Below are 121,896 nucleotides of genomic sequence, written 5' to 3'. Positions count from 1 at the left end.
CCTTGAGTTGTTGCTGTTGAAATGATTTCCTAACCCATGGCGGTATTGTTGATGAGCACCACAATAAAATCAAAAAGTCACAAACTATTGATATTGGGATAAGTGAAAGAACGTTCTTGACTTTTCAGTTTGGAAGTACAAACTTTGTGCACACACAATATGAAATGAAATGATGGATGTACAGACTGTAAGACTTGAAGTTAAGCCAATTCAAATTTGACTGTCCTGACCAGTTCTGAACTGGATATATTGCACTAACTGCCAAAATAACTTTCACAGAAGAAAATGTGACCCAAAGAATGATAATGAAAATAATATGAACATCTATACATCATAGATACGTAATAAAGATGACATTATCAGTGATGTTATCAGTCCCTTTGATTATCAGACCATAACTCCATTAATATAGACTATGACTGTTGGCTATTTAATATTTCTGGCTATTTAAAGAAATAGTTTGGGAAATATACTTTCTTGCTGAGAGTTATAGTCGGTGAGAAGGTCAATACCTTGTGTCTGTACGTTAATATGAAGCTAGAGCCAGGAAATGGTTAGCTTAGCTTAGTATGAAGACTTTTTCCAATTGTTCGGTCAGAAACATCAGAAAAACCTTGAAAAATGTCCATAATGATAATCTAAAGCAAAAAGTGACGTCATAAAATGTGTTTTTTCCAAAACATCGGCCAAAACCCTCAGATATGTTATTTACTATAATGTAAGACTAAGAAAGGCAGCATATTCATTTTCATGTTAAAAACCTGGAGCCTTCAAATCTTTGGCATTGGCGTTTTTACTTGAACTATCAACAAATACTCAATTATCAAAATAGGTGTCAATTAATATCCTTTAGATAGACTAATCACCTCATTTCAGCTTTAGATTTTACATGTTAATTAGTGAGCTTTAAAGCTGCTGGTAGCTGGGAGATTTTTTTTTTACCCTTTTGAGAGAGGCAGCTTAGCCGGTTTCCCTCTGCGTCTGGTCTTTATGCTAAGTTAAGTTAACCGTCCCTGGCTGGAACTTTATATTTACTGGACAGACATTAAAGTGGTATCAATCTTCTCATCAAAGTCTTGGCAAGAAAGCGAATAAAATGTCAAATTAATTCTTTAAAGGAACCAAATTAATGAAGTGTTTTAATGGTCATCAATCACCACCTACTGCAAATAATAAAAACCTTTCCCATACTCAAACAAGTAGTGTTATCTTCAAAGCTGGCTCCTTCTAAATTAACTCTCCTTGTGGGCATGAATGACTCAGAATGTGTCCAACTGCTGTGTCACAGCACACTATCGCGTCACTGTATGTGGAGTCACGTCATTGCCATTTTCTGTTCGCAGTGGTGAATCGGGTGTAGAGAGACTAAGCCATATCTCCACAGCCATGGCAGTGCATTTCTTATTAATATATAAATATAACTGCTTTTTTTTCCAATTCCAAAAATGACTTTTTACTCAGATGCTTTGTACAATATTTCTCAGCAACTATCCAGCAAACACACAGTAGACAGCCTTCAACATAAACAAATAAAACCATCTTTGAAACCATTTACTACTGTATATCTTGATGCAGATATTGCCATACCTGTGTTTGCAAAACTATTGCAAGATTCTAATAAAACTGTTAAATTGATAATCTGACGTGTAATTTATCAGTTTGTGCATTTGTGTGTATGTGTGTGTATGTATGTGTGTGTGTGTTATGAAAATTGTACCATGAGACAGAAGCTAGGAAAGGTGCCCTAAAGAAATGGGCTGTTTGATCTGGATGAATTCGAAACAGCTGCATTTGGTGGCTAGGGAGGATAATGAGCCAAAAAACACAAGGGTTCGCATGGAAAAACAGAAATGATGTGGAGCAGCAGCAGGTACAGCAGTCACAGGGAGATGGAGAGAACAAAGGAAAACAGGATGAGTGGAAATTGACAGAGATGAAGCACGCAAGGATGAGACTTTTACAGTAAAACGGTGCCTGTGGAGAAAAGTCACCATTAACCTTGTTAAAAGCTGATCTGAAAACACGCCTGCTTTGCCAGACTGTATTACTTTTTTGCTCATTTTTTCTCTCTCTCTCTCTCTCCGAATCCACAGCTCTCTCTCCAAATCTTCCCCAGATTTCCAATTGCTTTCACTTGTAGTCGTGCCAGATAAACAGAATCTATTGGATCAGGCTGATTTCACGGCTGCGCCCGCGCACATGGCGGCTTCTGTGGCCCACTTTCTGAGCTGAGGCTTTTTTTCCCCCTTCCCCTCCAAACTCTCTCCTTAATTTACTTTTCTCCAAATTCCCACTACGCTTTCACCCCCAATAATACATCAAGTCTTATTGTGATTATATTTCAGATGCTGTGCACTCTGAAAGAACCAAATGAAGACACAGGGATGCATTAAATTAAGCGTTACTTACTGACATGCACATGTGGGAAATTCAGACTTATTTGTGACACCAAGTTAAATCATTTTCTCATAGTTAGTGGTAAACTGCTGTTCAGCTTTGATCTAAGCTGAGTCATAGTGTGGGACTATGTTGTGGGGCTGAAGGACACTGTGTCATGGGAGGCAGATGACAGCTGGCATGCAGCCAGGACTTTAGCAAATGAGAAATGAAAATGTCCGTCTGGATTTTCTACTCAAAAACCTACATCTAGTCTTAATCAATACACTGACACTGATATATATACACACCATCCCTGTCTGATGGACATAGACACATAAAGCAGACAGAGACACTAAAACCACCACAGGTAACGCAACCTCAATCTCAAGTGATATTAAGAAGGCTCAAATATGCATCTGACCCATCCAGATTACCACTGTTGTACGTTGCGTCAGTCACAAGCTGTGGTGGAAAGAGAAATGCAGGGAGCTTAACTGATTTTGTAAACAAATTGTTTGAGACAGGGAAGAGTTTTAAATACTCCTGAGAAGAAAAACAGGTAGGCAGAAGAAACAGGAATAAGGCAGGCAGTTAGAGCAACATGGCACAATTTCTGACAGACAGTGCAAAGCAGAGTGACTGGCAGGCAGGGCGGATGTTTCTATGATTCAGCAGTATTCTGGCAGCGGGAAGATGATGAAGGGCCCAGGGGGTGGGTGGTGGCGGTGATAGTGGGGGAATATTTTGCCCGTCTCATTAGCTCTGCCTCATTTCATAATGTAATCATCACATCTGTAGTCGCTTTAGGGAGCTGGTGGACAGACCGTATGTGTCGCACCAAAACCTCACCTCCAACCTCCTGTGTGGACAGTGCGTGTTTTTATACTTTTAAATCGTGCATCAGCCCACTTACTGGAGGTCTGAATATAGCTGTGGACTGGTAATGATGTAACAGAGGCCACAGAATTAGGTCTGGAGGCCATTTGGTGTGTTAATTACACAGATGCAGTCTAAGAATTAACATGCGTGAGGCTGAGATGTAAATGGATCAGGGAGGTGGAGGTGGATTAGTGTGTGTTTTCCTCACAGATTACAATCTATTTTTAATCCCGTTTAGAAAGTTAGTTTGGAAGTAGCTTTTAGTAAGACAGACAGACAGACAGACAGACAGACAGACAGAGAGACAGACAGACAGACAGACAGACAGACAGACAGACAGACAGACAGACAGACAGACAGACAGACAGACAGACAGACAGACAGACAGACAGACAGACAGACAGACAGACAGACAGACAGACAGACAGACAGACAGACAGACCTCAGGTCAATATAAACAGGAAGGCCTACATTACACTATACGGCTCACTGGAACAGTCCTGGCTGCAGAATGAATCCTCATTTCACCTGACACTTTATTATTAGACACTGTGGGAAATTGTGCTGCTTCCCTGTGACACAATGGATGAGTCATCAGAAATTAGACATAGTGCAAGATTTCATAATGGTAAAACAAGATTCATTTCCCAAAATATAAACTTAACTCTCAGTCAACAAAACGTAGCCTACAGTGCTTTCCTTAGTTCTATTTGGTCCACAGTTTTTACAATGTCAGTCTCATTGGGAGACAAATATCTTATTGTCTAATAGAACCATATGAAGTCAGTGCCTGAAGGAACGTTTTTAAGATTTTTGGATTAAAATAAAAAACAAACCAAAAAGCAACCGTTCTCTAAGACTTCATTTTGTTTCATTTGGAGTGATCATTTAGAGCATTTATTTCACTGCAAGAATACATGACGCACTGAAGAACAAAAAAAAAAAAATCTTTATTTGTTTAACATTGATCAAGAAGATACCCAAAGGCATAAATGAAAGTGAAGTCAAGGCCCTTTAAAAATATCATGAATCAATGTCTTAAATTATTGCAACTGCCATTGAAAACACAAACAATCAGCTGAATAAAAGCTCTTAGAAAAATTAAAGTGTATCGTTGGACAGCCGAGGGAAGAATTGTAATGCAAGAGGTGCATACATGCTAAAACCATTCCAAATGAAATATACCAACTTAAAAACCTGGCCAACATTTAACGGAGAAATTTAAAATATACTTGGTGTTCAAAACTCTTAATTAGGTTATACACAAAGAACGGATGTTAAACTTTTAAATACTGCATTTTGTGTGTATTTTTGATAATAAATTTTGATTTATTATCTAATGACTTATTCCACTGAAGTTGAGGATAAAATACAGATAAGCTAAAATTTCAACTTGTGGGAGTGTCTCATTTCTCTGCTCAGAAGAAACTGAGCAACGTTTAAAGACGGGCTTTACAAACAAAAACACAAGACAGATCATTTTACAGGAAAAACACAAGGTTTCAATCATCGCTATATATTAAAACTGACCTCTGTTGGCTCTGTATGTTGCTAGTGTTTAACACAAGACATTCATCAGGCACCAATGAGGCTATTTGCTATGTTTCTGTGTGCCTCAAACAAAACAGTACAGAGTGTGTTTAAAATTAAAAAGTCATGCAATCGATGTGCCAATTAAATATAACAAAATTACAACATCAATGTGCCTCATTTTGCATATCTAAATATGCAAATATGAAATATGCAACATTTTATAAGTGAAAGCAGTAACACTCCAATTCATTTTCATATATACCCGTACATACATTTACATTTTAGCTGTTCTGGTGGATAAGGCACGAAGGTATCTCTAATCTTTGAGCAGAAATCTCGTCTCTGCATCATCGTCAGGAGGGTCAAAAGCTGTTGGATTTGGTGCAAAAAAGTCTTAAGAAAAATTGATTACAGTGATTTAAGTGCTGACATCAAACCATAATGGCTTCTGAGGGTGATGTTTGATTTGGGAGCGCATGGATACCATGTATAACTGGGTATAGAGAGGGGAGTGAGGCTTTTGACTTTCTGGTGCTGTTACAAACTTACCTGGATGTTTAGAGGTTACAGCATCTCTTTATACAGCAGAATGTTGTAAGTGTGGACCCATTTTGTAATAAAAATGCTGAAATTCATGTGAAAACTAGCCCAAAGTAAATAAACTCAAACAAAGCAACATGCTTGCACATGCATCACAAAGTCAACTGTCTGGCCAAAATACATATACTTTTTTTTCTCCCCCCCTCCATCAAGAATAGTCCACCAGTTAAGACTCATTGTCACTTGCTTGAGAGAAGTGCTGGGTTTGGATAAACAAAGCCCTACTGTGAATTTCAGAGTTGAGGCACGTGCATTCCCGGATTCTTTTCCTGGTAGAGGTGATAATATGTCCATAAATATTTCAATTTGGAGGCTACAGAAACTCCACATAGTTTTCAGGGATGAGGCCCCGCTTTCCCTCCAACTCCCCCTCCAGCCATCCCGGCTCTCTGGACGAGGTCACTGCAGGAAGAGGACACAGCGTCACCAGGGGGACAGCACAACAGCGAGGGCGAGGGGTGGGGGACAGACAGAGGACACAAAGCCTCTAGTGAGTAAGTGTACATGTGTCAGAGTGAACAGAGCAGAGGTCTGAAGAGGAAGCAGTAATTATGCGGATACACACAGCAACTCATTTTATCTCTATTGTACATCTCCACAATGTTTTTGGAGCCAACTTTTCTCAAGTTTCACCATGTGCTGAATCTCCGTAGCAAAATGGAACTTCTCAAAACTGTTTAGTATGACTGATGTGTCACAGCACATAACATTTTTGAGACAAGTTGTTTTCAAAATCTCCATGAATCCTCCAGATTTGTCTACAGAGTGAGCCAATTTAAAATTTTGAGTGCCCTGCTGGTGATGGGGTGAAGGGGAGGTTGCCCCTCTGAGGCAACAGTAGAGGAAATACGGGGTGTAAACAAAGGAGTCAACCTGTCACCCGAATTCAAAGCACAAGATTTAAACTTGCCACAAGTCCCAAATTGACTGTCTTTCAATATAAGGGTTTGCACAAGAAAACAACTAAATCAGTGTTATTATTGTTTCCTGTCTTTGTTAAAGGCGTGTCAGTAATGCTTGTACATAATAGAATAAAACTGTTTACATTTTGAATCATAATTGAATAAAAGATTAGATTTTTAACTATTTTAACTAAATAAACCATATCTCTATTTGGTGATATAATTCTAGGCTGGCCCTTTAAGAGAATAAATTGTTGAGGTTTTTTTAAAATAAGTAAGTCAGAGAAAGTTATCTAATTGTATGGCTGAGGAATAAATATATGTTGAATTCTTCAAGTATTGAGTATTCAGCCCTCCTGACCTTTCACACATGTGTTATGCAAATAGCTCAGGCACAAAAAAATCATAAATATATGCAGAAATAACTGAATAGACAACATATTCAGGATGTCAAGGGTCTCCAAGATACTGTGCTATAGATGTTTTGGTAATAAGAATCTTATCATGTAACATGTATGTAGTTATATTGTCAATCAATTAATTGCAACACAACTAAAGTGTTTAAAGACAGACAAAATGTGAGCAACAATCTCAAAACTTTTTATCGCGGAAAGTGGAGATTTGTATTGAGATCCAAAAGACACACAAATTATCATTTAATAACACTTCCACTAAACAAAACAGTTCAGCTCCAAATTAAATATCGGAACAAAAAAATGGGCTCTAGAACATGATTTAATTTAGTTTATGAAAATGTGATACGCAATTTGTTTTATGTTTATTATTTCAGAGCATAGGAGTCCATATTTTACAATTTGGAAATCCACATTCTATTCAATTTAATTTAGCCATTTTAGGCGTTTATCCTGACATGAACTATTTCAAGTAAGGTATGGTTTGAGTAATCTAATCCATACTCAGGTCTTGATGTGGAGATTATACCTTTAACTCAAATCTCCAGGACAGCAGAGGTTTTAAGTGGAAGAAAAAAAATAAAGCTTAGATACTTATCTAGAACATACCTGACCATAACGACCACGTCCACTGTGGGACCTTATCAAAGACATTGCTACATGTCCCCTGTAAAGACTATACCATATCAATAGTGTCTGTATATCACAAAAGAGGGTTTTGACAAGAAAAAGGAACTACAAAACCCTCATTTCCTCTGAGAGTGATTAAAGCTCAGTCGAGCCTCTTCCCAGACACACTGAAGAGGAAATCTGTGTCTCCTGTTAGCCCCCCCTACCCCCCTCCCTGTTCTCCCTCTCTCCGTCTCATCTCTCTGTTCGATTGAAGATCAGATTGGGTGTTCGGTTTTCCTCCAAATCCAATATGCCAGGGCTGGTTCTGACTGAACGACTGGTGTAGGCGATAACACTTACCAGCGTTGAATATTGCGCCGACCTGGAAGGAGAGCTCAGAGTCGTGCTCAGCCTCACATGGGTACACAGCCTTTGCTTTCCTGCTGGAGACACTGAAAAATGAAGGCAATCAGTGAGCTGGCGGAGCTTTGAGGAGGATTACCGCACACTTCAATCTGGGCCCGGGGCCTGCTTGTTCATTCACTCACTAGCCTGAAACAGCAGAAATGGGCCAAGCTGAAAAAAATAAGCAAAGGTACTAAGAGAAGAGCCGGGCCGCTACATACTCTTGTCTTCCCCTATCTCCAGTCTAGACAGACTAGCAAGCGAGTCAAAACACACCCACATGCAACTGTGTGTGTGCGCAAACACAATGAAATGCAGCGCTGTTTGTGTGAGGTTTTGTACTGCCGAAAAGGCAGGCGCACATCAGGTCCGCACAGCAGACAACTATCTATGCTGAGATAATTAAAAAGCGGCGGGAGGATTCTAAAATAGGTTTGCACCTGAACAGAGGTAGAATAGAAATCTCTCTCCACAGTTCTTCAGCTTTTAAATTCACATTTGTGAGCTTAGAAGTTGCATTTTAAATCAGTTTGATGTAAAAGAGCGTTGTCAAAGAAACCATATTCATCGCTCTGCAAAGGTTAGTAAAAAGGAGTATTTATGCCATTCCGTTCCCGAATACATAAAAACTGCTTCCACAGAAAGGTTGTTTTGCCTGGCATTGCAAACCGTTATCTCGAAAGCCAGCAACATTACCATGTAGAAATTGTGCCTTCAACAAAAGATGCCCTGATAAATATTTCATATTCTTTCTGCAGCGCAACAACAATGTAGGATGAGAGAGGAGAAAGAATATATACAAACTAGGAGAAAAAAAAAAGTTTGTGGTCACAGAGTTGTCAATACAACAATGTTCAGCTGAGTTCTTGAATTCAGAATTTTAGACGACTGCACTCTTTTGGAGCCGCATTTGGAAAAATGAGGATTTGTGTTTATACAGTATGAAAATAACATTAATGAATTGCCCATAGAATGACCAAGCTGTTTGCAATTTCCTCTGCAACATCTGAGAGCATTGAAAATGAATTTATCATTTAGTCTGAAAGAAGTGGAGCAATAGATCAGTGTAATGGGCCAACTGTCTACACAGTACCATCCAATTCACTCAAAAACCAGTGTGTGTATCCGCAGTTTGTCAGAAAAGGGGAGAAGGTTGCTGCTCCTGCTATAGCCAAAATTTATGTTTGATTAAAACCCCTCAAAAGTAGCCAAATTACAGGAAGGGTGAATTAATGAAAAAAGCGAGGGAAAATACTGATGTGAAAGAGTGCAAGTAGATGTTAGACGAGTGAGAGAGTCGGTGATTCTGTTGAGTGAACATGTGAGATAAGACATGCAAGCGTGTAATGGGGCAAGTGAATGAAAACTGAAAGAGTCAAAGAGTGTCAGAGTGTGACATTTAACAGGTATGAGTGAATGAAAGTAGTTAACTGCAATCTTAAAATCCATTTAGGAGGAAACAGGTATTTGCAGAGGATCCTGAGCAAGGGAACCATGTTTTACCTCTCATCTGGTTTTTCTTTTTCAGAGGCAGTGGTGGTGGCAGCAGGCTGGTTCTCTCCTAACACTCCAGGAGTGGGCCAGGAGATTGCTGCTGTGGAGGCTCTGCAGTAAAAACATATCTTAGTTACAACAAAGTCTAGGGTTTTTTTCTTTTGACTGAAATCATGGTATGTTTGTTTGCCTTCAAGACTTTTATACACCTCAAGTATGTTGTGGTTGGACAAGATAACTGGTAGATAAGATTTAGATTGGTTGGATATGTGTTAACATTAGGAATATACATCACACATGGCATTTTACCCCAAACTGACATCATGTCTTGAAAAGGAAAATGAACACTTAAAAAAGGCGTTCAGAATAAGATGGCATGTTAAAAAAAAAGTTGGATGTTGTGTCCAGAAGAAGAGAATGTTTTTAGGAGATGTCAACCACTTCTTTCTCAGCCAAACAATCATGACAAACAGATGTTGGGTTTTATAAAATGTTCAGTTATCCAGTAATGGTAGCAACTGTAGTACGTGGTGGAATCAGAGCAACAGATGAGCTAAACTAAGCAACCTTTCTGCACAAACGTAGTACCTCATGAGAGCAACCACACTTGCAACAATGTGTAGCTTTGTGCAACAGTACAATACCGTAGTTACATGCAGGGGGACGCGCGCTTTGAATTCTCTTATTGTCCCTATGAAAAAGTTTGGTGGTTTTGAAACTTCTTGAACCCAATAACTCAAGTCAACTGGGTAACATTATTGTCATATATTGACTATATGGCTAAAATCTGTCCTGAACTGATTGACAACCCCGTACTGTCAACTTGCCCAAGATACAAGATGAATAACAAATTCTCGGTCTAAAATCATCGGTCGACTTATTTAAAACATCAAAAGTATTGGGAATAAGAGATGCAAACATACACATGATGTTTGCAATTGTTTTTGTATTGTTATTTCATTCGGAACAAACAGCCAGCCAGCAGTACCAGCATCCCAAAAATATAGTAACGATAGCTTTGACCATAGCGAAATTGAAGTAGTTGAAATTGAGTATTTGTTCATTGCAATCGTTTAAAAAACCCGAAGGACAAAAGATAACTTGAGTCTCTCTATCATTATCATTATCATCATCATCATCGTCGTGATTAGATAATTTTCATGTATACATCAGTATATACTCAGTGTATGTTGTTTGTAGATATAAAGTCAGTCATTCGTCAGTCTCACTGGTCACAGCAGTTGCTGTGCTTTGCCCTGGCTGGTGTCCAGGCCAATGAGTCTATGGCCTACCTACAGGATGGAGGTAGGGGTCCTGGTAAAGGCAGAGTGGAACAGAGGAGAGCAGGAGTCTAAGCCAGGCATCCCTCTGTGTTCCATGCCTGCCCCTGGGCCAGTGCTAATACAGCACATAATGAGCAAATTGCTCCTAGCTGCCGCTCCCATAGAGACGTTAATAAAGGCAATTAGAGGGAGCAGCTGGGGAGGGGCTGGAGGTTGAGAGGATGTTGTGAATAGTGGTTACGTTGGCACCGGTGTAAGAGAGAGAGAGATGGCCTTAAGGGGGGAACATGGTAGGGGATCTTATGTGTACATAGGTGGAGGTGAACACAGAGTACTCATGCTTTCACGTCTCCCCCTGCATCCCTTCCTCCTTCCATTTCTTCCTCTGCCTCCCTCTCAGTGCGCTTGTCCATCCCCAGCGGTGGCTGTTCTGTTCGGGCCTGGCCTGACTGTGGGTGATTTATAGCTCTGCAGCAGTGTGGGGCCACTGTGGTGCTCAGCTGCTCCACATCAGCATGGGGGGACAGTGCGCTGCAGTGCAGCAAATCCACTCATTAACCTGGGCCCAAGCACAACCACTGTCTGCCTGGGTCACAGCCAAGACAAGGGAGCGCAGAGGAGCACCAACACTTCACCCACCTGCAGGTGAACCCACTCACATACACACCAAACTCTAAATTTCATGAAATTAAAAACAGAAAATCTATTTGCACACACATTTAAGAAGTTATCAACATATCCATCTAACTGCTTATTTCAGTTGGAAGAGGATTATGCAGATCTATTAAGATCTTTAAAATAAACATATTTAAATAATTAGAGAATAAACAGTTTGGGGAAAATCAGTGAATACCACATGGCTGCCCTAGAAACTTGTTAAATGTACCAGAGGTAAATGGATTCATCCCAAAATTGCTTTCACAATTATAGCTAAGCCAAACCGAGGGAAATCGTTTGCCATTTCTCTTCAACAAAAATAGCAACAAGCTTTGAATTGCTCATCCGTTGTTTTTACCCATCACAGACCTAGCTAAGCTTCTTCTGTAAATATGATTAAATACAGTAAATGGGGACTTGAGTGAAAATGTACTGTATGTGAGGCACATATGAAAATCCCTCTGTAGACATTGGTAATTATAAATTTTAGCAATCTTCAACTTTAAATTGTACAGAATATTTACATGGTACATATATGATAGTATGATACGTCATATCAAAATACATCAAAAATTCTCACAATATCAAAGATATCAAACAACACTAATTCCGATGTGAACTGCATTTGGAGGTCATTGTTTTTATTATTTAAACTATCACACATTATCACACATTTCCAGGTTAGTAGTGGGGAGAAATTCATCAACAGAAGCAGACTGCTGCTTCTCATTACTACAGGAATTTCACCCTGCAGCATCCAGCCCTTGTTGATCCTGGCATGGATGAGAGGGGCTATCAATGGTCTTTCTACTAAAGGAAAAAGGGTAGCGGTGGGATTTTCGAGGGTTTCTAGTAGAAAGTGGGATCAGTTGAGCTGTACACCCAGCCACCGCCAGTTTGGGTGGGCAGGAAATAAGACCTGATCCTCCATTTTATGATCCACAGCTGTCTGTCAGTGAGAGGCTATGAGGGCTGGAGGTAGGGCAGGGGAGAGGAAGGAAAGGAGGCCAAAAAATGTAACCTCATTTGGGAGGACGTGGGGCAACTGCCACTAGGAGAAGCTGTGAATGAATTTGGGGAGAAGAGGAGAAATGAGGCGAGACATCGAAGATGACGGAGATGATAAATCATGCCACATTCCACAAAGAGTTATTGCATGATATAGTGCGTCACGGTGCATTTGTGTATGACCAGGCAGATTTTATGGCAGCAGGAAACTGACTAAAATATGCTGCTTTCCAGGTGCAGATTTGAGCAGGCAAGAATGCAGATAAGACATTTCTGAGAGTAGCTGGGGGTAATCTAGCTATCGCCATCCCTATTGCTCTTTTTGGCTAGGACTGAAGCCGAATCCCTGGGTTCCAGGCCAGAGAGGTGCTGTGCTAACAGGTCTCAACCATCTCACATGCTAAGATTTATGAGTGAACAAAGCCAGGGCGACACCCTGTGACATATGGCGCAAGTCTTCATAAAGGGACAGCGGCTGCGGCTATAAGGGTAAACAAGATGAATATCTCCCCAATGTCAATACGATTTACACGGCCAACGCACGGCCACCTGTCTCCCAAACAAATAAGAGCTGAGATTTACGACCTCCTCCTGGTTGCTCCTTCCGTCCTCCAACATGATGCCACATATGTGGGAAAGCACAGAAAAAAATACCCGCAGGGGGAAAAAAAGGAGTTGGTTACATAAGTAATATAGAACCTTGTCGGTCTAATCCTGCAACTTAGAGAGAAAGCCAGCTACAAATATGCCTACACACACAGGCAGGCGGGCACCCACAGGGGTCAAAGTAAGACAGGAATCGCATTGTCCTCTGTCATGTTGTAAGGTGGATTTGTTTTTATTTTACAGCTCTTTTCAGCTGATGAAGAAGGAAAAGTGGACAGTGAATGAGGAAAAACTCTATTTCAAGGTGAATCTGTAGACATGACACAGCAGAGTCTAACATCTGCAGCATAACCCAATAATTCATCTCTCACATCAGCATTCAAGACAAGTCAGGGGCTGGAAACAACAAAAAGGACCAAGGACTTTGAGAGGTAGGACAGAAAGGAGAAGCTGGAGAGAAGCACCGCAAAGCATTAAACTACTGAAGCATGTTCGCCTGTATCTAGTGCTAGTGCAAGAGACAGAGGAAGTAAAAACAGTTGGTGACACTTGATTAATAGCATCATGTTATTGCTGACACTAAAGATAATTTCATTATTAATTAATATGTTGTTTCATTTTTGATTCACTGATAAATAATTTAATGTATAGAATTTTAAAATGTATTGCTGATGCCCATAACAGGCTAACAGGAGAGGATTCGCACATAAAGAGAAGAGATCCTCTTCATGCTGGGGTCCAAACCTCTGAGACCACTTGAACGGGAAAGTGGATTCAGACTTTTGGACCCGGCTGTATTTTAAAGAATGATTTCCACCAGAGTGGCAAAGAAGGAACTGTTCTGCAATGAACCAATACAGTAAAGTTTAACTACTATCCAAGACGCTATATAAGAGGAAAAATGAATTCAAACAGCTGAACCTACAATGAAGGGTTAGGGTTAGTGTCTGGACACATTTCAGATTTCCTGTGGAAGAAGGAAATGAACATCACTCAAAATCTGCAAGGCTTTAGAGGCACTATTTTATACTCTTATTGCAGTGCACTGCATGCTGATACAGGAAGGATTTACCCGTCATTAAGTGTGCTGTCTGTCCAGAACACTGAAATATTCAAAACATTAAATTCCAATACTTCAATTCCTCCAATTCTACTTGAACTCCACGCAGTGCACAGAGTCTACATTTGACTCTAAACCATGTGGACTGTATTTCTCATTTATGACTTTATTTACTGTGGATCTACTTGCTTCACAGTCAGTGCCTGCATTTTGAGAGACACACAGGACTTAAGCAAAGTGAATTGCTCACCCAGAGTTGTTGCCTGAGCTGAGACTGGTGGCAAGTGGGACATGGTCACCCTTCTCTGTGGCTGTCTCAGACGCAGAGGCTGATGATGACTGGGATGAAACAGACTCATTGCTGCCCATTGATGTCTCATCTGTAGCAAGGTTGGAACTATCTCCCGCTGCTGACATAAAAAAAAAAAACAACAACCAATGTTTGCTTAATTAATTACATCTTTCATTAGATTTATTCTTCTGTAAAACATTCAGCCTATTCTTGCTAACAGACAGTATCTTGTTGCCTGATGAAACAGCTGAATTATTTATCAATAAGCAAGGCAATGTTGCACCAGCAGGGGACTTTATAAATCAAGCTGCTGTCAAAACAGGTGAAACTTACATTCAAGTTTGTATTGTTCATAATAATACACCTCTGCAGTCATAGACAGGAACCTAAGAAGCACCAGGGAGATCGGAGCTCTTTTATTTCAATTTTACTGTCAAGTAAAGAACCTACTTTTGGGACTTGAGAGAGGCACAGAAAGAAGTGTTAAGGTTATAAAAGCAGTTTGTTTGAACCATTTCTTCTCTTTTCCCCACTAACAAACAAATATCAATGCACTTAAACCAAGCCACAATTCAGTTCAGATTGAAATATTTAACTGACTTTATGGTGAGATTATAGCCAATACCAAACACAGTAATAATATTTATACATTCTACATTGATCATGCATCCAGCAATATTCATTTATGTACTGTAGAGTTTGTTCATAATGTATACTTTTATCTGAGAGTTTAACCCTCTTGGTATGAATGAAGCGTACACACACACACACACACACACACACACACACACACACACACACACACACACACACACACACACACACACACACACACACACACACACACACACACACACACACACACACACACACACACACACACACACACACACGCGTCTTTTAAATTATTCTGACCGATTACACCTGATCTCAGGTTGGAGGTGGGTGGAGCTATGATGGGAACAGAACCTTTTCTCGGCAGACGTTTTGACTTGTCAAAGCAGGAAAAGTACAGGTGGAATGAATAACATTAATGATGGCTGTATAGCATTTAGATAAGCCAGTTCCAAAGTTGCGGTATTGTGCATGTTCAGTTACCGACATGTCTTACTGAGGACAGTCAGTAGAATGGAGCCATTATCAGTATTATCATTTACAGCTGTGGTTTTCCTGCTTTGACAAGTCAAAATGTCTGCTGGGGGAATTGTCTATTATGTGAAGTCACCAAACTCAATGCACCAGTAAGAAGGAAAAATGTGTCCTTTTTCTTACCCTGACAGGTACAACAGGATAGTGAGCGAGATGTCAATCAAACAGTCCACCCACACAGTCTTGAAAAGTGAAATCAGAGAAAATAGGGGAGATCACCTGTGTGAGTGGGTGGACTGGCCGATTGGTGTCTAAGGCCTGTAATGATCATCTAACACAGTAAAATTATAATGTATGTTACATTATGCTACATTTAGGGCAGTCACCTAAACTTTGATGATTCAAGTCATCATTTTGTCAGTCAAAACAGTGCACTTTTTTTCTCTGCTGGTGTCACAATCACGCAGAGCTACACATGATAACAGCATGGCAGATTGAAAACTTTTACAAACTAAGTCTTGAAATTACCTAATTACCCTTACAAAATATACTGCAATTGTAATTTAAAACAGAGAAGGATGACGGAAGCGGAGGGCAGCGTGATGCAGAGCAAAAGCGACTTGTTTCTGTTCACTGCTCTAATTAACACTGTTTTGGGCTAAACTACTTTTGAACCAGACGCTAATACAACCTCCTCTACTGTCATCCAGTGTGATCCACAGGGTAGAGGCACTTTGTGGAGCGCTAATATTATATTTTATAATTTCTGTTTTTTCATTTCTTGGGACTGCGTGGAAATAATGAACAAAGCCATTACAATCTGAGTCAGAGATAAAACATGAGACTTGAGCTGTTATAGAAGTTGAACATGAGGTGGCTGCTCTGCAGGTGAGCTGCAGTAGACTAGAACTCAGTGGAAACTGTGAATAATATATTTATCTTAATCGCAGAGCTGAGGATTTTTTTGTCAAAAGAAAAAATAAATATTTAGCTCTATCTTTCAGCACATTTGAAAATTGAATCAATTAAGCGTCAAGTCTACAATGTATGTGTAATAATCCTGAGAGGTATGATTTGTCTCCACAGTGTACCTGCTAGAAGCCTCCTGACACAAATACTGTGTATCAACACACTTTTCTACGCATGGTATGCAGTCGTGTCTGGAGGGATATCAGACACATGCAGCATCACACGTAGACTCACTCACAAGAGGAGTCACATGCATACATTAACGCTCTTCTCCCTTTCTCACTTCATCATCTTTAAATTTGCTTTTACCCTGTGAATGCAGATACAACTTACTTTAAATCCATTATCTAGGGCCCATATAAAAGACACAAAGGTTAAAAATGGATTACGCCTTTCATCCCTGATATTAAAATACTCTATGGTAAAAGCTGGCATGAGGGAGGTAAAGAGAGGCTATCTGGTAAGCAGATTTAGACTCCTTTGGTACTGTATCATGGAGGGGAAGGTATTTGAGTGGCCCTAGATTATAAATATCTGGGGTTAAAGATTGAAGATTGTTGCGTTCACCAGGTCAGGTGATCAGGCTCACCTATGAAACAGGAGAGGGGTCTCTGTAATCCTTTCCCATCTCATTTAACTTCAGAAGAAACTTAAGTGTACTTTAAGCATTTTGAAGTAAACAAGGTCACACAAAGTCATAGATGCAAATGGCTTCACACAGTATTACAGAGGAGGTGACTGAGTTCAGTGTTTCTGTAGACACTGCTATGCTTCCTAGTGGTTACTAAGCCAACCATGAGTGAATGAATGAATGAATTCAGAGCCTAGCAGGCATCAGGGGTAAATATTATTATAATTTGTGCACTAAAGTATATCACTTGTGCTCTAAAATTAACAACATGTGTGCATAAATAAGCAATTCATGTCCTAAATTTAACTCAAATTATGGTCTACACGCAGTGTGGGATGAAAATTGGTGCCCTCCTCCCTCCCGGTTATGACAAAAAGCACTATGGCAGAAAAAAAAGCACCGAAAGTTGGGTTTTATGCAATTCGATTCATTACAGTTTTGGTTTGGTTTTGGACTGAGTCGTCGCACCACATATCCAATTTGTTCAGTGATTAAAGCAAGTCTCGTATTGGGCCCACAGACAGCCATTTCAACCAGTGTTTAAAAAAGACATTAAATAGTGCTGTAATGTCTGCTTCCTTCATAGCAAACTAGCTTCCTAAATACATCCATGAAAATTAGCAACTAGCTTGGGTGACATTGACAGAGGTGTACAGGATCTCGTAAATCGACCAGTAGAAATCACAACTCTTGACGTATTTGTTCAGTCTTAATAAAAGGTACTGTTGACTGCTTCTAGAAATTGCTACTGATTGGTGAGGACAAAACAAAACAAAATAACTCCCTTCCCTGCAAAAAAATCAGCTACCATGAACACAATGTCAGACTGAAAAAAATAATTGAAATGAAATGGCAATTCTGACTGATTATCGGGCTAATATACATTAAGTTTGCCCATAAAAACAATATGATATTGACATTTCTTAAACATATTTTATGGAATAACCGTTAGTTACATGTCCTGTCAATTTGCACGCACTAGTCAATTCAAGACCATAAATAACTGGTTTGTGCATATGGGTAACAATTATCAGATAGCATGCACAAATAATAAACTGCTAACATGTAATGGAGGATCTAAGGAGCTGCGACCCAGTACAGCACACAAAAATCTATCTGCTAAGAGTATTTTAAATGTATATACAGTATATAAAACTATAAAATAACAGATTAGAGTGTTAAATCTTTTCTAATCTATCAAATTTTGTTTGAACAAATTACCATGCTGGCCTTTTGTCTGAGTCATTTCCTATAATAGACGTGAAAATATACAGGTGCATGCGTACTTCTCTTACCAGTCTGAATGTCCAGAGCTTGTGGATTGTAGACAGCCAGAGGCCGGTTCTGTCGACTCAGCTTCTTGGACTGCCTTGTGGGAGCAGAGAATACTGGGGCAGCAGGTGAAAGAGGGCATGACACGGGAGCATCTGCAAAGATCTGAATACACAATGCAAGTAAGTCTCTACCAAGACTAAAAGCACAGTGCAGATACTCTAAGAGTATTGAGCAGCAGTATGTCCTCAACTGACCTTACTTACTGAACGGGTTTTAAAAAAGGCTTTATATAGTGAAAGATGAATGGAAAAGGCCATTTGCAGCCACAGCATGTGCTCCTAGGGAAAGCTGAGCAGCTCATTGATTGAACCCTAAAACTGCATGTGAAAAGATTTTGTTTGTGCCAAAATAAACAAGAGCAGCTCCACATGTAAAGAAATCACATCCAATCCAGAAATGTGGGTCTAAGCTAAGGTGACATTTCTCCACAGAGAAATTGACCCACTCTCTGAAAGAGTGGAGAGTAAAATAAATAGGGTTTGGACTCGGGGAGGGCTGGCCAACTGGCGCAGCCTGTTTACATGGGGCCGTGTTTACATATAAACTTTAGATGCGGAGTTAAAAGAGAATAGGGCTGCAGAGGAGAGGAAGTCTCAGCAGAGCCCCAGAAAGGATCACAGACAAGGAGAGGAGGGAGGTAGGGAAGGGAGGAGAGAGAGAAAGTGGCAGAGAAAGTGAGACTGAGTGTGAATGGGAGAGGCAGACGCAGAGGAGGGGGCATGAGAGAGAAAGTTTGTAGGAGCAAGGCAGATAGAAAAAAAATGAGAAATCTGATTCGGCTGAGAGTTTCTGCTGCCTCTCTCTCTCCCTCTCGCCTCTCTCTGCAGATGGAGGTGAATGTAAAACAGAGTCTACTGTCGGTATCTGGGGGTATCAACAGTCTGGAGTGGGACTCAGCTGTGAGGGAAGTTAATGCCTGTCTGTCTGTCTGTTCAACTTTTCCCCTGCTTTAACACGCTGTACTTTCCAAAATGCTCTTGCTGCATTCTAACACTACATCCTTTATCACCTGGACGGTGTTGGATGCCTATGGGTAGTCTCAGAGAGTAGAAATATACACTATGCTGCTGGTGCTGCTTTAGCGCATTTGTATACCCTGTTCGTTTTCACCAGGGCTCTTTATTCTCTCACAACCCATTTTAGATTTGTGAGCTCGGTGGAGATATTATTCACAACACACATCTTCCATTTAATGAAGCTGGGTGGAAAATAATAATAATGATAATAAAAAAAATCACTAAAAGCTCCCTTTTTCTTCTGATTCTACACAGAGTGCAGTGCTGCTCCAAACAGATTACAAAACTAATCTCAAACCTTTTTCTCTTTTGACACGGAGAATTATCCCCCTTTGAGGATTGACACCGATTAATGACATTCTACAAAGATTACATGATCCCATGATCTGCAGTTTATGAAACAACTCCTAACCATAATAAATGTTTTTAGGCAGGAAAAGGACTTTCCAGATACGACTAAAATGTATAATCTACAATATAACCAACCTACTGAAAATGAGGAGAATACAGTGTATTTAATCCTAGTAGGGGCACTTGGGGCTCCCCCTATTGGCCACAGTTAAATCCAGAAATTAAGATTGCTGTCTAACTCCTTTGTACTTTGTACTGATAACTGGGTGAAGGGTATGCTGTGTCAAGGTTTTAAGTTATCTAACAACTTAATTCATGCATTTTTTAGAGTAAGTATTAAGTACAATATGCACATTGCTCAACAGATCACAAACAACCAAATATTTAATATGATGCCTTTTCATTACTAGAACACTGATAAAAGATACTTGATATTTGAATGTACAGACATCTACAGTGCCTTAACAAACAGGACCTACAGAGTAGAGCATCACATCCACCCTAATTGAGACTCTGCCCAAATGAAATTGTGGTGTCAGGTAGATAGGTACAGTATGTGCACTCCTCTGCCAACAGAAACTGCCAAATGGAAACTTAAGAGCAAAATACAAAACTTCAAAACAATAGTGAGAAAGCACTCAGCACAGAGAAACCAGGACTTACAAACATTAGCTCTTCTGCTTCGCTTGCAGGTTTATTGTCCCTCAGTATCAAGTAATTACACGCCACCCAGGTTGGTAAACACCAAGCTGCCGTGTGCGGTTTATAGATGTCATGTCACCTGATTCAGATTTCATTTGGTGCTATCATTGTACCTAATGTTGCCTAGTGTGCCGAGTGTTTAGTAAATAGCTCTGGATTGCAGGTGGACACAATTATACATAAAGTGACAAAAGCAAAACAGCAGAATTTCAGCATTAGTCTGACAGAATGACTCATAAAAGTGCAACAAGTAGAGCAAAGATTAGACAACAGACAGAATTTTATAATGCAGTAGAAAGACTGTTTTTCTGTTTTCCTATAACAATTGTACTAATGACTTCCACTGGAAGAATACTATGAAGTAGACACTTCTCCTTTTCAGAGTGTAAACTTTCAAGTGTGTTTGTGATTGTACAGTCGATATTGCACTGTGCGTCTGGTGGTCCTAGTGTGGAGTGTTACCTTTTCATTTTGTTCGATGAGGATCTCCACAACAATGTTCTGGAACTTAAGATCCATGATGGCAGCGACAGTCTCCTCCTGTGGCCTCATTAATGTCGGGCCGAACACCACGCCCAGGTTAGCCACAGTCATCAGATTCTGTTTACTGTGGGCCGCCACACTGAGGAAGATAACAACTCACATGAGACGTGTTCCCCAACAGCTAACTAACAATTACCTCTGATTCTACATCATTCTTGATGTGCTGATTTACATTTAACAACACACACACTAAACCCTTGACAGAAAACATGGAAAGAATAAAGAGGAACTAAGGCAAACAGTGTACCACTCCTGTAAATGTGAGTAGAGTGATGTATTGCAATAACATAATTAGGTATATGAGAAAAAAACATTGAGGCAAAAATAGGGGCAAATGTGAAAGGCTTGGCTTAAAAACACCCTCTCAGGAAACTCTCATGATAAATTCCCTAAACCTTTTTCTTAAAGATTAAGGTTCTATGTCATTAACTGTAATAATGTCAAACTAATACACCACTGGTCCTCGTTTCCTGCAAGCTGCGAAAGAAGCATTTGTATGTACACTTTCTTCCCAAAATAGATAATTTCACAATAAGCAAGCATCATAAATATCCACGACTGAACAGCTATAGTGAGATGTTACAACTTTGTACCTTCTCTGAACGGTTTCTATGTATTTTGATAAATCCCATCGCAGAGACAGTGAAAACTGCAAATACACAAACGACCACTGCATTTAGAGATAAAATATAAGATTTTAGCACATTTTATGACATTTCACATTTTACCAACATCAATAAGCTGCTGCAAATCCTAACCAATACTTACACAGTTCCTACACTGAACAAAACATTAAGCAAAAATGAGAGAATTTGAGATAGTAGAGGAAACTTTATCTTAGGAGGTCAAAAAAAATTGAAAAAAAAGAACCCTTTAAAGAAAAAGTTATACTTATACAGACAGGTGAAGAGATTTCACACTCAAAATATGATGATATGCAGTGCATCTGCACAGAGACAGTTTAAATAGCTTCAAAGGATGCCTTTGAAGACAAAAACATTGGTGACAACTCACATTTATAACATCTCTGAAACCATTTCAGATAGAAGTGTGAAATTCTGGCTTTGCTTCCTTCCCCTGCAGGACATGCACACACGCCAACTTCAGAAAAATATTCGAGTCTCTCCAGTCTGGAGAATTTCACGCTGGATAATCCAAATTCAATTTCAATAGCGCTGCCTTTTTACCAGAGCCTGATTCTGCAGTGGGTTTCTATGAAATAAGATCCACCAGACTTTCACTGCCTCAGGGAAGAGGGATTATTTACTTATCTTCAATTTGCTCATATTTAGTTTATAAAAAAGCTTGCTGAGGTAAAACCTTGTAATGTTAGCTAACATTATTTCTTAAATCTTTTTTTCCTATCTAATCTCACAAATGGAGTGATGCACAATAGTGGTCCATCCACTGGTGTATAGAGTAATCTCAAGAGAGGGCTTAATTTGAGTGGTCCATTTCATTCCACCTCACTGGTGGGCTGCAGAACAGCATGCTGAACAGGTATGGTCGGCTACACAAACATCCCTTCAACAAGTTTAAATATACACCAAAATGACATAAGAAAAGGCACAAAAAATGTGAAGATGCTAGTGGCATCAATTTTCTTCCCCAGCAGTGACTGAGTAGACAGAGAAGAGATGGAGTGACAGCAGGGAAGGGGGAGTGAAGAGAGTGGGAGTGAGGGAGAGAGAGAGAGAAAAAGCCTGTGGAGTGAGAATGAGGAGACAGACAGGAAGAGCAGAAAGAGAGAACTGAGAGAGAGAGGGGGTGTAGATTGGATGAACTATGACCAAGGAACTATGAAAACTCACTTGGCCAGATGCTTCATAAGCAGCCCGAGGACTTCTCGATTCCTCTCTGGTAGTTTGTGGACCAGGCAGTGGATGGCTTGGATGCGAGACTCTGGACTACCGCCCTCTGTTCAAACGCAGAAGCAGCCATGCACTTGCATTAAACTACGAGGATTTCTTTGTGCTCCTCAGGTGGCATGAAGCCAACAGCTGCTACTGAATACTGAATTTGAAGAGATTTGCGTTTCCAACTGTTCTGACAAAACACTATAAAACATTGCTGATCTGAGCCATGATGCTTAGTTGGGAGTCAGATTTACAGACAGTACAGAAACCTACATGGGCATATAATCATTTTCAAGTCCAAAGAAACTAATTTGATACATTCTGGAAAATAAAAAAGTTAGTAGACCTTTAAGGACACAGTCATCAGAGGCTATAACCCTCAAGTACAAGGGGTTAAGTGTTAAGAGGATGATATATTTTAGTTTTAATAAGTGAAGCAGAGGTGTGATGGTGATATATGGTCTGAAGCCTTCGAGAATTTGGCAGCAGGGACCACTATGCTGGCGGAAGAGATAGCTTTACGTTACTGTCGCTACCATAAAAAAGGGTTGTGTTAAAACCCCCAAGATCATCTCTTAAACATTTCCTCACACATGGGCATCTGACCGCCCACACACAAACACACACACAAACAAGATATCATTACTATGGGAACGACAAGGATTTAAACATGAAAAAAAAGCTTCTTATGGATGCTGTCATCCATCAAAAAACATTCATTGCTAATCCATTTTTCCCCCTCGTTATGAGGGCATTGCAAGTGCCTGATAAAAATGTCAACCCTGATCCAATTATAGCACTTGTTGTAATAAGATTCAAGTTTGGCTTGCTTTAAAAACATTTCATACATAAATGATGTTATGTGGGCGAAAAAAATGGTGTGTCTGTTTGCTGTGCAAGGTCACCGGACCATTCGAGGGCATGTTAAATTATGGCATATTTATCATTTCAAACCTTTTAGCCTTGACCTTTAATTACTTATTTGGTCGCATATTCTAAGCAGCAAGTTAAAACAGGTAGAACAAATTATATGAAGACAGAGTGCAAGTTGACATGGGCTTCTTGATTGGCTAATAAATGTCAGATACAGTGTGTCGTAAAACAGTCAGAAGGGTCCAAAAAAAAGTATGCTTTGAGAGATATGCATCAGTGAGTGACAAAAGTAACACATATCTAAAGAAGTACAGCACTAAACATTATGGTCTTTTAGAGACCCCTGTCATCATGTGTTCAAGTCTAAAGATGAAACAGAATGAGTATAAATCTCAATTAGCATTCAAGATGCAAACAGACCCACAGTTTTAAAACTATCCCTGCCTGGTTAAATATTTAGAAAGAAGTAGTAAAAAGTTATTTAGAAGTGCTCTATCTGTTTTCCACTTCACTACATGCAGTGTTTTCCACAGGTTGAAAATGTACTTGTGTTGGTGGGCGGTGCAGTGTGTGACCAATGTGCACGCAGAGACTCATGCAGTTTAGAGGGGGAGAGTGTAACCTAGGTTTTTTTCTGTAGCTACAATTTACAGATGTCCTCTATCGCTAGGCTAGCTAGGTGGCTTTGAGCATCACAAGCCTCTAGTCCCCACTCAGTTACTGCTGCATGCAACTCAAACAGATTTTATCTACCTGGCCAGGCCGCCCAAGTAGATATATGAAAAACACTGACATATTTTCCATAACTCACTGAGGAAAAACACAACTGAGGTCCAGAGCGTTAACTGATGAAATGTCTCTTTCAGACTGACACAACACATGTATACACTGTTGTTTACTTATGATCTGTACTCAGATTAAATGGTCGTATGAGAGGTGTTGAAACTTACTCGCAGGGCCGATGAACTCTTTGTAAAGTCCATAGGTCATTAACGGCTCAGGAAGGCTCCTTTAGAGAGATAGCAAGAGGAAGAGAAAAAGGGTGGGGGTGGTGAGTTGGAGGGACAGAGAAAGAGAGTATAAGTGAGTGAGGGGGGACAGAAATAGCCAGCACACTGTTTTATAGGGTCTGCACACAGCAATGATTAATGTGGCCAGGTCAGGGGATGGAATTAGATGGTGCACGCGTTGAGATAACCAAGTTCATCTGAAGGTACTTTCACACTGCAGCTGGACAGTGGCCAAAGGTACTTAGCCTCAGAGGAAACTGAGGAGATTGACCCTGCTTTATTCCAGCAGGCCACAGACAAAGTAAAAGACAAGTCAGAGTAACACTCAGTATGATTTAATACAGCATAACAATATGCTATGTTATCTTAACCCGTGCTTAAAAATTAATACATGCTGCAGTGAATAGTGCTCAAGTAGTCAAAGCTTAAAATCCGCCAATCACGACACAATCTTAACTCCTTTAAATAGGACTTGTTCTCTACATCCAAAAAACAACATAAACACTATTACAATGTCATGCTGGTACTTTTCACAGTAGTGATAATAACAGAGAGATCAAACAGAAATAACAACTTGTTTTGTTATTGTTGTACTTTGACTTTTTTTAATGCTCTTAAACTGCTACCAACTCAATTAGACAAAAATATGGGACAAGATTTTGATCACATGTAAAATTTTGCTTTTTGAACTTGTCATTTGCATGTTTATTTTGATGCTAATTACATCTTACAAATAAACTAGAAATGCAGTCTCACAGTTGTATGCCTCCACCAGCCAGTCAAGTTGCAGTTTACATCTATGTCTGTCCAGACTCATATAATATTTGTAGTGAAGACTTTGAAGGAATTTAATAACAGGTATTGGCCAATAAAGCTAATTCTCATGGAATACAAAACTGTAGTCTCGACAGTGACAGAAGATGCTTCAGATATGGACATAGCTGCAAAGAAGCTACAAATTCTAAAACATGGATGCTTCACGCACATTTTCACCTCGGCAGCACAGTTCAATCACACCAGTTTCAAAGGTGGGTACCAAAGATTATGTTACCAATTCAGTATCTGACCAAATCTGAAATAGGATCACAACCTTCTGTTCCTGAGTTACAGTGTTGAAAAATTGCAGAATACTATAAAGTCACAGTGTAGTTGACCTTTGACATTCTGTATATAAAGTGTCACCACTTCATAATTGTATCGTATTAAACAGATGTGTAAAACTTTTGTCATAATCACTGTATGAATGCTTGAGTTATGGCTAAAAACATGTGAGTTCAACTACACTGTGTCCTTCGCTATAAAATTCTAATCAATTCATCCTTAAGTCTCAGTGGATGTTTGTGTCACATTTTTAGGAATTTCTCTACAGCCTATGAGCTGGACAGTTAGAAAAAAATATGGTTGTCGCCGGCACAGAAGCATAAAAAATAATAAACATTATGAGTTGAAGAGTAAATAAATCAAAACATTACTTATACTGCAGGAGAATGTTGACTGGTGAAGCAAAACCTAAAAAAAGTTCAATCATTTAAAGTACATCAGTATCAGTTTCTTGTGAACACTCTTACTGGTTCTGTAAGGAAACAAGCAAATTCAAAACTTGTTTTTCAGTGAGAAAAAATGTTGTTTCATTTAAATGAGTGAAGCCAACTTAATTTGTTGCTAAGTGCACACGTTTACAAAAAAACAACAATTGGCATTCAAATGAAACTGTAGCCAGCTTCTTGCAGCCAAACTACATTTTTAATCTTTGAACTTCACCCACGCTATCTATCAACCTAGAAAGAGTTGGTGAATGTGGAACAGGCATACAGTAAGCAATGAGACTGTCGCAAGTTAGCAAATGTTAATCATAAAAAGAAGGAACTTAGTATAAAAAACTTTATATCTATTATATAAAAAAACAGAGCTGACAACAGGCAAAATGTTTCATATTCAAGTCAACAGAGAGACTCATATGGTATATTCATTAAAAGAGATATACATCATTTAATAAAAAAGATCTCCCATTAACCACTGAGGTTATCTTAGGTCAGAGGTGGATTAGCTTAGATGCACAGCAGATTAGAGCTATGCTGTTTGGCAGTTTATAAGATTAATCAAAATAATTATGCATCCCGAGTGTCTTGACCAGTCAAGGCAGTCACATTCTCTGAAGACATCCATAGCAGAATAACACATTATGAAACAGCATCACATGTACACTAAACAGGTTTGATATGACATCTTTGAAAGTTAAACTGATCACAACAGTTGTTAAAAAAATTATTTGACCTTTTCAAATCAACACAAATAACTGCAGACTGACAATATCATCAATGCTTTTTGTGTGGCTGGTTTACAGGTGTGTGTGTGTGTGTGTTTGTGTGTGTCTGTGTGTGAGTTTGTGTGTCTTTCATCCTCACCTCATATAAAGCTTTAGTGCACTTGTTATTGTCTTAACGTCCCAGTCCTCGCTGGTAGACAGATCTATTTCGTTGCTCTTCTCATCTGAATGAATCACAATCATAAAAAACATTCTTACTGGAAAATACACTGACTGAGGTAATAACACAAAGCACCCACAACGACTCCTCTTACTGTATGCAGCTAATGACTTTGTGTGATTTTGTTGCCAACCTAGAAAGTCCAAATACGTAATATAAATATGTAACTTGTAATTAGCCATATGAGGATAAAAGCACTGCTACTAGCCTTGGGGGTCGAGTCTAGCCCCAGTGGATATGGAAGGAAGTTACAGCTTCTGTAGAGGGCTGCTGGTTCTATACTCATTACAAGTTTAATTAATCCCTCACTACTTCACAGGCTCCACAGGGACTCCAGTGCTGTGTTGTGCTAAAAATTCAGGGGGCTTTAGTCACACCTTAAGTTACCTCTGATGAATTACAGTGGATGTAGAAGTGCAATGTGTCAGTAAGGTGTTTTGAGTCAGACACATGTAAAGGGAGGGCCCGGGTCACAGATGCAGTCTTTTACTTTGTGGGTGGTAGGTGGTCTGTTACTGAGGAAAATTTATTTTTTTGATTTGATACATGCAGTGTAGCCAGGAGAACTGTGCGTTTCTATGGCTGCTCTGTCCACAAATTGGCCTGTCCAATATCAACTTGTGAAAGCAAATGTTTTTATGGAGTGTTTGTAGCCAAAGGTGGGCCTTTGTATATATGTGTGTTGAGATTAATGGGGTCTGCACAGGCTCTGTAGTCTGCTCTAGCACAAATGGGCCTGACTTGGTTAGATCAGGTTAGCAAAAACATGATTGTAACAGGAGCGGTCGAAGCAGCGTTGATTACAAAACTGCTAACCACAAAGCAGCAGTGAGTTCAAAGGTGCAATTCTTTTGTGTGTGAAGCAGAGGTGTTAATATGCAACTAAAATGAAAAGGAGACGATGCAGAGTGGATGCCAGCTGGTAAAATGGAGAGAGAGTGAGAAAATGTGGCACATTTCATAGTCTACAGTTGTGGTTCCCAACTCTTTTTGCTTGTAAGCCCTCAAAGGACCGGTGCGCAGGATTCAGTATTCAGCATTCAGCATATAGCAGCATCTAGATTGCAAAGAATACCCCTCCCCTCAACCCCCTCCCTCATCAAGAAAGTAGGAGAACGTATGGTGACTGAATACATGAACAACATGAAAGGCTCTCTATATAGCGAGAGCTTGGTTTGTCTGTTCTTGGCTACTGTCGAACATGGTGCAAAATGGCGGGCTGCATGGAAGAGGACCAACTCCCTATGTAGATATAAAGGGTTAATTCTAAGCTTACATACACAATAATTTTCAGTTTTAGGTGATTATACAATAATGGAAAAATACTTGGGAATATTATTCCATTTCTGCCAATAAATCCCCCTAAATATTACACACTAGTCTTTTAAGACAGAGCAATGACCATTTTTTTCTTGTATGTTCAAATTATGACCAGTTCAATCTTGTGACCCTTTAGATTTGCCTTGCAATCCCTTGGGGGGGTCCTAACCCTCAGGTTGGAATCCACCTGCCTAGAAGGCCAGATGATCTAAATCAGCTGATGACCCTCCCAACTGACCACCAGACACAGGATAGTATGTTTCTTGTAAAGGAATGAACCGATCCTTTAAAGCCATCAAGAGCTGTTGTAAGATTATATTTCCAACTGATATTTTTTGAAGAGTCCCTCCAGACATGTAAGATATATAGAAAAATAGTCTGCTTGGACAATAATAATGTGTCTAATAGGTTTTTCAAAAAAAAGAGGTGCAATTACCTTACTAAAGGCTTAAAATTCCATCCATTCCATCTCCTTTATTGAAAAACCCAGAATCTATGAATATGCAAATATCATTAATTCCAAAAGTTCACTGTTGGACAAAAGATGTTTCATCCTTCAATGTAAAATGTCCATCTCAGTGTTTGTGCACTGGAGGCTTCAAATTTCAACATCACACTTATGCAGGTTGTATACTGGACCACCATGATTAGCCTCCAAAATCAGTTTATCAGTTGTGATGTCACAAATCATGCTCATAGATCCAACCTGTAAACTTGGAGTTTCAATGAGAACAGAGAAACTTTCCACTTTCAGTAGATGAATGTAAAATTCTAGTTTCAAACTATGCACGTAAATCATTCTGCACAGTGAAGCTCAAACATCCAACTGAAGGAACAAGAAGCAAAACACATTTTTGAGTAGAAATGGGCTTTCACATAATTAAGAGGCAACACAAATGTACTTGTAACTGGAATGAATGTTTGGCTATCTCATCCAGTGTTTAATACATTCTCTTTACCTTCTTCAGCCATGAAAATGTGGAATATATTGGTTAGGTCTTTATCTCACAACATTCTTAAAATTTGCTTCGCTCTGCAATTATATCTACAGAACTTAAAACTCATCAGCAATAATAACCATATCCCTGACCAACACCACACATTCACTTGCCACAAATGTTCGAGAGACAGGTCAGAGACAGAAAGGAGCCCACTTTTACAGTCTTCATCCTGTTATATTGTTTGCCTGACATTCAATAGGTGCCGCTCTCTTTGTTTGTACTGTAATATGATGTGAGCCTCATTTTCTATCACACTGTCCTTTCTGACTGGACCCTGGCCATGTCGGTGGGTGAGAGATGAAAAGGAGGAGGAGTGGGAGGATCCAAAGTCTTTCCTCAGGGTTTAAAGCTTGCTTCACCCACACACTGTGAGCTGCGGTATTCATGAAATGTTTGTGAATGTGCTTGTTTATGCGTAGAAGTAGTACTACCACGATCATGCATATTAGTCATTTCAGAGACAAAATATATGTTATGTTCAGACCAGTTTAATAAAAATATACACTATGTTTGACATGCTAATTATTGTAGGTAATTTGTAAATAAGAAGTAAAATCATCAGTTTGTCTTCATTCACAATATTATGAGGAATGTCCTGTACTATATTCAGGCTTTAAAGAAACTTCTTCAAGTGCCGCAGCGGAGTGTTAATGGAGTCTACAGCATGAGTCTGCATGTTGGGAGGCTGGAAGGTTTTGGAGAGGAAGCTGAGACAGGCTGGCGGCTGCCTTAGTTTGTTGTCATTCTGAACACAGAGCTGAAAGTGAGCTGGTGTCTGCTGGAGACGGCAGGAAACCAGAGAGCAGACAGGGAGCAATGGAAAGGACAGAGGACAAGCTCTATAGAAAAGGAGTTGAGTGAAAGGGATTCAAGAGAAGTGAGAGGCATAAAGGAAATTGAGAAAGGCAACTGACAGACTAAGCCTGCCACAAGCACACGAGAGGCCGTCGTAGCTGCACGTTAATGAAGCAAAAGCCAAAAAGTGCGAGGACGTGGATGGAAAGGACACTGTCTGGTGGTCTGGGGGATATAAAACTCAATGACAGCGAGGAAAGGATACATGAAAGCACTTGTTGCACTTGAGAGAGACATGGTTCTGACAGACTGAGTCATAGACTGATTATCAGTCACTATCTTTTTAATATCACCCCAGCAGACACATCCATTACGTCAGCACATTCAACTAACTAGGGGCAAAGTAATATCAGAGAGATAGTGCAGTAGCCTATAAATTAAAATTTTACTTCAACTTTATTGAGCTCTGACCAGCAACACTTTAATGCAAATACATTTCCAGAGTAGAAAGAAAAGAAAAAATATATAACTTACCAATCATTAATGAGAGGAGCTTCTGAACCTTGGAGCTTACCCCCACAACTCGGTACAGGCCTTGGTCATTAATACCTGATTAGTAATAATAATAACTTTATGTATGACATTTTTTTTTTCACAAAAAACACACAAAACAATGAAATCATAAAGACTAAGGACTGAATATGTTATATACAAAAGAACAGCCATGTAACGTATGTGGAGAACAGATGCATTTCATTGAAATTTGTGTTCAGTAAGACATAATCATTTGCATAAATACATAATAGGCATGTTGAGAGGGACTAGAACAAACTGATTGTTTTGACTGAAAAAGAGGTCAGATAAGCATGTGAGAAGAAATTAATAGGAACTTTAATGCTACACAATGAGAGGCATTCGTATTATAATGCTGCCTGCAGAACCTGCCAGTCAGCCATTTGTTTTACTATTGGAGCAAGTCTGCCCCCTTGTGAACAGATAAAGATACTGTACCCCCAATACCTGCACCTATCCACCAATTACTGTGTTGAATTGCCTCACATTCATCACCTTGTAATGCATTAATGGATATCAAATGAGCGTTTCCATATTTCCATATCGAAGTCTAAAGCTCACCTCTTGTTTCTATGGCGTTGATGGAGGACTTCACAAAATCCAAACCCACATCATCCAGCTGAGCATCAACTGCAGGAGGAGGAAAACAACAACCCTTTAAATGTTTATTAAGTTTCTCATGCAACTTAATGTTATTCTTTTAGGGCCACAAAACTGTGTTTGAAATATAGAAAATCATAGTCTAGTACATTTTGATACTTACTTCCTCTTTCTTTAGACAAAGTCCTCCCAAGATATGATCCAATCTGTTAAAAATAACAACAACTTACATCATCATGGTTTAGTACAGGTTAAGCGCTCAACATTCGACACACGTGACATGAAGTGCAGGCATAAGCCAAAATGATATAATATAAAGAATTATATTGATGTCAGTCTAACACAATACAGTGGGACTACATGAGCCAAGTGTGAGTGGTAGATGATGACATAGTAGAGGCAGCTGACTCACAGGTTCCTTCCCACCCATCGCCTGCATCCAGAACTTGTGGTCATCCTCAGACAAGGCCTGTACTGTGAGTACTGTCCCCGGTCTGAGAAAGAAGCAGTAAAGTAAGGTAAGTGAAAACGTAAAGTGCTTATCATTCTGTGAAACAGAAGAGAAACCTGCTCCCAAGGGCACTTGCACCTTGGGTTTGCAAATATGAGCCCTATTTGTCAGCCCAGCTGGTTTAGGAGACGTACAATCGTGTGAGACCAGATTGGTATAAGCTTACTCATCACAGTCAGAATGGATGTGTGGACTTGAATTTCCATACTAAATCTGGGGTATTGCTCTTCTATTAATACTACAGAAAAGGGGCAGGGCTGACTTAAGTTGTGTGACAAAATGAGATCTCTATTACAGGAGGGCACAGCAGGGTGTGACAAATCCTCCCAGCAAAGTGTGTGAGGGCAGCCCTCCAAATAAAAATATCCTGCCCTCTGCAACAAGCACGTGGAGCTAAAATCTGTAGCTAATTTGGAATATCACAGAAGATAATATATGTGCTGTAAGGGCACCTATGAAAATGTTGCATTGTGTTCCTGAAAGATCCACCCATGGGTTATTTCTGATGTAATGTAAATCAATATCTTCAACTGCAAACATCATCAGTGTGTCTGAGGAACAATGTTACATAAGTGATGTACCGGTCTGTTATGTCGAGTTCTAAGCAGAACCTCCTGTCCAACATGTCTGTCGTTTTGCGGAGACAGGATTTGAGCGTAATAGATTCTGTCTCACCCTGAAAAATAAGAAATTACGGTTCAGAATGTTTTTCTGTGACAAAAAAAACATTACAGAGATGGCATGTCATTATGTAAAAAATTAAAAATTGCAAAGTGAAGCCAGTTGGGATATAAAGAATGTGGGACATGACACACCCACTCTATGACTACTCACAATTTTCCCACCAGATCTGTGATCGAAGGTCACCATGTGCAGGATTTTCTGCTCTTTGACAAATATGCAGTAGCGCTTGACCCAACTTGAACCAAATGGAGGTGGCCCTAGAAACAGAAAGCCCAGATGTGACACATGACAAAAAGTAAAGTTGCAGGCACAGGCTTTTCCAGGCTGACGTGTAAGATTCTTAACACACCATGTAGTCAGCAAGTAAAATGTGGAGTGGCATAAAAAAATGAAGTCTGTAGTTTTAGTGAAAACATTCACAGCAGGTAGACACTTCAGGTAAAAAAAAAAAAAAAAACAACCTAAAATTACCCTGAGGAATCACACTAAATCAATACTGCTACTGCCTGTTTTGTTCATACCATGAAGATGAAGAAGTGTTACTAGTCTCTCCAAACATCCCTTTAAATAGTGTCACTGAAACCTACTGTATGTATCAAAGTCATTAAAGTGTTAAGCAAGTGCTCTCTCATCAACTGTCTATGTCTATTATATTGGAAGGTGTTTATTTGTAAGTTTGTAATGTTTGTCAATAAACAAGTGTAGTACAAAAACACATCTTACGTTTTTCTTGTACATAGAGGTAGCCTTCACAGCTGATAGCGCTGGTCTGTCTGTAGTCTTGAGGTGCTTCTCTGATCCTCTTCATCAGCTCGTACACTTCCGACCGTGCGCCTTCAAATCGACTCCTTGTCTGGAAGAGAGGAGAAGCAACCGCACAAACTGCTAAGTCATTTCCTGATACTCAGTGGTTAGGGTAGGATGACCCCCTACTGTGAGGTCACTGCAAATCAAAACTTATGAGTACAACTTGAAAAACCCTTTACCCCCATGACACTGGTTGAATAATTAGGAGTCGAATTAAGCTAAAAATGAAGCAGGGCAAAGAGTGCAATGACAGTGGCAGGACAGAAGAAACCAAACTAGTGGTCACACTGTATGTTATTATTTTCAAGGCACAAATAGCATACAAGCATGCTGAGTATCACTGTTATCCAGCTCCACTGTTTAGTCTAAAGAATTTAGAGACACATTAAACATGTATATTACTTACATTCTGAATGTTGATCTGCAGTTCTTTTTTATAATGGTCAAAGTCCTTGGCAAGCTCATAGCCTTGGTGATAAAAGGTGAAGACTGTTTGAAAGAAGGCCAGCATCTGAACAGGGAACAATACAGGAGAAAACAGATAAGAGATGATAATCTAGGACTCAGCAAGTGAAAGAGAAAGACTATTGTCTGAAACATTACGTCACATTAGATTATGATGGTATAGTTGGTGTAGTCATTATCCAGTAAGACAGAACCTTAAACTCAAGTTGTATCCTATATTGCCCCCTGCTATTTCTTAATATGGAAGACAAGCCACATCAGCATTGACTTTCCACTCTGGTCAGTCACTCACCGGCTCCACACACTCAAACTTCTTTCTCTCCTGGATTTCCTGCAGTTTGCACACATAGTCAAGCGACTCCTCCTGAAAGTGCAGCCTCATGATTTCCACCTGGACGTCTGCCTGAAGAGGCGGAAAACACACACGATGAGTGTAATCAGACAGATGCGTGGAAGCAAAGGAGAAACGTTATGATCTTGGTAGATTTTTATATGGTGCAATTTTAGGCTGGAGGCATTTCATGTTATGGCATTAAATTCCCACAGAAGACAAACTGTAGTTGGGTGGCACTCTATCAAATGTTGATCATACTTCTGGTTAACTTCTGGGTCTATTTGTTCCCAAATAACAAGTTTGTCACAGAGGACTTAACAATCTGTTCAACATATGAGACCCAATATGCTTAGATCCTCAATTTGGATAAGGAAAAAGACACACACACACACACACAAAAGATACTGAAAGAGGGCAGACATAAGTAGCAGTGGTAGAATTACAATACTGTCCATCTATTACCTGTACCCACTTGTCCTTTGCAAGGTCGCATGCATACTGGAGCCTATCCCAGCTCAGTTTGAGCTAGAGGCTGGATATCAAAGGGCTGGCATGTATCAACAGACAACATGCTCAAACTCACAGCTATGGGCAACATAGAGTTCCCAATTAATGTAACCTGGACCATGGAAGGGAACCAGAGCTACTGGGGGGCAAATTCAAAATACAAAAGCTCCAGCCAGCCAGTGGATTAAAGTCATTCTTGCCATAAGGTGACAACTGTGTTGTCCCAAAATGTACAATATCTATCTAAGAATTACAAAGTAACGACGTAGATGATAACTAAGAGTTGCAATGTAACAGAGCTGGCTGGTCATAATATAGAGGAAGCTCTGATGACTAGATATTAACGCAAAAAGTAGCTTGCATTTAATTCCGTAGAACAGTCTTAAGTGTAATAAGTACAACATGATTGTCTCAGTCTCCTTTATGTCAACTGTTGATTAATATACATATTAGTTTTGAAATAAGTGAGATCAAGTGGTTTTTCTTTGTGTATGCTACTGTTTAGTGGGTTGACTTGTAACAACTGATGCAGTGTTGATGAAGTTCATGACTCTTGTGGCTCTGAATGAATCACTGGTTCTATTTATTCAAGTCTGATAGCAATCTGTGTTGGTACCTCAGACCCTTATGTCACAAGAGTCAGAACAGACTGAGCAGCCTGCAGTCATAATGTTAACAGTTACAAGTGTCCTCTCTGCTTGGTGTATACAACATATGGGTAAGCCTTACATGGCTATACGGAATAGCGCAGACCTCTCACTGATCACATTGTTCAGTGAGAGGTCGCTTTATTCCCAGATTTTAGATTTTCATCTCGTGGTACACTGCAGCATGGCTTGTTGCACAAACTACATCAACCAGGGATGACCTTGGTAGTATAGTACAAGCAAGTACACATTTCCTTTCCAAACAAGCCAGGAAAACTGTTGCTGCAAGGCACGTCAGTGGAAACTCCCTCAGACCAACAGTTTTGCAGCAAGGTTCTTCCCCACAGCAGCAAAGACAAATACCAAAACAGGGATTCCCAAAGCAAACTTAATACTGTTTTCCATCCGTTTAGTTGTCAAAATTGATTTGCTGTTCTGAATTTGACATATCTGTCAGGGAGATTAGTTAAAGACCAGTACCTCTTGTAGCTGTGGCTCTTTCTTCTTTGCCGACATATTCAGAAGCTTTTCCAGAGAGCTGTAATACTTCTCAGTTTCCTTCTCATACTTTTTTCTTTCCGCCTTGAAAGAGTGCAGCAGAAGAAGTACAAGCATGTAAGAAGAGCAAAATACTAGATTATTCTTGGTGTGTGAGGAGATCAGAGCTATATATGTAGCACAATTAATTTTGTACTAGCACCCAAACGTTCACAGTAATCTTTAATAATTATTATTCGGGTAAGAGCTACAAAACATATTAGGAAGAGGCAAGTAACCATCATACAGTACCCTTACTGTGCCGAGGTAGTCTTTCCTGAACTTCTCGAGGGGTTTCATTAAGGTTTCCGTGATGTTTCTCATCTAGACAGAAACAGAGACAGAAGTCTTGCCTTCATTATTGCTTAACTCAATGACAAAGCCCATTAATATTTGATATGACACAACGACATGTTCTAATGTTTGTTGATTCTAGTGAAGAGTGGCAGCTGAATACAGTTTCCTGGCCTCTAGGGCAGCTGCCTTCTGACTGATGCCTTACCGGCCTTGATGTGCTAAATTACACAACAGACATTACATAACTATTTTACTAAGATTATTTTTGTCCTGCAATACTGTATTAACAAGGTGAGTGTATTTTTCTCCTTTCTTCCAGTGTTTCTGCTGTGCTGGCTGCAGGACATGTCTGTGCCTGCATGCCCATCCTACTTTTCCTTACTTTGCACTGTGATGTCATCCCAATGTGCTGAACAGTGCTGTGCTTTGCTGAGCATCATGTTTACCATTATGGTCTGTGCCTGGCGCTAAAGCAGTCATCTAAAGTCAGCTACTGATGACTGGTTCACTGCCTAACCTCAGACACTAGAGACAGACATTACAAGAAAATGGCTGTTTATTAAAAGTTGGAAACTCTGTAAAGTGTCCAAAGAAGAGTTTTTACATGTATTAGATGTTTTTATCTTAATTTGTCCCCCTGAAGTATTACTAAATTATTAGAAATCTTCAAATGACAAAGATGCATGCAACATTCAGCACAAATAAACCACAGGGCATGCAGTACATAATGTGAAACTTTTAACACCTTAGGGTGGTGGTACATAACTCACTCTCATAAATTCAGTCAGGCATCATTTAAGAATGTTGTAACTTCCTTCGTATCAGATGTGCAATGTCTGTGGTCAGTACATGAGCGACTTTAACTGGGCTTTTTGCAGTAGCTAGTTTTTATATTGGTGTGTCATAATGTGCTGTATTGTTGTGAACCTTGTTGCCAGCAGTAGCTTATATGATCTATATAGGTATTTAAAGCTTCAGTGTAATAACGTGGATATGCACTCCTGTCCTCTCTGCAGCCACTCCCAGGCAGGTGCTGAAGCAGTGACCCTTAGACAGGCAGAAGGAGAGGAACTCTTCCAACACTATCAATAAGTATCCACCCATTAGGAAATTGTTTTTCTCTGCCTACTGAATTATGTAGCTGCACTGTACGTTAGAGAAAATGACATTACATGTGCCTGTTGGGATCTCTGGTGGATGACAGAGTTAGACATTAATAGATGCAAGTACCAAATATGGGCAATAATAGGTGTAGGCTGGTTGGAAACACACACACACAGTGCAAGCACACACACAGTTAAACAATTCAAGTGCTTAACACCACACATACACACACACACACACACACACACACACACACACACACACACACACACACACACACACACACACACACACACACACACACACACACACACACACACACACACACACACACACACACACACACACACACACACACACACACACACACACCTACACACACACACACAGGTATTTCCCCGGGCTTTTAAGCAGGTTTGGACTGGTTGTGCTTACCATCAGCTCTCTTTGGTCTTCAAGGTTCTTGAGGAATGACGCGAACTCTTGCAAAGACTCATCTGGAGAAAAAAAAATCCAAACACAGTAATAAATGCAATCATCCTGTTTCACTCTCCCACTCGCTTACACATGCAGCCCAAAAGACATGATTATGAGTTGTTCCCACCACGTGTGCGCACCAAAAAACTGTTCTTAATTTGCTGCTTGAGAAAGAACCGTAAACAAACATTTACAGTTTTATGTCTGCCTTGGTGGTAACACAACTAGTGGTTAGTTTCAATCATGCGAGGCGGTGACACCATACTTACCAATACATTTCTCATCATCTGTCTTTGCATCTCCGATGTACTCAAACTGAAACTCTCCCAGGCTCTGGGCAAACTTTCGCTGTGCCATCCCAAGCTCTGAAAGAAAATTTCAATTATGAGAAACATTAAAAACAGCACATTTAAAAAAGAGGGAGAATGCTTAATATGATTATAGCGTGTTGTCAACAAGTCTGAAGAAGAACATTTTGTCTACAAAGACTACATTATAAAAATATTGTACTAGAAAACCATTTTTGAAAAGGTAAACCACTATAAGCTATTTTGAAAGTAGGCCTGATGTATCGCGCAGTTAACCACTTTGCAAACATCCTGTTTTACTATAGTCTGTTACATCCTGTTGCAAACCTTAACAATGCCAGGAGGGCATGTACCACATGTCACCTCTAGTTAATCATCTATGAGCAAGTCGTAGCTTACACAATTAATGAGAAAAGAACTAGTATAATGCTGCTAATTCATATTCCTATTTATCTTTCTCAGCACAATTTAAACTAATTTAAGTCTTATTTAAATTCTTCTCTGTTAGCAATTATTTCCACAAACTACCTACTGCCTTAATGTTGAATTTATTGTTTATAAATACACATCTATATATTTAATAACTCGATTTAAAAAAAAGCAACAGTTTGGCAAATGGGTGTGATTGTGCTCTCAGACAGCACACAGTATACATGTAAAGCCTCATGGATCTCTGCAGAATCACTATTTCTGATTTTGAGAGGTGAATAAATGCTGTTGAAGTCCACACTCCGCCTGCAAATCAGTAAATAAAGCAAAACAAATCTATTTTCAAACAGTAAAGAGATTCCCCGAGGTGGGATTTCTGACCTATGGCAGTCCCGAGGGAAGCATGACAGAATGTGGCAGGGGTATTTTAAGACTGGAGCTATGAGCAGTATACAGAGGAGCAGTGTCATTAGATTTGACAGATGGCTGGGACTCTATGGGGAACAATCAACCAGGCTAAACCATTCCAAACAACTCTCAGACTCTTTTAAGCATCTGTAACTGCTACAAAGGCATTACTGTAGCAGGCTGGCTAGAATGTAGAGCTATGGCTTATAATGATTTTTTTCTTTCTGAGTGGTTTGAGCAAATACTTCCTAACATTTGAGCAAATGGTTTCTGAAATGTTCAAGTCTGAACAAGGCTAAAAATGCAGAGAAATTAAGAATTTACCAGAGCCCAGACTGAAGTCTGACAAACACCCCAACGTAGCAAAGTAAAAATATAAGCTGTAAATATTGACTTTCTCTTCTTATTTCAGCAATCAACAAAATATTTAAAATAATCATAAATCTTTGGCAAATTTGCGTTGTTGGGATAGTTAAGAGGTCAGCCAATCACATTGTGTTTGTTGAGCATGTGCACTGTGTTTTACAATTTTGGAAAAAGTCAAATAAGAACTAACTGCAGGCTAAATCATCCATTAGACCTCTGCTGCAAGCAACAGAGATGAGCATGCTACTGTAGCTGTGAGCATGTTTACATTCTTATGTTAGCATGCTCATTTTCTAAAGGTTACAGTAAATGGCGTATTAATATCCTTAAATAGCCTAACATTATCTACCATCAGACCAGACCAATTCAGGGGGCCCTGCTATTGTGAATGCTGGCTTGCTGAAAAGGCTTAATGTCTGCTGTGAAAAGTCTATGTGCTTAATTTTAATGACCAACATTTATAAGCCAGTCATTCTTTGCTGCCTTTTTACGTTGCACTAAATTTGCATGGTTATGGAATTGCAATTTCAGTTGTCAAAATGCAAATGCATGATTTTTTTAAATTATTATTACTATTTAAATATTTTGGGGGGCATATTTGATAGTGCACAATAGAGACAGAGGGTAGAGAGAGAAAGGAGGATGACAAGCAACCCAGGTGCCCAGTCCGATTCAAACTACAAACTACAACACATTGTGATAACATGGTGTCTTAGTCCATTGGGCCATTCATTCCCAAAATAGATTCTATTATTGCCTTTAAAGTCAGTTTTTGGTAAAGGTGATACAAGATATGATTAAGGCAGGTGCCTACATTTTCTATGCAGGAAGAAACAAAAATGCTCACAATATTAACAATTACTTCTACATTTGCAAATGGGGTTCATTTCCAAGAATCATAATAACATAGAGCAACAATCCAGTACTTTCACTTTTTTAATTCATTTGTTTGAGCTGCTTTTCTATTACTTGTTAATGTCAACTCGTGGCTATCCTGCTGCTTACACACTCCAGATTCTCTGAGCAGTGTGTGTACACATGCAATGGATTAAATCTACGGTAGGGCCCAAAGCCCAAACATGTGAGAGGTGTTGGACAATGTCTGTCTGCCTGAGTCTGGCACAAAGGGGATAGCTTCTGCCTGAGTAATGTATTTCAAACAGTTATTTCAAATGCACTTTTAGCTGTTCTTCAGCTCCATCTCAGATCTAAACAAACACAAAACAAAAAAATCGGGCCAAGTTAATACCTGTACTCGACTCCTATGGCCAATTTGTTTAAGTCATTGAACTACAGGAAGCTAAGAGATTCACCACAGACAATGGAACAGCTTGTATGTGACAGTATTAACAACTGTTTGCTCTGTGAGCAGGTCTTAATATAGCACCTGGAGGAAATGTTCTTTCTTTTCTTGAGCATGAGGTAATTGTTTAAACAGAAAGAAGAAGAAGAAATGCATGGCTATCTGTCAACATGAACGTAGCTAATATCTTCTAATGACAGTGAGCAAAACAAGAGGATTAATGACTTGTTTATGGATTATAATACTTCATTTTCTTGGCTTGTGAACTTCTACAAGATGCTGCACAGGCCTGACTTTAGATTATTAATCAAGACAAGAGAAAGTCAATAATTGTCCTTTTCCTCAGACAACACATAGACGTGGTTAACAACGAAATAAGCCACTGGCAAAGTTAAATTTAAAGGTATACTATGGAGGATTTCCTTTAAAAATACAAAAAAAAAACAATGTACAGACTCATACAAAATAATCCCTCTCAATCGTCTCTTATGACTCACTAGAGGTGTGTAGCAGTGTATTTATCTGCAGACACCCCACCCTCTGCCTCAGAGTACAAGGTGTGAGGCCAGGACTCGTAGTGTAGCAACCAAATTACATTGCTGTCTCCGTCTGTCTCCTCTGCTCTGCTCATTGTCTCTGTATCATGGATTTATAAAGAGCTGCAGGTCTGTGTGTCTGCTTGACGAAGGGTGGAGCTGAGCTACACACACGCATAGCATGCATGCAACATTTACTTTTCTGGTTTACGGCTTTACTCCCGCTGACATTGCTCGCCCTCGTCATTCGCTCTCTAGCTAGGTCGCCCACCACTGCTGAGGAGGAGCCAAATTTGAATGATGTGTGTTTCCTGCATAGTATACCTTTAAGAGACACTGACAAACAATAGTAGTTTGGTGTCAAAGAGATGGGGAGTGTTTTGGGATGCCGTATTATTATCAGCCCATAACCAGACCTGAGTCATTGCATTAATTTATTAGACGCTAGTTTAGAATACAAACTTATAATATAAACTAATGTCAACCACACCCAATAATTTTATACAGCATATTATACATTGCTAATAAACTGAAAAAAGCTTTTTGCTTTTTGGCAAAAAAAAAATCTGTCAGATGGCTTCCAACTGATGTAAACACAACCTGATGAAGTGTTATGGGGGAGCCGTTTAATAAGGGTTGCAGGCATTTTTTCAAAATAAAGGTATGGCAAATATAAGCCTGTCAGTTCATTATTTTGGGAGCAAACATTTGTAAACTGAACATAGCAATTACTTTGAACTGACTGTAAATCTAAGAGGAATCTAAACCACACAGAGAGCTAGAATCCAGACCAGGGTGTGCAACTCCATAAAAGGTGACTCTGGTCACTCTGGTCTTTAATTTTCAGTGCATGGAATAACTGCAGACAACACAAACTATAGTGACATGCTCTAGAATAACCTCTATAAGCTTAGTGGACTTTAAAAAGTCCAGTAAGCCGTAAGCAGTAAGAAATGGGAGTAGTTCACCTAGTACCTCTCTTAGTTTTAAACTGGTATCTTTTACCTTTGAACACCTGACATAAGACCCCTACTGACTGAACCACTATTATCATATTTCACCACTGCTAATGTTTTTATTTTCCCCTTGTCAAACATTATGCACTAAGGTACAGTATTTGGAGTTGAGAATTTGGCTAGTATAGTATCACTATTTGAATTTCCTCTTTTTATGAGCCATTTCACAGAATAAAAACAGTTTTAACAGCACAAAATCCTCTTTGTAACAGGCCCATAGTAACATACTCAAACCGTGATACCTTTAACCATATTAAATCCTTTATGAACCTCATTGTATAACTTACTACAGTGGTAAAATAATCTAGTCAGGCGAACTATGACAAAACCTCTTGCTAACCATCCTTGCTAAAACAGCTGACTGCTGAAGCCTCTTTTGACTACTTTCAATCATTATTCATCTCTAATATATTATTCTCCATTCATAAATCTTAAACATTCTTTGTCAGGTTTGCCAATGTTGCCTGAAAGCACCTCAACTATGGTTTTGTCTGTTTTTCATTAATATACCCCTTTTAAAAATATAACGTTTACTTTAATTGCTGTAACTCAATAGTCTGCCCTTCAAGTGATCCTTATATCCAGACTTCAAAGAAAGAGTGACAAGGTGTCTGGCCTCCGATGCCTTTCAGTCTGCCAGAGGAACTCAGCGAAGTTCAGTCTGTGGTATTTTAAATCCCTGCTTAAAACCCTTTAATAGAAAAGCTATTTTAAATGTTGAATATTACTTTATTATCGGTGTCTCAACTATTCATGTCTATCGTCTATACTGGTACTGCTTTTGCTTGGCTTTGTTATCAGTTTTCTTTGTTTACATTTAAATGTTTCCCCCTCCATGTCAGACAAGAATCGAGCATCACATACAGTATGCATGTGTTGGTATTAGTAACAGCTGTGGTAGTAGCATGTTAAAGGCATATTATGCAGGATTTTCCTTAAAGAAAAAAGGAAAAAACAATGTATAGACTCGTACAAAAGTAATACCTCTCAATCATCACTTATAACACGCTAGAAGTGTGTGGCGGGATATGTATCTACAGAGACCCTGCCCTTTTATTTTCTTATTACTTGCTTGTTTCGGGGCGTTACTGGGTGTCAACCTTTGGACAGTAGGTGTTTAGTCCCCAGTCAATTACAACACACAGGGAGGGACTCATAGCGTAGCAACCAGGATACGTAGCTGTCTCCGTCCCTGTCCTCTGCTCTCTGTGTCATGGATGTATGAAGACAACAGGTCTCTGTGTCTGTTTGAACAAGGGCGAGGCTGAGTTTTGGCTGCCTATACACAAAATCCACCATTGCAGCACCTTCCCGCAGGGTTGTACTGAGGTGTGGTATCATGTTTATTTGTGCTTAATAACCACCATGATACAATCAGAAAATAACATTTAATTTATCTGATTCATGTCTTTGTGCTTGACAGCACTGCTCCCTCTCTTTATTCACTCTATAGCTCACTCGAGCACCACTGCTCTCTCTCGTTTGCTCGTTAAGATGGGGAGGAAGGGCCAACTTTGAATGCTGTGTGCTTACAAACAACAACCAACACATCCTGCATAGTATGCCTTTAAGTTCTGTTTGAGTTCTTAGCTTCTATTAGCCTGATGGATAATCAGTGTGCCTTATACAGAGATCACACTACATGACTGTAGCCCTGATTTTCCACTCGCTGACAGTTTTTGAGTATCAACGACATGAGCGCCAGATCAGAGGCAAACCGGCATTTGCTCAGCACTTGCAAAATGCCGCCTCATCGCTTTGTGTGAACTGTTCAAAGATGTGATCCGAGAGACTCGCTAATGCATCGCAGACGCCCGAAAGATAAAGCAAGCCTAATATCTGGACCTGTTGGTGAGTCCAAATCCTGTAGTGTGAAAACTGTTGTGACTGGCAATGAGGGCAGTGACGAGCTACAGCCAATGAGAGCACAAGACACGGGCTGAGGGGAAACCTGACGTATCCAAATCCATTATCTCACCCATAATCTTTTCTTGTTTTTTGCCCAAACAAGTTAGATCGCTTATTGTCCTGCCTCACACATGGTATTGCAGCATTTCTCTTGTCACTTCTTGGTTGTGTTTTCATGTCAAAACACAGTTTGGAGACCAGACAGACTCATTGAGGATTCCTTCTGGTGAAAAAACTTGTAATGTGTGACCTCCTGTCATGTAGAGTGCAAACCACTACGACTTCAAGATTCCCAATTACAAGACATAAAGTTGTCTGGTGTGATTACTACAGAGATCAGAAGACTTTGAAAGTCACATAATCCGTGCTGGGCATTATGGAGCTCTATTGGTCACATGCAGGACTCATATTACCCCACAACACACATTAATATAGAGTGGAAACTTCAGCTGCTCCCCCAGATAGTAAAAACATGTTTGGACAGCATTACAATGAACCGTGACACACCTGAACAAAGCCTCAGCAAACTATATTGTGTCTGACGTAAAGCCTGGCCAGTATCTAGTGTCACTGTATAGTAAAAGAGACTGAAGAGCTGATGAAATTCAGACAGTAATCCACTATTATACACATTCATAAAGCTGTGATAAGGATAACACAATTTTTATTACTCTATCGCAGAACTAATCAATACAAATCATTTGTAACTATTGGATTGTGTTTACACCCGGGATTGTTCCTTATCAACTCATGTTTTTTGGATCAAAGTCTCACGTCACTGTGGACCATTAGTGTGTGCTCCAAGAACAGTGATGTCAATGGACAGATTTGCAGTCTCTTTATTAGAGCCATATGCGAGTGTTGTGCACAAAAGTGTGTACAGAATCACACCCATTCACAATGTGATTACACATGCTGCATGCATGTTTAACTCACTGCAGGGTGGACAGTTAATATGGGAGGATATGAGGCCAAGCTGCGTGCACTTCATTACATAAAACATCAAGAATGAATGTTAGCCCGTTACAAGGGGGCCCAGCATTAATCAACGCCAGGCAACATTTGAAGGAGGAAAAAAAATAGTGACTGCATTCATGTCCCTGCACAGTGTCAATTGAAGTTCGAACAGTGTTGATCAACTGGATACAGTCACTAGAGCAATAAACAAAAGTGTCAGATGAGAGGTCTGCGTAACAGATTGAAAAGATAGTCTTTGTCTTAAAGGAAAGAACTATCACAAGATAGAAATACCACACACACAAGGGCACACAAGAGTCCAAGGCAAAGGCTTCGCCTGCTTTTTGCCTTTTAAAGGAAGGCATTTCAGAGCAAACCTGGGAACTGTCAAACTTGGCTAGTTTCTCTGCAGAAAACCAGAGACTGCAGTCTACTGGCTTTAGAGTATGAGTAATACAAACCCCACCTTACATCCATCTGATATTACAGGCCAGGTTTTTCTGTAATAGGAAAAATTTGAAAAAAAGCCTGCCTATGTGACATAAACACTGGTGCCCCTATTCAGAGGACGTGGCTAGAAAAACATAGAGAACACAATGGGGAAGGTACTTCACCACAAGACTTTAGTTATTGTGGAGCACCACAGATCAAAACAGCAGTCACTCAAGCTTAGCCTTTTATCAACAAGACAACTGTCACAAAAAGACAAAGACAATGTGCAACAGGTGTATACAGAATAAAAATTAAAGGCTATTACAGCCACTATGTTTATCAACTAACCTATTGTAGATTTTCCAACTCTATAAACTGTTTACAAAATATACTGTTATGAGAAATGTCAATCATAAGTTTTGAAATGTTTCAAAATGCTGTGTCTGACGAATAGCAAAAAAAAAAAAGAGAAAAGTTTGATTTAATGGCATTGAAGTTTTTGGTGTTGTACTTGATAAATTACCTAAACAATTATTAAATATGTCAATTCATTTTCTGTTTATCAACAATAAGGTTAATCCAATAATTGTTTAGTTCTTCTTCCAAATATTGGAAACTTTCATAATTTGTTCTCTGATGATAAAACCGGACAAAAACGATTACTGTGCCAAAACTATTCTACTATTTGAGCTTGTTTTTCACTCACTGTATATCTTAAAGCTGTAATAATAATGTGCTTGAACTGCTTCAAAAGTTTTCCTCAAAACAAACCACAAAAGGTATGTATATGTCAAAGTTCAGCTGCTGAAGATGTCCATAGTGTATTCGCTGGCGCCTGATGAAGTGTTGTTTGTTATGATTTCTACAGTCTCATCAGATGTGCCACTTAGGTCAGAGCTTGCCTGGTCCGAGCCCTGAAAGAGCGGCCAGCGTTTACATGCTGTGCCTTTCCACAGCCCTTCCTGTTCCACTCTCCCATCTTTTCCAGTCTGAATCGCTGCTCCACTCTGCTCCCACCTTTGCCCTCAACAGAGCCTACCCACACCCATCCCTTCCCAGTGATCTGTCACCCCAGCCACAGAGCATGCATTACTTCATTCATGACTTCCTGACTCTCAAAGCGGGTTTGTAGGGTGAGGCTACGCCAAACCGCATCTTGTCAATAAAGGCCAAGTGGCTAATCATGGATATATGATATCGGTGTATTCTGTTGGCAAATATCAAAACCGTTACGGCACATCAAGTATTAAAAAAGGTCTCTGATAATTCTCCACATTCACTTGAGCAACAAATGGATCCCCAGCAGCAACATCGTGCCATCTAGCAAATACACTATCACTTTGATAGTTGGCCATGTTCTTTCTGGAGTGAGAGAAAAAGCGTACCTCCCACATGACTTCACGTCATGTATTAATACGATTTTAATGAAAGATTGTGATGTGGCTCTTTGGCAGAAACGATAATGTGATTACAAGAGAGCAGCAGTGAGCCAAAGCACACCATGGCAGTCTACTCTGAAACCCATCTGCCAATGAGAAAAAGACCCTACCAAAGCTGGTTTCTCAAAGTGAAACGTGTAGTGACGCGAAAAAAAAAAAAAAGAAGAGAAAAAAAAGGAGAAAGTGATATAAAAAGTTTTGTTTAATGAGCCAACTCGTCAGTTCACTAGAGGAAGTCCAGCTGTGGGAATGACAATGTTTGACCCCAAAGCAACTCAACTGCTCAACTTCACTTTTCAGATAATTGCAAAATACAAAAGATACAATCACACTGGTGAAGCTGGTTGGTGTGTACTGTTAAGATGAACTATACTATGAAACTCTATAGAGTTCATACTTTCCAGACCTGCAAATAAAAACATTTGCTAAGGACAACAGTGAAGGGCAGTTGAAGGGGCACAGACAGGACACAGTTCCTGTGGAGGAAACCCTCTGAAACAGAAGCACATCTGCATGTTGCTCCTCCAGTGGGCAACTTCCATGTCACAGCTTTCTGGCCCAGGGCCCCGCTTTAAAGTTTCCTCCCCGAACCAAGGACTTTCCGTAATGGGACATCCTCCCTGCCATAGGAGTGGAGGCAGTTACTGATAGACTGACAGACGGATTTTGCACGTTCCGAACCAGATCATTGTGAGGTCAAATGTAATGTAAAGCATTTTCTCACACACCTCTTGAACTCTTGAAAAACGACATGTTTTAAAAAGGAGACCAAATCTGGGATGTTAAATCAACCATTTTTACACCACTGCTGAGTGTTAGATCTTATTATAAAGCTGACAGTGACCATCATATACATAGGGGATTACACAGCTTTTACTTCCCACATCAACTCTCAAATCACAAACAACTGTCTGAGCAAACAAGTTCATCCAGCTAGACTACTTTATCAGCTTCAAAGCTGCAAACCACAAACACTAAAGAAAAAAAGGACTGCTGAGCTGTTTTCTATGATCTCTATAAAGAGGAGAAGGGTCAGACTCTCAGGAGACGAGATTATCAGAGTAATGTCCAAGTATTGAGTGCTAGTCTGGTGCTGAGCTCCACCTTCAAGAGTGTAAATGAACAAAGCTGTTTACTTCATAATGTACTTATGTTATACTTTAGTTATAGCTAATGTGAACTTTATAGTTTATTCACTGTGCTTAAATAAAGTCTGAAATGTGTGTTCCTTGTTGTTGTTGTTGTTGTTGTTGTTGTTGTTGAGGAATTTGATTATTTGTAACAAAATGATGTTTGGTTTACTTACAACTTTTGAATGTATTTATAAAATGCAGTAAAGACTTATTTCCACTGTTGTCTGAGTGAGTCTTCACAGTCCACCAACTTTTATGAAGATGGACACACGGCATTCAATGATATTAACAAATATTAGAAAATTAAACCACATGAATCATGCAGAATTCAATCCCTTTTAGACACCTGCAAATAACTTCTTTTATATTCTGTCTTTTTTTAATGCAGCAGAATCTTTCTGGTCAATGGGGGTTAATGCTGGGAGCACATACGAGCACAATATGAGCCCAGTATGTCTGAAATGTGTGTGATTATTCATAACTTTGACAGTTTACAACTTCTCAACCCAGTTTAATTACCCTTGCCAACAATTAAATATCATATAAAGTAGGAAACACCCTTTGTAAATAGCAGCATAATGTTTAATGTCTTCATATTGTTTGTAACAGTTGGGTCATGAGCAATATTTTCATATTTAGCTATGAAAGTAGGATAATATTGGAGTTACTCTACAACTGCTATTAGCAAGGAGAGGAGCCACCCCATAATTACAGTGATCCAACAATGTCAAAAACAGTCATTTGGTAGAAGGGACAGGCAACATTTACAACAGCGTGTCCTTAAAGGGTGACAGCACAGTCTGCACTTCATTAATGTCAGTAAATAGGAACATGACCATCAATTCCTGACGGAAAACTCTCCGGAATTCATGAGAATATGAGCGAGATTCCCGGCCATATCCTCATGAGCACGAGGCTTAATGAGGGTTAAGAGACTTGAAATCTGATATGTTGGACACACTTTGAACAGTGCTCAAACATGAAGATGTTACATTGCCCTGGGGACTGTACAAATAACCCCAGGGACACAACACACTGTCTGGGACAATTTTGACAATAAAAAAATAAATAAAAGGTTATTGTTGTTGTTGTTTGGATACACTGACAACATATTGAAATCTAAATGGTTACTTTCATGCTAAAACTTAATAAAGTGATAATATTAACAGCAAAACTACCGCAGCTCTTAGCTGGCACAGTTTAATCTCCACCATGACGCCACTGCTGCAGGTGTTGGACCATATTTAATAAACCAGCACATTCTGTGACCTGCAGTCATATTTATCTCACTCTTCCAGCCTAAACCAACCTAACCAACACAGCGGTTGGTGCAGGTATACTGGCTTATCTGTTGGTGCAAATGCATTCTGGGATACCCAGTCAGCTCCTGATGTAGCGAAAAGCCTGCGGTCAAAAGATGCTGAAGTGGCTGCAAAACTAACGGTGGTAAAGCAAGTTAAGACCCACGAAGAAAGCCACACAGTCAGCCAAGACCATGAAGACATGTTGGTATGTTCCTCCCACAGCTCCCAGTTGAATCCACATTGTCTGTCCAAAAGTTAGCTAGCTTAGGATCAAGTGCTTGCTAGCTCTTGATTGCAGTTGTGATGCTTTGCTTAACTATATTAAAATGTAGTCTGTGAGGTGTCATGTTAGTGAGGTTTTTTTTTATTAATAGTAGTGGAGGTAATAATTATGTGAGATTAAGAACACAAGTGTAGTTTATTTCACTGACAGCAAGAGAACAGCTGTCATTAACGTTTTGCACGACTGTTAACACACGGCTGCATATTTAAAAAGGCACAGACATTACAAACGGCTTGACAATTTAGAATAAAATGGGAAGATTATTGATAGGGGGTAATAACAACTCAGTGTAAATAAAGAGTGATTAAAAATTAATCGTTCATGAATTATTTAGAAGTTTATAAATGCATGTTTGATTGACATTTTTACCAGCATGCAGTGGAGGCTGCAAGAATACTGACATTTGACACCAGGAGATCTGAACAAAAAAAAACGGACAACTTTTTAACACAATTTGTGCATTTGCTCTTGTTAAAAACACCTCTCCTTTAAGGGGGGCGGCAGGAAGGAGATAATGATGAGATTGATGTACATTTGACCTAAAAACCAATCGAACCAAATGTTTTGTTAAAGTATGAAGCTGCATGATGTTTAAAATTGAATTAAGTGTTCAGAACTTTCCTATTGGACCGGAGAGAGTCAATAACATGATTCGAGTTACTATAACAAACTTTAGATTTCAGGACAATTGCGAAAATTAATTTTGAGCCTGAATCAGCAGCTAAAAAGTGACGCATAGTTTAGCCTCAGTCAACTAAGGCCTGATGTACAAGACATGACACGTTGTCCTGAAACTGGATCTTGTATATCAGTTTACACCAACATAGCACAGCATCAAAATCAACTAATCCTTGAGTGACAGTGAATACCAGAGTTCACCAGTGACCAGATTGCCCTTCCTGGTAGTGCCACATGGAATACAAAAACCGGAGAGACTGGAGAAAGAGATGTATAACCCCCACAATACATCACAGGTGAATAACCGGAGCTGCAACAATTAGTCGATTGACAGAAAATTAATCTGCAACGATTTTGTTCATCAAATTTTTTTTTTTAAAGCAAATATTGCCAAAGATTTGCTAGTTTTAGCTTCTCAAAAGTGACAATTTGATGCTTTTCTTTGTTATACACGACAAATCTATATCTGACTGCTGGTTGAACAAAAGGGTTAGAGTTTACAGTTTGGTAGAGCTTACATTTACATCAAGGGTGTGTGATAAAGAAACTCAGAAAATCAGCTTGGTGGCAAAATCGCAGCAATGAGGGAGGTTAGAGCAGAATAGCAGGTACAATACGCCACAGGTATGCAAATAATAGCTTAGTGTAAGTGTAGTGATGCACAGGGTGACAGCGTCAAGCGGAAGAGTTACAGCAGCATTAAACCACAAGCTAAAACAGACTAAATCTGCAGAAGAGTTGAGTGAAGAGAGGAAAAAAGAAACCGGTCTAAAAAGTCCTGCTTTTTTCTGATACAAACAGAGTGAATCTATAGATTGATCTTCCCTGGTGTCAACAATACAGGTTTGTCGGTGGTGTAACAGGGAACAGAGAGTTTAATTAACACACATAACATCCTTAGATAGCACATCACTTGAAAGCCACAAAGAAACTGAAACTACTTCCTGCTAAATAAAAGGGAAATCCTGAAAACATATTCTCACTCTGAGTCATTAGCACACTGTACACCACATTGGGAAACACCTATAACTTCAATAAACCACCATTATTTCAGGAAGTGAAACAGACTGACCTCAGTCACTCGAGCAACATCCTCAGAGCTCAACCAGACTAAAAAGAACAACGTTGGCATGATGTTGTAGCATGCATGAATATGCCTAGGGCTCGGTGATAGTAGTGTAGTTAAAATCAATATTATAATGTCAATAACAATTTCCTCTACGTCTTTAATGTAATGAGCAGCTGGAAATTACATCAGACAACTCTTTAAAGCTGAACTATTTTGTTAGTTTTGTAGGTAGCTCATGAAAACTGATGGTGACAAATCAAAGGAAAAACCTGAAAAAGTGGAGCAACAATATAAATGCAGATGCTTTCACACAGCAGCACTGCATGGTGCAATAAAGTAATTAACATCTGGTCATGCTCTGTGGTATGTGTAAAAATGCTGAGCAGGCCAAGTTGATTCTGATTTTGTATCAAGGTGGCAAAAGAAAAAGATATGAGTGACTTTAAGAGGGTTCATTGTTGGACGGCAGGAGTTTTAGTTACTAAGACTACTCAACTCTCTGCTGTTTGACTAAAGTGACGTCTGCATTTAGATCTATGGGAAAGACATCAGTAAATAAGTACAGAAACTATGGTCAACAGCACACATTACATGACTGTGATGCTCGTGCATTAGTGCGATACGTAAGGGTTTTTCTTGCATTCACATTCCTCAGGTGAGAATGTGAATGCAGGACGTGGTCAGACTGTCGGTAAGAAAAGTCAGTCGACAATTACATGGAGAGGGATATTATGGTAGAGCTGCAGTGCATAAACCTCTCATTACAAAGATGAATGCACATCTGTGAGTTCAGTGGTGCAAAAGCACCAGATAAGCACTGGTCTACAGAGATGTGGAGAAAAAAAAGTGATAGAGTGGTCAGATGAGTCATCCTTCACCATATTCTTGCTACATGGGCATTCACCAAGAGAGCGGTACAGGTCTGAATGTTTGACCCCTACAGTAAGGGGATCTGGGGGCTACGTAATGCTGTGGGGGGCATTTTGGTGGCATGGTTTGGGTCCACTTGTCCCCTTAGCAGGGAAGAGTCACTGCTAATCAATACCAAGTCGTTTTGAGTGATCACCTTTATCCTGTGATGAAACATTTCTATCCACAGGGTACGAGGAGGGGTCACTGAATGGTTTGAGGAGTATGAAAATGATTTGAGTCATATGCTGCGGCCTTCACAGTCACCAGAGATTTTGCATCATCATCAAAACACCAAATGAGGAAAAAACTTTGAGAGGAACCTCTTCTCGCAGAGTTCAGAGACTTTTCGAATCATTGCCAAGACACACTGAAGCTGATCTGACAGCGTGTGATGGACCAGCACCTTATTAAGACACTTTATGCTGGTTTTTCCTTTAATTTGTCCCCTGTCTATAAATATGTAAAGTGTGTTGTGCAAGAATCCCGTCTATAATATATGAATAAATCTCATTATGTGTATATTATACTGTATGTGTATGATCATACAGTAAATACATACACTGATATGTTTTATACTATTGTTGTTTATACTCTAATCTATTACTTCTGCTTTTACTATTATAAATATTTATTTCATTTTCCCTCCCTACTGCATTGTGGAGGAACCGAAACCAAAGATTTGTACTCTCTTCTACTTGTGGACACTTGAAGACACTTGAACTTGAACTTTTTGGAAATAATTTTGGAAAACTACGAGAAAATATGATCGTGTGATACGATTCTAGTGAAAGACAAAGATGGACTAAGATAAGCAGCACCTTGCTTTGGGCTCGACAATTAATTGAAATGTTATCAAAATTGCAATATGTTTTAAGGGAGAATTGTGCATCAAACTACCATTTTAAATTAAATATGAATGTGTGTGAAGGTTTTAGAGAAGATGTGCAATAGTCCAGAGCTCAGAGCAACTATATTAACGTTACTACTGTTGAGACAAGCTGACAACACTACAGCAGAGTCATTCTTTGTTAGACGATAACTCTTTCAGTAAGCGCAAATGACACACAGCATTCTTTTCATTTAATACAAATGTAAAAACCTCATAAAACATCAGTCACCATAAAACATCGTAAAGACACTGTGAGTGATTTTTCCAACAAGACAGCAGTTCATTTTTGATGACTATGTGTTGAAGTGTGGCTGTAAGCAGCACCTAGCACCTTACACACAAAGCCCAGCCCAGGAGACTAGAGGTCAGAGAGATAACAATCTAATCATTTTAGCCCAGCTCAGGTGTGTGACTGAGCACATATAGCAAGGGGGGGCTCATAAAGACACTCAAGCCCTTGTTTAGGACTGATACTTCCTCAAAAACATGAATAACTCTTCTTTATAAAAGCAGGATCATTTAATGAAAAACTTAATATGTTATGAGGCAAAGTTTTGTATTGATATCTTATATTATTTGGCAATTAATTCATCTATTTTCAACTTTAAAGCACCTCCACTTACTAACCAAATGCAAACAGCAATCATTGACAGACTTGAAGAGACTAGACAAATCAAGATTTTTCCTACATAACATTGAGTTTAATTGATAATAATCATAATAAAAAACACTCACGCTTTGTTGCATTGATGAGGTTCTTCCCATCCTTGTACAGTTCTTTGATAAACCTGTTAGTTTTGTCCAGCTCTGCTTCGTGTGCCTTGATTTTCTCCCTGAAGCTTGGGCTGTCCAGATAGCATTCACTGAATTCAAGCGGGTGCAGTCCCATTTCTGCGACTGATTGAAAGAGTTTTTTTTGTTTGTTTCTTCTTTAACAGCACGAAAAAATCGACCCCTTTCGTCAAATGTCGCTTAACTTACTTGGTGGCTAAAACAAAGTACTAGTCAAATTACCACTTTCTTTCGCTTTTGGTAACTTCAAGTGTAGCGGAGGAACCATAGCTATGTGAAGTAGTCGAGGCTAGCGTTGGTTAGCATCTTAACTTCTGACACATGGGTGTTGTTCCCTCACTTGTCAAACAACGAGAAGAGTAGCTAACAGGTACCACGGTTAAAAGGTGATACCAATACGCTGTCGGGTGAAGTGTTCATCGGAAGGCGGTTCACAGGAGTTGTCAGAAAGTCCCTGAGGCTCTATCCAATTTTTTCCTTCCTCCATCAAACGCACCCCACCTAGCAAAGTGACAGATTGAGAAACTCTGCTGACATCTGTGTGCGTGTAGCTCAACTTCTACAAAGAGTGTCTCCTCATCAAGATGATCTCTTCATGTTACTTCCGCCTTCGTTTCGCTGACTAGTTAGTACTGATTTGGCTTCTTTCTCCTTTTTTTGCAGTTTTGTTTTACTTTTTAAGACGGCAGGCAGGATTGGGAAGGTTACTTTGGAAATGTAATAGGTTACAGATTACTAGTTACCCTATTTAAAATGTAAATGTGTGTAGAGCGAGAGAAAGTGTGAATAAAGCAGGGGTGATTCTAGGATCAGACTTTTAGGGGCCTCAGCTCCTAATAAGAATTTGACATACAATGACCTGCAAGTGTTCAAACCCCCTGCTAAATTACTAATTCTAAGTCCTGGAAGAGCGATCCCTGCTCTGTTGCTCCTGAGGTTTCTTCCATTTTCTCATTTGAAAATGTATTCATTAGTTCATGTAGATTTTGGATATTTTATGAAAATTTTGGCATAAGCTTAATTGGTGCTGTGACACCATTTAAGCCCATGTGTGCTCCAAATAAGCCCACGTCATGATTTTTTTTACTAAATATAAAAATATTGATTTCAAAGAATTAAAAACAGCAATATATGTATTCAGAAACATGTTAAATGTTTAAAAATGAGGAAAAACTCTCCTCCTGATCAACATTTTCATAAGTAGGTAACTGTAATTTAATTACACATTTTTTCTCAGTAACTGTAACGGACAACAGTTAAATTTATAACACCATTCAAGTTTCCGCATCACACTTTTGTGTGAATTGCAAACTGAACCATGATTTCCCTCCAAACTAGTTTGGATGTCAGAAACCATGCTTATAGGTCTAATCCTTACACTCAGATTTCTTTAATGAGTACAGAGAAACTTTCCCACTTCAGCAGATGAATTTGAAAAACTGGTGTCAAACTGCATATGAATCGTGAAGTTCAAACATCCAAGAGAAGTAACAATAAGCACAACGCATTTTTGATCAGAGGGGACTTTAAACAACATCTGATTCTCAAATGTCAATGTCTGCTGCATATGGTCATTTATATGGCTCCATTATATGGACCATTACATTCTTATAATATATGAAAGGTACAAATTGTGGCTAACCGGATACTGGGGATAAAACTCTGATTATACCAAAACTCAGTGGCTGACAGACTTGAAAGCAAGCAACTATAATCTTCCAGAATAGTAACCAATCTCCACTCACCGTCATCACAACAGCAGATAAGTTAATTAAATTAGACAGCGAATGAAACTCACATGATTCACACTAACTGATTGAAGTGTTTATGCCACAAGAAATATTTAGCGGCACAGGTGAACCAACAGCAGGACCTTGACAAGACTGGCTCACAAAAGACAGGAAATTCCTGACCCCAAAAGACCTTACTCTGCCTTTCCGCCACATGATAACTCTTCTCAGGAATCATATCCAAATGCATACGTTTGCACAACTCAGACAGGGATTGACAATATCAGATGTTCACTCAAAGAAGTAGACAGATACAAGATCATACAAGATTATAAAACTATACTCTACTAAGTGCAGTAAAGTCTGGGTTTTAATGGGTACACTTACCCTAACAGCTGAAAACATTTGTTAGAAAATTAGAAAGTAATCAAATGAAAGAAGTTACATTACTTTGATTAAGTAATTGAAATAGCTACATTACTTATTGCATTTATAATTAGGGTAACTAGTAATCTGTGACATTTCCAAACCCTGCCCAATTCACAAATGCTTCAGGAAGCTTTACAATCTGTAAAACATCCTCTCTCCTCGGTTCATATAAAGAAATTCTACACACACACACACACACACACACACGCACGCACGCACGCACGCACGCACGCACGCACACACACACACACACACACACACACACACACACACACACACACACACACACACACACACACACACACACACACTTTAATGGGAGAAAATGGAAGAAACCTCAGAAGCAATAGATGTGTGTGCAGCAAACAGCAAAATTGCAGTATGGAAGAAAATTATAGATACATTGATAATATTTAGGTTATTAATATAACAATAGATAGTAAAGAAAGGGAGATTAATTAAGACGTAAGCGTAACTTCTATGCACATTTCCTCTCACTGTAAAATGTCTGTAACATGTGTGGGGAACTATCTTGATCTTTTTATACTCTTTGATTGGGATTTAGGATTTGTTTGCAATTGATCCCGCCGGAGCCAACATTTGAGGGCGGGACAGTTACAGTAGAGTAATTAATGAATCGATATCGAAACTATAACCGCCACGTTTTTAGCACAGATATCACGGTAACGCTCGTTAACTCAAATATATTAAACTTCACTTCAGTCGCGCCCCGTGTGGCGGGAGGAACCTTGTAGTGTTTGGTCGCTTGTTTCTCACCGAGTTGTTTTTCCGAGCGGACGTGTTTCTGAGAGATTGAGCAGAAATGTGACAGAGCATCAATGTGGTTTAGCTTCAGTTTGCGAAAGCAGCTAGCACACATGATGTAAATGTAATTGGATAGGGTATTTTTTGGACATAAAGTGAACATTTTGTTCCGACTGTCAGAACAGCTTTTGGCCTTTTTTAAGCTCATGTTAGGCTGCTCAGAGCGATGCTAACCACTTTATTGGACATCATCGTAATGTTAGCGTGTGCGTGTTTGCAACATTAACTTTAAAAAAAGCTACCTCAACAAAAAGTGAGACCTCCGTGTTTCTCCATTCCAAAAACCTCAGACTGTGACCTAAAACTATTCCCAGTAAGTCAACACGAACAATCTGTGATGCCTGTATATAGTAGCATTTTGTTAAAAGTGTCTTTGTTAAACAGCTTACTTATGAAAATGTTGATGATTACAGAGGGGGTAACATCTAAAGTCAGACCTTTTAAGAGTTTGCTCAAGAGGATTTTTTCCTTCTCATTTTTTAATATTTACATGTTACTGAATACATATATTGTTGTTTTTAATTCTTTGAAATCAATATTTTTTTATATTATGTAAATAAATCATGACGTGGGCTTATTTGGAGCACACATTGGCTTAAATGGTGTCATAGTACCAATTAAAAGATGTGAAGCCTGTTAAGTAAATTAATTTATTTCAGGATGAATCATGGTCGCACCACATGACTTTTTTTAAGGCCAGTGCCAATTAATCTTGAAAAAAACACTAAAATCTCTTAATTTCAAATTTATAATATGGATCTTCAGGTACACAACATTCTGAATGTTTGAACTACTGCATTAGATATGCTTGTTTTTATTATTCTACAATTGAGTTGTTCTAAATCCTTATACGTCATTGACCCTTATAAATCATGTCAGTATTCATGAAAAAACAACTGAACTCTGTACATTTACCCTAACAGTTAAAAACCTGTGTTAGAAAATTAGAAAAGTAAACACATGTAAGAAGTTACATTACTTTGATTAAGTAATTGAAATAGCTACATTACTTACTACATTTTAATTAGGGTAACTAGTAATCTGTAACCTAATACATTTCCAAAGTAACCTTCTCAACCCTGGTAATCTTTACAATTTATATTTGCGTCATTACAAGTTTTATTTTGCAGTGTGTTGCGGTATGTGTGGAAGCCCATTTCAAGACATAGAAAAACTGATATATATTAGGAATGTCAAAAAATATATAAAACTATTCTTCCATGAAAACTTTGAGATCTCCTGAGTCAAAAACGAGTTCATTTCTATCTCATAATTGTAACTACTGTAGGTCTAAGTTAAAATTATGAGATAAACATTTTTGACATAATATGCTAAAATGTTGATCCAAATTATAAATTAGCAAATAAATAAAAATTCTAATGAAAGTGGCTTTAATCTGTATATTACATTATGATTTCTGAATAGATTCTCCACTCTGTGCCTTTTATTTATGCAGGTGATGCCTAATACCAGTGCAAGACCGAAGCATGGCAGGAGGCCCCGAAGGCGGCGCAGAGAGGATCCAGCCAGGAACGAACTGGTGTCTAGTTCATTAGAAAGTGCCCAGCAGTGCCTGTTAAACCAAGATTATGGAACTGCATTCGTGCACTACCTTCTGGTCCTCAACCTTGCACCTGCGTTTAAAGAGTTTGCGAAGGTAATTACTGTTTGCACTACAGTGTGTGTACATTTACTGCCTGAACATTGTGCATACACAGCCTGCCAGAATCATACGTCATACTTACTCATTTGGAACAAAGTAGTCACTGCTGGAGAACAAAAAGATGTGTCATTTTTAACACAATTTTGCGACCTCACTCTTGCAGGACTCCTTCAGGTTCACTCTCTTCAAATGGGCAGAAGAGCTGGACTCTGTGGGCCGCATTCAGGACCTCTTTGACTGTTACGAACAAGCGCTGGAACTCTTCCCCGATGATGAAGTCGTCCTTAACAGCATGGGCGAACACCTGTTCAAGTATTCTCTCCTCCTGAATTATCACTTCCAAAATGTCATTATTTTAAAATGAATTTTCTGCTTAAATTGTTTTCACTACACTGTGAGTCTTTTTTATGTTCCAGAATGGGATTTAGAGATGAAGCTGCAGGTCATTTCCACAAAGCCTTGAAAATGAGACCAGATTTTCCAGAAGCCAGAGAGAACTTCTACCGTGTGGCCAACTGGCTGGTGGAGCGCTGGCATTTCTTAATGCTCAACGACCATGGGAGGAACCAGAAGTACCAGCAAGCTATCCAGAAGGCTGTTCAGAGCGGCTGCAACACTGTACTTGACATAGGTACTGGCACTGGGATCCTTGGGTGAGATATTTTCCCTGAGACTTTGGAAACCTTGTGTTTTTTGGGGGTTAGAACACAATCCTCATCGACCTCAAACCCACACTTAGTGGTAGCATATTCTTCAGGCTACAGTTAGAGTAGCACCTGTGTTTAATGCATGTGTTGTATTGTTCTGATTTCCTGGTTGTCTCTGTTAAGCATGTGTGCTAAGAAGGCAGGAGCTGCTGAGGTGTACGCCTGTGAGCTGTCCAAGACGATGTACGAACTGGCCTGTGAGGTGTTGACTGCGAACGATATGGACGGTAGGATCAAGATCCTCCACATGAAATCTCTGGATATGGAGGTGCCAAAGGACATCCCACAGAGGTACAGTGTACACCTAAAATCTTTGACACTGATACTACAGCTGCAGTACAATACTTCCATCATTCTCGGGATGTGAAGTGTTGTAAAATTAATGTTCATGTTGAAGGTTCCTTTTTTTTCAAGTGTTTATGTTTTTGCTCCCCTGTTAGGGTGTCACTGGTGGTGACAGAGACCGTAGATGCAGGATTGTTTGGAGAGGGCATCCTAGAGAGTCTCATTCACGCCTGGCACCACCTACTGCTGCCTCCACCGGGGGCACAAGCACAGGTCAGAAAAGCAAACTTTGTTTTATCAGTTGCACATTTCCAGGTTTATCTGTGTAACTCATTTAGCATCAAGCTATTGTGCACTGCATTCCTGCACTGCTGCCTCAGATAGAGTCATCTCTTCCTATCAAGGTTTTATTTACCTAGTGGGAGCAATGTGGACATTTCTATGAGTTCATGGCAGTTTGTTGTCAGATGTTTCACCAAATATATTGACTGCCATTCAGGCTGTTTAAATGTTGTTACACAGTATTGAATATTATTACTTGTTTTATTTTATGTAGGTATTTTATTGTAGGTGTCCTATTGAAGTAGCTGCTGCAGACATCAAGTTCCACATAGGAATTGTATATGTTTAATGCTATGTGCAGCATAATGGTACCACCCTACAGCTGGTAATCAAACATGAGATCTTAATGTACAGGCCAGCAGTTGCACAATATATGGTATTGATCTAAAAGGGATTAAAATGACCCAATACAAGTTTCCCTTGGGTTGATCTAGAGAGAACTTAATGTAAAACATAAAGTCCAGCATGGCTGAGCAAAGACTCCCATTATAAATACGATTGCTGGTAATAATTTTCAGAAATATGTTAAATAAAACTTTTAAAGCTTTGAAAAACGCATGAAATTGAAAGCTGTATCTAAGTTCATGGTGCGGGCTAGGTGGACAAGAGGGCCAAGCAGGTTTCCTCCCCATATGAGATAGTTGAGCCTTACAGAGACCCAAAGAAAATGTGTTTGGGACAAAGAGATCTTCCCCGGGAGGCATCTGAGACCAAAGGGATTATGCATTTATTTATTTATTTATTCATTCATTCATTCATGTATTCAGTTATTTATTTTACGCGATCACTTAGCAAATGACAAACTGAACTGAGCACTGACTACAACAGAGCACATCTTCCCATGTTGTTACTACAGTTACTAGTGATGCTCAGATTGCAGATTTGTATTGTTTTTTGGTGTATAACGAGTTAGAATAGTAAAATAATTCAATTTTTTTCATACCTTAACATCATAATAGATCTATAGATGTTTGGGGCCATTTTAGTTGGGTGTCACAGGTAGTTTTGCACCTTTCCTAATGGTTAAGTCCGCCCTTATATATATATATATATATATATATATATATATATATATACACAATACACACAATAAAGTTATGTTTTATAGTTTATTTTTTATAACTCTGTTTTAAACCTATTTCTTTGAATGGAAAAAAATTCAAAATAATAATTTATAACAACAAAAAACTGAAGACAATAATAACAAAGTAAAGAAACAATATTTTGATTTTGGGACAGTTTAATGCTTTTATCATTAAAGAAGCATTTGTGTCTTGCTCCAAAGAGTGGGGAGAATGAACTCAAGGAACCGTCTGCAACAGGTCGGGTCATCCCTGCTGGAGCTACTGTGTTTGGTATGGCTGTCGAGTGCTCCGAGATTCGCCGGCATCACAGGTGATTTATTCATGTTTGTTCTGAGAGAAGCAGAGATAGTCGACCGCTTTGAGACAACAGGAAAACGTGCCCGGACCCAGCATTACATTTCTGTTTCTGTTTCGTACAGGCTTTGTGTGTCAGAGGTGGGCGGTCTGTCCCTGGCTGCAGCCGGGGAGCTCCGTAGTCCAGTGAGCTGCACCTCTTTGCCGGATGACTCCATGGAGCCTTACACTACAGAGAGACTTAGCAGACTGCCAGGAGGATATAAATCCCTGACAGAGCCGTTCACAGCCCTCAACATAGATTTCAACAATGTGCAGGTGAGCAGAATAACTCTTAACTTTCATTTTGTGAGTGTCTGTTGCCCTCAGTCAAGAAGAATAATGTAGCCAATTAAATTCATATAGATAATTCATTTACTTGACCATATTTCTATTGGTCTTATGGAGCTAATATATTGGCTGCCTCACAGGCTTAAATATTGTGCATCAGTGGCTCCTTATTATTTAGCTTGGCCTGCAGGGATTGTCTGATTTATTATCTCCCAGTGCTCACCTGGCAGATTGAAGAGACAGTGTTTGTCCACCAGACAGCACCTGCGGGATAATTTGCTGAAATTTATCAAAGAATATTTATCCACACATGCAGGAGGCACTTACAGACGTGCTCAGTCAGTTCATACGTAGCCTGATGACAGATCTGCAATACTTGTGACAAAATCAGTGAGGCAGACTCATTTAAGCAGAGTAATGTTTTGATTCATTTGCATCGTAGACCAGACTGTACTGTACTCAATAAACCCACAGACAGCATAATTATGAGCATGTCTCAAGAATATGACAATGAAGAGGACTAACTATAGTTTTTTTTTTTATGTTTTCATTGCTGCATGTTTATGTCATATTACATAGAAGAGTTTATTTGCGTTATTTCATCCTCAAGCTTGGTTGCTGAATTTAAACATATTTCCCCATGGGGTCTCAGCATTTTTTCCCCCTCTTTTTGCCAATTTGAACTGTTTTGAAATATTCTTTGGTGTATCTGCAAATCACCATAAAGCTATTTGCCATAGTCATAGTTTTGAATATGTTAGAGAGGCTGGTGGTTGCTTTGGCCCTCTGTAATACACAGCATGCAGTATTAAGATGTATGACAGAGGTGACTATGTTCACCTGCTACTGTAGCCAGAATGGCCATAATGTATAACACATGGGTCTTATTTGGCAGGATGAAGATGTAGGCCACGAGGTTTGAAATTGGATTTGTAAATCGTGAAATCTATAGAATATTGATATAAATACACTGGAAGACTGCTTTACACACACCATGTTAAATGCATGGATGATTATGTAACTCCTCAGCTTTTGACTCCATTATCAAGTTGTTTGGGTTGAAAAGCTGCAAGACCTGTAACTTCCAAACAGTTTGTGAAATTCCCAGTACTGAAACTTAATTTGATATCTGATTTTCATACCAATGTGCAGTATATTGCACTTTTTTATATGCCTGCTTTCTCTAAATTAGTTTTATTTGTTCGACACCTCCGTAACAACTCCATCATCCTTGCTTGAACTGCTCTGTATTGGTCACCTGTAGGAACTGGAGGGACTGACCTCCAGGAAGGTTGAGCAGATCCGCCTGCTCGTCACTCAGGAGGGGAAGCTGGATGCTCTGGCTGTGTGGTTCCAGCTCCACCTGGACGAGGAGAGCAGTCTGTCCACTGGACCCCAGGAGGACACCTGCTGGGAGCAAGCCATCTACCCTGACCACAGCATCAAGGGTAAGATGCAGTAAACACACAGAGAGACATGATGGAGGAGGTTTGGCAGCATTTATAAAATAGCCATTTGTTTAAGGAATTTGTTTTTAGGTATGGCTAGTTATTTTAAATTATCGTGACTTTAAATTATAATTAAAATAGTTGTATCAAAATGTATTTATTTTCTGCTGAGCGTGTATTCAGTGCTCCCTTGTATCATGCATTTCCATGTTATATCAGATGAGGGCACTGGATACTTGTTAAGCAACACAAATAAACAGACAAGAACTGCAGAAAGTTTTAATTGCTTTCCGTGCATTAAATTAAGGGTGTCGAAGCTTCCTGAGGGCACATTATATCGTCTTCTTTGCTATGACATCATGCCACCATGAACTTAATAGCCAAAGACATTCAGTGACGTGTTCCAGTTGGCATCGCAGCGCATCATCTTTCAGACAGGGCTCAGCAGCATTTCACCGCGCTGCTAATTGGCAAGAGCAGCATCAAGGGAACCGCCAACATTCCCGGTGATCACCAACATCCGTTTTCCGGCCGCTGTGACGTGTGCGCCGTGATCGCCTGTGACACTCTTTAGTGTTCATGAAATTCTTATAGGCAATAAATATGCATTTTCCCAAATGCTTCTGATGAGCTGCGCACTGACATGAAGACATGAACAGATGTTATTCCTGTAGGAATCCTTTCTGTGCCTCTCCCCCTCCCTCTGTGCCTGGTCCCCTGAATCTCATTTCTCTGTTGGCCTCACTCTCTCTCCCTCTCCTCTCTCTGCATCTCCTGCTCTCCTTCCCTAGCTGCCTCTTTCCTTCCATTCTTCTCCCTTTTTAAAATGTTGTCAAAGATGCTTGTTCTATGCCAGCCTAGAATTTACAAAATCATAATAAATATATAATAAATAATTTGTGTATATGTAGTGTTCCTTTTATTTAATTTGAGGTGTTTCAGTGAGTTTTCTTTTTTACAGCAGGTGTCAGTGAACCCTTTAGTTTCATCTACATTGCTTCAGGCCTGGGTATAATGTGACATTTTCTGGTATTTGTGTTAATAGAATACCTGAGATTTGATACCAATACTTAAATTGTATTTTATTTTATAGTTTACTTTGGGAAATAAAACGTTTTGTCTATATTTATGTAAGAATACTTTATGTTCAGTAATATGTAACTATGCAATGATTGATGATCGATATGTCTCATAATCTCTCTGTAGTTTTGTGTCTCAAACCAGAAATAAACATTTAATCACATTTTAGGTTATTTTTAATTTAAATCAGGCAATATATTTTTAAAGATGAACTAAACATAGCTACAAATCTGATCAGACATTAAATCCTAATTTTCTGTACTTGAAAAACATTTAATCTGGTATTTTTACAGTACTGTACCAGTGCATTGATCTGGTAAAATCAGCCCTAGTCAACTGTGTCTCTTTTTGTTTCTACCCAGGTTTTGTCCTGAAACCTGGAGACGAGCTAATTGTTGAAGTCTCCTGCCAAGATGCCTTTCTGAGACTCTGCAGTGTTGCCGTGGTGAGAGATGGGCACGAAATCCGTCTAGACAAGCGTCTGGATCAGCAGCACTCTGGGAATCCCATTTCAAACCCAAACCCAGAGGCAGAGTTGTGCAGTGCATTAGCATGTCTACAGACGGACCAAAATCAAACCAAAGACTTCTGCGTGCTGGAAAGTTCAGAAATAGCGCTCCTGAACAATCACGACTACCATCAGAGTTTTAGCAGCGCGTTAGCCAAACTCATCAACCAGCTGAAGGTGGCATGCCAAAACCAAGAGCCAGGATTAGGTGTTGAGTCTGACCTCACTGGAAAGCCCCTGTTCTATGTGCTGGATGTGTCCGAGGGCTTCTCTCTGCTCTCCATCATCGCTGCCAACCAGGGTCATGTAAAAGCCTACAGCTCCATGGAAAAGAACAAGCAACAGGAAGTGCTGAAGAAACTGGCTCGCTCCTGTAATATCCCAGAAGAACATCTAGAGTTCTGGCTCAACCACATGGAGGACGAGCACGGGATGCTGCAGAGGCCCTCCAGGGAAAAGCTGTGGAGCGCCATCATCCTGGACTGTGTGGAGACGTGTGGTCTAATAAGACAAAAGCTGATGGAGAAAGCTTCACTGGCCAGGTAAGGTTAGCACAATGGGGAAACTCTGGGGAATGCTCTCTGAGTTTTATGTGTTTATTTTTCCTTATTATTTTAATGCTTTTAAATGTTTGAGAGGAAAATGGATTTTCAGGTAATAATTAAAACCACCTTTAATCTTCATTAGGTGTCTGCTGGAGGAAGGAGGACGCATCTTTCCAGAGAAGATTGTGGTGCATGGGATGTTGGTGGAGTCGGACACGCTGCTGTTGGAAAGTGCCGTTCAGGGTCAGGAGCCAACACTAGGATTCAATATTGCTCCCTTCATCAACCAGTTCACTGTAAGTTTACCTACATAAGCCACTACATATTGAAGTATACATATTTATATTGTATGCAAAGATCACAGCTTCTTTTTTTTTCTTTTAAAAGAACAAAATCAATTGAATATCAACAGAGATATATAGAGATGTTTTCTTTATTCCATGCATTCTTCTTCCTTGTTGTAACTTATCACCTACATTACCCACAATAAGGGCTTGACATTACCACCCCCCCACCCCCCCACCACCAAATGCAGTTAGAATTCCGCAGTGGCGTGTAACACAGTCACTCTTACTAGCAGCCGCTTTGTTTGGTGGCACTGTTTTGAACAATTTTGTCACAAACTGGAGCAGAGCTGCAAATCGATCTGAGGAAAACTTCTGTCAGCTCGACTGCCAGCGAACATTGCTTTTGCTAGGGCCACTTAGAGGGCTGATGAATGCCCCAACCCACCCCCCGCCCCCATTTCACTCACTGCTGCCCACCTGCCTGCTGCAGCTAAGAGAGTATGGCCACATCGCTTACACACACTCACAAAACGTACTGCTGCATCTACACACAGTTCACACACACACACACACACACACACACACACACACACACACACACACACACACACAGAGCTAGCAAGAGGAAAAAATAGGAGTATAGAAATCATTTTGAATCAGGAAAACAATTAAATCGATTAGACAAAAATACATTTGTTCTCTACTGAAGAGATTTCCTTTATTCTGTATTATTGTATTAATGTTGTTGTTACTAAATATATAAATAGTTTTCTCTTCCTAGTTTTTTTGCAGTTTAGTTTTTATCTTTTCAATTAATCGTCTACACTCCTGCACCACTTTTATCATATGCAATAAGAAGCTACTCTTTTTATGTCTCTGTCTTAATCGGTTGCATGTTTTTCAGACAAAAGGGGCTTAACACTCAATTGGTTCAGCCAGAGGTGTGGTAGGTGTGTCATACTGGTGGCAGCTAATGTAGTCTTGAGTAACTGACCACAAGCTGAGGCAAGAAGAGGGCTGGTAACTCCTCACGCCCAAATTTTTAAAACCATTTCAAATCTGTAGTTTTCAGCCCCAACTGACACTGACAGCAAAAGAAATATACACTAACTAACTGAAGCAAACAACAAAGGATGCCACATCACATATTTTGCTTGCTTCTTTTTCTCTGTGAAAAATGGGTAAAGGTTACATCATGTGCAACAAAGAAACGAGTGAAAAGCTGATGGCGTACTGATCTGCAGATTGTAAAATGTCAGTTGACGGCTTTGTTAAACATGACATTTCAATTAAAACACCTTTTAAAACATCCTCCTAGGCAGGCACAAATCTACTCAACAGTCCCTGAACATACGCCATCAAATGTAATGAACTTTATGTAAATTGCTACAGCTTTGTCAGTTTTAATGGGAATTTTTAAGCTGTGTACTGCACACAAGACGATCGCGACTTGAATCAGCATCTGTTAAAAACTAAACTTCCTGCTGGAATTTACAGCATGTGAACTGTTATGTTGTGTTGCTAAATGTTAACCCCTGCATCCTAATACATCAATACTGGTTTCATCCATTGAAACTGCATTGTGTTAAACTCTGGCTTGTTAGTAGGTTCTGACTTACCAGTGCATGTCAAGTTTTGACAGTAAGTTCTCAAGTGACAGAGCCAGATTCAAATATTCAGTCTGATAAATAACACATTTCAGTACAGAAATGCAAGAAATATATTGGAAGCAGTTTAAAAACAGTGTCACCATTAGTTTGTCTACTATAGAGGACTGAGAGGTTTGTTCTTCCAACTGTAAAAGTTCCTATTTAGTGCATATCGTATCTTTGTGGCAGTTATATAATAACTATGTTATGAGCAATCATATGTGTTACAGTTTTTTAATGTGAGGAATATTAGCTATTGTTTATACACTGGGGTCGAAAAGTCTGAGACCACACAAAAAAATCTAATGTTTAGTTATGACATGTAAAATAAAGAAGAAATATTTAAGATTCTGCATTATTTCTAGGTCCCATCAACCAATTTAACTCCTTTGTGCAAAAGGTCAGATTTACTTGAGTTGTGTCCCTTTAATTGACTCATGTGGACAGATGACAGTCAGGTGGCTTTGATCTATTCATCAGAGGCTTGTTTAAGTAACTTAACTTGTAGCTGGTGTTCACCTGTTATAAATATGGCTGTGCCTCAAGTTTCCAGCAGTTCATAGCTTACTTAGTAGCATTGTCATAGTGCAAAAAATGGCATCAAAACTAAGGGAAAGTGTCGGATGTCAAAGAGGGACTTCCTCAGCATCAAATCATGACTAGACTAAAGGTTTCTAAGGGGGCGAGTGCATGAAGCTCCAAAACACTTTGGAGAAACTTGATCAGTTGTATCCAAAGCACGATCAGGCAGACCAAAAGTGACCAAACCATCAGAAGATCAATATATCAAGCTTAGTTCCCTCAGAAATAGAAAAACAACTTCATCACAGATATAGAATTTGCCAAATAAAGAACACAAGACTCCAATCAGTAAAAGTACTGTTAAAAGAAAGTTGCCTTATCATGGTCTCAGAGGACGAGTAGCAGTTTTTAAACCATTTCTCAGGAGGGGAAACGAGGTCAAACGCTTGGGGTGGGCTAAGAAATACCAACATTTCACAGTGGATGGCTGGAAAAATCCTATTTACTCATGAATCCATATTTGAGGCTTAAGGCAGTAACAGAAGGTTATTGGAACCATAATGAAGTATGAGCTATAGTTATGGTTAAAAAACGGGAGTTAAAAGATGAAATTAAAAAGATTTATATTAAGCGGTACACAAACATGCTATGTTAAATATGGTATGATGATTAAATATAAATGTTGAATGATTTCTGTGTGCTCATGCCTTTCTCTGGCCTTGGGTCAGCTCTGCTGCTGCGTAAATGTTGTTTCTTTAATGAAGGGATTAATGAGTGCGACGGGGGAATGGAAGCGTTTTACAACTGCAAATTATAGAAAGTATACCACAAAATTATTAAGTTTTGTTACTTTTGAAAGTCAGTTGAAGAATATTTTATTTGTTAATAATCTTTTGTTTACTTGACTTTTGTTGACTTTGAATCTGCGGTGACTGATTGTTGGATTGGATTGCGTGTCGTCAACCCTGCTCAAATGGTGGCTTACTGAGTTTGGGAACCTTGGAAGCCACTATAAGGTTGTGTGTAAGGCGACAAACAGGAGAGAATGATATCACAGTGTATCAAACCAACAGTGAAACAAACTGCAGCAGAATAATGACACCAAACACACTTCAAAGATTTGCAATACTTAAAGACCAAAGAGTCCAGACTATCATAGAGTTTCCACCACAGCCTGACTTCAACCACATTGAACATTTATGGGGGCACTTGGAGACGGAGAAAACCAAGTGTTGTGTGACATTAGAAGAGGCTCTTTGGAACATTGTCGAATTACGCTGGGTTAACATGGGTCATCGGGTTTTGCGCCATCTTGTAGCGTGCAAGCTGTCATTAAAGCAAAAAGGGGTACACACCAAATACTAAGATAAATTTGTGTTACATTTGAAATATCAGTATCGGAAATGCCTCCAATACTGCCTTAGAATGCTGGATCGGGTATCGGCGAGTGCGCAAGTCCATGCATAAATCCAATACCTCATAATTTATTAATAACCTTAATGTAAACATCAGTTTTCCCGGAGATCAATTCTTTGCAGCTCCAAAACAGCAAGCCTACACAGCAAATTGCGATGTGCAATCCACTGTTTTAGAGGAAGAAGAATTGATCTCCAGTAAATGATGTAATGTTAGCAGAATGTCAGCAATATTTTACACTACAAAAGCCCACCATTAAAAAAGGCAACGTGTACAGTATGCAGGGCTTTAGTTTTGAGGGGTGCCACTAGGGCTGCAACAATATAAAGCATCTGAAGGCACATCATGTGAAAGATAGTAATCATATCACATCCATACAGGGTTAGTAGTATACATCTGTTTTTCTATGCATTGGTATCGACTGATCCACAAGTTCAGGTATCAGAATCGGTATTGAGAAGGAAAAAACATCTCTAATTCAAAACTAATGCAAAATAGAGGTGTCTTGATTAGTGGTCTGTATATATTTGTTTGACATTTAACATAACATTTTAAGTTATCTTAAACTTAATACTCAAAATATAACTTGCATATCATTATTGACCTCAGAATCAAAATCTATATGTAATATTAACATAATAGATTTACAATAACAAAAGGACATTTTCAAATATTTTCAGTGTTGAGAACACGAGCAAATGTGATCCTCAGGTCTGAATAACACAACCAGGAAGCAGTACTATTTCAATTAAAAAATCATTTTTTTTATGATTAAAAAAGTATTTTCAAATTATCTTATATTTATCACACTGAAGCTCCTGTTGAGTCGAAACTTATTCAGTCTTTACAACACAAGTTGCAAAATCTTTACACATCTCTGGCCACTCATATCTTGTATTCTGTCTCATGTTACTGATGCAACACCCAATCCCATGTTCCTGATGCAACAGTCAATATTGACAGTTTTCACATATAGTATGCTGTGTTTGTGATCTTGCGTCATTCACATTTAAAGTTGAACCACTGGGTGCAAATGTGTTGCCTGTGGGTTCTGTTAAATATGATTGACATACGGTGCATTACTATAAAAGCACAAAAAAGTCTTGCAGCAAATGTTACTTGCCTCCAATAATCAGTCAGACTGTTCATCCAGTGGTTTTGTTTCCTACCATATGTGGGTTGTCTTTTGTTGAACAAGGTATTTCACTCGGAATACTAAGGTCCAGGACTCTATTTTCTTTGTGCACTCTTCTTTGATGTGTGTTTTCCAGCTGCGTTAAGGAAGGTGCAAAATCCCTTTGAATTCTTTTTCTTTATTTGGACTGGAAATTACAGTTTTTTTTTTCCATCATCATGTTTGTGCTCCAATTTTGCATGCCCTCACGGGACGGTCGTTTGTTTAAACAGATGTTGTCTTTGAAGCCCTCGGTGGAGGGCACTTTTCTAGCACAACTGTCACACAAGACACAGCACACAGCTTGGCCCAAGACATTCCTACCTGAATCCATCAGTACACATTACATCAAGCACATCAAACAGCGGGCTCTGAGGTCTACACAACTGTGACAGGGAGGAGGAAAGATTCTTTTGTTCTGCAGTAAAAGAAACAGTGCCACATTCTGTGCCGCCACTTTCATTTCTCCCTCAGCTTTTTAGTCTGTGGCGCTGCAGCCGAGGCCTGGTAGTCAAGTTTTGAAGAGTTTGAGATGAATGATGCGTTTTCAGTCATTAAACAGTGATAGAGTTATTATCTGCTGACACTTCGGATTAAAACCTTACAATGGATAATAAATACTGGTTTGTGAGAAAGACTGCCATCATCAGCTGTGAATCAGGTTCAGCATCATTTTTAGTATATTGCAGTGTTCCTTTGGCTTTTCTATGAAACCTGAAAATGTGTATTATGAGCTAAATTAAGCAATTTTTTCTCTCACAAATTTGTAGTTCCTTTCTATTTTTCTCAACAGTTCATAATGTTAGCAGATAGTTCTTTCTTTTGTTTGCTGCTAACCACTCACTTGACAGTGTGTCTATCTTATAAAGGGCTCCAAGTAAAGATATTTACATCATTTATTCCTTTTTTGATTATTTTTTGATTCATTGTTTTGATCTATGAGACAAATATGTTCATCACAAGTTCCTGGAATTCCACAGTGATATGAATATCTTATTTTGTCCAACAACAGTCCAAAGCCCAAATATACTCAATTTTCTGTAACATAAGAAAGAAAAGCAACACATTTTAAAATTTGAGAATCTAAAACCATAATTTGTTTTTGGCATTTTACTTACAGAAGGACCTAAACAATGAATCAATTACCAGAATAGTATGAGATTAATTCTTTCTCAATGGATTAATCTTTGCCGCTCTAATCTTATGTCTCCTTTAGGTACCAGTTCATGTGTTTTTGGACTTCTCCACCCTGGAGTGCCGACGTCTCAGTGATTCTGTGGAGCTCTTTGTTCTTGACCTTATGAATGCCAACGCAAACTACACCGACAGAGAAATCAAGGTAAGGCACACCTGGAGTGCCAGGGGCTTGATAAGAATAAGTACAATTAAAGTTTAATCACACACTGTATGCGTAGACAAGCTTCTGACCTTATTTCAACTCCCAACTTTGCGTTTTTAGAGTAACACTTTGTGTCTTGGAACAGCTTTAAATAGTTTTGTTTTGGAATGTTAAAATATTTTTGGACTCCCATCTTCACAAGAATTTAGTAACATTAATCATCAGTGACCTAACATGGGGTCTAACATGAGGTGAATTATTCCCAGCTGTTCCCCAAAGTTTTGCAATATTAAAATGCAAATATGTTTTGGTAAGGGTAGAATTAAAAAGAATCAGCTCCCCATCTTGCTGTAAACTTATCGTAAACTAACATAAAACAAGTGATTAAGTGACCATTATTGTGTACTGTGAAGTATCTTGTTATGCATTAATCTCTGCTCTCCAGGTCCAGGCTACGTCTGCAGGCAGATTAACTGCTATTCCCTTTTGGTACCAAATCCACCTGGACCAAGACATCAGTGTCAGCACCCTCAGCCAGAACTCACACTGGAGGCAGGCAGCAGTTGTGCTGCAGCAGCCCCTGGAGGTCCGAGTCGGAGACTGGGTCCGCCTCACAGTGAAGCTTCACAAGAGCACCATCTCCATGACGGCCCATATAGAGGAAGTCCCTGGTCAAATGGAGTAATGATCTCTTACCATGTAGTTTTGCAAATAGTTAGATTTTTATACAAGTCATGCTTAAATGAATTTGAGTGGATGCATTGCATTCTTCGAATTCCTTTTCAGTTATAATTTAGTTTGCCATTCTCCACACTGTCATTTCTCATAAATGTATTGCTTATCTTCACATCTGCAAGTTTTTCCAGACCTAAATGATCTCTGTATTGAGATTATGTAGAAACCTGCATGACCCGAGCCCTAGCTTGTGACAGTGGGATGCTGGTTCATCACAAGAATGTGCTACAATGAACCTCCAAGTTATGTTTTCATTTGTAAAATGTGCCATGAGACATTTATAACATGTACTTATATTGCTTGTAAGTATATCATAAATATTATAATTGTCCCTTCATTATACCAGATTGGTTAGTAACATAAAAACTGCATTAAATAAATTACATTTTCTTAATAAATGCAAGAAAAAAAGAAATCTGCTGTAGTTAAATCTGTTTTATTGAAGAAACTGTAAGAGATGGAGTTGAATTAAAACGTGGAACATTTCCATTCTGATGTGATGCTGTCAGTTTTATTTAAAAAAAAATAAAATCATGTAAGGCAATGCAACATGCTTTGGCTGCACATGATGCTGTAGGTATGATCTATTTATGTATTAACTGACACATCAAACTGATTTCCTACGTTGTACATTAAACATGTCAATATCGCTGCACAAATCCATAGAATGAAAAATAAACTTGGAAAAGCTACAGGAAAGAATAAATGGCTTAGGTGTGGCAGCAGCAAAGTTATTCCAGCATAAAGGATAAAAAGGATGGAGGACATCTCAAATAAAACTGATCCTGGAATACAAATGCTGAGGTGAAGAAGTGGATGGACTTAGTTCCACGGCACATAGAACAAGGCATCTCAGAGGACTAGCGAATACATTTCTATCTAATTCTGCAGAGTGAGCTGTATGCAGTAAAGCGATAATGGCAGGATTGTACAGTTACAGACTGAATCATGTAAATTGTTCTTCTACTTGGACAGTACCTCAAGTATCTACTCAAATACTGATTTTTTTCCCCCCCCATACTGTAGTGATGCCATACAGTCAGTTAAACGCAGGTGTACCGATCATCTGAAAAGACTATCATCCCAAGATCATTTCAGCAACCCAGAAACTTGTTGCTACTTTTCTTTCATTCCCTCTCTCTGGAATACACATCTAGTAGCTAAGACAAAAATAATCTGATTATTTATGGTGATATAATGTGCTTTATTATCCCGGATTTCCGTTAATACGTACTCATATCCCCTGAAATCACTAAAAACTAATATGTGGTGTGAAGAATTAAATGTTTGTATTTTAAAAGTTGCATATTTGTTTTTATCATCTGTCACTTCTGAGATTACGATATGACTGAATTGACACAGAAAAAGTTGTGATGATTTCCTAGTTGGAAACAATACACGTGCATGCTTCACTAAGATTTTAGGAGGCCTCTCATCTCAAGAAACACGACAGCACAAAGACTGGGTTGGTGAGAGAAAAGTGTGCTCTTTTGGACGCATGTTTAAAAGTGACCTTTCCAAATTCTGATGGAAAGCAACCATTCTTACATAGCCTATTGAGCCACATAACTTCCAAGTAGAACAGAAATGTCAAAATGTTCACTGAACATTCTTGTAGCTGTCACAGGCAGAGAGGTCCATCTGGTTTTGCATTTGTTGGCAAATGTCTACTAGTACTTGGTTGATGTGCCCTTTTAAACAACAGTTTTGTTTTTTCTAATGTTGCATTAGTGAAGTAATGTCTGAAGGAAAATGGCAAGGCTGTAATTGGGTCCTGCCCAAGCATGTCTGGTAGAGTGTCGGTTACATCAGCCTTGATAATAGGCTAGGTGATCGCAATCAGCTCTGCCTCTGCCGGTTCTTTGGTTTGGTCGGTCCGTTCTTCTTCCTCCGTTTCTTCAGGTCCAGCTTCATATTCTTCACCCCATGGTGCAGAGCTGAGCCCAGCAGGGGCTGACAAAGAGTGTGGAGTGAGGGTTCTCCCCAGGCCCTGGTATTGACCCTTGGGTGACACCGGGTTGGATGCTGCCTCTGCGATGGCTTCTTGAGAGGCGGAAGAGAGAAGGCCAGATCGCTCACCATCACTCTGTGCCTCGCCGAAGTAGGGTTTTCCCGGACGACCCAGGACTGTTCTCCCTGTAATTTAGCCAAAAGAGATTTTTAAGATTTGTCTTCTCCTTGCTGGAGAAGATGAGAGACACATGCTTTTAAAACACAACTGTGGCAGTACACCAGTAGCCAGGACACACTTACCAACATTGCGGACTTGTTCAGAAATGTCTGCTCTGACATCAGAGATGTCCCACATTGCCATGAAAGAGTCAAAGCACGAGCCCTCTTCAGTCTCCTGGATGTAAGGCTTGTAGGTGAAGCTGAAGTGATGTGCAATGGCTGCCAGAAACATCTCCACACATATGATGAAATCCTGAAACAAAACAGGACAGTTGTTATGTTTCAGACAGTTAGTCAGAAAACCAGTATCAGACACTTGCAACAAGTGAAACAATTCAGGGTGGAAAAAGAAAATCAATTTATGAATGTAGCATCACATATTATTGTCATTTCTTTTTCAAATCAATTAACTTTATTTTACCTGTAAACCAGTAGCAACAGCCTCCACACTTTGCCAGTCCCATGTACGTTTCTCTGAGATAATGCCCACTTTCACCAGTAAAGCAATGAACACAGCTTGCCTGAGAGAGTTTGCATAGTAATTAATAGCTACATCACAGTAGTGTAACAACAGCTCATACAGTCCATAATATATTAAGTGGTCATTTTGTTATGTTGAATAAACTGAATCTTACCAGAATGAGACAAACACCACCATTTTGACACAGAGGAATTTGCCCACTGGTTTGATTGGACTCAGTTCCTCTCTCAGAGCCCTGTAGAACAGCACCAAGCAGTACATGGCAAACTATATAAAGAGAAGAGAGTCATATTAGATCTTGATGTTTAACATGCTTACAGGACGCTTATTTGTGACACTCCCTAAAGGCAAATTAGATTAAGACCCATTAAAAAAGCAGTAGCATTACCAGCTGTGACATATTGTTGAAAATGACCAGGTATGTCCATGCATTTTTTGAACTAAAATTGCCTTCATCGTACACGCCACACAGCTGACAGATCCTGTGAAGAAGAGACAAGCCCAAAAAACATCAGTACAAATAGATTAAAGAAGCTGTGACTGGTATTTAAGAATAAAATGAAGAGCATGAAGAGCAGGGTTTACTTACAAGGCAATCACTGTTGTGACGGGTCGTACCACTGTGTACTGCAACACTCCCAGCTTACATCTTAACAATAAAACCCTGCAGAGGGAAGAAAATGCATTAGTTTACTAACATCTAATTTGTTGCATTCCACTGATAAGACACTCAAGACAAGGATAATGACATCAATTTAACATTACCAAATGCCAAACTTTTTTCTCGACATCTACTCAGTCAAAATGCATAATATCAGCATGTGCACAGCAACAAAACAGCAGGGCTTGAAAATGATGACAGGAAAACCTTCTTTAAAAAAAATAAAATAAAAAAGAGAGATGATGCAGTTGCTGCTGACCTTTGGGTAAATTAATAGTTCAAAAGGGGAACAAACTGATTCTCATGGAAAAATAACTAATTCTGGACAAAAATAACAACACACAGGATTGTTAACCAATTACTGATGTTGCCTGACTGAGGCTAATTTGAAACTGGTGACTGTGATTGGGTTGTCTGCTTTTTGCTTTATGAGAAACTTCAATAAAGTGCAAATACAAGAAACACGTTGCCTATTTATTACTTTTTTATTCTCACAGTTAATTTTCTCTCTCTCTCTCCCTCTCTTATAACCAATTCTCTGAAATCAAATAATATCAATGTTGCATGGCTTCATTTTTGCAATAAGACTGATAATAAAACTAATATATCCATAACACTATTGGTATGTAAATTTGATTAACCAATATCCCTTTTAGACCAAAGTCAACCAGCTGCGGAGACAGAGCAAATATCACTGTGGAAAAGGTTGTGTGGTGTGTTGTCTGCCACATCGTCTGTACAGCAAACTGTCCTGAATAGTTGTCTGACACGTGACCAACAACTATGGTTTGTGTAAACAGAAAACAGGATAATGCGGGTCATCAAATTTACTGTAAAATGCTCAAAAATGTATATAAGTCCTTAGTGTAAAATTGTGTGATTATTAAGATAACTCACTCTCCCATTGGCCAAGGTGGGCAGCAGCAGAGAGGAGGCAAGTGTTTCTGCTGCTCCTGGACCTCCAGCATCATCACCAGGCTGGGGTACTGATTTTCCAGGTAGTTCAGCAAGAAGGTCATGAAGTTGTAGATGACAAAGGCCTCATAGCACTCTCTGCATGTGTCCACATAAATTGCTATACCGGGGTATTTCAGTGCAATCCACTGCAAGATTAAAAAAGACAAGAGTGAAGATATATTTGTCAAAGAGCATACAATTATTCACTCATGCTCATTGCTTGAGGACGTGTCTAACAAAGGATGTAAAATGTCTGTTCTTCCATTGCTACATATGAGCTCAGTGTTCACAGTATGTTGTTGAATGATTTTGCTAAAATAATACACAACTCACACTGTCCAAGCTGTAGATTGGGACCATCCATAATATCCTAGAAAAGCAGCAGAATATAAATGAAAACCACTTTCAGGACACGGTTCACAGATGATGACATGATCGATGACGTCTTTACCTGATAATGGGTTTCTGAAGCTCTGGCTGAGTGTAGTGAACCAGATGCTGGAGGATGCCCCATAACGATATAGGTATGGTCATGAAGACAAATATCCCAGCAATAAACCATGCTTTGTTATGAGTGCCAACCTGTCATTACATGAAAATACAAAAAAACACATAAGCATCTGACTTGCATTAAAATGTGAAAAGTAGTGGACACCAGAGTGTCTACATTCTGTTAACTCTTCAAAAAGCAGTAGTGGAAGCAGTATTCAAGTCAGTCATGGATGTTTCTGTTTTAGAGTCATAAAAACACTAGGAGATAAACTTTGGAATACATTTTGAGGCTTGAATTTGTACCCTATTGCTTATATTGTAAATGCATTGTGAAGAGATCTTTTGATGAGTAGTATAAACAGGAGGAATGGTTATGGCAGTGAAAAACTACATTTCAAAGTTCACTTGGGCACATGACTGTTGTTTTACGACAATCCTAAAAAAATGTAACTTATCCTTTAAGTACAATCCTTACGTAAATGTTCTTAGTTGAATCCCCCACGGTGTAAAACCAAAACAGCACCTAATTGAACAACATGTCAATCAGAGCCGTCGATTTTAAGAACTGACCTGTGACTTTTGTAGTTCCCAGATGCACAAGGGCAGGACGACTATTAACAACAAAATATACAACACAACCACCAGCGGTCTAATCCATCTTCTCCAGTTCCCACAGGAACAAGGCATGTTGACATAAAGCCTCTATAAAGGCCTTTCAAACTGGACGCAGGTTTAGGTGACAAAACAGTTTAACTCGTCTTAATGTTACAACACATTCAACCTTAGCTTCGCATTGTTACACTTCCTACAGCTCACTACGACCTGACACAAGCCGTCAATGGTCCACATGTCACTTATATGTTTCACCAATGGTCGAGTTTTCATTCATGAGGTCCAAATGCTGCAGGGATAATTATCAGCTCATATGACTCGATGTTAGCAGGCTAAGTTGCTAGGCTAACGTTAGCTGTCTCATCATGTAAACAAACAATGCAGATGATCCATGCTGCCTCAGCCGCGGAAATAATCTGAATCAACGCAATGGAGTACAACTCTACACTGTTGTAGAATAGACAGTATAAATAAAGGCCCACTTAAAAGTATTTTTAAACGGGTTTTTATCGTCGGTAGGTTAAAACTTTCCAAAGAAGTAACTGTGTATTTCCTACTGTTGGCTTCCTATCTAGTCCCGCCTACAGTCTACAATCTGATTGGTCGCATCGAAGCAATTGGCCAATAGATGGAGAGAGTTTACCTCCGTAATATGACGTAATTTGTGAACAGTCTGGTTGCTCTGAATTCTTCTTAATTCCTATTTTGTGTTTTAAAATATCAATATGTGTAGTATTATAAACCTTTTTATTTTGTTTGGTAAATTTAAAATCTACAAATCCAAAATATCCCAAAACAACCCCATCTTTTAAGTTGTTTTTTATTGAAATAAAACATTATTTTGAGTCTCTACACTGTATAAAGAAGAAAAGTAGACTACATCTGTTCAGTACATCAAAATCTACTCAGATTTTTTTAATTGAAGATGTCTGTCATTCATACCTTTCCTTTTTTATTTATTCAGTTATTTATTTTCCTTTATTTCTATTGAGATTTGTTATTCTTCTTTATACCCCTTTTTATTCATTATTTTATTTATGAACTGGAATGACTGGTTGCTTTGTTTATTTTTTATATATTCTATTGTATATTCTGTTAAATAAAGAATAGGGAAAAACAATGCATCCTTCTTAACTACATGATCCGTGCTTTCACCACCAGATGGCAATGTGAATTAACAATTACCTTAAACCAGACATGAAAATTATTTGTTTTTTTTTCCTAGTGTAGGAATTGTTTTAGAACACCATAACTCAAACATATCCCTATATGCAGCCTCTTCACAAATGGCTCATGAAATAAGATAAGATGTATCTTTATTGATCCCCCTGGGAGAAATTCAAATTGATACAGCAGTACAGTGGAAAAAAGCAGTAGCGTGGGTGAAAGTGATAAAATGAATACAATAAAATAAATAAAATAAAAATCCTATACACGGTAAACATGTGTGTACATAAATCTGCAATATATAAATGTGCAATATGCAGAAGTTCCTGAGATTATATACATGTGTGCAATGTGCATCAGTCTTTTTTAGTGGGAGTGGGAGGTACTGGGAGCTGTGGTGTTGTACAGTCTGATGGCTGATGGTATGAAAGAGCCCCCCAAGAACTTTGAGGCACATGTCTGGATGAGTCTGTGGCTGAACGTGCTCCTGAGTTGCCTAAACTCGGTATATTTAGGCTGTCCAAATCCTTATGAAAGTGCATTTTGTTTGGTCTATTCTTGCAATTTGTCACTCACTAATGGCACTAAGATACTTATTTGAAGATATTCAAAGAAAAAAGTTTAATCTTTTTAAAATTAAAAAAATGTTTGTACATACTGTATGTGTACATTTGATAATATACATATATATATATATAATTATAATATATAATATAATTCTTGACTAAACTACAAGATATCAGATGGGTACATGCAATGGTCTACTTACCTGTTGTACATTTAGTTTTGTTGGGCCAGATGGACGCTTTCTAAAGCCAAGGCTAAGATCAGCATTTCTGGATTAAAATTGTGCAGAGTCTGTTGCATGAGCATTCACTGTCTGTAAAACTATCTGTAAAGCCTTTTCCCAATTAACCTAGAATTACTGACAATGTGTGTGCCATGTGTTGAAGTTATGGATTAAACTACCAATCATACCAATTATTTCTAAGTGCAAAGTCAATAAAAGGGCATCTATAAAAGATATCTTTTCACAGCAAACATTTTGACTTGTAATAGGAGGTGTTACTAATAACATTAATGATGGCTCCGTTGAATTCAAGCTTCCCAGTAATACATGACAGTGTGACAGTGTCTGTGACAATACCAGGACCATGAAACCAAATTAAATTAACCAACATTCATTTCATTACTTATGCATGGACTTTTCCAGTTTGAAAAGAAGTTTTAATGGTATTTGACATAAAATTGTAAACTTGTCAATAATGAGATCAAATATTGAATTTAGCGGCTGTTGAAGCAAATGAACTATCGTCCATCGTTTGCTCCCTTCATTCATCTCAGAAATGCAGAACTCTATTAGCAATTTGCCATGTTTTGCAAGGTTATTTTTGTTTAATCTGAATCCATCATGATCAAAAGTGATTTAAACCAGTCACAAGCTCCTTCTTACCGTTTGGTCCTTGTGTGCCTGTTTGTGCATGTGCATGACTACATTTTTGTATGTGTGTCTTCCTGTAAATGAGGGGAGGCAGAACTTTCCTTTCTGTTGCACCATGTCTCCACTGCCCCACAGCCACAGAAATCACTGGTTGTTGCAGGACAGATTGTTCATAAATTTTGAATTGATCCTTTTGGCTTTTATGAATTAGAAATAGTCTTTGCCACAAGTCATGCAAGCGAGTGCCATGGTGGATCGCTTGGAGGGATTGCCATGCAAAGTGGCATACAGGGTACAGCCATGTAAGGGCAGGGTAGATAAACATATGCTGTGTTTGATCAGACTCAAAACATATTTGAGCATAAAGGAAGTGGCGTCCATCACACTGTATCATAGCCATAACTGTAGCTGTAAGCAGCTCATACAGTATGTGCTTTGCAGGAAACACACAGTATGCATAGGTTGGAGCAATAGTGGCTAGGCAGAATGGATAGGTTTGAGGAATAATAATAATCAATGCACAACAAAGGAGGAGACATACTGTCTGATTCCTGAGATAGAATGTATCAGCCAAAGTGCACCTCCTTTGTCAAAGGAATACACAAGTATGCAATTGTTCAACAATTACTTATTTATCTTAATACGTCTGCCATAGGCCTTTGTGTCAGGAAATGTTCAGACTCACTGAGGGTGTTCACTTCAGTTCTTCTGTTCCTAAACAACAACATAAGTAAAGTAGGATGGAGTAGAAGAATCTTTCCAAAGTCATACATTATCCAAAGTCCTACGTTATATGAGAACAACAGTTGCAGTGTTACTTTGAGTGTTTATAAGTAAAAGTCATAACAAAATTACGAGTCAAAGCTTCACTGAGTCACACTGGGTGACATTAAGGGACGGATTAACCTGCTAGAAGGCTCCAGGGCAAAAAGAAGCTGTCAGGCCCCCATCAACTCCCTTTTTCCTCACCCACACATTGTGCATTGTATACAGCTTCTCCACATGAAATACCAGCTGGGCCTAGGAATGCTGCTTCTTAATGTGAGTATATTTATTCATTTAGAAACATGCACAAAGCTGAAATTATGAAGGCCTTTAAACAAGATGTTTACACAGGGACCTGCTTCAACACAAGGCCTCAAGATCAGAAGCTTTACTGGTGCATATTTGCCCAACTAATTTCAGCACAAACCAGTTACTATAACACACAGAAATCATGGAGTGCTAGGGACACTGAAATTACTCACTGTGAATTCAAAATGTTCAGGAAAACCTGATGTAACTCAGCTGACAGAAACAATCAGTAGCTGTGATACATTGAAATATATTTTTCACTGCACTAATATTATCCACTATAATGATACAGATATATATGCTTCACATCTCTATCTTTATGTGGACTGAATTCTTGATATTGTATTTTATATTGCATTTCCTCACTTGCCATAAATCAGAATCATATAGTCTGAAGAGAGATAAGATATTTATTTTTGAGGTAGCAACAAATTATTTTTTATTTTTAATCAATTTATTTTCCTGTCGTGATTAAAACTGTATATACATTTTTTGTATTTGATTTTGTTGTAAGACAATGTCATTCATTTTGTGAATTGTGTACTTTATTTTTCATATAATTTGCATTTTGAAATGCAAAAGAGAACACAAGGAGATTGTAAAATACACTGAAAACTGAAAATATATATATTTTTTAAAGATGAAGTAAAATTAAATTAGTGTTTAATTTACTTTTAAAAAGTAAAGGCCTGCATGTTCTCCATTATCAGTAGCTAATCACTTTAAAACTTTTTCTTTCTCTTTTTGAATGGCATGTAAATGTGCCCTCCATTGTCTTTGCCATGAACATCAATTGGCCTTGAATGTATTTACTGTATCAACAAACAAATCTGAAAAGGCTCTGCATGGAGAAGCACTTTGGGTCTTTGAGATCCTCTATTATTTGTTTTTGAGCTTTATTCAAATCACTGCTGGCAAGAAACAAGGTTCCCACCAAATTCCACAGGACCAAAACCACTCTGTTTCACTCTTCCTCCCTTGTTTCTCACACACACACACACACACACACACACACACACACACACACACACACACACACACACACACGCACGCACGTACGCACGCACACACACACACACACACACACACACACACACACACACTTTTTTCTGCTCTCTTCTTTATTTCTCACTTTCACTTCCCAGAAAAGCGCAAATATTTAAAATCCTAATATTATTTTTTGCTTGTTTTAGCTTTTTTATTTTTTTATTTTTTATTCTCTGCTTCATTAAACTGTGACATGTTAGTGCAAAGAAAGTTCTATCAGTTACTGGAGGCTGATAGTGACATGATTTCATATTTGGAATATGAACCAGCTTCATAAAGTTTATGACCTAGCTCTGACTTATCACTAACCCGCTGAAACAAATAGCAGGCCGACGTCCGATAAAGCCGTGACTGCGACAGTGTTCTGTTGGTCTTGGGTGTCTTTCAACTTTGTGTATGGGATTGCATGGTTCTGGTAATTGTCTCTTTTTGAGAGGAATAGAGAGCGTTATCCTGGTTTAATGAGACTGTTGGTTGCCACAGAGTCTTGCTGCAACTACTTTATATAATCCATTTAGAGTCTAAATTTTAGACAAACACCTTATTACTTCAACAAAGAAACATTTGTTGAAATGCATGGCTGTCACTTAATGCTTTTCAGTTTTCAGCAACTTCTTGTGACTCTTTTATTCAAGTAATGGTATGGCTTAAGAATAAATTACACCCAATCCTGCCCCCGCATGTAAGCAAAGTTAGGCCTAAATCTTTGCTGTCCTTGATCCTCTTTTGGCAACAAACATGACAAGTGAGTTATATGTATCAAATTCCCACCGTCCAAGCTGTTCACATCCTCTCCACTGACATTAGCAACCCTTAGGGCTCAGTTGCCAAGCAGGTCATAGTGTGCTTCAAATCACTCCCAGACGCCTCTTTCTCACAGACGCAGATGAAAAACAGAAGGGGCCCCCTTGACGTCCGGAGAAACCAATATTAGTATGATGGTGAAATAAACCGCTTTGTTCCTTACACTGGAGATGGAAATGGATTTATTGGTATAAGCAGCAGAACTAACATGAGGTTAACATGTTAAATCAATGAGGAAAAAAAACATATATGAATTCCTTTTTCTAAAGATTATTATGAATGGCTTTGATGGATAGTGGTAAAATAATACTGTACAGATATAGCCTGTTCTTCTGTACACAGTGTGCAAAACACTCCAAGTAAAGAAGTGCAACTATGTATACACACATCACTTACACACACACACACACACACATGCTAACACATTCAAACACACACAGGTTTACATATATTCACATATCAAATAGTCTAAGGCATTATAGTTCTTTGGTAGTTGAGTATGATTTCCACATTGAAGGAAAAGTGAGACATTTTGGGATACATGCTTAGTTGCTGTCTTGCAGGGAGACAATTAATAAGATAGATGAGGCTTTCATGTTTGTCTGTTAGATATGAAGCAACAGCTTATTCTAGCTTATCATCAAGACTGGAAATGATAAGAAAAAATTAGCCTAACTCGATTTAAATCATAGGCTGTATAAAGATGGATGTAACAAGGTGTGTTGTCACCTATTAGTTTTCATTGGAGCTTGTTTGAAGCTCAACCTTTGTGTGTGCAGGGTATTGCCTTTCACGCCCTGCAAACATGCTGCACTACCTCAGACTGAAGCGCATGCTGTAGCTTACTGGGCACACTGAACACCACTTTAGCTAAATTGTGCTGAAAAGGGCAGGTGAGCCAACTGTCAACCACGGCTGTCAATCAACACCCACAAACCAGTCATTATAGCCTACTATAAGTCTTCAAATCTTAGTAATGGAGCCATCATTTCCAAAATGAGGACCAGCAGACTTATTTGAGTGCTTGAATTTAGCAATTGAGACCATAGGTTGGAACCAGCATCTAGCAGGCTTCCGTGGCATTGCACTTTGTGGTTTCAGTTTCCAGCTGTGGTAGTTGCTGCTAAATAAACTAAAGCTCACTCACTCTCATTTGTGATCTTAGCCAGTTAGCTACAGCCAGCAGGTGATTGGCAGAAACTAAAAAATGTAATTTTTACACTTTGATTTTGTGAGCTTTACAGGTAGGTGGAGCTTCATATTTAAGTGATAGATATTAGACTGGCATCTTTCCTGCCATGCCAAGAAAGCAAATGAGTGGATTTCTCAAAATGTCTAACTATTCCTTCTTTACTATATCCATACTTCTACTTTTACATCTGAGTGTGGTGTCTGCTGTCACCCAAAACCCCTCTGCCTCTTTCATTACCTGTGTAGGTAATGTGGTAAAATACTAATGGTTACTGCAAAATAAAACACTTTATAAAAGTGGACACTATACATATATATTCCATGGATTATACAAGCTTAAATGTCACAATAATTGTTGATTACGTCTAGCAAAATTCACAGTGTTGAAGAAAAAACCTCATTCCGGTCCACTTTTGGGTGAGTGGTGATATCAAACCTGTCATAATGCATTTACTTCATATTGATCATTTGCTTGACATGTGGTATAAAAACACAGAGTTGTACCATATTCTGTCTAAAACTTACAACCCTGTAATTGATTCTGTGCCACTGTATTTTGGCATATTCTGACAGCGGACACAATTTAGTTAATTTCTGGAATAATAACCGTAAGTTTAGAGCTAAGTGATTCATGTTAACAAGCAGAAATGGCCATTATGTCAATCTATGGATTAATCTTTTTGTGAGAGTCATTTGAACTGTTTTACACACAGATACTAAAAAAAAGAGCCAAACATCAAGCAAATTAACCTTAAAACATTCTTCTAATTATACCACAAAGTGGTTCAATGAATAATGAGTGTGAGTAAAATACACTGTAGAGAGACTCACATGTTTAATGGAAAATTAATTGATGCTCAAGTCAGTAACATGCTTTCCTGTTTTCCACCGTCACTGAGTAGTAAACTCCTGGGGACGGCACATATTCATCTCACATCATTCCCTCTGACAGCGAGCAGTCTGCTTTTTTCCTTCCTGTAGCTTTGTGCATCCTTCCCAGAAGTTCTGCCCTTTACAGGAATAGCAGGCTCGGATACTAATTGAGAGTAATTTATAGTCACCGTTCAGCTGCATCCTGTTAAAGAGTCCTCCTCCTCTTCATCCCACTCGCCCCCTTTTACTCTCACGCTACAGCGTTACTGTCCTTGGGTCTGGGAACACAGGGAGTTTGTTTTAGGAAGTCTGGCCTGCTGAGAGGCTCGGGCAACTTCAGAGCATTGTACGCCAAATCCATTGTCTGGTCCTTTTAAGTCCAGTTCCTATTCCGTCCCTGCCAGGTTCATGGTACGGCTTCAGTGGTCCTAAGGATGTGTATTTATAGTCTGCTTTTTATGTAAATATTTTGTGGTGAGCAGTGGTTGCATTTTTGAAGCTTGCTGGTTATATTAAAGAGCCTGAAAATCCTCCTCAGGTGAGTGATCAGTCGCTGTCTTTTCTGATGCTGCGGTCAGTGTGGAGGTTGTTAGGCTCAGGGCTTTTATACTGGATACTGGTACCATTCATGGGTCCGATGCTGCTCAGCTGGTTGTCAGAGTAGCACCAACAACACAAACACGACTTGAAGAACATGTGAAAAGAGGAAAGAGACACAGCAGTTATCACCAAAAAGTTTTTGCGCATGTGCAGCTATCTTCTTGTCTGCTCCCCCACTGCCCTCCCAGACCTCCTTTGACGTGCAAACTAGAGACATGGTTTATCTCCAGCCCAGGTCCCTCTGACAAACATTTGCAATGTGTGACGTCAGCCAACAAAACGAACATATAAATCACCAGGCTGCTTTTACATGTTGCTCATGGAATGTCATCGCCATCACAGCCTGTGAGTCATGAACAAAAGGCTGAGTTCACTATTTGCTTTACTGGCCCAACTAAATCAGAAGCTTGTGTGTTTGTGTGTGTATGTGAGAAATAAAAAAACAAGCTTGTGGGTATTTTACATTCATTTATGTCCATCTGTTATTGGGATATACTCTACCTTAAAGCAGTTTTTGAACTTCTTGCTGACAAAGTAGAGTATAATGGGGTTTATGCAGGAGTTGATTGTTGCAAGGTTGATACTAAGGTAGTCCAGGACCAAAAGGAAACTGCGAAAGAAGAAAAACTATTGTAATAATTTTAAACAGAACATCACGGTGGTAATTTAAACTTTGGCTGCAGTTTAAACAACATGTGCGGTAAAAGTAAACACCTAATTATGGCACAATCAGTCTTTTATCTGTTTCCCAAAATTTTGTAAAACACATGTGTCATATTGACCTGCACGCATTTCATAAATGTTTATTGAGTGTGGTATTGGAACTGACATTTCCTCAACCCACAGAGAAACAGATGAGATCTTGAACTTCCCCTTTGAGTTTGTGACCACCAGTAACTCACTTGAGAAGCTCACAGCGCATGTCATCATTCTGGTAATAAACCATCTTCTTAAGGATCCTACTGAGGTGCAGAGGGAACCAGCAGAGGGCAAAGATGAGGACAAGACAGAAGACGGCTTTGGCCACCTCCCTCCTCTGCAGAGAGATTTTGACAGATTTCATAGCACCATTAGAGGTGAGATGAAGAGGTTTGTTTAATGGAAGTTTAGAGGTTAAAACCATGCAAGGCACACTGTTGACACACAGTACAACATTGCTTAAGATAATAAATTTGCATCACAAATCTTCATGTGCTTTTGGTGAAATAAACATGTAACATAATGTAGTTTTTTACGTGTTGAGGGCTTATTACTGTATTATTGTTCAGAAGTATTGTCCAACCTGTTTGAGGTGCTCACTGAGGGCTATTCGCAGGCTGCCGTTCCTGTGGTTGAGCATTTCGCATGTCATCATTGTATAGAAGACAGCGGTGCAGAGCAGTGGTACACAAAAATAGAAGCCAAATAGCCACCAGTCCTTTGCTTCCCTGTAGAACTGTAGAAAAACATTTAAACTTAACAAATGCATTCATTACAATATGGCTTAGTATTTCAGACTCTACGTTTTTCTTTTCTTTTTCGAGCTACCCTTCCCCCCTGCTCTCCTGAGCTGGCCGTCTGATGATGTCCCCCACACACATCCTCAACTTACACTCCCACCTTCCTGGCCCTGTTTTGATTCAGAACAATGTAGCACTGGTATGACTCACTTTTGTGAACATATTCCTAAGACTTTATAATCAGTTTCTGTAATTCCTGTTTTCCTCATGCTATGCCCCCCCCCAGCTATGTCGGGAAGGAGAATCTCTCATCACAAATGTTGGCAAATTAACATAGGTTTTAAAAATCTAAATGCGATATGTGTGATATTGGATTATAGAAGTAAGTTTCATTTGACTTGGTATGATCCAAGTAATAAGAATCTATGCTTTTGTAACTGAACCTGATCCAGCCCTTAAATCTCCACCAGACTACCCCTGTACTCCAACGCCAATGAAGTCCATGTGAGTGCTACACGTGTGCTCTATTGTAGCAAGTCTAAAAAACAAACCACCTCTAATTACGCTGCATATAATATGGACATCTGGTTCTCTGTGGTTATGAAGAATATTGTTAGTATGCTCTGTAAACACACAACAATTTCAAAATCATACAAACATGTCTGAACCTTATTACACAATGTCCTGAAAAATCAAAACAGATTTACAGATCAACTCAAAAGTTTGCCCTTATGCGTAGAAAAAACACAGAAGTACTTTTGGTGAGAAATTCTGCTATGGCATTTCATTATTATTATATAGACCTAATAAAGCGGCTGGAAGGCTCATTTTCTTCTGACTTCAGTAAGGTCTTGCTAATATCTGAGACAGATTACTCCAGCTTTGTGCATATGGAATAGATACGCACATGTGGCTCAGCTTGAGGCTCCACATTTCGGGCCTCAGTAATTGCACTTGGCCTGCAATCAATTATGTGCTCCAAGGATGTGAAAAAAGCCCACAATCACCAGTTAAGACTGTGTCTTGGAGAGTAAGTAGACCAGATTTATTTTTTTAAGTGATACTCCACTTCAGATCTTTTTAATATCAGTCATCTCCTGGCAAGAAAGGTAAATTTGGGTGGAGGAGCACTGGATTGTATTTTCATTTTTTTATGGTTTTAAATACATATTGCCCAAGCAAGAAATGTTTTTTGGTGATTGACTTTACTGTCCTATCGCTGCTCTAAAAATACATGCCCCTAAAACCAAAATAGCACATCAGTGTGCCAAATGGCCATTAAAAATATTTTATTTCTCCAAACAAACAATACATGCTTTTAAGATAATGAAAATATAAAGCTGAATTTACACTTTCACTTTAACTAGTTCTCATGCAGATGTGGTTTTCTATCTCACTGGTCCATTAATGTTTTGTCTGTTTATTGCAAAATTAAACCACTTTCCTGTATGATTACCTTGACACAATGCACTATACAGCACATTTTGGCCTCAAAACAATGGGACACAGAACCATTTATCTGCAGTTTTCTTATCCAAAAACATGATAAGAGAAGGATGAAAGCATACCAGCATGAAGTCAGACTTGGGGTATAGCATGCAGGTGCGTATGGTTTCGTTTCTGTAGTTGAAAGTGACCATGTCAAAGCCAACAGCCTCTGGAACTGCCAGGATGAGTGACAGCAACCAGATGGACACAATTTCAATGACTGTTAACAAAGGGATGCCAACTCCCTGCACTCTGCTCCAGGATGCAACGGCTCTGTACCTGTGACACAGACAGAAGCAAAGTCAAGCTATAATGGTTAGAGTAGACAACAAATCGATTAGATTTGATTAATATAATTGGAGGATCATGAGTGATGAAGTGTATAATATATCATACTGAATGATACACAAAATTGACATTAGAGGCTATCAATACAGAAGGAATATATCACAATTACCATGTAATGTCAATTTATTTATAACTGAGCTGCAGTTGCTTTCAACAGAAGTCAGTAAAGTCATCAGTATCTTTGTCTCTCCAGACTGACAAAACTCACAACATTTTCTTTATGCATGGCAGCACACCAAATACAACAAACTGCTCACTCAGCAAAGAATATCAAAATGTTAAGAATTAATGAAGAGAGATGATCAATTGTTTATTTTAAATATCTAATATTTATATTTTTGTGAAGGCTCCAAACAGACTGGCCCATGTTGGCAGAGAGGTCTGTCTGTTGGCTTGTGTTTCCTGTGCACTGAATACTTGTTTGCTTGTTTGTTTCATTAATGGAAACCACTTGTCGAAATGTTTTAGTAAAATCCTGCATCAAGATTTTATGGCAAAAACAATATATTTTTCATGACACATTTGAATTTCTCTGTTGAACAACATGGCGACATTTATATTTTAGTAAGTGGTAATGTATCCACCTTTTTCTTTTCCTCCAACATTGAAAAGATACAAAAGAGACTTGAGTACTTTCATAATGCAAAACACACACAAAGATATGCTACACATTTCCTGAAAACAAATGGAGAGCATCTGCTCTTGAACACAACTGTACAGCACTGCAGCCAGTCTTTTTCTCATAATAGAGACCATTAAATAATATCTTCCTTGTTGAACCTTGGAGCTTCTTCAGACAAGCTGGGCAAGCTTCTTATCTCCAAAGTTGTGTCTATGTGCACGAAGTCAGGTGGTACTGAGCTTCAGCACGTCATGATCATTATTTACCCATTAGGGACTTTCTATTACAGTCAGTATCAGTATCAGTATACTCACTATCAGGGTAGAGTTTTTGATACTAACATGTATAATGTACAGCCTTTATATACTTAATGTTGCATCTTTAAAAAAAACCCAGCTCATTACACAGGTTAGGACAACAAAAACAGAACAGACATGCTGTAAATAACTTTCACAGCGAGAAAAAACAATTAGTACTGACTCCTTAAAGTGATCATTTCAGTCTTTCCGTCATTACATGCAAATTAAATCAAAATATTCATATCTTTGTGTCTAATTTAATATCTGCATCTCATAATGACTTAAATTAAATGAGAGGAATTTGTGTCAAATTAATCCAAGCCTCATGAGTGGATGAACTCATGAGGCTATAAGGCAATAATGATCACATTTTCTGATTTGCTTTCCAACAGTTTGACTGCCTCTTTAAACTTTTATGTAATAGTATCTGCTTTTCCAACAGTGAAAAACAAAATATTTGAACATTGTGCTCCTGCAAAAACAAGGTGCTGGCTTTACAAGAACATGTGACGTTAGTGGATTGCTGTTGGATTTTTTTATGTCTTTCTAGAATGGTAAAAATAAAAACAAAGTCTTCTATATGAGAATTAGAAACACTTATGATTTGTAGGAGGAGGTTATGGATAATGATTTAATTCCCTAAATATGTCATTTTAAATTCATATTTAAAATTCAGACATGCACACATTTTTTTTAAACTACACAAAGCAAAGATTTTTTTCTGAAATGCATTAAAACAGTTTGGAGTGTGACGGCACTGACCTGTCTACACTAAGGGCACACAGGTTGAGGACTGTAATGCCAACAGAGGCTTTCTGCAGGAAGGGAACCAGCTTACACAGACATAGGCCAAAAACACTTTCCTCAAATGGCCAGCGTGAAGCCAGGAGCTGGTGGAAAAAACACATAAGTGTCACATTAACACATGTATCTTAAAATAATTAAATCACATTTGTAACAAGATTCATTGTTCAAAAATTCATCACGTCTGTTTAATAAACCTTTATCATGAAATCACGGTCTGGCTGAGCTGAGGCATCAGAACAGAATAAATTATTTTAAGGAGGTAATTAGTCTTTACGAGTCTTCAGGGAGCTGACTATTAATCTCATTTTTGTTACTGAATGCACACTGACCATCATTTAAACCTATTTAAGGCAATTTCACTGCAGATCGAGGCACATCAAAGACCTTTCAACGTCATCTTAACGTCAGCGTGAGTTTAGCCCGACACGCACCATATGGAGCTCATCAGCTGATAAAAGTCTGCACAATTTTTGCTAAACTTTCACATCTTCTGCATCTCAGAAGTTACAGCTAAATTTGAATAACAACTCAAGGGCCACTTCCACTATTACTTCCTTTTGGAAAACAAGTCAAGATCATGTGAGTGGAACCCTTTGTTTTTCCACCACAGTGGTCTTGGCTGTTTTCCCTCAATAGGATATAACCTGTGTTGAACAAGTTTCTCAAAGTTGAAGCAAAAGGAAGAACTTCATGCTGCTTCCTGGCCTTCTATTGTTTATTTGTGTCGTTTAAGTTTCCCAGGAGCACAGAAGAGCAGGAGAGAGGAAAGGAGCCCACGTCACTGTTTTTAGTGTATAAGCTGATTATTTTTGGAAACACTGTCATAGCCCCGAGGAAGTGAACAGAGGGCTTCACAAGGTTTCAAAATTATGAACGTGGTTCTGTCTTTGCAAATAAACTGTTCCCCCAGTAAGATTATCGTTTCCTTTTTGCATGCACATGTGTTGCTTGGACTGCAAAATCACTGTCACAAGTTTAATTCTAAACAGGTGGCTTTCTCATTTTTCTCTTGCAATGCACAATATTCTCAAAAGATCACTTAATTTTTCCATCATTCTTGTACGAGGCATGACATGTTTTACCAGTGTAAATTGTCCCAAGATGGAAACTTATCAGCATTAAATGCTTTACATTTTAAAGGCGTATTCCATAGTCTTAAACAAAACATACAACTGAAACAAGCTATTATTGAGACTGATCATTATACAACTACTATACAGTATTATTCATGTTTCCTGATGTTGTTAGAGGTTTATTTACATCAGCAATGTTTACAAAACTGAATTAAAAGCATACACAATATTTTTTAATTCTTATCAGCTGAGAAACACAAGAATTCCTCTTATTTATTTGGTTTAAAAATGGTGGATCTTTAATGAAACATTTAGTTAAAAACTCCACAGGTGATTTATGTCACTTTTATAGCACTGAGTATTTTTTGGGGAAAATTACGCCTCCAGATAAGATTGAGTGACTAATGTCCCAGGTCAGCACAAGGCCATTGGCATGTGTGACCACAGCATGATTCTTGTGTTTATGTAAGCCAGCCATATCCCTGCTCCTCTCATCACTAATCTGCTCAAACGAGGAAGATAACAGCGTCCGACTGATTGCACTTTGCCGTCTACTTGCTCACTCCCTTACACCCCTTCCCACTTCCCCCCATTTCCCGTCTGTACTATCCCACTTTATCTCTGCGTGTCACCTCCATTGTTGTTGCATTTCATCATATCAGCACAGGCACCTGTCACTGACCAGTTTAGCGGTGTAAAATAAAGTTATTTAAACATGCATCAATATGGTGAGATCAGTGCAACATCAGGAAAACTGTACCTTGAATACATTGATGGGTATATCAATGGTTATGTAGATAAGGTCCCCAAGAGCCAGACTGGCAATGAGTGCATTGGGCCCGTTCCTCATGCACTTGTGCTGGTATATAATCCTTAGCAGGGTGGCGTTGCCGACCAGGCCGACCACAAACACAATAATGGATATTATGGTGTTGATGTACTTGAAATAGTCCTGAATAGATGTAATTACACGGCACATTGGAGGTTTTACTGGCTTCCTTATGACAGATTCATTTGCAAAGCCAGACACTACAGCTTGTGCGGCAACACCTGGGGTCCCCAGGTCTAGACCGGGCCCCGTGCTGGGACTGATGGTGCTGTAGAATCCCGGAGACTGGAGGGTGGAGTGGACGAGAAAGCCTGGGAGAGAGCCCGCTTCTTCTTCAGCTCTGTTTATCTGGCACATTCCTCTGGCCGCCATACAGGCCATTAGCACCAACATATGCACAACTGGGGTTCCCATTATGGAACACATTCGGTGCTTTGATTTTGCTGATTGAAAGAGAGTCCCGATATATCACTGTTGAGAAAAGAAAACAAATAGCGAGAGGAGGATTATGTTATTTCTTCAGACAACGCACTGTAACTGTAAAAATCTGTAACTGCATCCACTGTGTCTGCATTTTGCCTCCACTTAAAATCTGAACAGAGTGGAATATTATAAGCCAGATACAAAAAAAGTTCGACAGCATTACTGTCCCACTGTTCAAAAGCTGTGAGCAAGTTTAATAACTTCTTTAAGACTTCAAAAAGGCTTTGCCAAAGGGGCACAGATGGGAGACGCCAAGACTAGTTACAGTCAGTCAGTAAAGATGAGGCATCAGCAAAGCACATTGGGCATCTTTGTCTTTCTATCGTTCCTAGGAAGATGGAGGAGTTTGCTATGTCTTTGTGTAAATAAAGTTGCTGCTACACTGTGAGCCTTTATATCCTCTTATGCTGTTTTGACAATGCGCCCCTTGCGTGGGTTTGCAACTGAACGATTTCCTTAGTTTTGCATTCTCCCTCTGCTTCTAATTTAGAAAGGTTTAAACATGTGGTTACAAAACTAAAAGCTTTTTTTTAACATGAAAGAAGTGCTGCAGGCCTGGTTTCCCGTCAACTGTGCAATGCAAGAATGAAAGTTAAAATGAAAATCAGATGAAGACCCTAATCCATTAAACAAATACCCACTAATTCATTTGCCTCTTAGTGTATGAACATGCTCAATTTCTTAATGAATTAATTTTTTTTTTTACCTCTTAACAATAGAAACAACAAACTTTCTGGCCAAAATCAGAGTAACCCACTCCACAAAACTCCTGGTAAAGAGCAGATAAAGTTTCAAACTGTCAGATTGATAGTGAAGCCCTTTTCATCATGTCACAGTACAGGCAACTCTTATAGCCCAGAGTTCTTCCTGTTCAAAGTCCCAGCTGTCACCAAGTACACAAAGAACTATTTAGCAGCCAGCCCTTCAAGTAGCATCACAGTTTAGCATCAGCATGACACTGCTGGGATCTGTGACAGCACACAAACTGATCTATCCATAAATAATAAATACGTTTGGTTTTCACCTACCGCTTCTAAAATGTCTGCCTGGCCCCCTTGGAAACCGTCAGGCAAACTTTCGGCTGAAGCCCCCAGACATCTGTATCACATCACATGAGTAATTAACGCACTATCAAAGCCGCAGCGTATCCCACTTGGTTTGAGCAATGCACCCGTCTGCTCTGAGGTGCCTTCGCATTATGGCTCAGAGTTTCCTGTGGAGAGTTTGCAGTATGTCTGACTGAGTGTGCTCAAGTGTGTGTGTGTGTGTGTGAGGGTTTGTCTATGTGTGTGTGTATTCATGTGTGTGTGTGTGTGTGTGTGTGTGTGTGTGTGTGTGTGTGTGTGTGTGTGTGTGTGTGTGTGTGTGTGTGTGTGTGTGTGTGTGTGTGTCAGAGCACCAGTGAGACACTTTGACTGGGTGGGATAGTAAATCTCCACCTCCCTTTGGTAACAGACTGGGCCCCCTTTGGAAACATCACCCCCCTCTCTCCTCTCTCTCAGAGGCACCGCCTGCTGACAGTCATCTCCATGGCACAGCAGCACACACACAAACACACACACACACACACACACACACACACACACACACACACACACACACACACACACACACACACACACACACACATACATACACACAGGGGAAGGGGCATCTGGGAGCCCAACGCCCCTCCAATCTGCCCCTTTCTTTAAGTCCCTCCTACCTTTCTCAATCCTTCTCTGAGTCACATAATGTCTTGTATACATTACATGCAACTGTTTCCTCATACGAACAGGCACTACAGATAAGGATTGAAAGGAGGAAGGTACGAGGAAGTCAGTGTCCATGTTGAGATGTTACGTTTCTTTCATTTGAAAGGGGGGAAACTCAGCCTGCCAGTACTTCTCACAGACTATGTGCATGCGGGGGGCACACCACATCACACTGTCTTACTCTTACTACATAAAGCAATTAAGCTTTCATATCAGCTAGAAAATCAATCAATCATAAATTAAGTTTATTTGTTCCATGGAATCATATAAGGTAGTATCACAGTGAAATGCCAAGTAATCCCAAGAGTTCATTCAATTCAAAGTTTAAATTGAAGGAATAGTAATGAATATATGTGTATGACTTATATTGGTGGTGGTGTGGGGGTAGGAGGGGTGAAGGTGGGGGGTGGGGGTGGGGGCAGTTAGGCAGTGACCTCATTTAGGATTCTAGCGGCCGGAGGGTAGAAGCTCTTCCTGAGCCTCTCAGTACTGGCCTGGTGTATCCGGTACTTTCTTCCCAACCACAGCAGGGATAAAAGGCCGTTATCTGGGTGGTTGGGATCCTTAATGATTCTCCAAGCCTTACTCTTGCAGCGCCTGATATAAATAATAATAAAGGTAGATAACCACTGTTTGGTAAATGATAAAGTGAGGAAAAGGTGGTTGAGCCACTTCAATTGCCAGATTTACGAATGACAAGATTACAACCCAGAAAATCTGATAAACCAATTTTCTTTCCATGCAAAACACAAAGCAAACAAACAACAAACAAAAAAACCCAACACAACCAAAACAGACTGTTTGCTGTGTGTGTCTGCTCTGTGTGATGAGTAATGATGAGCATGGATGAGGAAAGGAGACAGTTCAATGTCAGGAGAGAAGAGTGCTCCTACATCAGTGTCCATTATGGATTCCAAAATGGACCGTTTATCATGATGTGCGCTGAGAGCAGGAAGAGGGCTATCAAAGTCACCACTGTCTCTCTTTCCCACTGCCAAACAGCTGAGACAGCAGCTGCTTAAAGGGGAAAACCACTCAATTGCAAAATCTATATGCAACTACTTTTGCCTTGCAGAATTCTGTACATATTTGTTAATAATGGCCAATTCTCCACTGAATTGACTGAACAAACAAATAGATACACCTAGATTTGGTCCATGTTCAATACGTAGGTGTACTCCTAAAGAGTTAAACTATAAATTAAATTAATTTAATATTTTAAATTTCTACATTCACATTTCTCCCTGTGCACTTTTTCCAGACACCTTAAACAGTTAATGGTTCGTTTTTCATCAGGAACAAATTGCAATAAAAATAAACTTGAGGGAGAGGGAGAGAGAAACAAGAGGAACAGAAAGTCACACTGTGACTGTGGTGTCTTAGGGTCAGAACAAGTTTATCTTTCATGCCTAAATGTATTTGTAAGTTTTGGCTATAGAAAGTACACAGTTATAAACAGAAATTAATCAACTTGTGTTACATTTTTAAGCATGAGAAAATAATAGTAGAATAGTAGAATATAGTGTTCAACTTAAATACACGATGAATGAAGGAGATATTTGGACAAAGTTAGAACATGCAACACTCTGATTGGCTGTGGCCCTGAGACTTTGAGTGTCAAAGGGCATTGACTGAATATCCTCTGAGATGGCTCAGTTGTGTGTTTCTAATCCTTTTTTTTTTTTTTTTACAACCGCGGAGACTTGAGTTCCCTTCAACTGCACGCTCTATCTTTAGCAGGCTTCTTTCCTTTCCAATAAGCGCTCCAAACTAAATTGCAAAATATGTGCTTTGGCATCTCTTCCAAAATGACAAATATGAATGTTGTCTGATCTGCTGGCCCTATCGTCAGGATGACATTGTTTGTCAGTACATTTCAAAACGAATATGACCGTAGCAAAAATGATTAATGTAACTGCTGTCAAGATTTGGTCAGAGCTAGGCCCAAAAACCACTTGATTAAGGAAAGAGCAGATATTTACACAATCGACTTTTACTGCTGCTCCTTTCTGGTGAGGACAGTAAAATATAAAAAGATTTCCAGATCGTGCAACTACACTGTGTATTTCATTATGTGGCTTGCAGATAAATTCAGCTTGAAATTGAGTTTGACAGACATAAATAAAATTACATGAACCAGTAAAAGTGATTTTGTCATTTTTCTGTGATACTTCAAGTTGATTTTGGGAATTTAAGTAAACATTTGATGAAATAGCAATAATTTCTAGACCCTATATATCATGCACTGAATGCATATAAAATTATATTGAGCGTTTCCCATAAAATTGTGCCCTGCCAGATGCTTTTTCTGAAAACCGAATAGAACTTTTATGGTTCCTTCCTGAAAATATAGGTTAAATGTTTATGGTTCATTTGCAGGTAGTCAAATGTGACTTAATTGGGTAATGCCAATATTTACTGCTATTTAAAATTAAAGGGATCTTGTTTTCTTTAATTGTAGTCATGAATATATCATGGCTTCTGAATTAGTTATGGTCAGCAGTGGTGAATATTTAATTTATTGGGATGTGATTTGCTGACGGCATCTGATTTCTTACCCCCACCCCTCTTTTTTTTCCAAAGTCCCTTGATTGTTGGCAGCTTCTATGACATTTTAACTTTTGAGGGGGTAGTAGAGTCTTTGTTAGTAAATCCATTAATATATAAATGATGAAACCTTTACCTGCTCCCAGTTGCTTTGGCTTTCATGTTGTTGTTGTGTTGTTGTTTGGATCTTAATCAGGTATTAATGCCATTCTGTCTGAACTCAAAGATGGCAGGCTGCCTGGTAATTCATATGCTTGTTCTCTGATGGCATCTGTCGAAGTGTGCTCTCTGCATATTGGTACATACCCTATGGGAAATTTCAATCCAGCCCCAGACTGAGTGGGATGTAAGCAATATCTTAACTGGGACACTTGTGCAAAAACAGAAAGAACAGAGAGAGAGAGAGAGATAGGGAGAGAGAGAGAGGAAAACGAGGGAGAGATAGAGAGAGAAGGAGAGAGAGAATAGGTTTGAGGCCAGTTCTACTGTGACAAGCAGTGACAGAGTGAAGAGGTTTTAGCATATTGCCTGGCTTTATTAATTTGGGACATATGGTTCACACAAACAAAAAGTTACAGCACAAGAGAAACAGAATATGTATGCTGCGATGGAGGAATTGTCACGATAGCCTGACTAGTGCCAACAGTTCATCTGAGATTAATCAATATAATATTAACAGACTATTTTAATTGGAAGGAGGGAAGCTTTGTCAAAGCACTGATGATGATATCTGATGAAAACAGCCTGCGGAGAAGTCTGAGAAAGTATTTAGCTGTTGTAAAGTTCCTGCAACTTTCTTCATGGCATAACGGCCTCAAGGTATCTGAAGGACGTGTACGGTTAATTGTAACTGACAGGAAGTTATTTTTTGTAAAACCTTTATGATGATAAGTCTGCAGAAACAGCAAAGTTGGTTGTTATCAGCTGATTACGTGTTGTCCTTGAGAAGTCATAACAAGCGAAACTGTTTGCAGTGATATTTTTTCCTGCCTCTCTTCAGTTCATTAAGAATTTAAGTTTCGCTTGAATTACAACAAAAGGCCAAATTGCTGGCATTAATGAGTCTTTTGTGATATATTTCCCTTCATCCCCCACCTGAAGGGCCAGAGTAACAGAAGCTTTACATTGTGAAATATTTTGTAGTGTGTTTTTTACGTGTGGATGTCGTAACTTCTATGCTTCATATCTTAGAAGTGCATTCCAACCAGACAGCACCTTACAATCCCCAAACTCAACTATCTCCAAAGGATGACTCATGCATTAGCACTCCCAACTGTAATCAGGGAGGAGGTAAGGTTGCATAGATGGCAGAGAGTGAACAATGTCTGTCTTGAATACAGGGAACATTTGTAAGAGATAACACAATTTAAAGAAGTGTGGTGCCAGTTGAATTGAAAACTTTTTTGGGAATGGTGGAACGGTGGTGTTATGAGATTTAGGGCAACATTCACATATCCCGCGGGACCTGCTGGACCCAACACAAATCTTGCAGGCATTTTTAACTTTGCTGTGAGTGGGAGTGGGCAGTCAAAAACTACACTGCAAGTCCTGAGATTTAGCTAGCGGCATTCCAGAAGGATGGAGTCAATAAATGAAATTGAAAAGAAGATCAAAGCAGACCATTACAATACAAAAGTAAAGTAAGGCAAGTCTGATATTTGGACAAATTTCTCCATTGTTACTGACAAATATGGAGACTGGACTTTGTTAGTCACAACGAATGTACAAAAGTAATTATCTACAATGAGCACACATCTGGCACCTCTGGGTTGAGGCAGCATACCTGCTGTGTTCTCTACAGTCAAAACTCTCCATTGCTCTCCATTTGGATTTTATTCTTCCAACATGGATTTAGCTACCATAAAAACTGTTTTAAATAAACCTAGTAAGCTAATAGTGAGTTAGTGTTTTCAATTGAGTGTAGTGTTCTCGTTAAAGGATTCCTGTGACATGTTAGGAAATGTGCTTGTTTGCTTTCTCACTGGGAAGTAGATGACAAGGTCAATATCCATATTATGTCTCTATGTTCAGTGTTGGCACTGGAAGCATGGCGAATTCAATTGCTATCTTCGTCAAAGTTATCATAGTCCATATTTTATCTTGTGTATTCAACATGTGGAAATAGAATTTAAGAGATTATTTAATTTGCTGGTTTGCTACACATTTGAGCTGTTTATTGACCGATAATGGCCGGGCCAGTGATTGCACACTGATTTTCAGATAAACCCTGCTGACTCTTGAATGGATTAGTGGCTTGATTTATACCTAATGAGACATTGGAAGGCGTGTGTTTTCCTGTTTTGGCAGAGGCTAGCTGTTTCCCCCTCTTTGTACTATGGGATATGCAACACAGACCAGTCTCCCTGCTGAATGAACAGATATGACATTGATAGTTGATCTTTTTGTCTAATTGTATATTTCCCAAATTTGTATAGTGGTCTTTAAATGTAATGTTATTGTGACCAAATAATTAAATTACACTATGGTAAGAAAACTGTTTATTAAATTAAAGCAATGATATTGTGTTATATTGTGCAACAAATACACATTGGTATCTACTTAATTAATTAATTAATTAATTACTGTAAAGTGAAAAGCTGTTGTCCAGGACTGGGTTGCACCAGCTGTGTGTAAATCCATCATTAAGTTTGTGCGTTAAGTTCGTAAATTTGTAGTAATTACAAGCTAGGTTCAAGTGAATAAGAAAACTGTTTCATTTATTTCATAAGACATGTGTGTCGCAGAGGGTAATGTGGATCAAAAGATGCAAGCAAACTCTTGCATGATAGATTGTGACAGTGAGACACTATCTTAAATAGGGCTTGGCTTTGAACCTGCAACCAATCACATTCCCCATGTGCAATAAGAAGGTATAAATACCAAACATCAATTTACTATATGACACTCTCCAAAATCAATAACAATCATACAGTACATGTACCTCAGAAATACTAACAATAAATGGGTAGAATGCTATGAAATAAATGTTTAAGGCCCCAAAGCCTAAACAGCATCCTCAAAAAGATACATTCTCAAATACAGGGTGTCCACAAAGTCTCTTTACAATTTTAAAAAATCATTACAAAAGCAATTGAGATATGTTAATCAGATTTGTTCTATGTACTCAGTGGTTATCAAAGTTTTTAATCACATCGCATTTGTGTATCGTGTATCGAACAAAGATGCGGGACATCAACGACCTGAAGCAAAAGATCACTGATGACATTGCCACCATTGATGAGGCTATGCTACAGCGAACATGGCAAGAAATCGAGTACCGTCTTGATGTGCTTCGTCCAACTAATGGTGCCCATATAGAGGTGTATTAAATGATTCAATTTCCACAGATTTGTCTCTACATTTGTTTTTGTAATAAATGTGTTAAATTGCAAAGAGGCTTTATGGACACCCTGTATATCATTATTATATTGTAGGTTCATTCATTCATTTGTAGATGAACCTGTAGGGATACAATTACATTGAATGTGAAAAAACAGCATCAATAAATAAATAGAACTATTCATAATAAATACAACAAGGCCTAACAATATTCCAATGGGCAAACATAACATCTCTGTATACATATATCACGTAACAATAATCAACTTTACCTCTGCCCTATCAAGACTGCATACATCAAATTAAGTAGGTCCCTATAACTAGGCTATACAGTAACGGCTTCTTTTCTTTTCAAAAGATAATCTGAGTGGTTCCTTATCCAGCTCCAAGTCCTCTACATATGAATATGTATATATATGATCAGGTTAATTTATATGACCTGTTGAATGTGTCCTTATGAATGTGTCCTTTATACACGGATGCATTGATGCTGTATGAATTTTTTGAGGCCTTAATGTCTATTGTATTTAGTATTGTGGACGTCTTTAAGTACACTTTTTCAACATGATATGTTAGGTTCACCCACAAATGTAACCTGCTAAATATGTGCATTTTTTGTGTGCATTACCTCTTGGGGGCTGTATGATTTGTTTATAGGGACCTACTTAATTTGATGTATGCAGTCTTCATAAGGTATAGGTAAATTTGATTATTGTTATTTAATATATGTATACAGCAATGTAGTGTTTGTCCATTGGAATATTGTGAGGCCTTGTTGTATTTATTATGAATAGTTCTATTCATTTATTGATGCTGTTTTTTCACATGCCATGTAAATGTATCCCTACAGGTTAATCTACAAATCTAACCTGCAATATAATAATAGTATATTTGGAAATGTGTCTTTCTGAGAATGCGGTTTAGCCTTTGGGGCCTTAAGGATTTATTTGATAGTAAGTATATTTAAGATTGTTACTATACAGAGGATTTTATTTTTTCTAGCTCCATGTGTTGTATTTATGCCTTCCCATGCCTGTTCAAGATGGCTTCTCATTGTCACAAGCTATTTGCATGATGAATGTGTAGCACTGAAATGTTGCAAATAAATGTATCATTGCAAGGTGGACAGTGTGCAAGGGTTTGTTTGCAACTAAATCAGCAATCACCATTAAAACTTAAAGATCCCCAGATCCCCCTAGAAACAATACTCTGATTGGAAGAATAATGTATATCTGATAGGGTTGGTTTTTAAAAACAAACAAAACAAAAACATAATTAACATGTTAAATCCCTAAAATGGCATATACCCCTTCTCCCTAATTAAGAATGCAGAAAATCTACGAATACAAAACCTTTTTCATTTTAAAAGTTTAACTGCTGGACACTAGATGTCTCCTACCTCACTGTAAAGTCAATTCTCAGTGTTTGTGCACTGGAGGCTTCAAGTTTCCACATCACACATGTCAGTTTCATACTGGATCGGCTTGAAACTATTTTTGAAGTTACAAATCATGCTAATAAGCCCACTCTTAAGTCAGATTTTCAGTGAGCACAGAGAAAACTTTCCACTTCAGGCAGACGATTGTGAAAACAGTCCTCTACTGTCAAATTCTGCACATACATCATTCTGCACAGTGAAGCTCAAACATCCAACTGTAGGAGCAAGAAGAACAACATGTTTTGAGTGGAGGGAGACTTATTTTAGGTTGTAACACTTTAGTAATGTGTTAATTGGTTGCTAGGAAACATCTGTAGCACTGTCCAGTAAGAAGCAACCAACTATGTGATCATGAAGCCAGCATGTAGCTTTGCAAACATAACACAACTTCCAAAAATAATTGTTTTAGAAGTTAAAAGTAGACATTGTCAATCCTTTCTGAATGTAGGTTTAGCTTTGTTTTATTTATGTCTGCATACCTGAAGAAATATCTGTGTTTTAGAAATATTAGTATTCACCCGCTTACAGTGACACGGAAATATTCAATTAGCCTATGCTGAGCTAACGGGTCCTTATTTGGTCATTTACGTTGTTTGCATAACGTTTTTTAATTTGAGGTTTAGTGTGTTTTTCGTTCTAAATTTAAAGTCCGATTTATATTAACCGTATTCCATATACCTCTTTTACCCTTCAATCTAAATGGGTCAGATATTAGCATGTTAACATTAACATTGTCAGTTTACGCAACAGTTCCATTTGGCAGTTAGTTGGTGTAAATATTTAGTAAACTACACAGGAACTAATTTGTATTGTGCAACTGGTTTGAAGTTTAAACTTTGGAGTACCAGGTGCAAACGGAGGATAATAATTATCAAGCCATTTCTTGTGATCCAGACCGTAAAAACTATCAACGCTACTTCCTATTTATTTTCAAAATTACTGCTGTAATATGTAGACCCAGTCTTGGAAGTGTTCACAAGCTAAACACAGTCCTGTCAGACGACAGGGTAACTGATAGTGGGGTTTTTGACACGGCTGTTACAGCCTAGACACATTCCTGCTTACAATCTGGCTCTTGGACGAACCCTAAAAGTGCTGATAAACGCAAGAGAGTTAGCCCATCACACTTTGCTCTCACATATCATAAAGCCTGTGAATGCATGCCCAAAATGTCTGGGACATAAATATAACCCCATGTCTGTCAAACCAGCAGACAGGACTGCTGCAGGATAAAAATCAGCTTTTAGGCCTTTTGTATTTTTTGAGACATTACGATATCTGTACGTATGACCTTCTGAATTTGTGTAAATTTGTCATGACGTTGTTGTGTCATAAGTCACTCTTCTAATTTTCACCAAATATAAACTGCTGCTGAAGCTGTGGTCAACATTTCTCACTTCTTGCTTCAGGTAGGTTGGATTTGAAAAACATCTGTGGACAATTTGAACGTGGCATGCTACTTGTAAACACAGCTGTGGCCAAAACTGAGGATAACAAACCTCAGTCAAGAGAGGCTAATGGGGTTTACTTGGTGGAACTCCAGATGTAGTTCGGTCTTGATAGGTGATAAATATCTGATATTAGACAACAGTTTTAATGCATTTCACCGTATAACTACATCCATCTGCTGGGTAAGAGCACACTTTGTAGGAAGTGATTCTGATAGTAAAGAAAAGCACTGTAAAGACGAGAGACAACAGTTGATAAATGTGAGATGAAATGGCTTTGTTTTGAACTACAGATGGCTGAATAATTTCGAAAAATGCTTCCTTGTTCATCCCTGGCTGCAAAGTTGACATATGTGTAGCATGTGATGGTAGTCTGTCAAGATGTGGCCTCCTGTCAGCCAACTCTCTGCATGCTTTACCCCCAATCTGTTCCCAACTGTCCATCATATCCAGTTGCTATTTCGATTGGACCAACCTCCTGCTTTGCCCCCCTCCTCCCTCCAGAACACTTAATCCCTCCACTTATTTCACTTGATTGCTGGTAGTGTTGTTTTGTACTTTGATGTAGGGCATTCAGCCCATTTGTGTTCCTCTGTTAGACAGACTGCATTATGAAACTACTGAATAAGAGGAATGCTTATTTGAAAACCTAACATATGTAACAAAAAACAAATGAACTTGGATATATGTGTATATATATGTGTGTGTAAATCTTGTTCAAAATGTATTTATAGCCATTTTTTTCGCTATTATATTGGCTCCATGACTATATAGCAAGGGATACTGCTTCATTATAAAATTCAGTTACACATTACTGAAGTTATGAAACAGTGGCAACCTCACTATGATACTCCAGCAAAAGTGCTTTGGACTAAAGATCTGCCATAAATGAATGCTTTAGCTTGTGAAATATAATGTAGAACTAAAAATAACTGCCAAAAATAGGGCCACTGCAGTCAAGTCATATACAAGCGTAATCAACCTTCTATTTTTGTGCTATGATGGGTTAATAACAATTAGAGTTGTTGAAGCAAAGTCTATTTTTAACACATGCATGCACACACGTGCTCATTGTGTTGTGTTGCACCTGTCAGTAATCAGACCATGCATGCATATTTGTAAGCTTAATTCTTGGCAAAGAAAGCCATTGGAAAATTCTTGCATGTTGCAGATTTCATTATTTCTAGGGTAACGCTGCTGTTTTTGTCAACAAATCCTACGAAACGACCAAAAAGAACAATGAATCAATCCTACTAACAAGTTTTGTCTGTGTATGAAAGCCTAATTTAACTTATTCCTTTGTGACATCTCATCACCAAATCTGTTAAAACACATTAATGAGCTCTTCCATTGGGTGACATGCTCCTGCATTGCCATGATCATGGGCCAAGAAGTCCTCCAAATTAAACAACAAAATAGGTCCATATGTTGGTCCATGTGCTCCAGAATGACACAAAGAAATGTTTTCTGATCTGAAGCCAATATCTGCAATAATCAGTAGGACAACATCATTTGTTTGTGCCTCCAAAATGTGTTTATGATGTGACAAGTATATGGATAAGGTCTGGTTAGTCTATTGGTCTGGTTAAGAGAAATATCATGGTTTGGAGGACGATCATAGTCTTGACTTAAATAAAGCAATGTTGGCTAGCGGTTGGAAACGAGAAACATATTCTTCTAATTAAAACAATACATTTTTCCCGAAGTGAACTTTGAAAACAATAATGTCACCTAATGTCCTCTTTTGCTTAAGTCATAATTACTACAGCTGCTGTAGGTCTTCAGTCACTTAATAGTGTAAATACATGTTGTTTTGGGCACTTGCATAAATGACCGTGGAAGGACAACATCTCATGGGCACCTTTATTTTGAATCAATCCAAAATACACCATCCTGCTGCTGTAACTACTCACTAGAGCACCTCGTGTGTATTAATCCACTGCTGAGACTAGTCCCCAACATGATCTTTTCCTGTTTGAGTAACTTTTGCCAAAAACTATAGTGTCCAGCTGTTTTAAGAAATTACTGTTTATTCATTTATTTATGTATTTATTGTAACTAAACTTTTTATTTTTGACCCATTTTTTAAAGGAGTAATGTCTTTAGCTTGAATCAGTGGGCTTGGGGAGCCAAACAAAGGGTAAAGAAATCCAAAAGTATTTAAATAGAGTAACAAAAACATTGTTTGTTGTGGTCTTTTCATGGGATTTGTTAACAAAAATAAAATAACACCAGTGTTATCCTTTAAAGCTGTCGAATTGTAGCACAGATAAATCATACTCACCACAATCGTCTTGATGAAAACACACAAAATGAACATACAGACAGATAGTCAGTGTTCTGAATGTTTATTGACGTCTCATGTCGTCACATTGCCAAACAGCTGCAGTCTTGCATACTGTGGTAATCTTGTAAGACATTTGTGCATGATGCATTACCTTTTCTGGTTTTATTTTGTTTATCCTCCATGCTGATTAACAGACTGCAGGGATTTCCTGGCCTAGCCTGGCCCTTCATACTGTATGACCTCCTTCTGAGTTTCACTCCTCCAGCGGACTGGGCTGTAACTCCCCGGACCTTATCGTTTCCCTTGTGTGTATGAGTAAGAGACAAAAAGGGGGGGGTGTCAAAGGTTGTAGGAGAGAAGACTGACACCATCTGGCAGTGATTATGTCTCTGATTAGAGGCTGAGATATCATATGTGATGTGTCTTGAATGTGTATTTGTGCGTTTGTATGCTGTGTGTCCTGAGCGTGTTAAGTAAATTTCTACTCTGATAATAAATGAATGTTAAGAGACATTGGAGAACAGAATGTGAAAATGTGAATTTCCTTAAGACCCCACAGTTAATAGATTGAACACAAGGCTAAAAAACAGTAAATACAAAATCTATAAAGCTAACGAAAAGATACTACCTTACATGGCCTAATGTGCCAAAATATCTGGATAATCACACTTAGTAGCTGTGATCGCTGTGATTCATGGGATATGCATATCTAAGCACCACTCAGATCAATTAGCCTCAAGCACTAAACTGACCTTTGACTTCTATAATGGGGCCCTTATTCAGCCCTGAGGGTCAAAGGATACTTAGAGGCCCACCTGTGTAGACAATTAAATCCAGGAAGCTTTTCAAACTGAAACACAACACTGAAAAGGTCATTTTAACATGCCGTTGCAGCTGATGGGCAAAATGGAGATATTTGTTTTTATCTTTATTTGAATAAGTGGTAATTCTTTACAATATGGCATCCTTTAAAAGGGTTTAATTTACTCTATGTTGACTAAGTAAATATATTAATAATATTGAATCATATTCATAATATACTGCTGTACAGATACGTATGCAGTAATATGTACACAGAAATATAAACAGAGCAATCCTCAACCCACTGGCTGTCGCAGTTTATCCAAGAGGCACAAGGGGCCACTGGAACACCCCTCTCCGTAATCCTGCAAAACAAACCACCATAATTATCGAAATTCTGCTATTGGCAGTACCCCCAAGATTTCATTAAACTTTAACCTATTTCATTCCACACAGCCCATATATGTAGTGCATCATCTCTACTATTGACAGTTCTCTTTCTGTTTGCATTTCTATTCACACACACACACGCACGCACGCACGCATGCACGCACGCACGCATGCACGCATGCACGCATGCACGCACGCGCACACACACCTTGCTGAACTCTGTTGGCTTTTCCCCCCACTTCTGTTTATGTTATTTTATTCTATTCTATTCTATTTTATTTCATTGTAATTAGTTTTTTATACAAAAAAATAAAAAGATAAAAAGCACTAAAGCCTTGGTCGCATGCTGCCACCTGGCTCCTCCCCACCATCCCCTCCTCTCATGCACCAAATTGAAACCAAATTGAATCCATTTGTTTATGGTTAGAAAAGTCAGACATTTGGAGTCGTGTCTCTGTCCACCCAGAAAGTCCTATATTCACTCATCTATCTGACTCACATTTTTCCAAGCTATCCGGACTTCTAAGACTTGGTTTGCGTCCTCTTCCTCTTATCGGTCATGCAATCTGTCTGAATGTAGAAAGAGTAATACTGACCAAGCCTTTCACATTGACTGGTGTTTCCTGGGCTTGATAATCAAAGCTGAGGAAATGGGCACTGCCAGGCAAGGGAGGGCAGGGCTACAAAGCAACTTAGTGTATGTTTGGGGATACGGGTTATTAACTGCAGGGCTTGTGGTTTTATAATGCTATGTTCTTTTGGTTGGGTATGTTGCTCTAAGATGTTTGTTGAGGTCAGTGGGTAGATAAAGACTGATGATGGACACAGCTTACACCCCCTTCTTATATGTGAAAACATGCAATATTTTGAGAGAAAATGTGACAACCCCCCAAACAAAAAATCTGAAAATCCTGTTTCAGAAGATGATCATTTAACATATCACATCTGGACCTTTCCTTGGTATCATTGCTTCATGTCTTAATACAATTTCTGGGAATTTTGGTGTTGATTTGTTTACCTCATTCAGGCCTCCAGTAAAATCTATTAAAACAGCATGCTATGAGGATAGAGGCCAAAGTCTCGGTCTAGTTGCCCAATAGTCAGACTGAGGTAAGCTTCAGAAATCTCTCTTCAAGAAAGTACAGTCAGGCAGTTGGTGTTTCAGCACCCAAATGACTCGCAAAAGACATTCATTTTCACAAAGTCAGACCAGTTGAGTACCAAAGAAAAAGAAAAAAAAGAAAAAAACAGTTTCCCCGAAAACCATGGCCAGACATCATCATCATTTCCTGTGCTTGTTTATACAGAATGTTCCTCCAGAAGACAGGGCTGCTGTGAAAGTGTGATTATCAGAAGTTCCAGTTAATGTGTACAATTTAATCTGCTGTGCTCATACCACCATATAGTGAAACTTCTACAATCACTAAGGCTATAGATCATTTACTGTACAAACAAGCCAGCACTTAATATTGTTGTATCCACAAAACTACAGTATTAGATTCCTGTAAACAATATTCAAAACATCAGTGGTGTATCTGTATCTATGCTATATATCTGAAAAATAAAATATAAAACATCATAAAATACCTGAAAAAAATAGAATGTGAAATGTAAAACACACCACATAAGCTCACAAATAGACCATGTACATGAAGTGACCACATTACATAAAAAACTGGAGTACAGTACATCCAGCCATCACTACCCAACCCAATCATCCAAGGGCAAAACATCAGAATATTGAAACAATCCTCTGACAACAAACTAATTAAATATCAAAAGTACCTGAACAAATGAGTCACATAGTAAGTGCCCTCCTGAGCTAATTGTGTTCTGTAAGTCTGGTTTACAATTGAGATCATACTTCTCGAAGCTACTCATAACCTCATAAATCTCTCATGTTACATAGCCCCGTTGAAGACAATTTGATTATATCTATTCTTGTTGAACTTATAACATCAAAAAATCTATAAGCTGACTCCAGCATTTTTATATCGAACACACAATGCAGACATCATAAACAACAAGAAGCCGAGCTGGATCAATACTCTGGAAGTCATTCAATCATAACTCACCTTTATTGCCATATAAGACATGATATATAGTTACGTCATATATTTATTTATTGGTGAAACCGGGTGAAGCATGTTAAGGTGCACTGAGGCCATGAGGTAGAGATCAGTAGAGTAGCACAAGAGGCTTCCTGTGGTTAGGGACCCTCAGAGCGGAGTGGATTACGTGTTTAGAAGTCTTGGATCACAGTACAGCCTACAGCCATACCTCCACCTCTATCTAATGACCCCAGCCTGCTGCCTCTCTGCTGATCTAGTCATCAATATGTCTAACCTGAGGATGGACTCAGCAGGAGGTCCACTGTTCCTCAGTTCGGTTCAGTTCAGTTCTCACAATAGATACCAATAGAATTTGGTATGGTTTTATGAGTCTAACATACAGTATTTACAACATTAAATACATGTAAATTTCTAAAGCATTCCTTGTATGATTTTTAAGTTCTTAAGCTAACATTAAGTTCTGACTCTGCTGCAAAAAAAAAAAACATGCCATAGTTTAGTATAGAGGGAACTTATTGAATGGGCATCAGATTTTCCCCCCCAGAGTGCTTAAAAAAGGTTCATGGATAATAAAGGAAATGTCTTTTTCCATTTTATTTCAACAATGTTATCAGACGGAATTCAGGAATAAATGGATTAATTGGTTATTTTGCAAGTATTGTGAGAGGATGCTTCAATTGTTGTATTATGATCCATGTGTGAGATTCCCAAACCAATTTATCCCAATATAATAAATCAATATATGCGACTATATGTCCACCTTAATGACTGGCTATACAGATGTCTATGTCACACAGTTTTAGAAGTATTTATTAGCTTTCCTTTTTAAAGGTTTTCAATAATGTTACCTATGCAATTTTTTCAGCAAAGTAGTATATATATACATTTCAGAATTCCTAGTCCTAATCATACTCACTGAAATTGCTCTTATCTAGGATACACATTCTTTAACTTTGCTTCTGATTGATTATTGTTTTTATTGAATCGCTATAGAGCAACAGAGAACACCTGTTCCTCTCCAATCCCCTAATTCCTGTGGTATTTCTCAGGGGTCAGTTCTAGATCCTCCATTATTTTAAATATACTTGAAATCTTAACATCCTGTTGACCTTAATTACGGTTGTCAATAATATTATCTCAATATAAGAACAATAGCCAAACATAAGCAATTTTTGACTACTTAATATCTAATATCAGGCAATCGTGTGTTCACTATGTATGCAAATTACTTTTTAAATAAAAACTCTCTGTTACTGTAAGTCATTTCTTAGTGACCTACACTAACAGTGAGCTTATGAAACACAGCTTGCTCCAGTTAATCATTTCCATTATAACAAAAAATTCTCATAGTTTATTTCTTGCTCACAGACTGGATTACTGCTTGAAAGATTTACTGCCAGTGGTGACTGGAAACTGTGTGGAAATAGTGGTTTCACTAAACGTGAAAAACATGGTTTTTCACGTTTAGTGATACTTCCCTGATTTTTTTTAACTTAATCTCAAACCATCATAAACAGGAATACTGTCCTTGATCCTTCCCCGCTGTGATACACACAGTGAGCTAGACATGGACAAATTCCTCAAAGTCCTCTTATCTCAAACTCACTGTGTCTTGTGATCATGGTTGTTGTGAGTTCTTTAATAATACATAAACAGAGCAAACACCAGGCGACCTGAGATGACCTCTAGCATATTGTGAACGCGAGGCCACCTACTGGGACCCTCTTCAATCAAAGACTTGTGTTGCTTGTGGTGTTAGGGTGCAGAGCTGAGATGAGTCTGCGCTCAACAATTGTTCTCATGTCCAGAATCCAGATCTCCACCTTTTGTTTTACAAGGGACCCAATTCCCAGTGAGAACGTATGCAGTCTCATGAAACATGCCCAAGGAAAACAGCCACCCCTGTGACCTGGGGGACTGTCAGTGTGGGCCTCTAAATCCTCCAGGGAGATCCCATGGACCAAGCATGGGATGATTTAATTACACAAGGAAAACATTGTGTGTGTGTTTGCTTGTGTGTGTGTGTGTGTGTGTGTGTGTGTGTGTGTGTGTGTATGTGTGTGTGTGTGTGTGTGTGTGTGTGTGTGTGTGTGTATGTGTGTGTGTGTGTGTGTGTGTGTGTGTGTGTGTGTGTTTAGCCATGTTTTGCTTCCCTTGCTTGGCTTAACTGTCTACGTAGACTATAGCAAGAGGGACTGTTTAAACCATGTTATTTCTTTCTTTCATGTCTTCTGTAATTTTAGTCAATCGAAATATTTGAATGGGAACAGAAAGGGATTTGAAGAGAATCTATGAGGGAGAACGAAAGACATACGTGTGTGAGTATGCATGTTTGTATGTGTTTTTTTGGTGTCCGTGGCGGGCCACTGGTGTGTGTTAGAGGGCACAGAAAGGTTTTTCTGGGGAACCAGATGAGATCAGAGCTGATTTTAGTTGTCTCTTTATGTGTTTTGTTCTCCCTCTGTTTCCTCTCTTAATGACCTCTGCTCTGCAAAGAAATTGTGGAAGTATCTCACTATGACACTGAGAGTCAAGTAGGTGTGTTATCCAAGAAAAATGTTTATGTTTTATATTAATAGGTAAAAGGGAAGAAGTTCATTTTTAGTCATGCAATTTACACACACACACTGGTCTTGTGCAAATGATATGCATAGTAAATAACCGCCTGTCAAAACACCAAAAGTTATTGCAAAGTATATGACAGTAATTATGGCAATGGAAAATCTGCTTTATTGCCTTTCTGTTACTGCACATGAGACAATTCCTGAAATAAGCAGCATATCAGCTATCCAATAATTTCCCAGAAACACATCTATAAAAATGGTGTTGCAGCACCCACATATTATGCAGTATTAATAAAAAACACCAAAAATTCATAGTAAGGTTTTTTAAAAGCATCCAAGATACTATTGCCTTTTAAGTAGTCCCCAAATTATAATTTGGTTCAAATTATGTCTTTATTATCAACAAAACCTCCCCACTCAAATGATAAACATTAGACTGCAAACAAGGAACATGGGAGTTACTGTTCAAAAAAGAAAAGGGTTAGATAAAAACAAAACCAAACTTTGTCATGAAAGCAAACAAACGTAGCAGTGCAGACATGGCTGAAAGAATATATGCTGACTGGTTGGACAAGAAACAGAGTGGATGTAGTGACTGTTATGATTTATTATACATAGAGTGAGTCCCAGAGCTTATACAATTGAAAACAGACTACTGCAGTATGACTGACATAGGTTGAAGACCATAGACACTGATAAGAAATGTCAGCCAACAGATTTATCACTAATCACATCTGAGCATTCGAAGGTCTCACTATTTAACTTTTAAATCAGTGTTAATCTGTGGAGAACATATTAATTGTTAATATGAACATTCTTACCTTGAGCAGGTAAGACATTTTTGCTAAAGTTTTCTCAACATTAAATGTGTCTTTCCCCATCTTGTCAAGAAAATACTAATAAAACCAAATCTGTAATGCTTTGATGCCTTTGTGATTGCTTCTGTACTGCATAATCAGAAATATGTGCCAGCTTGGATAGGGCCCTTACCCTACATACGGTAGCACTTACAGCAATTGGTAGAAGGCTTCATAGCTGAAATGGAAAAGTGGAATAGGAAAAAAGGTCAAATGCCAAGAGAAAGCTAAACATTGGCCTACTGATACAAACTAATAAAATACACAACATGCTGCTCTCTAAACAGAGCTTTCAAAGAATAATCTTGCAGAAGTCACGTAAACATTTTGTGAAAATATCTGCTGCAAAAGTGTCTAGTTTGGGGAGGATTTTCTGTGTTGACCTTCTCAGGCATCGCAAATATTTAAATGGGCTGTAATGAGTTTATTTTTGTTGTTTCCAGGAAATGGGGAACTTTTTCAAAAGACTGCAAATATATACAATATTTTTGCATTCAAAGTGGACAATTTCTCAACTTTGTTACAAAAAACCTGGTAGGTTACCTCACTTTTATTGCCATCTGAATCCACCAATCCAAAGAGGTAGGAAAACACAGGGTCAAATCTTAGTGCATGTTGTTAGGCATGTTGTATAGCAACAGGACAAAATATGTGTTTATGTTCCTTCTGAAGCTGCACAGAAACATAAAAATGCCTCCATTTGTCCAGTTCTATGTCTTAATATTTAAAAATCTGAGTGAGGTAACACCAGGACTGATTATGTAATGACATTGACTACCTCCATATGTCCATGCATAGATATGACTGTCTATGGTATTTGATACTTGATCCCTTCATTTGATGCCCCTCATGAGAGACCAACAGCTGACATGTAATGACACTACAGGGGAGACAGATACATAATTATTCAGCCAGTTGTCTGTGCGTTAAAGGAAAGGTATATTTATAATCATGTCTATCATCATGTTTATTAAAGCACTGCATAACTATACTGTGGATAATCCTGTCAGAACAATCTCCTTTAGTACCTTGAACTTATAGTTGCGGAAAACATATTTATGGTATGCTTCTGGAAATCCCCCTTGTGTTGCATACTGTGGTTGGCAATAAATGACTAAAGCACAGTTTCTAAGCAAAAAGCATGTTTAGAGAAAAGCTACAGACATGCGTGAGAAATTTCTAACCTTTCGCAGGGTTCAGTGGGCTTTGGCTCTCTGCCTAGAATCGTCAAGCTCTGGATGAATTCTGGGCCTTTTGATTTTTTAATATAAAAATGCGGTCTCTATAAACAGTTATAAAATAAATTATAGAATCATAGAGGGCTTTTAACATTTAACAGTATTCATAAATCAGAACTGTATAAAATCTAAACCAGAAGTTCTCCACCTTTGTGGCCTTCGACCGCGTGGAATTAAGAAAAGTCAACTTGTGACCCCTTAAAATATATATCAAAGATTATATATTTCCATGAACTATGAGCACATGAAGCAAAAAGTAAATTGTACCTTCTCAATTTGTTAGTTTGAATACATTTTGTAGACACAAACAGATAACACTATCCAGTAGCTCACAAGAAAATGACAAAAAAGAAATGTCTGAAATCTTCTAATCTTTCATGTCTCATTCTCTAACTCCTTTCTGACAATGTTTTAACAAACGGAGACATTTTGAAATGTAATTCTAGTTTTATTTTACCTCTCCTGGTACAAAAGAGCAAATAGTTGTGACCCTGGACTGATTTTGACTGACTTTTTTGAAATCTTACTATGCTTGAATTTATTATAGAACCCCTTTTGGATTGCATACTTTGCCTGGATTTTTATTTTTATTATTATTATTTTTTTTTTTACAATCTTACAACTTCAGAATTCCAAGCTCTCAAATTTGATGAATGGTTTATGGCTGCATAGCAACATTTTTCTGTAATGCTGTGTTTTGAGGAAAGGACCACTAGATGTCATAATTGCTTGGTTTTCAGGAATGTCCACCAGTGTGGTTACAAATCCTTACAGACTTTCTGCCATGCTGATGTAAACACTGATCAAGACAGAATGTTGTTTGCATGACCTTTTTGTATTTTTTTCATGGCCAAGAAAGATACAAATAAACTTCTCATATTATTGCACGAACACCATACAAGCTCATCAGCTTCATTTACAGTTGATTAGACATTTGCAAAAATACATAAATGGCGAAACCGGCAAGTTTTCTGATGAATTTATTGCTGTTGAAAAAACATAAACTTCATGAATTTTATTTTAGTCTTTTTCCTATCAAAATTTGTATTTATTAATATTAATATTATTAATTATATGTATTGCATCAGAAATTAGAGAAAAGAGGAGAATTAATTAACTCATATGAAGAAATAGAATTCTAACAAATGAAATTGCATATGATCTTGCAATATCTTAAACTTGTGTGAAAAAGTCCTGCTTTAATGCAGAAAAAAAAAGACCTTTAACATTTCACTTTCCCTCTGCACAGTCGGAACAAAAGGAGGGTATCAGCCCCCACGCACACAAACCCCACCCACTCACCCACTCCCCACCCCCCCTTCTCCCCCACCCCTGTCTTGTTTCTTCAATTTCTCCTCTCTCTAAATTTCTTTCACTGTTCATCTCTCCATCTTTCCAATTCAAGTCAGACAGATGCCTCTCCGGAACTTCAGAGCTGTGGAGTGGAAGTGATGAAAGCCACAAGCCGGGTCCCACTGCAAGACCCCAGCTCCTCGTCTGCCAGTGCAAACTCCCTCATTTAGAAGCACATCCTGGAACTGGGGCTGCTTTTTAATTAAAGCCTTGGTGGATTGGGCGAGACCCAGTAGAGGTTGCGAGGGAAACTTTAAAGTTGCACTTGACAGGTATATTTAAGTTCACCAAGTTTGACCAGATGGAACATGTATATTGTATAAGTCTTTGAATATGATGGTGGGGTGGAAAGAAATATATCAAAACAGCAAAAAGAAAAAAAATCGTAGAGGGGAAAAAGGAAAAAAGGGGGAGTGGAAGGGTGGGTGCTAGATGAGGGATACAGGCATGGGGGGGCCGTATGCCCAGAGCAACTAGCATGGAGCAAGCAGAGCACAGCCTTCTGGGTGAATCTTAGATGTTTGAGCGAGGAGCTTCTCAGGAATGAATTCACTAAGAGCAGCAGTCTTCATCTGGCGTCAGATAAAATAAGACGTTTGAAAGACTTAATTGTTAATATTCATCAATATGTCTAATTATGCAGTGAAAAGTAAAAAATGGATTATGAGTTTCTCCGCAGATGAGTGGATGTGTCCCTGAGAGAAGACACTTCTAACGTATCTTTTATGATTCATTAATCTATCTTCACTAATCAGAAGCATCACATCATTGGACAAACAAACACCGCTAAGTCAACTGATCAAAAAGAGCCCAGCATGCAGTATTGAACTGCAATCCCTTTGCGAAATCATCTTTGGGAGGCACAAACATTCAAAGAAGGAAACCTTGCTAACCCCCCTGCCATTTGTGAATGTTCTTCATCCAAAATGAAAAGTTTTCAAAGTGTCGCAGTCTCGCAGCACGAACAGTTTGTCTAAAAGAAAGTGTAGCACAGGAATGCTGAGGAAGATAGTGTGAAGCATGTTACTGTCTTTCTATAACATACAGTGAAGTGTATTCAGTATAAGACAAAAATTGGTAATAAATGAATGTGTACAAACTATGTGCAGTGTTTTCATGCATGTTTGTCTTCTGTGTGGAAAGACTTAATAGCTTTGTGTTTGCTCCCTCTAGTGAATTATTTTGGAAATGACAAAACTGGACACTTGATCATAAAAGCAAAACAGGAATAGTCTGTACATCCACAGAAAAAAGCATCAAACCCTTACATGCATGTACACAACATTTGTCATGTTGCAACCACGCATTAACATAAAAGAAATCAAAATTAAAAAATGACTTCGTATTCTTTTGACTTGAAAAGGCATTTAGAAGTTTCAGAAACCCTTTAGTCAGAGAAAATGTTAATTCCTCCGAGTACAGTTGGTCAGCTTGGCTATTTCCCACATCCAGCACTTCTTATCCTTTGGCCATTACCCAGCACCCAGAACTTACGCTTTGATTTCATCATCATGCTGGCCTTATGTAACTGAGAAATTTCAAAGTGTTGAGGAAGTGATTTTTACTACGATACATCCAATAGACATAGATTTTCACCATGTGTATCCTCTAATTTATCTTTCATTTTAATAAATTTGAATTTATACATGTAATATTGCAATATTGAGCAATATGATAAATCAAACCCGGGGAAGCATTACCTGTATAATGCTATTAAAAACTGGATTTAATTAAATGACCTCTTAGTTATTAATTGCCAATATCCAACATGTATGTACATCCACTGTAGGGTACACCTTTCCCTTGGATGGTACGTCAGTGAGTAGTTAAGATTTAAAAGCACTGGGCAGTTCTATTTTGCTTCTGTGAATTAATAATCAAAGAAAAAGGGAAAAGGAGTGAGGCCTTCAAAAATCAATGGATCTATCAACAAGAGTGGGTGTTGAGTGTGCCCTCCCTCACCTGGGTGACTGGGTGTGTGCATGTGCTTAGGTGTGTGTGTACATATGTGCACGTACATGCCTGCAATGAAGTAATGCACGCAGTAGCACATCCATGGCACCAAAACTATTGCACCAAGCCAAGCGATCATACCAGCAGTTGTACGTCTAAATCACTGGCAAACCGAGAGCGGCGCTAACTTGTGTTGAGACAGAGTACTCTTTTGGGTTTGCTCCTTCTAAACACCAGTTGTCTCCTCCAATCAGTGTGGTCATGTCTGCATTATTGATACAGCAAAGGGCCTGAGGGGCCCAGGCTCAGATGGTGCACAGGCTCACAATGTTCTCCTGTGTCTAGAGAGAGTCTGGTTCTTGGGAGAGCTCAGATGTAGCTAGGACAAAACTAAAATTAGGCCTTGAGCTGAAAACCTGAGCCAACTTGTTCTGGTTTAACTGGAAATAAATGGTAGCAAGGCCTCTCTGGGGGGGGGGGGGGGGGGGGGGATTTGATGGTCAGGGGTTGATCCGGCTGTGTTATATAGCTAACACAAGGGAAGGATGAAGTGGGAGAGCATGATGTATGGAGAACAAGATGCATCAACACTAGTGATGGGGAATAAAGTCAAAGATAAAGAAGACAGGTGATGGGATGAAGAGACAATATATTTTGATGAGGACCTTAAAAAATTGCAGCATCTTTTAAGCCCATTTTGCCATTAATGTATAGTATAAAATAAACGTGTACTAAAAATCACATCATATAGTTTGAGCACTAGCTTTTATACCCTAATGATACAATGGAGTAGACATTTGCTTCTAATTAGAGGCAAATTAGACATGAATCTGGAAACACTTAATCAATGAGCAGATAAATGTTTTACAGATGTACAGGAAATGAATCAGCGACTATTATGCTAAGTTACTTTTCAACATTTCTCATTTGTAAGGGTATACCGCTTTTAACTGTCTTGTGTGGTACAAATATGACATACGGTATTCGGATTTTGGAGTGACTGTTAGACAAAAGTACCAATTTGAAGATGTCAACCTGGATTTCCAGGAAATTCATTCAGGAAAGGCATTTTTTCACTTTTTTCTGACATATTACGGACCAAATGATTAATCTATTAATTAATCAATTTAATTAGCAGATTGATCAGTAATGAAAGGATTCTGTAGTTGCAGCAATACAATAGTCACAATATCTTCAGTATTGAATAACAAAGTAAATGGATAAGATATACATTTTAAAGTCTCTCCTGGACCTTCCAGGGCTACATTTTAATTGAAGATGAGTTCAGTGAAACTCACTACTAATTACATGTAGTTTAAGTGATTGGTTAAATGCTCTGGGAGCATGGCTTTTTGTTCTGGTAGTGCAGTGTATTTTCAGTGACTGTGATGGCGGTTAATGTGATAGACTGTAATTGACTCGAAGAGCTCGGTCAGTGTCAATTTAGCATCTGCTTTTTTATTTAGCCTTAAATGAATTGGCTAAACTGTCACATATCATTAGATGTTACACTGGACTCAAAGTGGAAAAACATAAAATGAGGGGATATTAAATAAAAATACACTGAATTGCAAACAAATATTTTGTTATCCCTCGTTATAAATTGTGGTGTCATTTGATATAGGAAAAACAGAACACAAAAAAATCATACAGTTCATTCAATTGCAATAAGGACACTGAATACTGGCCATTTTAACAGAGATATTAATTGCAGAAAATAAATAAATACAATTTCTATTTGGTAGTTATATAAAACCAATTGATGTTTTCCCCCCATAAATCTGATTATTTCAAACAAGATTCCTTAATGGATTAATTTAATTTGTTGAATCCATTTGATATGTTTTCACCACAAGAGTATAAATCAATCAGCACTCACTGTTTGAAGCATAAAGACCTAATCAAAGCTGGAATCAAAATATGAAACAGTTCATGATGATCATAACACCGTGTTCATGCAAGCTAAGTTCAGGTTTTAATATTTTAAGTTACCGGGCAATATTTATTCACTTCTGTCATAAAGGAATTGGGAATGTGGTTTACCTTGATGTGTTTTGATTTATTCTGCACGCCCTGAGGTTATACCCGTGAATTAGGGAGCATCAATAAGGAAAGACCATCTCCCCTATCCCAAAAGTGATAATTACCAACATCACTATCGATCTGACTATTGATGCATTGCTAATTGTTTCTTGCAGTTATTTATTTAATTCCGTCTCTGGCCATGTGAATGTGTTGACCTTGTGCAGCAGGAAATATAAGGGTTGTTCAGCAGAGGAAAAACACACATTAAGATTCCACTTAAGACCTTAAAACAGCCTGGACTTTTCTTCTTCCCGTCCAAAGGAGAGAACTTGGTTATGATCTGTTCATGAGGCTGAAAAGCACAAGCAGAATGGCAATTTGATTTGAGATAACGTTGGATGATAACCTTAGTTTTTTTCCCCCTTCACTTCAGCCTTGAAGAGTGATGTTCGTGAAAGTCTCCGCAGACATTACTGAAGGTTCAAGATGTCATTGTATTGATCAATTACAACACTACATTATCTAAGATATAGAATAATAATGAAGATTATTCATCATTAAATGCGTATTGGATTCAGCACATTAAAAATGTATTCAGATCTCTTAAATTAGTTTCTCTACACATTGGTCCTAACATAAACTCAAGGTCCATCTGCATGAATATGTGATTATATTTGTGGTAAATAGTGAAAGAGGAGATTTAGAAATTGTTTTTAGAATTTAATTTAAACCAAGTTTCTTTCAAGTTTGTGGTCAAAATCCAAAACATAGGTTCATAGTCTATACAGAAAGAATTATGTTTTGTACTAATAGTATTTTTACTTAAATTGTGTCCAGAATAATGAGCATGTCATTTGTTATTCAGGCTGTTCAGTGTTTTTCAGGGATAATATACTAACTAGACACCGAACCGACAGACAGGCTGTTTCAGGTTGAAGTACCAAGACCTGCAGTTTGAAGAAGGACTTAAAGAATATAAGCATAACTATCTATGCAATGTTAGATTAACACTCTTCTGCATGAGCCTCAGTGCCTCAATGTAGTGTGCAACCACTTCTTGACCTTTTATTGCCGTAAAATCATAAACGTAAAATCTGAATATTATATGTTAGTAAATTGTATGATAATCTGTGAACTGGGCACATTAACGACCATTGCATAGAATTTAGAATCACCTGGGAAAAAAAAGTTTCGTTAGCTTAGAATGAGCCCTTTATATCTACATAGAGAGCAGGTCCTCTTTCACCGAGCCTGCCATGTTGCATTCTACAGTAGCCCAGAACAAACAAACCAAACACTGGCTCTAGAAAAGGCCTTTAATCTTTCTCTCGGCCACTGTATGGGTTCTCCTACATGCTTGAAAGGGGATCATTCAGTTGGTTGCAATCCTCTAAATCCTACACACTGATCCTTTAAAGAAAAGAAAAAAAACCCAAATAGTTTTTATGTCGAAGGCTGTTTTATTAAAATAACTACTAATTTGAACATATCTGTGTGAAGTCCATTAAGGATCTTGATTGGGTGAGCTGTGCCATGAGATGTGAAAGAAATTAAGATTTCAGGAAGCAAAATATAACAAAAGGAAAACTTGACAAAGATGAGGACAAATACAATGTATGAAAATGCCAGTTTAACAAATTGCAGACGTCAAACTGAATTAAATTTACCTGAGGGCATGAGGAGGTAAAGCTGTCCGCAGGAGATTAAGGCTGATCAGAACTCACTTCTATGTAATGTAAGTAATTGTCTGTGCCAAGAGAATGCTCGGTTGTCATGTTTTTGTCAGGAAACCAAAAAATGTAATCGAAATGTGGGAGATAATTGTTTTTCCAATTTATCTCATTTCTAAATATATGGGGACATTTGTTTTGCTCTGGTATGAAGCTAAATGTGTGTAGCAGGGCATTAGTGCAATAGCAGAATGTGCAATCCACTTTTGCATGTCAGACCACAGGTGCTTTGGGACCAGCACTGCATGAAATGTACATCAAGGCCAGGCGCAATGTGTCTGCATTGGTGTGTGGGAAGTGGTTGTCCGTGGAGACAGCTGGCCTTTGCCAGGACATCTGGTACCTGTCACAACACTTAGTGTGTGTGGGAGCACTTCATTGGGCTGCCCTGCCCAGTTCTGCCCACCCATCAGGTACCTGTTTAGACCTTTTGTCAAAGCTGTAACAGAACATCAGTGAGGGTCATGTAGGTGTCTAATGCAAGGAGTGTGTCAGCCTTGTGTCCCAGCATGGTAGTAGGAAGTCCTTGCAGAGGAGTAGAGTCTCTCCACTCATCACACATTGAGGATTTTTGGACTTCATCCAAGAGAGAGGTGATGATGTGAGTAGATACGACAGTGCTAGCCTGAGGATGAGTCTGCCTGACTGGTGACCTTAGTACCTTTGCCACGCATAACCACAACTGAATACTGTTTAATAAACTATTGTTCTGACACAACAGTGGGTGATATATTATGGCTTTTAATGAAATATGTGCACACACACACATACACACACATGCACATATTTACAATGGATGTCAGTGGTTGATGATTTGAAGATAATTACAGGGTATTTATTTTCTCCTGCTCTTCCCCCTGCCTCTCCCTCCAACTCCCGCCCCTCCAGATTGTGAAGCTGAGCCTCTAGCAGTGTAGTGCTGAAGGTGTTTGTGCTGTTATG

General features: G+C 38.7%; 4 protein-coding genes across 9 annotated transcripts; 1 reads left to right on the top strand and 3 right to left on the bottom strand.

Annotated features, from left to right (window-relative positions):
• Window positions 1-4,189: 4,189 nt before the first annotated feature.
• Window positions 4,190-54,009, bottom strand: arhgap10 (Rho GTPase activating protein 10). Of its 4 annotated transcripts, XM_062432739.1 has the most exons (24): window positions 53,749-54,009; window positions 37,913-38,008; window positions 37,602-37,663; window positions 36,018-36,089; window positions 35,709-35,810; window positions 34,033-34,143; window positions 33,682-33,786; window positions 33,293-33,321; window positions 33,192-33,244; window positions 32,619-32,725; window positions 32,366-32,460; window positions 31,686-31,767; window positions 31,437-31,479; window positions 31,235-31,303; window positions 30,635-30,709; window positions 26,904-26,988; window positions 24,439-24,497; window positions 22,571-22,676; window positions 20,679-20,838; window positions 18,108-18,249; window positions 14,082-14,241; window positions 9,227-9,328; window positions 7,679-7,770; window positions 4,190-5,793 (listed from the first exon to the last, which is right to left on the bottom strand). In XM_062432739.1, exons 1-24 carry the CDS (start codon window positions 53,900-53,902, stop codon window positions 5,705-5,707), a joined length of 2,250 nt encoding a protein of 749 aa, XP_062288723.1. In that variant the 5' UTR covers window positions 53,903-54,009; the 3' UTR covers window positions 4,190-5,704. The 4 variants fall into 4 exon arrangements, with proteins under 4 accessions (XP_062288723.1, XP_062288707.1, XP_062288713.1 ...); XM_062432723.1 differs by having other exon boundaries at window positions 33,192-33,321; XM_062432729.1 differs by having other exon boundaries at window positions 14,082-14,238; window positions 33,192-33,321.
• Window positions 54,010-56,700: 2,691 nt separating this feature from the next.
• On the top strand, window positions 56,701-73,067 carry prmt9 (protein arginine methyltransferase 9). Of its 2 annotated transcripts, none has more exons than XM_062432683.1 (13): window positions 56,701-57,102; window positions 58,246-58,446; window positions 58,616-58,764; window positions 58,869-59,105; window positions 59,283-59,450; window positions 59,600-59,717; window positions 61,081-61,181; window positions 61,291-61,483; window positions 62,760-62,943; window positions 64,386-65,073; window positions 65,219-65,372; window positions 71,341-71,463; window positions 71,909-73,067. In XM_062432683.1, the coding sequence occupies exons 2-13, from the start codon at window positions 58,249-58,251 to the stop codon at window positions 72,146-72,148; spliced, it is 2,553 nt and encodes an 850-aa protein (XP_062288667.1). In that variant the 5' UTR covers window positions 56,701-57,102; window positions 58,246-58,248; the 3' UTR covers window positions 72,149-73,067. The 2 variants fall into 2 exon arrangements, with proteins under 2 accessions (XP_062288667.1, XP_062288658.1); XM_062432674.1 differs by having other exon boundaries at window positions 56,702-57,102; window positions 61,072-61,181.
• Window positions 73,068-73,215: 148 nt separating this feature from the next.
• On the bottom strand, window positions 73,216-78,136 carry tmem184c (transmembrane protein 184C). 2 transcript variants are annotated; one of them, XR_009927074.1, is made up of 11 exons: window positions 77,532-78,136; window positions 76,921-77,051; window positions 76,803-76,839; window positions 76,410-76,615; window positions 75,441-75,515; window positions 75,240-75,333; window positions 75,006-75,118; window positions 74,792-74,891; window positions 74,452-74,623; window positions 73,559-74,334; window positions 73,216-73,526 (listed from the first exon to the last, which is right to left on the bottom strand). XR_009927074.1 is itself a non-coding variant. In XM_062432695.1 (10 exons), the coding sequence occupies exons 1-10, from the start codon at window positions 77,646-77,648 to the stop codon at window positions 74,024-74,026; spliced, it is 1,356 nt and encodes a 451-aa protein (XP_062288679.1). In that variant the 5' UTR covers window positions 77,649-78,136; the 3' UTR covers window positions 73,216-74,023. The 2 variants fall into 2 exon arrangements, 1 of the variants encoding a protein (XP_062288679.1); XM_062432695.1 differs by having other exon boundaries at window positions 73,216-74,334.
• A 5,129-nt stretch (window positions 78,137-83,265) lies between these two features.
• ednraa (endothelin receptor type Aa) lies at window positions 83,266-94,435 on the bottom strand. The gene is made up of 8 exons (XM_062432661.1): window positions 94,187-94,435; window positions 92,607-93,146; window positions 90,729-90,856; window positions 88,778-88,976; window positions 87,053-87,205; window positions 86,673-86,806; window positions 86,272-86,380; window positions 83,266-85,854 (listed from the first exon to the last, which is right to left on the bottom strand). Exons 2-8 carry the CDS (start codon window positions 93,099-93,101, stop codon window positions 85,717-85,719), a joined length of 1,356 nt encoding a protein of 451 aa, XP_062288645.1. The 5' UTR covers window positions 93,102-93,146; window positions 94,187-94,435; the 3' UTR covers window positions 83,266-85,716.
• Between the last annotated feature and the right edge of the window lie 27,461 nt (window positions 94,436-121,896).

Source organism: Scomber scombrus, chromosome 2, assembly GCF_963691925.1.
Source record: "Scomber scombrus chromosome 2, fScoSco1.1, whole genome shotgun sequence".
Lineage (NCBI taxonomy): Eukaryota > Metazoa > Chordata > Actinopteri > Scombriformes > Scombridae > Scomber > Scomber scombrus.
Note: the sequence above shows the minus strand (reverse complement) of the source record. Positions and strands in the feature narration are given on the sequence as shown.

What these genes read in the sequence shown, in the direction of transcription:
- arhgap10 (XM_062432723.1), bottom strand. Translation starts at nt 53,902, where the DNA reads ATGGGACTGCACCCGCTTGAATTCAGTGAATGCTATCTGGACAGCCCA. An exon ending in ACTACCTCGGCACAGTAAGG is followed by an intron (nt 35,811 to 36,017) that starts GTACTGTATGAT and finishes CACTCTTTCAAG; the next exon opens with GCGGAAAGAAAAAAGTATGA. An exon ending in AAAGAAAAACCAGATGAGAG is followed by an intron (nt 7,771 to 9,226) that starts GTAAAACATGGT and finishes TTCATTTTTCAG; the next exon opens with TGTCTCCAGCAGGAAAGCAA.
- prmt9 (XM_062432674.1), top strand. Translation starts at nt 58,249, where the DNA reads ATGCCTAATACCAGTGCAAGACCGAAGCATGGCAGGAGGCCCCGAAGG. An exon ending in ACTGGCACTGGGATCCTTGG is followed by an intron (nt 59,106 to 59,282) that starts GTGAGATATTTT and finishes GTCTCTGTTAAG; the next exon opens with CATGTGTGCTAAGAAGGCAG. An exon ending in CCTTCATCAACCAGTTCACT is followed by an intron (nt 65,373 to 71,340) that starts GTAAGTTTACCT and finishes TGTCTCCTTTAG; the next exon opens with GTACCAGTTCATGTGTTTTT.
- tmem184c (XM_062432695.1), bottom strand. Translation starts at nt 77,648, where the DNA reads ATGCCTTGTTCCTGTGGGAACTGGAGAAGATGGATTAGACCGCTGGTG. An exon ending in CCACCTTGGCCAATGGGAGA is followed by an intron (nt 75,516 to 76,409) that starts GTGAGTTATCTT and finishes TTCCCTCTGCAG; the next exon opens with GGTTTTATTGTTAAGATGTA. An exon ending in TGAACAAGTCCGCAATGTTG is followed by an intron (nt 74,335 to 74,451) that starts GTAAGTGTGTCC and finishes GCTAAATTACAG; the next exon opens with GGAGAACAGTCCTGGGTCGT.
- ednraa (XM_062432661.1), bottom strand. Translation starts at nt 93,101, where the DNA reads ATGTGTTCCATAATGGGAACCCCAGTTGTGCATATGTTGGTGCTAATG. An exon ending in CCAAGTCTGACTTCATGCTG is followed by an intron (nt 87,206 to 88,777) that starts GTATGCTTTCAT and finishes GTTTTTCTACAG; the next exon opens with TTCTACAGGGAAGCAAAGGA. An exon ending in ATGCGCTGTGAGCTTCTCAA is followed by an intron (nt 86,381 to 86,672) that starts GTGAGTTACTGG and finishes CTTCTTTCGCAG; the next exon opens with TTTCCTTTTGGTCCTGGACT.